Here is a 144,179-nt window from a genome sequence, read left to right as displayed (position 1 = left end):
AGGATGGGGCTCAGGGACCTTCCAAGAGTGGGGACTCGCCACGTCCAGCACACATACAGGACATAGGAAAAGGCGATGCCACATGGCTATGCTTTTCCAAGTCCAGCTCACAAAAGGGAACAGAAATCTCCTGGGACTCAGGGACAGTGAGGTCCCAGGACATACAGGAAAACCCCATCCTTTGGCTCATCTGCCGGAGGAAAATAGACCATGAAACTACCTGTGCTGTTATTCTTCCTACCTTGTTTGGCTACCTACCCTCATATTGTTTGTAACCTCTTATTATCCTTAGCTGCATCTCCATCCTTTATGTGAGTCCTCTGATCTTTTTTACTTCTCGCACATCCCATTTCCTCCTTGTCCCCGTCCCATATCCCCTTCCTCTTCCCCTTCCCTAATCCCTCCCTGTAAGCATTTGCACGTGTCTGTCACTTTCTCTTTGAAAATACTTCCGAGCATCTTCTGTTCTTCTTAGATCACATGTACCCAAGATAAAAATACCATAATGAAACCCCTTTTGACAGAGTCAGGCAGCAGCCACATTCGTTTTTCTTTTCCAGGCTCCTGCCAGCTCTCCGATCCGAGCTGACACTGTCTGGGTGTAGGTCAGATTTGGTGGCTACTGCGTGTCCCCCCAAGCTACCCAGTGGACGTGAAATCTGGCAGGCTAGACAGCCTTTCCGCTACTTGGCGCACTGTGCAATTTGTTTGGTCTGTGAGCATTCGGCTCTATCTTTATCTCTCCGCGGAGCTTAACTCTTCACTGGATGTTGTTGGAAATGGCGCTGTCTCCAGGTGTACCGTAGATGCCATTAACTGACGTAATTGTTGTTTGACCCCATTGCGTGGGAAATGCGAGAGTTCAAGGAAGACACCCCCCCCACAAGATGACTGGGTTGTCATGGTAACAGATGGAAAGGATGGTGTCCAACCATCTAATCATGCAGCACATGGGGTAAGTCATGAGTGGTGCCGTACTGCACAACACGGCACCGTCCCGTGCTGCTGTGACGAGGAGCATCTGCAGCGAGTGATGCCAGGGATACTAAATGAGAAGGAAAATACATGTAAATGGGGGGATAGGTACTTTTAAATCCAACGGAAAGATTATCCTGAAGAACACTAATATTCACCCGGTAGGGTGGAAATCTTAACATAAGTAGTAATTACCTCTTGAGAAGAATTTGGGTATCTTCACATCGAAACGTCTGGATAAGTATTGGCCCAAGGGGAGGTGAATGCCCTTCCCTGGCCCTCTCTTAAGTTTCTTGATTACTGCTATAAAGGTATCTTAATCTTAAACAGATATGGTCTTACCGTTTTAAATAATTCTAAATAAGGCAAAAATTATTTCTGTTGGCTACTGTCCAAAAGATAGTTAGTCTTTTTCTCATTTGCTAGTCTGAGACCCTTAGCTCATTTCTGCTTGGATTTTCTAGCATTTCCTGGGCATCCAAACTCCAATTAGCCTGTCTAATGCTGCGCTGGCACAGTCTGACTGCTGTGTTACTGTATGCTAAAGTGATATATGACAGCTGTATGATATCTAAACCAGCTGCATCTATACCTGGATCTATCTGTTCTTGCACGCTAAATATTACTTTTTGGCCTGCGATTAAAGGATGGCTCTATACCGCTGGGCAACCAGACCACTTTGGCCGTTGTCACCACCTGTTTTGAGGCTCGGGTTGGTACTAGCAGGACAGTGTGGTGGTCTGTCAACCTGTCGCTCCTTTCAGCTGTGCTCTAATGTCTCCAGATGGAGCTCAAACCCTTCCTTGTACAGCCCCCACGTAAACTAAATGAACACCTGAGCACTCTGAATACTGACTTGTGAACAGAATGGGTTGTCCCCCTTAACAAGTTAATGCATCTTGCCTCTCTCTTTTAACTGGTGTTTTGTAGTGTTTTACCAGTTAAGCTTAGTTGGTGACCTGTGTTAGGACTTGTGACCACCTGGAGATCCTTTCACTGTAGTGGCTGTCGTTCAAATAAAGGTACTGACTTCGGGATGGATTTACCACACCCATGGGAAGAGAGCAGCTCGTGATAAAGCTAAAATTGGTGGAGTGAAATGGGCAAGTAACACTGGCCCACCAAAGGGTATCTGGAGCCAACTGCAATGGCAATAGAGATCGTTCTTTAAATGGTGTGGTTGGGTGGGGACGTCTCTTGCACAAGGTGGAGCCTCAGGATAAACCGCTGTCTTTACAGGTCTGGAAAGAATATTTAGAGGCTGCACCCAGCCCTTTACCAATGTGTTAAATTATTTCAAATTAAGCCAATTTACTCAAGCGATAAAATCTGAGGCAGACGCACTCAGACAATATTCCTGACTGTTGATGAAAATGGAATGAAATAAAAAGCTTAATTATTTTAGCTCTTAGAGGTTAAAAAAAATAAATCCTACTTTATAGCTTTTTCAAACTTGATAATGGCAGATAATAAGAGCTATGGGACAGTGGACTTGATAATGAATGTCACCCATAAAACACAAAATAGTGGGCCAAAACCTCCTCCTCTGCATGTCAAAAGTAGCAAGTTTCTTTATCAAACCTATTAGTGTGCAAGGGCCGTGCATATCTGAGGTGCAAGATAGGGGCGACGAAGAATCATATTCCCGAGCAAACTTAAAATGCTCTAAAATTAATTCACTATTTATACGTACCAGTTTATGACCTCAGTTTCACGATCTTGATCTGAGTAATTATCAATAAAAAGAGTGGATGATTGAACGTAACTTTGAGACCAAAATCTGTGAGTGTGATACTGGTGACAGTGAGGTACTCTTTCTTCTACAGCTGGCTGGAGCATCCAGCTCTGGATTAAGCAGTGTCACCAGGACGCCACATCCTGAGGGAGAGAAGCATCTTTGGACCCCTCCAAACTCAGTGGGAGGAAATTTGGTACCTGTGGGCTGTTTCAGGGCAGAGAGCAACATTCAAGGCTGGATGTGCGTGAGCACAGGAAAGGGCTGGATGTCTGCTGCTCTTCATTATTTTATGTGTTTGCTATATAGACCAAAAAACACTGAAATTAAAGCCAGCACCCAATCAGCATGCACCAAGTGGAACTGCTTGGAAGTATTACTTTAGCAGGTGGTTTAAGGATAGCAATTTTGCTAGTTAAAATAAAGCTGTTCCCCATTGTTCCTCTTTCATTGCCTTCACTCTCCACTTGTGGCTCAAGTTTTTATTATTTTATCCTGTTCTTTTGCATCCATACCATTTTTCTTCTCTTTATCCCGCTCTCCCCTCTCATGCCTCATTTCTTGTTCTTCATTATTTTTTTTCTCTCTTCTCTTTTTTTTTTTTTTTTAAAGTTACGGTTTTTCTTTGGTTGTGCCACATATGATTTCACTACCTTTGTCCCCTGTAGCTTATTTCCAAATTGCCTACTCCTTTCTACTGTTGATCTGTTCCCTCACGATAATCTACCTTCTCCTCCACAGGACAGTAACGGACATCAGCCACCACCTCCCTCTCCTCCACTGCATGAGGGTCTCAGGGAAGCAGAATTAGAAGGAACAAAGGCGTAACAGGAGCACGGGATCCTCCTTTGCTTGCTGGTCAGTAGACCAGCTACTCTGGTGGGATGGAGATGGGCAGGCAGAATGACTAGGAGGAAGCCAGCTCATAAAGCTCTCCTCAGGGTGTCCCTGGAGACTGGGAAGCAGTCTGCTTCTCTCTGTTTCTGTATTCTCCTGTAGGCATCTGCTCTTGGCCACTGTCAGAGGTAATGAGCTGGATGTCCCTGTTGTCCCTGGTGAGGCCAGCCTCGGGGCTGTCTGCGAGTGGGCAGTAGAGCTGGGCTGTGGGGAGCGCTCAGGCAAAGGCACCCTCTCCACTGGAGGGGTCTCGAGCTTTCAGTGAATCATGTCACTTCTTCCTCGGTGGTGGAAAGGGTCAAATCCTGACCTCCTGGGGATTTGCACAAGCGTTTTCAGCCAAAAACATACAAGCAAAGTTTCACGTGGGTGGCTGAGTCTTGCAGCTCTTTTCAGGCTAGAGGGACAACTCTGCCTGCCCTCAAAGAAATAGCAGAAAAGGAAAAGCGAAATGAATAGCACAATCATCTAATCAGATTCCAAACATCTGAACTTGATCTCCCTCTGCTTGCGCTTGCTGATCGCCTGTAAGACAGACTTTCCCCACCAGCAACCCTAGTCCTGGTTTACGATGTGCTCAGCCCCTGTGCTCAGGGCTCATCATAGAATCACACAATCACAGAATGGTAGGGGTTGGAAGGGCCCTCTGGAGATCATCTAGTCCAACCCCCTGCCAGAGCAGGGTCACCTAGAGCAGGTGGCACAGGAACGCGTCCAGGCGGGTTTTGAATGTCTCCAGAGACGGAGACTCCACCACCTCTCTGGGCAGCCTGTGCCAGTGCTCTGCCACCCTCAAAGTAAAGAAGTTCCTCCTCATGTTTAGGTGGAACTTCCTATGCTCAAGTTTGTGCCCGGTACCTCTTGTCCTGTCACTGGGCACCACTGAAAAGAGCCTGGCCCCATCCTCCTGACACCCACCCTTTAAGTATTTATAAGCATTGATAAGATCCCCTCTCAGTCATCCTTTTTCCAGAGTGAAGAGACCCAAATCCTTCAGCCTTTCTTCATAAGAGAGGTGTTCTAATCCCCTAATCATCTTGGTAGCCCTTTGCTGCACCTCATCAGCAGGAACGGGCAGGTGGCGGCAATGCTGTGGTCAGATAGAGAGGAGGATGCACGTGGTGCTGTGCTTTTGGGCTAATTAGCTCTTTGTCAGAGAACTATGAATCACTCGCCTTCTTTATTCATGCCTTCTTCACCTCGACCTGGAAGTCACAGATGTGCCACTGGTTACGGCGCAGCATACGTGACTGTGTCTTGTTGCAGCAGTAGCCCATGGAGAGTAAACCTGCAGGTCATGGATGCAAAGATGGGAGACTGTCTGGCATCAGATGATGAGCCAGTTCATGCAACAAGAAAGCAGCAGCAGAAAAAATAGGAAATAAAATATGCTGGTGACTATTTTAAAGGAAACTCAAGGTATAACACAAGGAAAATATTAAATTTAATACATATTGGTTCTAACCTACTAACATCCATCCTGGCTCCATTTTAAATGCTGACCAAAGCAACCTTTATTGAGTGCTGAACCATCTGCAAAAGAGACAACCACCAGCTACGCAGCCAGCAGCAGGCACCTTGATTCCCCACAAGGATATCCCTACAGACCCAGAACTTTTTGGTAAAAAATTGGGCACCAGGATGAACTCGGTGATCAGACTGCAACAGCAACCTTTCTTCTGACCACCGTCTCCCGCCAACAGGTCTGCTTTGGCTGGCCACTGTCTGCTGCAGCCTCCTCCTGCCCCCCTCCGGTCTTTCTGGTTCGCAGTGAGAAATGAAGGCAAAAGCAATTTGTGACGCCCCCGTTGGCTTATTGATAGTCTTATTCTGGTCGGTCGGTGCACGTCTTCGTCTCAAGGAACGGCACCGCGTGCCCGCGTGCCACCCCTGAGCTCCCCCAGCTGCCCAGACTGCATTTTGAGGTGTCCCTGCTAGCAGGGGGTTTGCTTGCCTGGCCTCTAATGGTGCAGAGCTACGGTCATCTTCACATGCCCTCCGTCACCTTGCTGACTACCGGCATTTGAGTTCAGGCTTGGGAATGATGTGCTGAATATAGGAGGTAGGAACTGGACTTTCGTTGAAAATGGGATTTATGGGTTTTTTTGTAATGATTTTTTTTCAATCAGTAGGTTCTGGCCAAAAGTTTAGCCTAGAGACTAAAACTGCTTTCCTGCCAGAGGTAAGACAAACACTGGGTACTTAAAAATAAGCTTATAGGCACTGCAGTGATAATCTGATTTTAGAACTCAGCAGTCATCGTTTTCTCTACACCGAGAATGACAGACAGGTAAGAAAATACCTCGGCTGCAACTCTCTATTCCAGCTGGCAAAAAGGATTCACTTACCTTCAACAGGAATTTCCAATAAATCTATATTTAGTATCTTTCATAGTCTATCACTTGATGAAATTACTTTCCTTCATGAACGTGCAATAAAGTCTGACAGTGATATATGTAAGGACATTAAATTTTCAATGGCCGTTATGAACAAAGGTGATCTAACAAAAAATAATATACTTTAAAGAGCAGACAGCAGGGCCCGGTCTGTGATCTCATTGACAAGGCTTAGCAGTGGTAGACCTCTCTTTACATTAGTAAAATCATTCATTTATATGGATATATGGGAGAGGAGCTCTTTCTTCCACAGGTCTGCTTTTCCTCTCCCACGCATCTGTTCAAATGCATGATTTTACTGATGTAAATTATGTTCTTTTTTGTTAGATCACCATTGTTCATGAGGTCTAGTTCAGTGTAAAGCCAGAGACAGAAATTCATTAATGAAAGAAGAGAACCAATTACATGTGTGACATAGGCTGAAAAAACTGTTATTATCCCGCCCAGAAAAAATATTTGCCTCAGCAGACTATGATTTCCCCTATGCCATTTCCCATTTATGTTTGGAAAGCTAAAATTGTGCTGTTTCTCATACAGAGGAAAATCTTCATGCTGGTAGTCAAGTCTCTGTGGGTTCCTGATGGTTATTATCTACTCCTCTGACATGGTTACAGATCCAGTTCTATTTTTAGAGGTGAGGAAAAGACTAGTATTTCCTTGAGGATTATGGTTTAAAGTGATCTATGTGCTCATATGTGTTTTCTTATGACTGGGTACTTTGCATATTCTGTTATTGTCTCCACTTTGCCTAGGAAAACCGACTGTCCTTGCGTGGCCCTTTGCTTTTCTCTCTCTTTTAATTGCGTGTGTTTATTGGATTTCATTTCTGGAGGACCCCTTACAGAAAGGTTTTTCGTATCCTAGTTAAAAGGTGCTGTCCTTTTCTCACTCGACTAGGGCTGAAATCCAATTTGAGCCCTCCTGTGTGCCACTCTTTATTTATGGTATCATTACAGTTTGTTTCAGAAGAGCACACCCTCTGCAAAGCTTTCAGGATACTTATCTAGCAAACACTGTAACTTAGCTACGGCTGGAGTCCAATCCGATGCCTTAAATTCTAGCTTCACATGAAGATAATGCTTTTAATCAGAAAAGTGAGACAAGTTGTAAGAGCTTGTTCACAGTATCTGTCAGCGGGGAGCTGGAGTGAAATCAGGACAGAGTCTAAGTCTTTGTTTCCAAAGATGTTTGTTTCTCGAGCTACGCAGGCTTTTTAACAGCGGGACTAGATGAACGCAAGGAGAGGAAAGGTGAGCGTACGCCGCAATAGCTTGTGCTTGGTAACCGCTGCACCTGCGCTCCCACCCCATAGAAAACATGAGGTTGTGGGTCCTCAGCCCTAGAGAGGCAAGTGGCAAAAGCGTGGGCAGGGGTGGATGCTGCAGAATCCTCTCTTGGATCCTCTCTCTGGGTGTCTAAGAGAGGCTTGGACAGCTGTGTCACAGGTTTGCTATGGAAGAAGTGGAAGCTGATGGGCCAACAAAGCGACTACAAAGTGTTGGGGCGTCTAGGCTTAGAGGCTGTTGTGAGGAGCGTGGGTCAAATTGTTTTCCCTCTTCTTGGAGGCCACCACTAGATTTTTATGGAAAAAGTGTCAGTTAAGGGAATTTGGAAATAGCTGCTGAACCTGTCCTGCTGATTGCCTTCCAATTGCATCTGACATTTTTAATGTGGTATTCCTGTTTCACTTCCAACATTTCCTCTTATATAAAGGGTCAAATAGGAGCAAACAGAACTGCTCGTTACATTAATGCAGGAGCTGATTCGCATACATGAGTGTAAATTCCTGACTGGTACAGATCGGCCACTTCTGAGCTGAGGTAATTTCCACAAACTCAGAGTGGTATACTGCTGATGTACGAAAAAAGAATTATTTTCTTAAAAATAAAGAGCCCGATACCCAACCCAAATCTCTGAAGTAAATATAAAAGCATAGTAATGTTCATAAGCTTGATGAAGTTCTACTGGAGTTAAACATTTCCTCAGCATCTCTCTATAAATGAGTGTATAGGGAAGTGCCGTCCTTACAATTTAAAAGAAGCAACATTCTGGAACAAGATAAGCATAATTTTAGCAGTTATAGTTTTAAATATAAAAGATTTCATTGATCTGAAAGTCTAGTTTTAGCTTTCTATAAAAATATAAATATTAATTGGCTTTGAATAAAAGACAAATCAAAAGACATGCTATTCTTAAAATCCAGCTAGGTATTAGGTATGTATTCTGCAGCATGGATCTGAAATAACAATTTTTACATAAACTGCACATAACGATTAAAATACATTTCTGAACCTCGCTGCCTTAATCTTCAAAGTAGTTTTTTGTGACATGGAGAAAGAGCAGAAGTGCTTATGACCCATACCTCATTAAGGACACTCAATTTTTAAGACCTTATGCATTGAAAATTTATACACTTCTCAGATACAGGGAGCTGGAGTTTTTATGTCAGCTGGAACTCTGCTATATATACACCGGGTAAAAAGATCTCTGCAGAAGACAATATCAGATCCAAATGAGACCGGTAAGTGCTTCACACCTAATCACAAAAACAGTGTTTGGTGGAAAATGCCCCTCTCTCAGCAGGAGTGGCAAAAGATGTAATCAGCAAAGCAGGGCAGGATTTGCACATATAGCTTTTCAAAAACCCCTTTTCTGTCCAAGCGTTGAGACACCGTGCGTCCAGATCTCTTCCTGGGAGTTTGCACGAGGCTGAGCCTGAAAAGCAGTTATATGGCTTTTGGCCCACGTCTGCATGAGAGGTAGAAATTGAACTGAAGTTGTGAAGACACTGAGGAAAATTCATAGCATGCCTGGACGCTCTCACTCAGGAGCGTTAAGTGGCTTTAGATCTCTGTAGTTTATGCCTTGGAGAATTAAATTATAGTGAATTAAAGACTCTGCTGCACAAACTCAGGTGATTCATGTTGGGCAGATGTAACCGATTAGCAGTCTGTTCCCTCCTCTAGCTGGAGACTTCTTCCAGCAGGGTCATAACTTGGCCTGCCTTCAGCCTCTCTGCAGTGCTGCAGTTATCACTCTGTCTTATTAATTGCTTGCACAATCAATTGCAGTTTGGATTAACTCTGGAGTCGATGAACTGTGGCACTGGGAAATAGACCTTCCCTGTCTCCTGCACGCTTGCTTTGGTGATAGGAATAAGCGGGGAGGACAGGCAGGTGGAAAAGGCCGTGTCCTCTGTCACACCAGCTAAATCTTGCAGAGCCTATGTGCTAGGACCCTGAAGCCATCTTAGCATCTTCTTGCAGACTGAGTGTGCTTTGAATTACGTGCTGCGTCGCCGCCTGCCTGCAGCCAAGTTTGCCTTGACCTTCCTGAGTATGTCTGCGTGTCAACAGGCCCCTAAAAAGGGGCTTCTGCCCTACCAGGGAGGATGGCGGAGTGTTCCTGCCACCTAGGGAATAGTTACCCCAGGACCAGTCGCGTGAGAATTAAAAGGCACTTTTGCTGTTTGCCTCGTTGTGTTGCCTGGCTCTCTCACTGAAGACGTAAGCTCCACGCTGTTGCTGTAGCCAGGGATGCTGAGTGACAAAAGGTCTGTACGACCCACTTCAAGAAAAAATATGCCAGCGTGAGTAGGTGTAGAAGGAGCTGAACCCCACAGGGATGTAAGTTCAGAAGTGCCTGAACACTGTACTGAAGGAAACGAAATAGAAGGGAATGAGGGCATGAACAGACTCGTATTTGATGATGTGGAGCGGCTCCCCTGCCTGCAGTGGCTGGGGAAGGGGGTGCTGTGGCTGCGGTCCCTTTCTGTGCGGAGGGCAGGAACTGCAAAGCAACAGACTGAGAAGTTAAAAGCAACCATCAAGGTCACAAGACGGCCTCGAGTTAATTCTTCTTTGAATTATTAGTCAAACCAAACCAAACCCTCCCCTTTTAACGCAACCGTTTCCTGTGATGGAGAATCCAATTTACCCATGGTAAATTGGTCCAGTGATTAAGTGCAGGCATTGTTTAAAAACTACACTGGGTTTTGAATCTCGTTTTTTCTAGCTTCAGGTTCTAGCCATTTGATCTTTGATGCATTTGACTACTGGGTAACAGACTGAGATCTGCTCAAATTCTTTTTCCCCAGGTAGGAATTTTTAGGTCCTGTCTGAGTAACCCCTCAGACCTGATGGGATAAATAACTTGAGCCCTTGGAATTGGTTGTTCTTAAATGTGCTTTTAAATCCCCCAGTCATTCTCAGGAAATTTCTTTAAATCTTTTCTAAGTTTTCAGAATTTTTTTGAGTGATAGACGCAGCATTTCCATCACAGATGGGTGAGTCTCGTATGCAGAGAAAATCTAAGCTCCCTACTTCTATCAATACTCTTTAATTATGCACCTAATGACTACATTTGTCCAGGGCCACAGTGCTGTACTAAGAACTCACACTGAACTGATTATCTGCAAATCTGTCCTGCTGAAGATAATGTTTGTTTACTGTAGAGAGCCAGGGGAGGATTTATCCCGCTGCTGCCTTAAAATGCAAATACTTTTTCTAGATGGCTGTGCTAAAACATGCACGATGCCATTCCCCTCAGTCAGAGAGCCAGGATCTCTAGCTCAACTAATGTTTTGCAGTGTTTTACCATGTGAAGACCAGGAGGCTGTTTTTTGCACGCATGACGCATCCCACACTTGGTCTAGGGACATGAGAAAGAGTTTAAATAGACTCATAACTGCCAAGGGAATGGAGGGAGACACAACACAGCAACTGGCACCGCTCCACTCTCACTTGATTTCCCACTATGGCTTTGTTATCAGGACTAGATGCACTTGTCAAATTTCCTCTTCCTTGCAGAAAAAAATGAGAAAAGTTGACAACAATACATCCCTGAGGGCTGCGCGCCCAGAGCTAATCTCTACAGCTCATCCCAAGGCTGTGCAGAACCGCCCGAGGAACACCAGCTTGTGAAAGCAAACTAGCCAGCGTGCGGTTTATTTATAACAACAGTGAGACCCAGAGGAACGGTGCCTGGGGGAGGGTGGAGACCTCCACGTGGTTTTGCATATTAGAGAATGAATATTTAGTCTCCCAGGCCTCTGTTGTTGCTGCAAGTTTGCACGGTGATAAGGTGACTTGCCCATAAGCTGCAGATATTAGAGGAGTAGGAGGTCGTACCCTGGAAGGGGTAATGCCTAACGTCCTAGGGGAATGGTGTGATTAGTGGGGCTGGAGGCAACTCATATGTGCTGCAGCGATGAATTGCATGAACAGTAGACAGCAAAACCAGCGTGGTTAATAATTTCAGTGGCATAGATACATGCCACCGTGACATACGGACATACAGAAGAGCTTTCTGTCGTGAATGTGCTCGGGAGGAGGAGAGCACCTCTGGGCTTAAGCATCATAGGATGTAGACTGGAGACATGAAGATACAGGAGGAATTACATTTAACAAGGGTTTTCAGTGTGATTTTTCACACCATTAAGCGTGCCTTAAGTGAGAGAGGGAGTGTTTTATTCGTCTGTGTGTTGGCACTGCAGAGCTGTGGGTGACAGCACACCGGAGGGGGTGGCAAGGGAGTGCACGCAGCTGGAGGGCTGGAAGGCGTGTGAATTGCCTTGGGTCTAAGACGGACGCCCATCATTTGGGGAGTTACCTGCCTAAAGTGACCCCAAAGATTTTAAACCAGCGTTCAAATGAGAGCGAACTAAGGGACACTAACATTGTACATTAAGCTCAAGGTTACAGCAATGTAAAGAACTCAAGTACCAAGGCATTTAAAGAAAAGCAATTCTTTAACAGCCTTTCTATCAACACGAGAAGCTTGAGCAATAAACAAGAGGAATTACACATTCCCATTTGTGAAAAGAAATTGGATCCCATCAGGAAGAGTGAGAGCTAGTTGGAAGACCAAGATAGCTGGAGCGCCCAAATCACTGGCCATAGCCTCTGCAGCAATTTAAATTGGGCAGCAGGGGAGGTGTGTGTATTTTGGGTGCCTGTGGTAAGGCAGGAGGAGCTCTCTGCATCAAAGATGCCATTTGTACCCCAGAGTGATTTATTTCCAAAAGGCTAAGGGCTCTTCTGTGCTGATGGTCACAGGCTACACACAGAAGGGCTGGGAGGCGGTGGTTGAGTGGAGGAGAAAGAGTGAAGGAGAAAGACCTTTGTAGGCCACCAAGAGGTAAGTGAGGTAAGCAGACGGAATAAGCAAAGAAGGTCATGTTTTGGAGAACATGTGCATTCTTCCACTCACACCATAGCCTTAGAGTTTCTAAAAATGGTAGGTAGTTTTCCAAGAACAAAAGAAATACCCGTTTTACATATCATGAAGAAAACCCTGTATTAGATAACATTCTTTTGGATAAGGCGACTTGGTTACTGCAGAAGGAATTAAAAAGCATTGTTGAAATGTGAGTGATCAAACCCAATTGCATTTGCTGATCCTAACTGGAAGGCAGATATATCCAGCAATCTCACTCCCTCGCTTCCTCTCTGCTCTAAAAAGGGATAATTATCAAAAGACAAAATCATAATGAGAAAAATTGAAACACCGCAGTACAAATGATAATAGAAAACTCTTCAAGAAAGGTTTATTAAATTTCAATCCCCTGCAATTCAGCAATCGGGGAAAACCAAGCTACAGCCTGCTGCAGGTTAGAAACGAGAGCTGCGATTCCATGTGAAACCAAATACATGTATATATGTTCATGCACGTTCCCATATAGCAAATTGCAATATGAGGCTCTAAAATTTAACAGACAATTCAGAAAATTGATAAAAGAGACTAAAGACAGTGCTGAACAGCTTAAACCTCTTTGTTTTAAAAGGGTTCCTTAAATGTACGAGGAACAGATGAAACCTTAGCGTTGGTACATGGAAAGTCTGGTACAAGGATGACAAAATTATCAGTCTTGATATTAAAAAACTAGAATTTTTCTCATAATGGTGCCATTGGAGCCATGATAGTTTAAAGATTCAGGTAAAGCAAATTTTGTAGGGAGTGATAAAATCTTTTATTAGACTTGCTATCAGTATGATCAAAACTACTTGTTAGTTTAAAAAAGACGTTATCCCTTCCCAAAAGCTTTGCCTCAGGATTGTTCAATAATTGTTTGCCCAGTGGTCAGAAACAAGCAGAACAATGGTTTTGTGTCTCACAAACACTTTCTCTTCTGTTCTTAATTAGGGAGGATGTTAAACAGCAGCTATTGAAGTTAAACAATTTAAAATCTCAGGACTATAGTGCTTGTATCCAGAAGCATTGAAAGGATCGCCTGAGGAGATTTATGAACTGCTTGCACTGATTTCTAGCAAGTCTTGGAGCATGAGGGCTGAGGGATGCCAGAGCTAATATTATGCCACAATTTAAAAGGGTAAATTGAATGACCCAGCAAATTACAGAACAATTAATCTAGCACCTCTCTGGAGAAGCCATCATGTAAAAATAGAAGAGGAACCATAAGTGATGAATTAAAAATAATAGCAGAAGTGTTGCTGTAGGTTTATGAAACATCAGTTTGCTCAGCTTAATGATGTCAATGCAGTGTGTTTTGATTTCTGCAAAACAATTGAAATCTGCCATCTTGAGGAAAATATTGGCAGTCTGCAAATATCATGGCGGGCCCTTGCTAAGTGGGACATAGGCCAATTAACCCGCTAACTGCAAAATGCAACTGTGAATGGAAAACTGTTACCCAGAGGAGGGTATGTGTGTCGACTCTCCACAAGAACTCATTCCAGTATGGGTTTAACACTTTAGCAACTACCAACCCAGTACTATTCAGCAATTATTATTTATTATTTAGCAATTTTATGAATGATTTGGAATAATCTTCTGAAGAGCTTGCAGCGGTGGTGGAACTGGTGAGGTGGCCAGTAACGTTGGAAGGAAGACCAGCAGGCATGCAAGGTGACGTGCCTAGGGAGGAAACATGATGGGCATCTCATTAACAGCATTGTATCTTTCAACGCAATAATGCTGAGATCTGCTCAGGGCTGGTAGTGGAAGGTGCAATGAACGTGTGTGCCAGCCAGGCTGTTGAGGCAGAGGGGGTGGGCGCAGTGGTTGGGTGTACGGGTGGGAGGCTGTCAAGAGCAGATGGGGATGCGGCAGGAGCTCTCTGTGGAGCAGCACCGATGTGGTTAACGCTGCACTGCACCCCGCCTTGACGTCCTGACGGCAAAGCACTGAGAAACTGGAGAGGGTTCAGAAAAGAGCGACTAGATTATGGGCAAATCTGAAAACATGCCCTGAAGGTAGCACTGCAAGTGAGCTTCTAATCAGGAGAGCCCAATCATTCACTGCACAGACAGCTTCAACTGCCATTAGATATTTTTTTTAAAGAGAGATTGAAGTTTTTTTTACTGGGGTGTGTCTAGTTTATCCAAGATAAAGAGGCGAGCTGTTCGTTGTATATGTCTACCTAGAGGAGAAGAAGATGCTGGTAAAAGCCAGCTCTGTAATACAGCAGGAAAAAAAGAGCAAGAACAGAGATGGGAGAGATATTCAAGATGCACATAAATATAGAAATACATGATTTCCTTTTTTTTTTTTTTTTTTAAGCAGAGACATAATCACCCAAGTAGGCATCTTATGTTGGGATCACTATGCTGCTTAGATTTCTAACCACGCTCTTAGATTTCTAACCACCTTTCCTGGGGACTTGGCCCAAGTGCACCAAAGCTGCAGATGGTGCGGTGAGTTTGGCTCACGCCATGCAGACACCACTTTCAGAATTGCCTTCCTAGCCTTAAAATCTTAGAAGTAAGGAATGTTGCATGTGTTTCGATGAGCAGGATCTTCAGTCTGGACTGCCGAGTAAGCTCGGTTGGCAAAATAGTGGAAGGCCTGGTTTGAAGGGCAGTTGAGGGTGTCCATACAGTGAAGGATTTGGCTCTTTTGACAAAGCAGTTCATTTGTACCGCTGTTTACACTGCCAGCATCACATTAATTGTTTTTTTCTTCCTTCAGAATTTTAATGATCCTGTACAGATTTAACTTTGCCATTATGGAAAGTGGTTCTTTCTTATGAACACAAGTGCTCAGCTTGGAAATCTCAAACCACCTTTACAATCTCCACCCCCGCAATAAAAGTCTCTGGATGGAAAAAACTGCAGAACACCCGTCTAGCTTTTATGAAATCAAACCCTTAGGCAGAACTCATAAAAAAAAAAAGCTGCTGGAAAAGAATGATTTTATTTTGAAGTGCCTTGCGTTTTGCTATGTATTAAAATATATTTTGCTCTAATCTATTCCTATATTTGCAAGAAGAATCTAAAAGGAGATAATATCATGCAAAAACCACAGTGACCTGATACATGTACTATTACCATATACTTGTAGAAGCCAAATGAAACAAGTGTGTTTTCAATTCCATGTAAATAAATATGTATTTTAATAACAGTTAATGCCAGTTCATAAAGGGAAGCACACTAGGAGAGTTCTTTAAGAGAAGATTACACTCTCGGTGCAAAATCCTTTCCTAGAAAGTGATTGAAAAGAAATACGAACTTACAAAATATCATCTTCAACACAGGGAAGTCTCAGTTCCATTTTGTTCTTTCTCCCTTAGGAAAGTGGAAAGGCATTATTAAGGCATATCAATCAATTTTGGTAGCACCTTTATTGCCTAATATTATCTCTGTGTACATCCTGATAATTTTTCCGCATATTGTTTACATAGTACATCTTACCAGCCCCTGCTTCCTCTGTGTAAAAGTTATCACAAAAAAGTGCATGTCTTGAATAATGCATGTGCGCCAAGCGCCCAGTGATACTTTGACATTATCCACCAGTGGCAGAATCTGCGAGAAATGTAAAGAAGAGAAGGTCTCTCTTGCTTGGGTAGCACAACCCTGTAACGTTAGCCATGGACAGTACTCCTCATTGGCTTTGCCTTCAAATCGTACAAGTATCTTTCAGGAGAAGCATGTCATGCAGTAGTACACGAAGAATAAACTATAGGTGTAACTGGAAATTAAAAAGCTGTACTTTATCACAAATCTGCTGTCAGACTCTGGATTTGGCCAGAGTTCAGTACTGTTTGGATCTTGGGTGTTATCTCAACTCGCCACGTAGAGTCAAGGTCAAAACTATGAGGGGTTGTCTCAGCATCTCCTTCGGCTCACATTTATTGCTTACTTAGCCTGAAAAAGCACATTGTGAGTCAACGCTGCCATAGAGGAAGGTGGGACTGCAAGGAACCAGCTGTGTCTTCACGGCCATTCCTTCCCCATCACAGACAACCATGTTTTAGGCACTTTGTTATAAAGAAGCACTGAATACCTCTTGCAGGTACCATTCCTTTCCTCACCGGCTATAAAGCAAACTGAAGAAATGTGGTAAAAGACCAAAACCTCCACATACAGTGTGCCACAGGACAGCTGAGGAGGTTTCCAGTGTTCAAAGTCTTGCAAAAGTGAGGTTTTAGTTGGAGAAAACTCCCAGACTGTCATGAAGTAGGCCATGCCAAGCAACAGAAAAAGATGGAAAGGAAAGAAACTAAAAGCAGTCAGCTGGGAAACACTGATCATCACAAACTGATCTGGAGAAAAACATTTTTCAACTCCAAAACAGGTGAGGAGTTTAATCCTAAACAAATGACGAAAACCCACAGGCCAGCTGGACACCTGGGAGTGGGGGTGTGTGTTAATATCACTGAGCACATGCTATACTGTCATGGAATCGTAAAGTCATAGAATCGTTTTGGTTGGAAAAGACCTTTAAGACCATCAAATCCAACAGTTAACGTAGCACTGCCAAGTTACTGTCCCTAAGCGCCACATCTATAGTCTCCTGTGGACAAGCTCTTGTGCTTCAGAAGGAGATGGAAAAAGCCCAGCCCTTCGGAAGCCACATTATGTATGTATAAGGAGCAAGAAAAAAGCAAAAGAATCCCCCACATCCCCTGTCCTTGTACTCTCAGAGATTTGAGGTGTGTGTAAGTGCAGAATAAATAAATAAAATGTGAAGAAGCACTATTAAGAGGCAAGTTCTGATCAACTCCCTGCCCTGCAGTTATGGAGAAAGTGGAGGTCTCAGGACTGACACAGCAATCCTATGTTTCAATCCCTTCTTTATACAATCCCTTCCACAAATTTATCATCCTCATTTTAAAACAATGGGAGATCCAAGTTCCCACTATCTTGTGTGAGGACTGCTTCACAGTTTCTTTTTTTGGTTAATCAGAAACAGTTTTCGAATTTCCAGTCTGAATTTGTTCTTGATCCACTCATATGTATTTGATTTTGTTCCAGGATTACTCTTACCTTAATTGATCTTTCCTTGGTATGCACTTTCAAATCCGTTTATAAATAGTCATGATAATGGTGATGTCACCAAGGAAACTGTACGTTTGAAAACCGGAACTGGGACAGCCCACATCTTCTGGCAATGAGCAGTAACTCTTGACTGACTGCGACTACTTCTCAAACTTACATTTTTTGGCTAGTACTGTTGAAACACTCAAACCATCTCACAATAAACCTCTTGCAAGTTAGAAGTGAGAAGATGACATAAATGTGGCCAGAATTAGCATTTCAGAGAACCTGAGGTCTCATCGTACACGCTATGTAGTATCCGCATTAGCATTTTTGACCAGATTCAGAGTGCGTTTTGAAATTAATTTCCTGACCATCCCTCCTCACTCTACATTTGGTTCCCACTGTGAAGTAGTCTTGGACCACATGGCCTTTTCGGAGCAAACTAGGGACATGCACCTAAGGAATTCTGTCTGAGAACGTGGGCTCAGCGCTATGCGACCAGACTAGAAATAAATAAACAGCAAGGACTATCCACGTGGGTATTGTGAACCGCACACAAATATTGTGGACCTCTGGTCTTCGGATATTCCTCCCTGCAGCTCCACTCTTCCTGGGCTGTGCTACCTGATAAGCCTTAGATGTCCTGCACGTCCACGAGCACGACCACATGAGCACGTGATTTCAAGTATCTGTGCCCCATGTTTGCCACCTGGAAGACAGGGCTAACTTGTGGCTTTTCTTGAGTTTGTTAGAATTATCGGGGACTTGTGCTGCTTGCTCACAACAGGGATCACAGCAGTTTTTATAACTTCTTCCTTTATGTGGCACCAGAAATTTCCCATTGCTGTTAATTAGTAACCAACTGAGCAAAGGAAGAAAGAAAAAAAAAATAAAGCTGACAATGAATTTAGTGAAAAAAGCCCTGTTTTTGCAGAACTAAAATCAATTAAATGTTTGGTTTGAATCTATTAATTATTTTTGAAGCGAAAGGTTTTGTTTTGACATTTTACTTTACTTTTTAAGATTTCCACAAGACATGTTATGTTTCATTTAAAATGAATGTAATTTTTGCTTTAAAATGTAAGACCTGATTATATAACAGAAAACTATATCCAAACCATTTGATTTTTAGGTCATATATGATATTTTTCTTACTTCATCCATGTCCGTGTCTGTCTCCTTGGAGACAGAGGTGGGGGAGAGCATCTGTCATTTGTCTCAGTGGCCAGTCTGGCCCAAACCATAAAAATCTAGAATATATATTTTCTAGAATTTTTCTTTGTAACTTTTCAGGTAAAAGTGTAAATATTCTGATCTGACCCGGAGAAAACGTCTTATAAGTTTTCAGATCGATCATGAAATCGAGAAGAAAAAAAATAAAAATTCCATTATTTCCCAAGCTACCCAACAAAACACTGAAAACAAACAAAATAAACTGGGAGTGAGATTGCTTTTAAAAGAAAAAAAAAAAAAATCCTCCCGTAACCTCAATATTCAGCACAAGCCTCCGGAGGTTGCGCTACATCACCTGATTGCGGCTTTGAATCCTAGAACAAGGGTCTTTGGTGCACTGATACATCATGAATGTGTCTGCCTTTGCCGCGGAGCTGGCAGAGCGTCTCGGCAGAGCATCTCTGGTTGAGACTACGAGACGTGCAGGGTCTGGGAAGAAGGGTTTGCAGCTCGATGCAGCCCCGGCTTGGGCGAGTACCTGTCCTTCCACGGCTGTCACCGTAAACAACTGGGTCTCATAGGCAGATGTGCTGAATATATTCACACACTTAAAGCATCCCTCTTTGCACCGACTTAGGCTCAGTTAACAACGTTAATGAACCCTTTTAGCACAGTTTGACGATAGTTCCAAATTAAGCCGGGTTTCTTTCTTTTTTTTTCTTCCTCTCTCCCTGTGTTGTGAAGCTAAGACAAATATATCTGAAATGTTTTCTTCTTGTGACTGCAGCTTGAAATAATGAAATTCAGTAACTCCCTTCTACCCAGCAGTGAGAAAGACTTTCCACCAAACTCAAAAGTCCTGTGAAACTCAACTGGTTTCTTGGTTCCTGACTAGCTCTGGTAGGGACTTTCGTTGAGATCTATTAGAGACTGCAAATCTTCAGCAGAAATTGCAAATGGAATAATTTAGCTGCCTCCAGAGCAGCACAAATTTCTGGTGTCAGAATCCCATTGATTTGTTTCAAGATCATTAATAAAAGTCACATGGCAAGTATTCTGGGCTTGCATTTGTCTGAGCTCACACGCAGGAGTTGGTAGAAATAGTTTCGATGCCAGTCCCTGTTAGGTATTTTTTTTATGCACCAGAATCTTTGTTTTCTTGCGGTTTTTCAGACACCCCCCAGTGAGCTGGATGTAAAAGGCTGTAAACTGCCCAGGTCTGTAAACCACAATTCCCCAACCTGCCTACAGGAATGGTCACACTGATTAATTTTGTAGGGAGGCAATTAATTAACACGAGATTTGATGCCATAGAGCATCTGTTCCAATAAAGACAGGCCAGTCACTTCAGGCTCTAGAAGAAAAGTGATAACGTAATGCGTAGCAGTATTGTCAAAGACGACTAATTCCTCCTGTGACCCTCCAATCAAGGAGATGTTAAAGGAGTTTTTTTCAAAATTGGTCGGGCTCGGTTTAGCCATGGGGAACGGTGCTGGGTGGACCTGCATGACTCTCCCCGCAGTACCGCTGCATTGGTTATTTTTGTCCTCCTCCTTGAAGCAACGGAACAACTGAGGAGCCTCGAGCTAGCCCTGAGAAGAATATAGTCTTCTAGCAACCTGGGAAGAGCTATGTGCATGCCTAACAGCGAAGTGGATTGTTTTGTCCTGATTTACACCGTGATTTAGGCAACGAGTTGCATAGTTTTGTTCTTTTGTGGGGTTAACACCCTACTCTAGGGTGTTAGGTAGTCACACCTAGGGTGTGATTAACACCCTACTCTGATCGTGTTGCCAGAGTGATACTCTGTATGTTCATATGATAAATCAACTATATCATGAAAGCTTCAATGACGGAGGATGTAAGGTAGGATGGCCTCTATCTTGAAGACTTCATTACTCTTTCAAAATCAATGACAGGAAGGAAATTTTAAGGAATAAAACCGCATATGCTAAGAGCACATGAACAAAGCACTCTTGATGTTGCAGATATTCCTTTTCTCATTATTTAACAAAATTCAGGCACTCCCATTGGAATGAGTCGCCAGTCTACCATAGGAAAAGCAGCAAACTTCAGTAATTCAGTATTTTCTTACTACACAAAAAAAGAAAATAATTAATTCGTCAATAAACATGTTTGCTCAATAACACTGCTTTTAAGAAGAAACAAATACTTTGCAGGACAGAGCCTCTGCTCACAGTCCTGGAGCCAACAGCTACAGCTCTGATGGGAGCAACCAGCCCACAGAGAGCCCCTTCTTCTTCCGAGATTGACGCCTCCCTTCTGTGGTCATATTTTTCTGCCACTGGCAACCCGGCTGCACGTTTTTCTCGGAGTCTCGTGGTTCATTGTTGTGGATCTGGTGTGTTTGGTGGAAAAAAACCCAACCCGTTCCCCTGGCACCTTTCCCCTCTGGGTGTCAAAACACGCTGAAGGGTTGGGTAATTTGCTTTGCAGTGTATCTCCCTTTTGGAACATATTATTACGTTTAATCTGGCAGCGTGGTGGGTGTTTGGGGTTCATGCTGAGCAGAATGCTTGCACACATTCCCTCCCAGAGATTTCACACAAATATGACAACCTTTCCAAGAATAGCTCTGGGAACATGGTGGTGTTTTATGTTTCATTTTGTGGGGGTTTTGCCGCTGCTGGTTTAATCTTCAGACTTTTATCAAATTTTGCAAAGAAAGCATTATCATTCATAACTAATGTGTGACCATACTAGGCCAATATATGACACTTAAATTCTTGGTATTTCACTAGATAAGAGGGGTACAGCTGGCAATTCAGAAATGTTGTTCCTTTGATTATTAGTTTTCCAAAATATAAACTTGTTTTCTTATTAGAGAAGATTTAACACCAATTTCTCAGTGTAATCGCCGTACTGTATCTGATACCAATCCTCAGTGAGCATCACCACTGCAGCCCTTTGAAACTGTCCGTAGGCAAAACTCGGAACGCGGGCATCCACTTTTGTCCAAGGTGATATGGAAAATATTTATTTCCAAGGTAACTCTGAAGATCTTCCTCTTGAGGCATAAGTTAAGCCGTGGAGCATTTTGTAGGAGACACCGAGAACCTCAGAGAGCCAGCCCCCCTACACAGGACTTGGTGTCCCAGTATAGAAGACTTTTTACACCCAGAGCACATAATGGTCTTTTTATTGATATAATTAATCTTTTGTCCCATAAATGGAAATTTCTGGAAATGCATAAAAGCCCCCTTTGAAAGCGTACTCTAAATCTTTACCAACGCACAGAGAGAGAAGTGAATGTGCATCTGTTATAAGGCTGGAAATAAATAAACTAATCTATTTTTCTGAATTTCCTTCTAGGTGAAACGCTTATTTGAGAGGGAGGAGAAAGAGCAACAAAATGACATATTTGCAGCAGTAGGTGACAGAAGATATACCAAGACGAATGTCTGCCTCTTTGCTGTGAACAAATCTCTTCTGTCAGACTCCTGTAAGGGTTCACTCGTGTGCAGCACTGTCTCCAACTTCTCACCTGGTATTAAATGCATCCTAACTCCTGTCGCCTTCAACAGCATGGACAGGAGAAATGAAATCTGGGGATCTTTTACGTAGCACAGGAGAAACTACCACCCCAGTCACGGTCACTGATCTGACTCAGCCCAGTTCTAGTGTTTTTTTTTTTTCCTACGCACCTTTCAGATGCTGTTGACACGCAGAGAGCGGCAAATGCTGAGCATTGTGCTTGCAGACGGGATAAATTCGGTATTACCTGCTGGTGCTGAGGGCCCTCTGACGGGCTAGCAGGGCTGGCCGTGAGGCAGGGCCAGCCACGTGAGCATCCCCTGAGGTGCCCTTTCACCCTCCCATGTCAAACTTGGTGCTTCATGGTGCTTTGCTCTCCTCAGGACCACCCCCCGGAGATGCTGGGCACCTGTGTGCTTTTGCGCAGGTGGGTCACAACGTTGCCATTGCGCTGAATTCCTGCTAGCAATTCTGGAAACGTCCGTGGTACGAGGTGCGATTGCTGCACTGGCAGCGGAGGAGGCCGAGGCACCACAAAACTTCCCTCGCACGCCCCATCCTCTCTCTGACGAGTTATGTCCCACGGGCAGGGAGCGGAGGAACAACACGGACAAGGTCACAGGCACTGGGGTGGAAGGAGCCAGCCTCTCCCGCCCCTGCCTGCCAGCGCCCTTGCATTTTTTTTATCACGCTTTTTCAGACAAGCTTTCTGCTGTTGTCCTTAAGGAAGGATCATTTCTCAGTATAGGCATGATGTAATGCTCCTTTTTTTTCACTTGGGAGAGAAAACAGGCATTACAGTCTGTACTTCAATAATATCTATGCAGTTAAACAACTCACTCTGCAGCTGTGTGTGGGAGCAGGCTGCAATGTCAGGCGCGGAGTAACTCATTTTTCAGGCGCAGCAGCGCTGAGGAGGAGACTCCTTGGCACAGGGCTGACCTTGGACGGGGGAGACAGCGCCGTGCCGGAGGCTGCTTTGCCCGCTGTTTCCCATCTGGGAGCAACAGCCAATCCAGGCAAAAATCTGCCCACCCCCCCCCCCCGCCCCCCCAAAGTGTACTGTGAACTGAGGCAGAGATGAGCATCGTGGCCGTGGCTCCCTGCAATGGGCCTGTGTCACGCCGCTTGGTCCTCTCGCCTTTGGCTCCACAGCTGTCCTCTGAGCCAGCAGCTGCAGCAGGAGGGAGCTGCTGTCCCCTGCAGTTTGTGCCCATTGCGGGGGCATTGCGGATATTTCCCAAGGACGAAGGGGATTGCCTCACGGTGGAGGGTGCTCTTTTCCACCACCTCGCAAGGCTGATGTGCACGAGACACGAGCTGGAAACACCAGCATCTTTCTGGGCCATGGGCATCACTGATATAAGGCAAAATTTCCCTTGTGTTCACCAGCTTGAAACGCTCTTCTTATTGGCATCAGCAGCACATTTTCCATAGCCCAGAGCATGGGTGAGCTGCCCGTGCACGCTGATGTGTCCCAGCACGTTGGACATGCCCTTTGGGGTGCTGCTCACCCACCTCTCTGGGACTGCGCACCTCTGCCATTTACGCACAGATAGCCCCAAGAGCTTGATGTCGCCATGGGGCATACCCATCATTTGTACGCTAGCCTTCCTGTCCGCAAGCTCTGCTGTATTCCCACAGGCAAAATGTCTGATTTTTGAGACCGGTCAAAAGTTTTGCGTCGCTCAGAAACTTCTGTCAGCTCCTGCTGCTCAGCCCTGGTTTTCATGTCCTTCTCCGAGCCTGAGCCTCCAGCATAAAAGCCTATCGTATTGCCATAAAGCAAGAGCAAAATTTATTAGTATTTTTATTTTTTTTTTGCTAGCACAAAGTGACTGCTGTGAAAGCCCCTGACGATAAATTCCTCCGGGATGCGATGGCCTGAACCTGATCAAAGGCGTTAGGGAAGCAGAGCAGTGAGTGAGCGCTTCCAGCTGATGTACGTGTGCCGGGAGTGCCAGCATCCCTCAGGACTGGTGTGCAGGAGAACAAGAGGTCCCCAGCAGCGTCCTGACAGCAGCCAGCACGTGGGCGCTACTATGGGAAAGGGATTGTGTTTTGTTGTGTTGTGTGGGTGTGTTTTTTTTTAAATGTCATACCTAAAAGCTTTGCAAGGTCAGGAGTTCTCCAGCATAGTGAGCGCATTTTCCCGAGGTGTGAAAGTATGGGATTTGCTAACCCATAGTATTTTTTTCCAATTGAACTGGATAGTAAACAGAAACTTCCCTGCAGGTCAACGGTACCTTACTTTCCAAGAAGGAAAAATAAATCAGAGGTCAAAAAGGATCTCTGGCCTGAGCAACTGCATAACACAGTAAGTTTTACTTCACAACAATCTCTAGCGTGTCAGGACCTTAAGCCTCTGCAGAAAAATTTATACCGTTTGTTGTTGGCTCAGAGGTCAAGAGAAGCTTGACTGAACTTGCGGAGTGTATGCTGCAATGTGGAGACTACTGCTGTCTAAACTGAAAGCAACAAGTCAGTCCTGTTTTTCAGTACCATGTGCACATTTTCATCATGCTGCACTAAAATCGCACATCCTTCTACTAGACTAAATCAGAAAAAGCTATGGGTGGAATAATGTTGGTCTAATTCCCCTAAGGGAAGAGGTTTGAAGGAAGAGGGCAACAGTTTCTTCACCCTTCATCATGGCAAGAGAAAGGGTTAACTGAGTTGTCCAGAAAAAAATGGTGTGAGAAAGGAGAAAGCAATACACACTGCTCGGAGAAGGAAGCCTGAAGTCCATTTCTGGCAGACGCATGGGTTGAGTCTAGAAAGCAGAGCAATCAGGTTATAAATAATGCTGAAGGATAGGACAAACCCAGCTATTGAGCAGCAGTGGTAGCTAATGCCATCCCATTCATATGCTAAGCACTGGATGCTGTAGAAACCCAGGACAGCTGCTTTCTACTTTAAGAGGAAAGGGAAGCTTCCGAATTATTAATATGGATGGATTGAGACTGGATATTCTATGCAACTGCGGATAAATCCCATTGAAGGGAATGGCTAGGAAACCGTGATGAAGCACCACAAGCACTAAAATAGCAAGTGGCCACAAACCCCTGGTGCTGTCTGAGTGTGGGCGCCCTGCAGAAGCCCTCCCTGTCCTCTGACACCCCCTGCCCCAAGCCCAGCTGGCAAGAGCCAGCGAGCAGAGAGGACAGCCCGTCGCCAGGTCGCCATCTGCAGATGCTGCGGCCTTTCCTCTCTGCCTGCAGGGCTGACCAGGCAGAGAGAAAAATGTGCAAAGAGCTGGGGAATGTGGTGGAGGGGGGAAGCATGGTCACAGCAATTGCCCAGCAATTGGCACTTCTGCTTTCTGGAGCGGCTGCTTGGTGCTAGGAGCTTGGCCAGGCTACCTGATTTTTGTGGCCAGAGGCTGCCCAGCAGTGTTTTTTTGGGGGGTTGTTTTTTTGGTTTGGTTTTTTTTGGGGGGGGGGACGTTCTTTTCTGGTAGGGATTTTAAAATACAGTGGCTTTCTTTACGCTGCTATTGCTCTTTGGGGCTGGCAAATGCCAGCCGATGGCATGCAAATAATGCGATGATCAGTTTTCATAATTGCTAGCACCTCTACCTCTCCATCACAACGTATCCAAGCCTAGGGTCTTCTGAAGGGTTTAGTCTTTGGTTCCAAAAGTCCACCCCAAATCTGGACACAAATGCTTTCAGGGATCCTTTGGGCTTGGCCAAAACTTCTCCTTCCATTTTTTCTTCTAAATCTCTCAAATTGTCCCACCTGTCAGCCTCTTGTGCACCCTGCGGCACGCTGACCAAGCTCCAGATTCCTGCCTTGAGCTCCCCCCGCCTCAAGTCTCCCCTCTAAGTTTCTTGTGTGCTTGAGGAGCGCAGGTTATTCCCACCAGAAGTGAACCGTCTGCCCCAGAGCCGGGCGCCTGGTCTGCCCTTGTAGGCAGAGAATGGAAAACAGAAAGGGAAAGAAAAGGCAGACTGTGTTTGTGTATGCAGGGGAAGGGGGAAACGCACGTGCAGAGGGGAGGAAGAGAGTATTGAAACATCTCCTTTGATGAAAAGTCATCGCTGAAGCAAATGAAAACTATCACAGCGCCTTTTGTGTTTACTAAGGATGTTTCAAAGGGAAAAAGACACGCCAAAAAAAAAAAAACCCAAAGGAAAAATGTATTTTTCTGTTTCAGACATTACTTTGTAACTCTATAACTGGTGTCCCTTACAGGTGGGGCAAGCGCTGAGGCAGGAGGGAGATGCAAAAGCATTGGTTCAAGGAACGGTAACAAGGAGGGAAAGGGCAGATAAGGGAATATGTACGCCTTGAGAGGTGGCGGGGGAAAAGTGGGAAATGGATTACAGAAGACAAATGTGGTGCAGCTTGGTGAATAAGGAAGGAGGCACGACAAGAAGGAGCTGTCACGATGGCAGAGCCGTAGGCACTACAAATGCCACCTGATCCTCATAACTAGCTGGACTGGGTGCTTTCTCCTGCTCTGAACAAGTGGATGCTCTAGCTTTTAAAATGCTGCACGTAGAGAATACGTAGGCTTGGGGTGGAAGCAGAAGGGCTAGTCCCCCTCCCCACAAAAAAGCTGGGGCCAGCCCTCAAGTAGCTGTCAGGCTCGACTTGCTCCCGCAGAACCCCCAGACCACGCCGCTGAGTGGTTAATGGCGTTTGAGCACCATCTAATTTTTGTGTCCTGGCTCTTAACGAGTAGCAAGAGCAATGCAGAAGCAAAGCACAACATGTTTATTTCCCCAGCCCCCTTCTTGCTCCCTCGCTCATCGTACACCTTTGCATCAAAGAAAATACTGCAGTAGGACGAAGGAGGTGTGTGAGACGGAGAGGAGGAGGGCAGGGTCCCCGCAGCCCGCTGCCTGCTTTCCTCCACGCAGCCCCCCACGATCTGTTTTGCTTTAATGCCCGCAGAGCGGGCAGGGACGACATACGCTCAGTTGTTTCACATGCTTTTCCCTGCAAGTTACTCTCTTGCGGCGTGTGATGAAAAGCGATTCTGCAAAAGCACCAAGGGCTTGCTCTCGTTTTGCAGCACCTTGCATGTACACGTGTAGGTTTGTCAGGCTGTGCAGCTCCAGCGACCTCTGAGGAGCCAAGGAGGGGCTCGAGTCAGCCCGCAGACACCGCCGCGATTGTTGATGTCGGCGTTATCGTCCCGGGAGTAGCGAGGGACAGGGTCCTGGCATGCCTGTCGCCGTGCAGACGCCAGGCGGGAAGAGAGTTTACTTCATCACTAGTGGAGACATTAGTACCCTGCGCAGGCACGGGAACGCTGCGAGAGTGACAAATGGGATGCTCACTGCAGACGGGCTTTCTGGCGGGAGGAAGGACTCGGTTAGAAATGGATCAGTTTCATGAAAATGGAAGGAAAAGATGGAGATAAGGCCTGGAGGTGATGAGGCAGTGAGAGACTTGCATTCAGCGGTGGTAAAAGTGGTGCTTGGTGATGAAACAGGTTTTTTTTTGTGTATGTGTGTAAAATCATCTGTAATTCAGCAGAGGAGCTCATTTCGTTTGTTTCTAGGTGAGAATACATACAAATCCCTGCCAGAATCAGTGGCCAGCACAGGTGCTTGGCTGTTGAGAGGACAGAAGATTTTCGTGGGCTCTCCTGCCTTCTCACCACCTTCCAACGACCTTCTGCAGAGGGGAGAGTGCTTGCTTGGAGAGGCTGGGAGCCAGGACACCCAGCTCCAACACATCTTCCTTTCGCCCAGGCTTTCTCCTCTCTGTTTTTTTTTTTTTTTTTTCCATGCAGTTAGAGCAGACAGGAGCTCAGGTGATCCTGTAGCCTGTTTTGCATCCTTTCTGGGACTTTCAACTCAAAAAAGACCATCCTGATCCCAGAAGACAGGAGTTGCCCATGCAGAGGTGGTAGATGCCCCATCGTTGGAAACATTCAAGGTCAACTGGGCACCTTGATCTAGTTGAAGATGTCCCTGCTCATTGCAGGGGGGTTGGACTAGATGACCTTTAAAGGTCCCTTCCAGCCCAAACTATTCTATGATTTGCCATGCCTTTTTTTTTTTTTTTTTTTAAATAGTATGTTATTCTGGTGCTATTTCATGATGCAGAGCCTCGGAGCCAAAAGGGCACATAAACAAATACGTGTTAGGAGTGGCTGGGGGCGATGGGGCAGGCGTGGGCAATTTCTCACGGGCGAAAGGCAAGCAGTCCCTCCTCAACATGCAATTCGCTGCAGTGCAGAGGGCCAGCACAAAACTTACACATCATGTCAGGCCAGGCTTTAAAGGTCATTTATTGTGGAAATGGTCCCGGTGCTGGTTTCTCTGAACAGGGATTAATATTAGTCTCAGCGCAGAGCATTGCTCGCAGGAGGCCCACCTTAGAAAAATTAAACATTGTTTTTTTATGAGCCTCCTCAGCGCAATTCTTTTCACTCCCCTCATAAGAATTATTTATATAGACTTATTTCAAGTAAGAGAAATTTCATTCTCCCTGTCTTCCCTCTCCCTCCTTCCTCAACACTGTTTCTTCAGAGTTTGCCAACATTAAAAAAGGGATAAAGCCTTTGAAAGCCGGACCAGGACTCTCTCCTCAGACAGCCATATTGTCTTTGCTGGCTGAAGAGCACAGGACATAGAAAAATTTTCCCCAATACCATCTGGTTTCTGGGTGCAGCCTTAAGAAAATCATTCTACTTATGACATATGGCAAAAGCTCCTGTTAAGTGTTTTATCGCCTCTTGTTTTCCTGGATGTTATCTCCCCCTTCCTCCCTCTCTCATTTGTGATTCTCCTCACTCTGCTAGCATCAAGTGCTTCTCCAGGCTTACCCCTCAAAAGCCTTTTTATTCTTGTGGTCTTTTGGGAGGGGGAGAAAACCATGAGGGTAAGAAAGAAAGGCACCGCTGCGGACTAGCCTTTGCATAAGTAAGTGTTAATTAAAATAGGGCAGATGATCATCTTGTCTCATGCAAAACCATAACCCCCTCCCCCAAAACAGTTTTTTGAGACTAAAGGGACGCTAAAAACTCCAGTCTTCAAAGGAGGTCTCCTGTGAATGTCCATGAATGCTGGCTACCTAATTCCTTAGGTCCCTCTGAAGATCTCGGCCTACATTCTCCACCATTATGTACATGCCACCATTAACCTGAGCTTTGCAAGCGTGAGGGAAGTGTGGAGATTGCAGTAACTCGATGAGCGACGGAAGCGTGCATTATGCACACAGCCTCAGCTCGCTCACAGCCTTCGGCGTCGCCATCTGTGCCTGCCAGGCGAGGGGACGCCAGACAGAGCACCGGCGTTGTCTCTCACTTATTGAAAAAGCGACACAGGAGCTTTAATTATGAAAGAAGTAACGAGAAGCCACTTGGGCTTCTCATGCTCGTGGGCTTCGCGTGGGACCTTTCATAGAAAGAAAATAAATTTACTTGTTAATGAATTATTCCTGAAGAGGAAACAAACTAAAGGATTCCTGGATAGCTATTTTCCAGAAATTAGGTCAGACCTAATTAGTTGCATAATTAGTTGCCTAATTAGTTGCCTAGTTACCTAACTACTTAACTGTTAGTGACCTTTTTTAACTTGTGGTGACAAATGCGTGCATGCATGCATATTTCACACGAGAGGTCCCACAGTGCTTCACAGACTGCAGCTCCGACATGGCGAGTTCTGGGACACACCTCAGCAATGGTGACGCTGCCCCATGATGCTACGTTATACGCGGAGGTTTACCTGAAGGAACAAGGAGAGAGGCCAAACTGTAATTACATATATTGTGGTTTGGCTGCCTTTCAAGAGCCCTTCAAGGTCTTGAGCAACGATAAGGTTGTTCTGGATGCAGGTGGCCTGTTTCCTTCCCAGTTTCACATGATTTCGCAGATGGCTCTCCTCATGGACAAAAGCAGATGTCTTCTGCTGGCACTGATGAGCATCAAAAGAGAACTAGCACCTACAATCAGGGCAGTCAAAATAGGAGGTCACTTTTGAGGAGCTGAGAATGACGATGCTTGCCTAGTTAACGCAGGTGACCACGGGACAGCGAAACCGAGACCAGAGACGCTACTGAGCTGGTGCCATCATTAACGGCACGTTGCAGGACGGGTGCTGAAGCTGAACGCTGGTTAGGATGGTGTTAAATGCATGGAAAAATTCTGTAGGCAGAGTGTTAACATGAGGTAAACAACACCTTTATGTGAAAAAATAGAATACTGACGCCTTGAAAGCTTTTTTGGTGACTAATGAGTGCTTCAGTTGTGACACTGGCGGAATCACGCAAAAAAATGCCACCATCCATGAGAGGAAGGAAAACTAATATTAAAAGCAGTGGTGTGGGCAGCAGCAGTCATTGAAGGAAGAGAGAACAAGTAGTCCAGGAGAAAGGTACTGTTGGGTAGCAGAAGAAGCTGAAGTCACTGGAAAAAAAAACCTCAAAACCCAGTTAAATCAACATGGTGAAAACACAGTGACATGGGTATGCCACCTCTAGGAAAATAAGTCTAGTTTGACTCAATTTTTGCCTAGTCCAGGCAAGTTAGCTCCACTGAGAGGGTATATTAGCACAGGTACAGCTTTGCACAAAACCACTGTTTCTGGTGCCCTTGCTAACTCGGTATTTTGGCATGGCCTCCTACCGTTCGACATATGCAGAGACACCACAGTAGACTGAATCCTGTCTTAATGCAGCCCTTGGCGCAGGAATAAAAACAAAAAAAAAAGAAAAAGGCTTTGGGCTTTTCCTTGATGTGGGTTCAGGGAGTCCTTGGAGCATGTGGGGATTGTTTAAAAGCTGCCCGATTGGACTCTACTTTTCCAGTTTTTGATGGCCCCACTTTCTCCAGACTGTTTCCTCTCTCCTCCTTCCTCAGCCTTCCCCCAAGGCACTTGTGGTTGCCTCATGCCACCCAGACATCTGTGGGACAAGGCAAAGCTGCAGCTGGCAATGAGGGGAAGCAAAATTCTGAATTGCCCGTGTAAAAATACAATTATTTTTTTCCCAACAAAGTCCAGGGAATGTGCAGAAGGCAGGGAGAAGGATCTGTGCTTTTCACCCTTTTCTGTGATTTATTCAAGTCATCTGGCTCGAACAGTGACTGTTTCAAAGCAGAATCTTTTAAGCTTGGGAAAGGGCCAGTTATCCTCGCAACAGTCACTCAAACAAATAGCCAAAATCGGAGATATAGAAACTGGAAAGCAGCGTCAGAAGATGTGTCCACCCCAGTACACAGAGAGCAACGATCAGACTTCAGATATTCCAACTGCTGCTTCATGAAGAAATATTTCTAAGGGACAGGGAAGCTGTTCATACGTGGTTACAGGTCAAAGCTGAACATTTCTAAGCACAGGCAGCACGAACCATCATCATGGAAAGGACCAAGATGGGGTAAAGCCGAGGCAATGAAGAGGCAAGAGTACAGACGTCCCAGGGGCACATGCCTGTCCCTACAGCATAGGCAAGAGAAGAAGAAGAAGAAACTGGGAGCATTTAAAGCTAATTAGGCATTTGTAGCTCACAAACAATACAAAGAATTGCAATGGTGATGATGATGCAGTGTGGAGCTGGATGGCCCCTAAAGAGGATGCTATCCCTTTTTCCAGAGGCAGCATATACACACTATTTATATCCATGTTTTGCTTTTTTTCCTTTAATAATAAAATAAAAAAACCTTAACTTGAACTTCCTTTTAAGTTTATCTCTCGATAGGATTTTCCCATGCAAATTTCTATCGCTTGTTCCCTGGGAACTATACTTCAGCCAAAATGGCCCCTTTAATGCAGAATTTTAGCACTGGATATTTGGATGACTCAACAGAAAAGCCCGTATTGCTCCATCCTGCCCTGAAATCTTCCACCCGCTCATAAATACAGCACATGTATTTATCCTACCTGTGCACTGCTCTTATTGGGACCCTGCTAATTTTTTCTGTTCTTTTTTGGTGTGGGTACAACTTGCTGCAGGTGTCCAGGTTGGGGGTAACAAAGATCCTTGTAACACATGGCAAAATCTGCATGAGACAGAAAAAAGAAAAACCAATATTGTAGTTACAACAAGGTTAAGTGAAGCATTCATCTGATGTGTTGGACCAGGAAACAAATTTTTCCCTCACCCAGCATCATTTCTCTTGGAAAACCAATGTTTTATAAAAGATTTTCAATGGACTTGGGTGGGGGTGGGGAGCAAAAGGTCCTCTGCAGTTTCTTAATGCTTGAAATCCATTCCTGAGTACTTTCATGCCTAATTAAAGGTCACCTACTGGTTCGAGAACAACTGTTAATGAAGAGTTTAATTATCCAGATGACAGCTATAAAATCCTTCTCCTGTGCTTGAATATTTTAAAGCAATAAGGCCCAGATTTTCAAATATGTGCTTGCAACCAAGTACTTAGACCGAGAACTCACTCTGAAGAAAAGTGTGTATATGCACTTCACATTTGCATACACAATGGGAGATTACACATGCCCACATTAAAGATGCAAATCTGTGAGGGGGTTTGTATGTGCTTACTTGACCGTTTGAACCAGCCCCACCTTTCTTTTCTGTTCTTTTCATTCAGGGAGGGGGAGGGATGGTTAAATTATTCCTCGAGGATAAATCATTTCGCATTATTAACTCTTCTTAACAACAAAGCTGCATAAATTAAATGTAAGATTATCTGCTGTGTCCTCAGAGGAATGATTAGGAGGGAATCTACAGGAAAGAAACGTGGTCAAATGATTTGAAGACTTGCTAAATGGGATGCAAAGCCTCATCTTGCATTCTTAACGAGCTCAAATGTAGACCTGCCTTCTAATGAGCAAACCCTGCTTGGCATATCTGTGCAACCCCCAGAGCACCGCTGTAAAGAAAACAGCTCGTGGTTCATTTTCTCTACTGAGTCAGGTTTTTGCTTTTATCGATGCTTTTGACCAGCTGCTCCCATTACCTTTAGATGTGGTGGCAATTTTCGTGATGTGGCCGTTGGTCCGCCGAGCCGAAGCGGCCCCATTTCTCACTTCCCATCACAACACCAGATATGTGTTTCTCAGGGAGGTCAGGTATGGGGTCCCTACAAGGTACGTGCCTGGAGGAGTGATGCTTCTGTCAGGCAGATGAAGACGTTGTTTATTGTGTCTTCAAAGGCAACAAATTCACTGGCAGCACAATCTCTTTACGTCACTCTGATAATGGCACCATAAGGGCAAAGACAGCCGTAACTCTTTAACTGGGCATTTTCTGGCTCTTGGTGGAGGCTGAAACGCAATGACCGCATAAGGGCAGGGAGGAAAACCAGAAGGTATTACAATATTGTCAACAGTTAGATGGTCTTTGGAGTGAGCTAGGAATAGGCTCCACGTTAGGACACCTCTAAGGATTTTCCTGTGAGTTAGAGCTAGGCTTTGACTTGGTTTCCTCGTTACCTGTGGCCTGTCTCACCTACGCACACGTGCGCACAAGTGCACACACAAATACACACTTATTTGTCTGAACAGAAGACTCAACAAAACAGAGCTTCCAAGCCTTCGATATATAAAAGAGGGAAAGAAAATTAGAGTGTGTCATATGAGACGAGCCATTTATATGTATTAAAAAGGAGAAAAATTCCTATCAAAGTTCTGTCAATAGTTTATATCTTATTTCATAAGAAATTTGAATTAATAGAAGAGATTGGTTAAAATAAAGACAGGTCAGTGATGCTAAGTTATCTGTTTAAGAGGTTTCAAGCATACCTTTCTGTGTTTTGTTAACTCTTCGGGAGGCTCCAGGACGGTTTTCTTTGCAGAGTCTCTCATCAGCTGAATTTCATTCATAGGTCACAGTGACCCGACTGTGGAGGCTGTGCCGCATAAACGGAGCTCTCCAGATAAGCAGTAACATTTATTGCATACTTTGTCAGCGTATCTCTGGCCATACACTTGTTCTCAAGGCACTTTGTTTTGATATTGGTTTTATTAAAATGGACTTCAGAAAGAGAAATGTAAAATGGTTTAAAGATTACACACATAAACATGTTCAGTGCTGACAAAATCCACACCAGACACCAGCAGGCTTTTTTTATATTACAAGCATGAATAAAATCTCTTGCTTTTTTTTTTTTCTTATATTGCTTTCTTCAAAGAAAAACTGCTTTAAAAATTGCTATAAATGGACCAATGTCCCACAAAGGGAAATATACAGGTCCTACAATGCCCTCCACAATTTGGAAGATGCTTAAAATTAAAATCCAAAGAACAGTGAAAGCCAAGGAGATCTGAGGACTACAAGAAGGAGGTTATTGTCTTGGCAATGACATGGTCAGCCTCCTAGCTTTGGAGCTGCTGCCAGAGCCTGAGCTGCCACCGCAGCTCCTGCGCAGCAGGCGTGGGCAGGATGACATGTGCCTCCAGCATTTCTGTGCTGTCCTCCTGCTAGGGACGAGGCAAGGTGTTCGGTTATGCAGGTTCTATTTGCGCTTTGAGCATCATCCATCCCTTGCCTGTCCTGGAGGAAGAGCCATGGGCTAGACAGCCTCTTCCCTTGGTCCCTGGTCTAATTGGCTACAAGGCACAACCCTGCAAGGCTGTTCTGGGGGTTTATTTGTAAAGCGTATTTAAGCAGGACCTGATTCTGCAAACGTCTGGGCAGTAGTTTCACAGGAATTCGGTAAGTTGCACCAAGCTCATGTGCCTGACGTAGCTGTGAGAGGGTTTACAAGGCTGGCTTCTAGACGATGCCTGTGCTTTCCTGAACTGCCAGGTCCCCCCCTTTTGCCTTTGCAAATGGTCAGGGTGCAGGCAAAAAAGTGAGACGTGCCACAAGAATTTGCCCTATTTATCAACAAAAATGGGCTACTATTTGCCAAAGAATACCCCTCATTTTTGGCCCAAGAATAGATCCGGCATTCTCTCTTTAATGCAACTGAACATTTGTCGTTTTGGAACATCATTGTTAAGACATTTCCATTGGGACAGGTTTTAATGGCTCCACACCAGTACACTGTATATGACATAAAGCATTTGTGAAGAAATGATTCCTCTGAATAGCCAGAAGAGCTTCCCAGAGATGAGCTGTCTTTCTTATTTTGCTCTTTCATTCTTCCTTCTCCTGGATCTTGGAAGGAGTGTTACTTGTTTTGAGTAATGAAATTCCCGCCCCCCCGCAATGCACTATCTTTGATCTCCCCTGTTTTATGCACTAGGGAGCTGATACTTCCTTCCCTGGATAGGACTGAATGAATAATCGTCTCCTGTAGTTATTCACATCAGGTTCGGATGCTGAAATGTGATGCTGATGACAGGGGAAATTACAGATAGAAGCATCAAGAATTTCAACTGAAATTTTAGGAGTTGTAGGCAGGAAATATTCAAAGCTCATCATATTTAACCATGAAGACTCCAAAGATTTATAATCTCATGGGTCAAAACCATGAATTGTTTGTGAGATGGGAATGAAACCCAGACTCCTGTCCTGGTGTTTTCTTTATGCCCACATGCCCACACACAGACACACAATCAGCATGAGAAAACCCTCCCCAACCCTAAATATCTTTGGTGTGATTTGGAACAATTAACCCTCAAAAAAGTTTGATATTCAAATCATGTAAAAAGGCAGTATGTTCATTGAGATGTTATTCAAAACCCCCATAAAATTAGGAAATCTTGATTAAGAGGGGTTTTTTTCTTTTTTGTTATTTCAACATATGCAGTGCATGGTTTCTTTCAGGTTTTTCAATCTGGACCATTGTCTGATAATGTGCTCGTGAGGCTTTTTTTTTTTTCAGAGGGGAAAGGGAAAGAGAACTTTTAGGATTTCAGAAAAACTTTTGTACAGGTTTTCAAAAGCCGTATCTGGATCCGTTGTCCTTTACATAGCCCAGACAGTGTAATGCACTAATACTGCTGTATGGCAAACCTGCCTCAGGCATCATGTTAGAGCAGCCTGTTGGCCCAGCCCCACTAAGGTGATTTCAACCCGACTTTGTGAGACCAGCTTGAGAAACATCCCCCTTATCCCCGCTCTCGTTCTTGCTCTTTCTCACCTTGAAAACAAACCCCAAACCAAACTCCTTGATCCAAACTCCGATGAACTCTGGTTCTCTGAGACTGCTAATCTAGATCAACACAAGTCCTACCCAAAGTGACACTTTTGTGCAGGGTAAGGCAGGTCCGTGCAGTGTGGAACAGCAAACATCAGCAAAGCTGGAGATGCCTCCTGCCCCTCTGCTGTGGTCAACAGAAATAGAAACAACACAAGATATTGTCAATCCCAGTAAGTCTGTGCTGAAGGGGGGCGTTAAGTTGGCCTTCTGTCTCCTGTAACCCTAGGAGATACGATTAATGAAAACAGCTAATTACCTGTCATTGTTATAACATATTTCACAGGCAAAAAAAATTAATTCTACCTATTTTTTCTTTCTACCGTATATAAACAGTATTTAATTCTCAATAAGCAGTTAACATCTTCCTAGAAGGAAGGGAATCTCTGCCTGCATGGTGGGAGATACCAGTTTATAATCTCATTTATTTCTTGAGACAATTCTACAAGAACACTTTGGCACGTACTAAAGTTTTGCTCTTTGTCCTTCAAGAACTGATGAAGATGATGTGTCATCTCTGATGGCTGTTCATTGAACAAAAATAGCAAAGTGGAAACCATTTTTTTTCTCATAAAAAATAAGTTTACATGCTATGCTGAAGTCATTATTCAAATTCACAGTTGAAAGTGATTATCACACTGCCTCAGACACAAATTCATGCAAGCATTTCAGTTCAAGTGATTCAGAGGAACCGATGAATAAATAGTCCCATCACTGTTTTTTGATGCAGGAGGGCAATGGCCATTTCTCGTGTGGAAATTATGAGCAGATGAGGAGGTCTCTGTTCTGTAAATCTGGGCTTGCATTTCACAGCAACCAAACTTGCTCAACAGAATGAAGAAATCCCTGCGGAAAGTCTTGGTGAAAATGGCATAGAGGAAAGGGTTAGCACAGGAATTGATAGGGTAAAACAAAACCAGAAGGATCTTAGATTTGGACACTGTGATGAGAGGAACCCTGAGTGAGGCTGATATTGCAAAAAAAGATATTGGTGCCATGCAGAGGAAGTCTGTGAAGATCAGTATGGCCATGCGCTTAGCAATCTTGGTGTCACTATTTGAAGAGATGACATTAGGGTTTCTCACAGTAAAGTAGATGCAGACGTAGCAGGCACATATAATCACAAATGCAAGTACGTTCAACACTAAAAGAAATATAACGTAGGCCTGAGAAAATGGTGTTTCTATATCCATGGGCAAACAGATGCTGACCTTCATGTAGCTGCTGACTCCAAATATGGGAAGAAGTGCCACCGTGAAAGCAAACATCCAGCCAAAAACCATTATAATCACAGCATGACGAAATCGAACCTTGCGGTCCAGTTGCATGGCGTAGGTGATGGTGTGCCACCTTTCCAGAGTTATCACCGTCAGTGTGTAGACTGAGAGTTCGCTTGCAAACACCGTAAAAAATCCTGCAGCATTGCAGCCTGCCCCAGTTTGCCAGTCTATGGCGTAGTTGTAATACTGGCTTTTGGTCTGGATATCTACAGATGCAATAAACAACAGATAGATACCTATGCAGAGGTCTGCAAATGCAAGATTGCACATTAGAAAGCGAGGTACGGTGAGTTTGTATTGACTGCTTATTAAAATAATGAGGACAACAATGTTCCCAGTGATAGCTAAAATGTTGATAAACCATATCAAGACCCTCAGAATGGTGTATCCCATGATATCTTCACACGGATTGAAAGCATCAGGTTTAGGTGAGCAAGCTACATTAACTACTTCATTGCATAAACCATAGTCAAAATCATTCTCTGCTGGGTCAAATCCTATGCCGTAGTTGGAAATAGAATCTTCAGCTGCAGATCGTTTATGTATCTTATCGCCAGGCTGCTCATCAAGGTCTTGCTTGGCCAGAGATATGCTACATATCGGATGCAATTCGGTGCTGAAATTATAAAAAGAGTAGAGTTGGCAACTAAGAGACACAGCAGGAGCCATACAACATACATGAAGTCATCCAGTTTCCATTAACAGCTCAGTTTTTCTGGTTAGTTGATTATGTAGACCACCCTGGAGCCTGAAATTAATAGTCTGTCTGGTCCCTACTTATAAAATATTACATGAAAGTGTAAATGATTTGGAAACATCACAAAATGTAAGGGAAAGGAAAGCCTGATGTCTGCCTTGCTAACACTCATAATGTGTTATCCACCTGGATAACACATTCTGTAAGAATCCTCCCTTATTTCACCGAATTTCTCACATAACCTGTCATTGATAAGCTGATTCTTGCATGGGGACTGCAAGAATGATGGTGAATTCTGATGTAAGAATCAGAACTTTGAAGAATGAGTCAATTCAGCTGTGTAAGGGGTCTGTATAATCACAATAATGCTACTATGCCCTAGTATTACTTTTGAATTCCCTTTTTCCTAAAGTTTTTGACAGTTACCGTGCCATATTCAATCTTGTAATTCTTTCAGGCACAGAAGAACTCCAGTTTGTTCTGTTCATTTTAAGTATATCATATTGGTAACTGGCCAGTAAGGCAAATAAATAGCATAAGTAAGTTCATGCAGGCTCCCAGATAACCTCTAGAAGCCAGATGCCAACACAGATACAAACACAAGACATGGCAGAACACTTTGCTTAAAAGTTGCTTTTCAAAGAAAATGGATTAAAAACCAAGCAAAACGAAGCAAAGCCAAACCAAGCCAAGCCATGCTTGAACCAAACCAAACCACACCACACCATACCATACCAAACCAAATTAAACTAAACCAAACCACACCAAACCAAACCAACATTTCTATAGATACAGGAGTTGCTTTTGCTTCTGTTAAAAAGTCTTTTTTGTTTTAGATATTTTGAGAATTTTCAGTAGCAAAGGTAAATAAAGGAAAAGAGTTTCAAGAAAAAAATGCCTTTTAAGGTAAAACTAGTATTTTTTAATAGCTTTGCCTTTCGCTTTATTTCCTAGAGTATTAACTTTATATGCCCTTCTCCATGCCTAGACCAACGGAAGAAACAAATGTTTTGGCCGAGATGATAGAAAGATGACCAGATCCAACAAGCTAAGAAATATCAAGGCGTATCCACAGGAGAGAAAAGGTTAAACTTTAACAACTGATTCTCCTAGGCCACCTTTGAAGTTTGCTGTCCCAGAAACTTGCATCCATAGCTTTGCATAAAGTGGATCCAGACCTAATGTGAGTTAGGAAATAAAACAGCTGGCAATGTGTTGCAAACCCAACACAGTTCAGCTCTGCCCACTTTCGTCTACAGCCCAGACAGCAATTTAGGTGTATAAATTCTAGGACAGGACCCTATCCTGACCCAGGTGTTCCACCCTGACTTGCAGTACGGTTGAGAGAAGAGCTTTCTGGGCAAGTTAGGTTGAAATTTTTAAACAATTGGTAGCAGCTTAAAAGGGAGAATTCTTTTTTGTAACCTAATTTTACCCTTTGACTTTGTGCTCCCACCGCATCTTCAAAAAATTGAGTTTAAAAGGTCTGCAAGAAAGGAAAACTAATGAAGGCCCAGCACCAGAAGGTGAGGGACATTTCCTATGAGGTTCTGAACATCCTCTACTATTATCAATATTTTTTATCTTGCCTGTCAACTGAGGCAGAAAACTGATTTTCTGTGAGGTCAAATATGCACTACAAAGGTCACCACAGCAATAACAAGGCATTACATTTTGATCCCCTGTGTTCTGCTCGCATAAGGAGGAATGAAGGGTCCAGTGTATTGATCAATATATCAACAGTTCTCTAGCTGAAAGGGAATACATGCTTCCAAGGAGCAATAACGGGAGAGAAAGTCCCCAGTTTTGAGTACAACAGGCACTCAAGGGCACTGAAAGCCGCTGCAATTGGTGGTTCTTCATAAATGAACTGAGGGAAATGTTTTTATCCAATCATTTCTCAGCTATGAGTTAAAAATAAACCTTTTCCCAAATTATGGAGGCACTGCTTGTAGCTAAATCTATGCCCTGATAAAACTGCTATGTAAGGCCAATTAAATATTTTGGATTATTACAATTTATTAATTCTTGAATTCTTTTACACACAGAATCACAGAATGGTAGGCGTTGGAGGGGACCTCTGAAGATCATCTAGTCCAACCCCCTGCCAGAGCAGGGTCACCCAGAGCAGGTTACACAGGAACGCGTCCAGGCGGGTTTTGAATGTCTCCAGAGACGGAGACTCCACCATCTCTCTGGGCAGCCTGTGCCAGGGCTCTGCCACCCTCAGGGTAAAGTTCCTCCTCATGTTTAGGTGGAACTTCCTATGCTCAAGTTTGTGCCCGGTACCTCTTGTCCTGTCCCTGGGCACCACTGAAAAGAGCCTGGCTCCATCCTCCTGACACCCACCCTTTAAGTATTTCACAGAATCACAGGATCTTAGCGGTTGGAAGGGACCTCTGAGATCATCGAGTCCAACCACATAAAAAAAAAAAAATAAAAAACCAAAAAAACCCCCCCACACAAACAAACAAAAAAAAGCACCCACCTACTAAACTCCACACCCACAACCCCACACACAACACCCCACCACAAACCAATAATCTTGGGCACTAGAGCATGCCCTGAAGAGCCATGTCTACACATTTCTTAAAAACCTCCAGGGATGGTGACTCCACCACCTCCCTGGGCAGGCTGTTCCAGTGCCTGACCACTCTTTCAGTAAAGTAATTCCTCCTAATATCTAATCTAAATCTCCCTTGCCGCAGCTTCATACCATTTCCTCTGGTCCTGTCGTTATTCCCTTGGGAGAAGAGGCCAACCCCTGCCTCTCTACAGTTTCCTTTCAGGTAGTTGTAGAGGGCAATGAGGTCTCCCCTCAGCCTCCTCTTCTCCAAACTAAACATGCCCAGCTCCCTCAGCCTCTCCTCATAGGACTTGTTCTCCAGACCCCTCACCAGCTTGGTGGCTCTCCTCTGGACATGCTCCAGCACTTCAATGTCTTTCCTGTAGTGAGGGGCCCAAAACTGAACACAGTACTCAAGGTGAGGCCTCATTTATCAACATTTCAACATTTATCAACATATTTATCAATTTCAATATTTATCAACATATCAGCATTTATAACTGTTGATAAGATCACCCTTCAGTCGTCTCTTTTCCAGACTGAAGAGACCCAAATCCTTCAGCCTTTCTTCATAAGAGAGGTGTTCCAGTCCCCTCATCATCTTGGTAGCCCTTTGCTGTACCCTCTCCAGCAGTTCCCTGTCCTTCTTGGACTGGGGAGTCCAGAACTGGACACAGTACTCCAGATTTACAGCCAATAGTCCAAAATAAAACCAGGGTCCCATGGAGTTAGCTGCTCTGTTTGCTCTGAGGATGGGTGGTGAGGTGTCTCCTAGCTGGTTACCTGTACCGTGAGCAGATGAGATGGGCAGCTGCGAGTTCCAGAGGAAAAGAAGAGGCATCCTCTGGTACTGACTGCTTACCGGTTCTTTGCCCTGGGATGTTTGCCCTTTGGGCTGTGCGGTACAGTCAGAGCCACACATAAAAACATTTTTTTGGCAAGGGATGGGTCCTTGCTTCCTTTGGAGAATTAGTATTGTAGGCATTGTAACCATTTATTCAGTCTTTTTGTAACCTTCTGTTAGTGTTTAACATTGCTTTGCTCAAGTAAACCCTCTGAAAAATAAACTAGAGAAAAAACAACTTAAAGAATAACACTAACATTGGCAGAGTGCTCTGACAAAAATAAACAAAAATGACTACCTTTGTACAAGTGGTTATTTTATGTGCTTCGTCTGGATCCGGTGACAGCAGGATCTTGTGTGCTGAGAAACACGCTCGGCAGAATAAATAGTCCCGACCTGGGTTCTGTATTAAAGCCTATCTCAAACCAATCATCCCCACTGCAAAGTGACACCAAGGGAGTTGTGAGCAACCGGTATTATGTTCTCATGAGACGAGGCCCAAACACGACTCCTGATGCTGCCACATTTTTTAAAAAAAGTAGGATTTCAAGTGACAGCTCCTCCAAAGAATAATGATCAAGTGTAAGGACAGAGTCATATCAATGTCATTCTTTTAGGCAGAAGGTGATCTTTATGTCAAAGAAAGCCAAAAGCCTGCTGAAGTTCATAATGGTCTATGTCAGGTTGAGGGGTTTAACATCCAGCCTCTGCCCCATCCGCACTTCAAGGATATTATTTTCCAGTCACAGGAAAATGTGAGGGGAGTCCCATGCTGCACTGGGCTTGTCCTAAGAAAGTAGTTTACCTTCTGTTAGGCCAGCATCACAATATTCCAGTGTGATAAATCTACAGATCCATACTTAACATATAATCCTTACTGGAATGAAGGAAAAAAAAAAGCATCAAAACTGCCTATGTTCAGTCTGGTACAGCTCTGCTTGATTCAACATCCTCCAAAGTTTAGAAATCACTGCTGCTATAACTGTTTTAAGCTTTCCGTTAGCACAACAGCCCCTGTTCACTGGTGCAGATGGATTTGGGAGAGGTGATCAAGCATGATCCACTACAGCAACTTCTTTTATCTAAGGTTCTTGAGTGCTGCAAAAGTCTCAAAGAGGGGAAATTTAACATGAATGGGGCAGCCAGAAAGGAGCCACACATCCCTGTCTTAATTCCTTCCTAGATTTCCTGCATGAACACCAACTGCTGCTGTGATCCTTAGAAACGCACTTCTGGGGGTGACGAGACATCTTGCTTATCCTCCCTGGAATACCTGGAGATATTCTGAGACCCAAACGGACAAGGAAGAATGACCTTAGAATCATAGAATGATAGAATGTGTTGGGTTGGAAGGGACCTTTAAAGGCCATCTATTCCAACCCCCCTGCAGTGAGCAGGGACATCTTCAACTAGATCAGGCTGCTCAGAGCCTCATCCAGCCTGGCCTTGAATGTCTCCAGGGATGCGGCCTCCACCACCTCTCTGGGCAACCTGTTCCAGTGTCTCACCACCCTCATTGAAAAGAACTTCTTCCTAATGTCTAACCTAAACCTACCCTGCTCTAGTTTATAACCATTGCCCCTCGTCCTATCGCTCCACGCCCTTGCAAACAGCCCCTCCCTATCTCTCCTGTAGGCCCTTTTCAGGTACTGGAAGGCTGCTATAAGGTCTCCCCGGAGCCTTCTCTTCTCCAGAATGAACAACCCCAACTCTCTCAGCCTGTCTTCATAGCAGAGGTGCTCCAGCCCCAGCATGATCTTCGTGGCCCTCTGCTGGACCCGCTCCAACAGGTCCATGTCCTTGTGCTGAGGGCTCCAGAGATGAACACAGTACTCCAGGTGGCATCTCACGAGAGAGAGCAGACCTTCTCACCACCACCATAATGCCCGCTGCACTGAACCAAGCACAGCTCTCACCAAAGAAATCATACATGTGGTATGATCAAGCACCGCCAACTATTAATAACTCTTAACAAACTGAGCAGTCTTCAATGCACACGCAGCTTGTGCCAGCTGTCAAGAAAACTGCTTTGAAATGAAAACGGGTGCAGCTACTGTACGTGTGACTCATCTCTGCTGAAGTGTATGATAATACCTTCAGTATTCAAACTGAACTAAAACGCATCCATTTTCTCTCTTTAAGCTGGAGACACACACGATGTCACTCTCCCACCAATTTCAGTACAAGACACATGACTGTATGAAAGAAATTACCATTTTTAATTACGTCTTAAAGCAGTTAAGAGGAAGAGTTGATCTAAATAACTGGTTATAATAATTTTTGCATTTATGCTCAATATTTTTGTAATATCTAGTAACTATTAAAGACATATATAAATGCATTCAACTTCGTTCTGTTGAGCAGGGTGATACAGTTCACATGCACATTTATTCAAGTAATCATATATATCATATATCATAAAGAGCATCTCCAACTTGCATACTATTTCTTACCGTTGCATCACACCTGATAACATAGGGGAGCATGAAATTGCGACCAGACTTGCTCCAGAAGCAGCACCCACCTCCGTGGGGTGCTCCAGCCCGACTCACTGGCCATCCGCACTTGGCTTATGTGAGCTCTGCACAGTTCATGGGCATTTCTTTGCAAAATTCCCCTTGGCCGGGCTGTGGGAAGGGCTGTCAGTGTCCTCCTTGGGTTCTTACCTCCTGGGGCAGAGGCTCCTGAAAGTGGGGCTGCTCTAAGGGGGAAGTGAGTGCTGTGGGCTTCAGTTCCCTGGGCCAGGTGTGACATGGAAGTTATTTAAAGCTCAAGTGAGGGGCTGAGAGTTTACCAAAAGGTCTGGGACATTTCCTCTTGTAGCTTTCCTAGAATAGTAACTCTTACTCTGTTTTTGAAAAGTCCAGTTGCCTAATTTAAGGGGTGGATTCTGGGATTTGGGTCTTGATTTGTCCCAAGCAGCCCAGAAGCCAAGTACCCCCAAAAATATGAATCATAGTGATATTGAGGTCCCTTTGCAGGTTCAGGACTAAACATGCTTCCATTGGACTCTTTGGCAAATACCACTTTGCCACCAGTGCTGGAAGGACCAGACCCATTTCTATTTAGCGAGTTACTGAGCACTGTACCTGCATAAGCCTGCAGAAGTACGTGAAAATATCTCCGACTGACAAACTGCCCTAGTGAAAAGTTTAGTATTTTGGATCAAAAATGGGCAATGAGGGATGTATTCGGTCAGATACTTCCCTTATCACCGCAGTCTCCACCACCAGGCTTGCACCCTTACACAGATAGTTTTGCAAACACATGTAGGTGATGGTTATTAGTTATCAGCACAAGAAAGATCAGTTATATTTCATTGCCTGGTGACACTAGAATGCTAAAAGTAAAATAAATGGCTATTATAAGTATTAAAATAGAAGCTACTAATAGTTTATGCTTTCTCTGCATGGTTTTACTTTTCTTTGAAGTTTTAGGCAACTTCTGAATTATAACAATGATCCACAATTCTTTTTCTGCCATGGCAAATTCCAAGTCTTTGAGGACATCCAGTAATAAGGACAAACACTAATAAGTGTTTCCGTAAAATTAAAACAAGCATGGAAAATTACTTTGGGAGTCTAAAAAGACACTTCACCCTCCCACCCCACTCTGCTGATTTGGGTAAAAGGCGTCTGCTCTAGGTTAACCATTTCAGAAATCATGTACAAAGACATTGTGTATGAAGACTTGACAGACAACACATCTGTGGCGCTTGGTTGGACAGTTTTCCAACATCAGCGTGGCTTTCTGAGAGAAGATGGCTCAGTGGTCCTGCTATCCTCCCGAACTGAGGCCTATTGACCACCTTCTCTGCAAACACAGCTTTCCCTCCAGCTACTACTTTTCCCTCCTGAAAAATTAGCAAGCTTTTCCTGTTGAATGTCTTCAGCGTGGCTCCATGCTGATCCAGGACGGCAGGTCCCAATAAAAGATGGGCCTAAGACAGGTGGGGGCTACAGCCACAGCTGGGAAAAATGCTGATGGTAACACAGCTATCAAAATTTATTACTCCGCTGTAATGGAGAGGCAGTGCACTGTAGAGCATGCATAAACCTGTATGTATTGTATATTAATTTATTTCTATCCATTTACTTACTTGCACTGAAGAGACCATTTCTACCCAGATTTTGAGGAAGTTTATTTAATTCACTATCAACTGCTGAGAAGCATCAAAATGAAAAAAAAAAAATGAAATCACTTACTTTTGTCTTTTCCAGTTTGTAAATGCACAGCAATGGCTAGGATAGGTGAAGTTTGCTTCAATCAAAGATCTAAATTTGCTTAAATCAGGAAGCTTTTTTAAATTGTACGTAGACCTTGCTCTTAGCTTCTTAATGAGTTCTAATCCGTGACTTGGCAGGAAACTGATTCTTGTCCTTGAAATATCCCTGTAAGAAAACATATTAAAATCTTGGTAAAATGCAAACTTCCTTCTGCTTGATGGTGGATATGTGTTTTAGACTCTCCTGCTATTTTTCAGGGTAGTGATTGGAAAGAGATCAACTGGAAATCTACACTAAAAGAGGACTCAGGGATAAATTAGGTGTTCCGCCAGGAAACCTGAACTGATATCCATTGCAAACAACAATCAAGTGATGTTAGTCTGGTCTGAGAAAAAAGAAGAGAATCCGATAACCCTCTAGGTAAGAATTAACAGAGACATAAACCATTAGTGCCATATGATTCTGGGTTTAGTAAATACCCAGTAAATGCAACAATCATCCCAGAATACTGTCACCGGATAAAAAAGGCTGATGAAATCACAACAGAGGTTTGCTACCTGAACATCACATCATGGGAAGGCTGCTGTGGAAAAGGCAATAAACACAAAGAGAGCAGCTCACAGGGGGTACAGGTGTGAGGAGAGGTTGGGGATATGAAGTTTTGTACTCATTAGGAAGAAAAAGAGATTAATCAGAGACCGAGGTGACATGGTTCAAACTGTGAGGAACAAAAATAACAAAACATTTCCAGAGGTTTAAAAAATAAAAGGAGCACAGACTGAAGTGAAGAAAGGGGCAAGATTACAGGAGGTTAGGAGAGATGTATTTATGTGGAAGGCAATTACTGTGTGGGACAGGCTATCAAGGGCAGCAATGGAAGCAGCAGCTATGAATGCATTAAGGAGAGCATTAATGGGGCTTTTAAAAGGATACACATTGTGCAAACACTAAATCTTGACTTGTGCCATGCAGGTGGGGAAGGGGAAGAAGGACCAAGGGTGCTCCATCTCCAGGCTAAGAGATACTTGGGAGCCCATCCCCTTGGCTCCAGGGTTTAACAGCTGGGGCAAAATGTCCCCACATTTCCCTAGGACACAAACTGTGTCCCCTCAGCCTGTGACATCAGAAGAGCAAACTGCTTTCTTTTAAGAGCAACAGTAAAAGTGAACTGCACAAAATCACCCTGTCCGCCCTTAGCTCCTGTGCTTTTATTGCCTGAGACTGATCCAGGACGCAGCGCTTGCTGAGGCTGCCCTGCTCTTTATTCTCCAACAAAAGAAAGGAATTTTCCCTAATCACGGAATTGGACTGACAATATTTGTAATTTTCTCCATGCCCCCTCCAAGTTACAGCTTCCAATTCATCCGTAACAGTATGATATCAGGACAACGTGTTATTTGTTCTCTATTACGCAACATGCGCAAATTGTTTTTATTATTGTATTAATGCCGCGTGAGGGGGAGACCAGGCTTTAGCAGCATGTAATAAAATTTAGACAGTTGCTGTGTACCACACGCACATTTGCACCTCTGGTCTCCATTCTAAGAAACAACATTATTACCAGGAAATGTCTCTGTTTGAACTCACGGTCTTCAGCTTGGGGTGGCCAAGTCCAACAAACTCACAGGCAGCTAATAAAGCAGTTAGTAAAACTGGCGGTGGGTAAAGATAATCTTTGTGTCCACGCTGTGCCCGCAGCTTTGCATCCGGGCTCTGAAGGAACGTACCACCTTCAACAACTGGACCACGAGCTGTGGCAGCGGAGGAGCAAACACAGACCCCACTCTGCTACCCTGACCTGGGGCCACGGCTTCTACTGGAAGGGCGAGGCAGACCGGTGGAGCCAGAAATGCTTTGAGCTTCTGCAGGTCAGACTCAGAGAAGCCACGCTGTGGTCCTGAGGTTGTTCGGGGCCCGACCTGTTTCTCGCAGGAGCCAAAAGCAGCAGCCAACGAGAAATTTTAGGCTATCGATTTCTGACTTAGACACCTGAAGAGGTAATTAGGTTGCAATGAGTAACCTCGATGGTTTCATGCACTGACTATTGCCCTTAGTACGCAACCTAATGAAAACTGTCACCTAGAGTATATGCTCATGACTCAACAACTAAACAGCAGTTTTCTGCCTAAATCCACAGCCAGCATCACTCGTGGCATCGTTAAGAGCCTATGAAGCCTCACAAGGGCTCATAATTCTGAACAGGAGCATGGAAAATGTTTTCTTTGGCTTGCTAGCTAAAAATCTTTACCGAGTCTAAACTGTTATTACACTGGGTGGAAATAAAAAGGAAACATGAATAGGAATATCACCTGGACCAAAATGTTACTGGATCTCTGGGCATACTAAATGATTTCATAATTATTAAATATTTTTGCACGAAAACATTTTCTTCCTCTTTTAAAAAATTTTCTTTTTATGCTCATTATTGCACACGAACAGAAGCCAGTTAGGAAAAGTGCTCTGCATACTCCTGTGGGGCTTGTTGGTACGTCTGTTAGGGATAGGTACCGATACACCACTGACAAGTCCCTGAACAGCAAACACAGACATTGTGCAGGTGGTTTAGTAACTTACTCCACCGTGTCACCACGCGCAGACCTTAGTGCAGAGGTTCTCTGGGGCGCTGCTCTCTAGTTAGAGGCTTGATAAATTAAATAAGCATGATGAACAAGACGATAAAGTGGTAGAAAATCAAACCAGAAAGCATCAGTGACTGGAATACATATTCTTGTGATATTATTGCTTGGCTGCTAGTCATCAGCCTTGACAGCAGCCGGCGCAGGAACGGCAAAATAAACCTGACTTCTCTTCCAATCACTTCCCTTTCCCACTGGGAGTCTCTCTTGGATTAGCAAAAATACTGACCAACTGATGAGGTTTGAAAAGCACATACAGAAATAGCAAGAAATGGCTGGTGGAGCAGAAATGAGAGGGGGTAGACTGGTTGGCGAGAAAATTTTCTCTGTACTTGTGTCTGAACTGATTTCTGGCTCTGCTTCGGGGACTCAGCTGTCAAGTTAGGGATCTACTGGAGCTCTCCTGTGGCCCCCATATGTGGGTTTACTCTTGAAGACAAACTGCAAGAACGGGATGGACCACAGCCATATCTTGCCCTGCATCCAAGTCAGGACGCAGCCAGAGGGCTCTTAAGGACTTCAGTAAAAACTGGTGTAAGCCACTGCAGCTCTGCGAGCACCAGAAGATGATTAAATGAAACAATCTGTCTGAAAATGGAGGCTATGAAACTCCGAGTTGGAAACACAGTGTGTTTCTGTGTAGAAGGAATGTGTATAGGTGTGGGAGTAATTAGCCATTTGATTTACTTGCCTACTGTCAGTGCTGAAAGCCTTTAACTGAAAACTTGATGTCTTTCCAAAAGAGATATTCTAATTCAGCCAAGAGCTGTAAGCCTGAAGAGGGGAACTGATTCGTGAAACTGTGTAGCCTGTACAAGGGCTAAGATTGGTGCTTTCTGACATTACTATTTGTACTATTTGTGCTTCTTTCACATTATTTTAATATGCTGAAATGTAAAATAGAAGTTGGTGTTAATTGACCGTACAACACTGGTTCGGGAAGACCAAGAGTTAAAACATCCTGACGTTCATTTTAATAAAACGTTGCAGTCTGCAACACAGATTTGAGTGCCACAACACTGTTTTTCCCAGCAAAGATATGATTATGGGTCAATCATTTCCACAAGTGAACGTGCCTTCCTGGTGTACACTACAGTGACAGATGAGTAAGCAGGCTCTTCTTTCATGATCTCAGTCAGGATAAAAAGGTAATTTCCCATCCATAGAATAGTGTATGTATTGGTAATGAAACAGAAAACCTCTTACACAAATAACCCAGTGTTAGAAATTGAACTATCAAATGACTCTGAACTACAGCCAAATCAGATTTATAAACCTCCAGAATACGACTGTATCAGCTATAGCTTGCAAAGAAAACACATTTACTTTTTGCTACAGGACACACTGCTTTTCCAAAGAAACATCAATGATATTATGGCTGAAAAGATGCTCTAATGCAGTCTTTTCCAAAGAAGGAAGACACCACTTTGAGGGAGTGATGGAAGTAGAGCAGAATGCAGTAACCCATACCATAGGTTTTTATATCATAGGTGCACTGACCATCACAAGGTGGAAAAAAGGCCTTCAGAAGAGCTCTGATCTGAACTCAAGGTTAACCAGTCATTTTTTCTCCCTCTTATTTAGATTTCTAACCACTCTAACCTTTGTGTAAAATCTTCCAACGGCTCCAATGACCCCTTTTCACCCTTTCTCGGTGACTCCTAGCCCTCTGTTGGACATCCAAGGTAGATGGAAAGAGAGAAAAGCTCTGATGAATCAGTGAGACAAGAAAAGACTCCCCTGCCTCTGTTGCCACTTTTGCATGTTCTGACTTGTGCTCAGAAACACAAGCAGTTGTGCACACTCACAGGCATTTTCAGACCCCATGGCAAACCGTGGCTTGAGTTAATGGTGACCAAGATCCATGACCATCCTACTGCTGAATTCTCTACTGGTGAGATCTTGTTTTCCAGCTTATCACCCACCAAAGACATCCTGCTGTACCTGCGTGAGATAGATCTCATACCTATTTCTACAGGGGATGGGACGTCCCAATCCCTATACCTGTAGGGGATTCAGAATTAAGCTTCAGAGATGCCCAGGCAGATCTTCAGTGGTAAACAATCCAGATTTAAGCACCACTCACCTATTTTTGCTCAAGCAAAAAACTAACAGCATTTTTCTCTGGAAAAAAACAAAGCAGAACTACTCTCTTACAGACCTTAATCAACTCTGGAGAGGAATCTGGATCTAAATTCCTGGATCCAAATACTCCCAAAAACTTGAGGACAAAGTGAAAACATGGATCGAGACTGAAATTTCAGTTATGGCTTCCAGTTTTTTTCTGTATTCAGAACTACACCTCCAGTTTTGAACTCCAAGATTTGTGAGATGTTGAAATCCAGATTGACATTCATATGTTCTTCTCTGTTCTTTTCTAGGGAGTTAATAATGAGAAAAATAACATCTGAATATTACTTACAAAACAACGGGCCCATTGGCTCCTTGGAAGACCTCATTTGGTAATTTTTCTAGGTTGTGATTATCGCTTAGATTCCTGAAAAACACAACAATGTTGATGCTAAAACAATCTGAGATTAAAAAAATAGCTTGCAGCAGTTACTACCTTCTAATGATCACTTTTCAGAATAGTGAACAACAGAAATAGTTACAGCTCATCCAGGTAGGTTCCATTAAATGCGTGATTCTCAATTTCCCGAATCCCATTTTTATTCAACCATCTGCAATAGAGAAAAAAAAACCCAAAGGGTTGTGTTCTTATTCGTGCTTCATAACTAAAATGCACGTAATTCAAAACAGTGAAAGGGATCTCAAACAACATTATTTGTATATGCATATGCAAATGGTGAAGTTTCTATGAATACTAGCCGGTGAGATGCCAATAGTTTGAGGAAGGCTTTGAAGAGTACGGACACGAATAGGGCAGATGAGTGCTACCATCGGAGGTGGTAGCTGGAGTAAGTTTCTGAAGCAAGGGAAGAGCTGATGGAGATGCTCCCAGCTGCCCTGGGAAGGCTGCAGCGGAGGCAGTGAGGCTGTTCCAGGTTAATCCCAGGGGGGTGAGACCTGGATCTTTCCTGCTGGTGTCATCGGTGCCACTTAGTTTTACGTTTTTTCAAGATGCTTGTGAAGCACTGGGCCACAGCTTAACCTTTGCCAGCTATTAGAAAAAAATTCTACCGCCTGTGGTGGTCTTGCGTCCTCAACAGGGCAGATGGAGGAGGGAGGGTGACCGTCCCCGAGCCGGGCAGGAGGGTAGCAGGGGGGTGGTGGTGGTGCCAAACTGCCTGGGAAGTGGCTGATTCCTCCTACCCCTGCCCCTCCACAAACCAGGCTCCCTGCCTGCTCTGCTGCCCCTGTCCCACCTCCCCGGGCTCCTTCCCCCAAGGGGAGGCACGGGCAGCAAACCTGGGAGTCGAAGCTCCTGGGGCTCTCCGCCAAGTTTTTACTGTAGTGCATTAACGAATTAATGTTTAACGCCCTTCCCTCTCTTCCCTTCACGGTCCTAAAAATTTACATTTGGGTCAGTTATATTTATCATCTTTACGGTGCAATCTTTCATCTTGCTTTAGAGCGTCACTTTGCAGCTCACGCCCTCTCCAGCAGGCACTGACAGGTCTGACTGATGCCAAAAATGGCCCGATTTAATTAAACTGTCAGCAAACCTGGACATTTTGTTTCTAATTCACACTGAAAGCTGAGCATGCAAGTGGCCCACTTATCTCAGGTCCGAGGCGGTGAGCTAAGGTCAGCATGGAAATCAGTTATGGGCCTGGCCGAAAGGATTACCCTTTTGACCATGACAGGCAGATGTACGCAGCTCCGTGTCCGTAATGTCTGTCAGGTCAGATCAGCAGAACTGTCACCGTCCCCTTCGCTTGCAAGCACTATTCGACATGAGCGAGCAGGCACAGAGGAGAGACATGTCCCTGCTCGTAGCATTTAAAGCATTTATTATATTACATCGATCTTATCCGTTCGGAGCTGCCAGGCTGATAGATATGCTTTTAATCACAGTATTAGCACTTACTGCATTCTCTGACCGAACATGATGCTTAACGCAATAAGATACCGAGGTCATAAAATCAGAGTCCTTGTTGCCACACAGCGTGGATTAGACACTCCTGTCACCTGTCTCACTGCATTCGAGTAGCAAAAAGAGCAAAAATAAAAATTACCTAAATCCCAGGACCTCATTATACTACATATAGACAAGCTTCTCTTGAGACAAACTCTCCCCTGACTTCAGCCAGCCTTCTTACCGATTCCACTAGCTCTCATGTTAGCAACAAGTGACAGTGGAGACAGAGGTTCAAAGCTTGGACAAAGGGACTTTTACTCACCATAGTGAGTCACCATACCACTACAGTGGTATTTCTAAAACGCGCTTTAGAGTTCACCCGGTGCAGGAGGCCACTGCCCCTGAGGTACCACTTATAGCCTATTTTAGGGCAGGAAAGCTCTAAGTGGCATACAGACCTGGAAGCAAGGTGAAGTTCTTCCATAAATTTCTAGCACTTTTTTACTACATGTATCCACAGTTCCAGTCAGTGCTGATCCTATGCACAGCGTAAGATCAGCTGCAATCCAAATTTCTGGCTTAAGTACGCTTGGAGCCTGCCACAGCTACAGCTGCTAAAATTGTGCCTCTCCAGAACGTGGGGGCTCAGTGGGTCCTGGGTGTTTTTAACGCCATCTTGACATGTCTGGTTTCACAAACCGATGTTGCTGCAACCGTACCTTTCTATTGCGTTGCATAGCGACTTCGGTTTTGTACAGAAAACCAGCAAATTTAGGTCTAAAATGAGGCAAGCGCATCACAGCACGAGGAAAAAAAACTAATCAGGGACTCTCAAAGAGCACGTGGGGCCTCTGCCCCGGGGGAGAACTACTGCAGAGTCAGGACATCGTCTGACCAGGCGGGTGGTGGCCAGATCTGCTTGCACAGATCTTGCTGCTCCCGCAGACACTGGTGGGCGAGGGGAGCCCATGGCAACGGGGCTGTTACAGGAGGCAGGGCAAAGCAGCTGGAAAAAGACATGATTCCCCCCCCCCCGCCCCACCCCAAGGCCAATTTTCCTAGCAAACCAGCAGCCCTAAGTCCTCAGGGAGGACTATCCTTCAACACTCAGGCAGTAATAAACAATGGGATGTCCGGGTGAGAGAGGGGAAGCCAATTTCATGCTGCTCAAGTGGCACAGGGAGGCGAAATCACAGTAAAAATCTGGGATATTTACCTCACCCCTTAGCAACATTATGGAAACAAATACAGTACTTGTTGCATAGTGCTCTGAAAAATACAAAGTCCCACCTGAATAGTAAATATTATCACATGAGAAAAGATAAACCAGTGCATTTGGGGTGTCATGACTTGAATATATATTTGAGAAAACTGTGTGCGTGTTTAAAACTTCAGGGAACTTGATGTAGGCAGAGGTTGTGCATAACCGACGGAGAAAAAGGAGAGATAGCAGCTAAGTGACTTGTTACTGGCCTCTCTTCAAATATTGATGGTCTGACCTTGCTCCCACCAAAACCAACGTGAGCCCAATCAGTCAATCAGATCTTGCTTGTCTGCTTCGGTATGCGAGGTAAACTGCACACACCCAGTGGGAATTTTTTCCAGTCTGGCCACTGGCTAGGTGAAATGAAGGCAGCTTGTTAGCAAGCAAACAGTACATTTTTGATATACCAACAGAAAGGATCAAAGAAGCCAGATAGTTCATTAAAATACATGACTGTTCAAGTCAAATGTGGAGTTGTCTAACCACACAGCTTGAAACTGCATTGTGAACCGGCCCGTATCAATGCATTAACATTGTGTACAAATATACTGTATTCCCACAACATCTACATATATTTTGCCCAAGTAATAAATGTCTTTGAATGATGTGTCTGACTGTAAATATTTATGAGTCACGCCATCCTTCTGAACACAATTTGTATCACATGGAACTGTTGTTGTAGGTGGAATATGTTTAACCTTAGCATCAGTAATTACTAAATTTGCTCTACACTGTGCTTCCAAAATAAAGAGCAGAACTAGAGTACAACAGAAATCCACAAAAGCATTCGTTTTTCACAGCAGGGAAACAGAATACAGAGATTTCAGGGGTAGGGGAGAAGTCTAAAACCTTCACGTGAATTTGGAAGCGTATGAAATAGTGCCCATCCCCTGGTTTCCTTGACCTTGGTTCTGGAGAAGGAATGAGCTAACAAAGAAAAGAATGGATTTTGCTTACTCACAGAATCACACTTTCAGAACTCAGTCCCGTGAACGAATTTCTTTCGATTGTACGTATATGGATATTGTCTTGAATATCTCTGAAAAATAAAATACAATAGAAACTACACCTTTTTGTACCTCTGTGAACCTATCAAAATGATACTCTATTTCAAACACAGTATTTTTCCTTATATTCAATCTGAGGAACTTTTATAGACAGCGACGTAAGTTTTTAAGACATTTTGTCTGCAGAGCACAAACCTTCCTGGTAAAAAAGGCCGGAGCAAAACATTTCCAACGCCCCCACCCTTTCCTCCCAAATAGGCTAAAATGATTAAAATGCATAAAAGCCCAGCCAGGTCTTATAATCCTGAGACAGATGAAATAGTTCCTCCAGCAAATGTATTGCCCAGAAAATGCAAGCTGAGGGGCTGCGAGGCCACCCCTTCTCACAGCCTCCCAACCAGAAGAAGGAAAAGCCATTAGCCTTTTTGGCCCGAGCCAGCAGGGTACCTACCAGCCCACGAATAATTCCCCTGCTGATGTCAATGGCGTTGCTTATAAGCTTTGTATGTGCTTAAGAACTTAAGGCGCGGGACCCCTGTCAATGCAGTTTGTTGAACTGACAAGTAGGCATTGCAGTTCTTTCAGCATTTTTGACTGAGAGGAAAAAAGGAACGGCAGATATACGTTCTGTTGCTTGCTCAAAATAGACCTCAAAGAAGTTAAACAGTATTACTCATAATTTAGACTGGGGATGCAGTTGTTTTCATGCTGTTTCTGTTGGAAAGCATGGAACAAAATGAATTACCTAAAAAGCTTGAAATTAAGCACGATTCCACAATTATCTCATGCTGACAGTTGAATACGGCCACAACTCCGCATTAAGTGACACTTACACAGAGGCTTCACTCTGCAAACTGAGGTCAGCAGAGGTAGGAATAAGGAGGGAGCGTGGCACTCATTGTCCTGGTTTCAGCTGGGACAGACTTAATTTTCTTTCTAGTAGCTGCTTGTTTTGGATTTAGTATGAGAACAATGTCGATAAGACATATTGTTTTAGTTGTTGCTAAGTGATGGTTACATTAGTCAAGGAGTCTTCTACCTTCCCCTAGAAGCTGAGAGGGAGCATAGACAGGACAAGCTGGCCAAAAGAATATTGTATACCATAGATGTCATGCGCAGTATAAAAACGGGGGTTGGCCAGGGAGTGGGAATCCACGATCACTGCTTGGGATGGGCTGGGCAGTTGATCACTGGGTGGTGTATCACTTTATTTTGTATATTATTTTACCTTTTTTTTTTCCCCTCTTCCATTACTGTTCTATTTAAACTGTCTTTATAGGATCATAGAATGAATCACAGAATGGTTCGGGTTAGAAGGGACCTTAAAGACCAAATAGTTCCAACCCCCTGCCATGGGCAGGGACACCTCCCACTAGACCAGGCTGCTCAAAGCCCCATCCAGCCTGGCCTTGAACACTTCCAGGGATGGGGCAGCTACAGCTTCTCTGGGCAACCTGTGCCAGTGCCTCACCATCCTCATAGCGAAGAATTTCTTCCTAATACCTAATCTAAATCTCCCCTCTTTCAGTTTAAATCCATTACCCCTCGTCCTATCGCTTCACGCCCTGATAAAGAGTCCCTCCCCAACCCACAAGCTTTTTTGGGGGGTTCTGTTGGGGTTTTTTTTGGGTGGTGTCCTTCCCCCCTTTCTTTCTGTTCTCCCTACCCTACTGGGCTGTGTGGGGGTTAAACCACAACACCCACACAGGAGCAGTGTATCCCTCTGCTAAGGATATGCGTGAGCCCTTTATAAACATCAGTGACCCATCGAGACCTGTCTTTGGGATTTAAATATTGGCACAACTGAAGCCAATGGGAATTTTCTTATTGACCTTAGAGGGGCCAGGGTTTGAGCCAAAGTCTGGTTTGGGACTCAAACAGTATCAAAGCCTACTTATTCTAACAGGAAAGTGGGGAGTTTCACCCCCCAAAAAACCCAACTCTTGCTCACCAGGACACGATAATTCAAGTCTATTTCAGACTGATGATAAACATAAAGGTATACAGGAGGAAGGTTCTATAGTTCCGTATCTGTTGCATTTGCTTGATAGTTTCAGGGAGCCCTGAACTGCAGTTCATAGAATTATTTGTCAAGTGTATTACAGAAATTTATTTCTTATTTTATGTGTGTGTATACTATATTCAGTCATCCATGTCTATGTTTTCCATGCATTTTTATTTATATTAATGGTCATTACAAAGACAAATGCAGGATTAATGTTTCTGCATCTTGAAATCTTCGAATCAAAGATTTGAACATGCAGAACTTTGCCTGTGAATTAAAAATATATCATGTCCAAAAGAAGCGAAGAAATAGTTGCTTATTTCCTGAGTTTTCTGCTTTCAAGAACTGATAAGAAAAATCTAACTAAGAACTGATAGAAAAATCTATGTCAAGATCTTCTTCAGTGAAAAAAAATCAAGCTTTTTCTGATACGAATTTTTTACAGGAAAAAAGGGTGCTTTTACAGAAAAAAACCCCCGCCTGCTTCCACACAAAATTTCATACAAATGTATTTTTTTCCCTGTTGGCACTGGAATTTTCCATAGAAAAATATTTCATTTTCTGGACAGTTTTACTGCCAGTGAAAAAAATGAGCATGGTAGAGATTTTTTATTTTTTTTCCCTGTGATGTGATCACCTCTCTCCAGAAAACAACTCCGAGATCAGCAACTCTTCCCATGCAGGCCAGAGAACTGTCACCAGGTGGCAACAAATTTCCGCTGCCACCAGCCTGGTTTGGATTTCAACTGGCGAAAGAGGAATAAAAGGCTGTTATCCCTCCCCTGGGCCATCCAGGCACACACTCGTAGCACAGTTAAAGGAAGAGCAGTCTGTAAAGTGCGAATTATAATGCTTTGTAGAGGGGAGACCAAGGGAGAATTGAGACCTTTTGGGCCACGTTATCATCAATGCCTACAAAATTACAACCCAAAACTGTACCATGAGCGAACACAAGGGGAATCGCATCTTGAAAGGTTTTGTTGGAGCAGGAGAACATTCAAAGGGAGCTTTTAAAAAGTGAAAAGCAGACATTAAAACTTACAGTAAAACTTTCTGGAAAGAATGCACCTTATGGACAGCAGGTAAAAACCGAAGGCCAGTGTTTGATATTAACCTAAGAGGGAGAGAACAGATGAAGATTATTTGCTCTGCCCCAGGAGCGAAGCAATAGTTAACAAAGAAGAAAGAACATTGGACTTAAAATGGCAGCCACAAAAGGCGGAGTTTAGCCACAAATGGGGTGTTTGCCAGTAGGAAACTTGACATTGTAACGTAAAAAGATTTTTCTTCAAAGCACAAGCTGAATTCTGCCCCACTGAAGTCAAGGGAGAAATCCTACCTCGGATAATGACATAGTTCCTTCTGATAATCTCAGGAAACTGTGGGTGTTAATTTCCCAACCATATTCTAAGAAATCAACTGCACTGACAACAGGATAATTATTTTCATAGTAGCTCTTTTAAGACAAAAGTATCAACTCATTTAACACAATTTTCACCTTCTACTCCAGTAGAGGAGACATTACTTCCACTGGAATTCACATTATTTCCTGAAAGTAAGAGAGAATTAGGGCGCTTTATTCCTCAGCACCTCCAATAGTGAGGAACCAAACACATGGGAAAGTTTCAGCAGTTTGTGTGACTGGAAATGGGCCTGAGCCTCCGTATTTAAGTACCTGCACCCTCCCACCACATTGAGCATCACTGGCCTCTGCGCTGCAGTTCCTGTCCATGAAACACCATCCCAGAAACGCTGACCCTAAAGGACAACCCTGTGCCCACAGCCAGCGAGGAAACACGGTCACAGGTATCCACAGAGCTGTACCGCGTCTAATTTAAGCAAATTTTGTTATCCAGAGCAGTAGCAAGTGCAGGCCAAACATGATATTGCCATGCAGCAGGAGACGGCTGGCGGCTGCTGATGGCTGGAAGGAGGGCTGAGCGCAGGAGGGAGGAGGAGCTGAACTGGGCTGGGCTCCAACCAGCTGGGAGTTTTTCCCAGCCACCAAAATGTCTCATTTGGACTCTACCAAACGAAGAGAAAATTTGAGCTCTTGAAAGTTCAGTTTTATCTTTGTATTTTTAATATGCGAGATGGCAGAGAAGGCAACTTTTCATTGAGAATACTGGTTCCTTAAGGAATGTATTAGTAGTATATGGAAGGTATTTTTTATCCTGGCACTTAAACAGAACAATATTCTTTCATTACTGGATGCAAATTTTTTTTTGGCAGATTGATTCCTGAACAGTTGAGTGGTGATGAGAAGGACCGGTTGAGACTGGGAAAAAGTAACAGCATTCATTCGATGTTTGTTATGAACCCAGATTATTTCTGGAGAGTCGCAACCTTTCAGGTTTCATAATCTGAACTGAAACTGAATGTCTCCGCGTGACAACCAAATCCTGCATTTTGGGCACTCAGGGTGACACATGGGTCCATAAAACAGTCATTCACTCGCATAAGCACTGCTCTGAGCCCTCCGAGGTGGTAACTGGGTATCCTCAGATGTTGAAAAGCCAACTTGTTATCTGTCTCATCTTATAACAAAACGCAATGCATTATGTGCAGGAAAAAAAATTAAAGTAGTACAGTGAATATTCAAGAAGCCAATTTGTGAAAGTTGCTGAAATATCATGACTGTTTTGTCTCAGGAGTCAGAGTGGTCTGACATCGCATTAGCTTAAAAATAACAGCTGTCACACGTGACCAAGAAAGCTCTGCAAAAATACCTTTGAAAAACTATTACATATAGTTAAATAGAAAGCATGATTAATGAAGCAGGTGGATTTCACAAGGCCCTTATTATTTAAAGTACTTCTGCACTTACACTTTGTAAAAGGAGTTGGCTGAAAAAATTAGAAGCAATAGAAGAAGAACCTGTAACTCCCCCTTTACAGTATTTAAAGTACACTCTCTAAATTACTGGAGATGTACAGGGTTTCAGTTGAAAGCTGCCTTTAATTTTAAATGAGTCATATGCTAAAAATGGATGCAATTCTTTTTACGAGCCCCTTGTTAAATACAAATTATGGCGTGCATTTCCTTTAGTAGGTAAACGAAGAAGCAAACTGCTGCCAAGTAGTGTGTGGCTCTTGCAGGACAGAGGAGAGGAGATGAGGAGCCTTCCTTTCTACTGTACTTTCCCAAGGAAGTCTCGTGTTGCAGTAAGGAAAGGTGACGGCACTCTAGCTTACGCTATTCAAAGGCTGCTCCCAATGGCAACTTACTCCCAACATCTCAAAACGCCGCACTGGTTGGCAGGGCTTTCACCTTATACGTGTGAACAAACACATCCAAGGCCCTGGGTGATGCCATAGTCCTGGTCTTTCCAGTAATCCCAAAGCGTTCAGGGCTCTGTTTGTACTAGTGTCAACTGAGCAGCATGGGGTGAAGAGGAAAGCATCTTTGACAAATCACTACACACCAAAGTAAATCTACAGGTGGCACAAAGGGCTGATTGCACAGGGGCACAGAACAGTGATTAGGAGCAGGAGAGGGTGTTCTTTTAATTAATTGCAGAAAAAGAGCTAAAAAAATATTTAGCTAGACTGCAGCCTAGATCTTCCCTCTCTTTTTATTCAACCAGCAAATCTCCAGAGGCCTTTAAGTGGATGATCTTGTTAGAATGTAGATAATCCAATTTACTGAATATCTTTCCTGCAGGACAGTTTCGTCAATATATTTACCATATAACGTATACATCCTTAGTAGCCTCACTTTAAACAAGTGTCCTCTTTAATCCGTGTTACAACTGAGTCTCCCCCTTGCCATGCATAAACAGCTCGGTAAGAACCTGTTTTTCAGCTGGCTGGTGGCTGCTTTCCAAAGCGTTAATTGTCTTTCTAAAAAGGCTTACTGGAGTCAGCACTTAAGAAAACACAGCGCTATGATCAGCAGAGAACAAAAAAAATCTTTCAGAAACCAATTCCTGGAAGATTCTGGCTGCTTATCTCCAGGTATAGCAACACGCCTGCCCTTTTTTACGCCAAATTGGTAGGAGCTGGTCTGACAAAACCGGGAACGCAGTTTGGCACATCGCCTTATTGTGGGTATTTTGCTAAATTGCAAACCCAAGGTAGGCAGAGATAAACACAACATCACTCAGGAAGCGTTATTTTTGTGTCCCTTAACCATGCTGGTTACGTTATACTGCACGGGAGCCTGACTCCAGCAAGAAATTCCTCTGACTCCCGTGTCCCAGCCTTGCAGGCCACGCTGAGCCTACACGCCACAGCGCCCGCTCCGGGGGCAAAGCCTTTAACCGTGAGGCTGCCGTGCAAACGGAAGGAGGGGAGCACCACTTCTTTTTACTGAAGAGCCAACTCCACGCAAAGTCGCGGGCGATTCTGTGGGCTTCGCTGCATCTGCAGCAAACAGCAGGTTTGGGTTTAGGCAGCATGCCACAGGGACACCTGTGTCAGGTCCTCCACGAAAGAACACCAGGCAGGTACAAGCAGCTGCAAGACTTCGGAGTCGGGCTCTGCTCTCCACAATGCAAACAATTTTGCAGATAAAATGCGTGCTTTTGCGACCTAAATTTCCCCTCCCCTCCAACAATCCAGCCCTATGCCCTCAAAATTGATCTGAAAGGGGCGTTACATTCCAACCTTTCTATTTTAGGCTGAGGTTGCTTAATACAGGATGACGACACATCCACTGTAAAAAAGAACTAAAGGACACAGATTACACATTAGAACTAATTTTGGAAAGAAAATAGCTTTGAAAAGCCATCACTACATTATTAAACAGACAACGCCACAGCTCTCCCTAATGAGAGCCAGATAAATAATCTTGTACCCATGAAAAGGCCAATAAGTTACCAATTTGAAGCAGTCTGTCTCTTTGGCATATATCCAAGACGACCAATTAACAATTCTCTTCACTGCTTCTAAAAGACTGGTGAGAAGGTTAAGGTTGCATTTTTCTAGAAGGTTTAGACCATTTCAGCATTGCATTTTTTTTTTAGCTTTTTTTTTTTTCTCTCTTTAGTGTTTTGTTTTTGCCGTACTAGTAATGATGGTGCAGGAGACAAAGGGAGTGGGGTGAGCGGGAAATGTATTTGTACCCAAGCTGACAGCGATAAAAGCATATTAATGTTCAACAGCTAGTGGCTGTAATGAGCCCATGAAGCTAATGAGAGGACTGACAAGGCTAGCCAGAGCTTCTTGCCTGCCCATTAATAAGACCTAGTGCCTGTACAACTATTTTTGAAGGAGCACAGAGAAAGCCTTGCAACCAACATGTTGCAAAGGTCATGAAACTGATGGGCTATGGCGCCTAGGCTCAGTCTCAGGCATTAACAACTGATTAAGTTTTCTCTCTTTTTTTTTTTTTTTTTAAATGAAAATTGCCAGTAAACATATATTTTGCTGCGAGATTTCCTGAACTGTGTTTTAACAGTTTTGTCACAGCCACAGGGCTGTTGCGAGGAATCAGACCACACATCTCGTAGCCTGCCAGACTGCTACCACAGCTGGAAACTTCAGAAGAACCACAGCAAGCCCAGCAATGGGCAGGTACCCGAGTCCCCCTGCTTTGGCGTGATGGTTGCAGCTGGGTCTCGCTAGACCTCTAAGATATGGAGGTGCCTGTGCCAGCTGTTCTGATTGGTGGGTCAGGCCAGGAGGGGCTACAGCAGGGTCCGCAGAAGAAGTCTGGGCCAAGGACCTCTCTGAGTACAGGTCTCCATCTCCATCTCTGCTGTCTCAGCGTGGACTGTTTGGGAAGCTGGCATGGACCCCAGCTGGGCAGAAAATACACCACGTGAGCAACAGGAGTGCATCCCAGCGGGACCAGCATCAGGTTTGCTTTTCCACTCACACACAACCCCGTGTATGGTTGGACAGAGTCTTCTGATCTGTTTTGTGTCAAGATATTTATGAAGCCACTTGCTATTCCTTCCTAACTTCCAGCAGTTAATGGGAGAATTAGGCTGTGATGTACAAAGGTTTGTTAGTTTCCCTTCACGGCCTTAAAATTTTTATCATTTCTCAAATAGCCGTTGATAGGTTTCTATCCACACTGATGCTTAACCCTTTTCTGAATGATTTTAAACTCTAGTCCCACATGTTTACAACCTTTTACTTCTGGATTGTGTAAAAAAAACCCACGCAAAACCACAACCAAAGCCCCCCAAAACTGTACGCAAAAACCATCAATACATTAACTCCCCTCAGCATCTTATATTTTACTAATCGTCCCTTCCTTGTACGTCACAGGAAGGTGAATACCGGGACTGGGTTACCTTTGCCAACTGCCATCTTGCAGCCTTCCATCAAGGCTTCTGCTCTCTCACTAACAGTCCTGTTCCTTCCAACAGGAAAACTCTCTGCCTTTTTAAGGAGGGGGTTTCAAAAGGGCAAGCACCAGTGACTTAAATACAGGGATGGAGAAAATGCCAGTCTTTCCTATAGCAATGTGCCAAGAGAGAGCACGAAGGTGTGACTGTACGTTGAGAGAGTGACCTGAGCATGGCGTAACTCACCATCACACTCAGCAACCTGCTACATGGAAGGCTCCTGCATGGACTTCAGGTCCTGTTCCTGACCCCTGTGGTGTGAACTGATGTAGCTCCACTGAAGCCAAAGGTGTTGCGCTGACTTACACCCCCAGCACAGCTGCCTCAAACCTTGTCATTAGCACGAAAAGACACATTCATCTGTTCAGATGCTCGGAGCCATGAAGCCTGGACCTTTTGCACTATTTATAGTTATACTGGAGAGGGGTTTTTTTTTGCCTCCTAAAATGAAGGCACAAAGGGGATGCAGCATAAATCCATTAGTAGAAAAAAACACCAACTTAAATTAGAGAAAATCTTTGGCACAAGAATGAATGCAAATTAAGCGGCCATGAATAAAATCAGAGGAAATTTTCTAGTCACCAAATCATTGAATTCCTGGAAAAACCTCCCCTGGAAAAAAGAGAGAAAGCAGGGAACAGTGGAGAACATCAAGAATGTCAATAAAGCACTTAATTAACGGGATGCATGGAGTGGAGCCAGTAAGAAATAGGACACAGTAGTCTGGAGAGTCTCTTCCAGTCCTGTATGCCCACAAGAGAGAAAAACATAAAAAGTACCAAAAATATGTTTTCCTCTGATTTCAGTGGGTCAGTAGAACTTGCTAAAGAGGAGCAGGGAACAGCTAGACCAGCAATACTCTGTATTTTTAATCTGTTGCTTCTATAGGTCATAGTAGAGCTGCTGCAGCTGGATTTTTATACAGATAGCATCAACGTATACGGGAGTGTGCAATGACAAATGTTCAAAAGAGGAAAGACTGCTGCTACTTCAGATATTTAGAATGGGGTTTTACCTTCTCCTCATGACCTATAATTTGTGTGTCCCACATTTAAAAAATCACTGAAATGAGTGTGTTCATTAGCGTGTTCACATTTCTTCAACTTTATATGACATAAATGTGCTCTCATCCTTTCTATCCATCTATACACCTGACTACTGTACTACCCATAGCAGCTTGTTCTGGGGACTCTACATGGGATAAACAAATGCTGTGGTTTTGCTCATAGTTAGACAGAATTACTTAAAGACAGCAGTAACTGTTGAATGACTCAGGCTTGAAACCAAAGGAAAAAGGCATATGATTTCCCCTCACGACAATGCAAATTTAAAGATTTATTTGCCTGCTGCCAACAGAAAATCTGTGGTTCAGTTATGCACATACAAAAGTTAAAGTTTATCAAGGTGCCTGGTGAATTTGATAAAGCAGATGTCGATAAAAACACTGGGGAGAACGACAATCCTACCACAACTCTACCACATGTTCCTGTTCAATGAGGGTTTGAATTATAATGGCTTGCGTACCGCTAAATACACCTTATCTCTTAAAGTCCAAACCTTAAATCTCAAAACTCAAAGTTCACATTCAAACCAACGCCCCCTGGCATTTTTGAGCCCAGAACCTGCCAGGTGCTAGTGATTTTCAGAGACTTTAAACACCCATTAGCTTTTGGGGAGCTATACTTGTTAGACCACTGACCTGATTTCATCCCATCTTTAAGAAATTTCTAACCAGATAATTTAGCGCTTACTCTTTCGTATTCAAATGTAGAAATCCTGATCAGGCTTTTTGGATGAGTAAGGCTTCTTGTGTAAGGGAGGAAAACATGGTTAGGTCTACGTGCTCAGGCGGATGGACATATAAAAATTAAGCTAACGTCCTGCTGGATCTATATGCTGTTGTTCAGTAAAGAGCACAGTGGGAGCCTATTTAACCTGCAGCCATTATAAACAATTACTGTTAAACGAAGTTCATTGCATTTCATTGGGGTTTTAATGCAGAGGAGAGATTACTAGTCATGTTAAGATCACGTGCTACAAGCTGTGAAAATATTTTTAGGTAACAGTTTATTTTAAGGATGGATTCAATTATCACTGAATTATGATGGCAACCCCATGGGACCAGATGTGACAACCGCAGTTGTGCAAGTGACATTCTTGATGAGGCTGGCTAATGAAATAAAGCTATACCATACATCAATACATTTGTATTCTAAAGTTTTAACCATCTCACATTAAGTGTTAATGAAAACCATTGCTATAGCACTGCCATTGCTAAAGAAAAGAGAATGTGAACGCTTAAGACCACGTGTACAAAGCATACCAGAGACAGAGCCATAGCAAAGACAGATGAGAGAGATTTTGTCCCAAAGCTCTCCAGAGGACTTTCAATCCAAACCTGTTTGTATAGACATAAAAATGGCCCAGCTCCTTTTCTCGTCACTCAGTTTCAACCTGTTGCTTAGAAAGGCTCAAGGATCTTGTGTGTGGGATTTCTCCATGGACGACATTACGTTCAGCTTTTCTGAGGACTGCGTGCAGCCCTGGGGACGAAACTGTGGATTGACGATGTGCAACTATTGGGGGAAGAGGGGACATTATCCTGCCTTATCACTGAAAATGTTCAGCATAAGTTGGACAAAAAACAACTTTATCATTCAAAATGACTATAGTACTTGCAAAGAACAAAAGATCTTACAAGTATCTGAGGCTCGGAAGGTGTTGGAAGGCATCTTGATCAATGTACACAAGGTTGTTGGCCTTTTCGATTCTTCTGCAAAAAGAAAGTGAAACATCAGAGGAAATATATTGATATACTGATCTTAAAATATCTCTGCCCCAGGATGTAGTGGTACTATACACTGAGATTATTTTTTTTTGACAGCAGAAGAGCCGCACAATTTCAAAGAGCAGCCTACAACACACTGGCAGACCCCACCACCTTTTGATATTGGCAGAGGTTTGAGAATAATTTTCAGGCTGACCAGGGAAAGAAAGAGACAGTTAGATAAGAAGATGGAAAACACAAAGGGAGATTTCAAATGTTCCTGTATCACTATGAATTCTTCAGGGCTTACCTGAGCCAAACTGCAAAACCTTTGATACTTGCCTATAATGAATCTTTATAATTGTCTCCTTTGAATTTAGATTGCTCATTACTTACATTTCATGTAGTTTGGGAAGGTTGGAAAACACATTTGCTTCTATGACCTCCAAGGCATCATTCTGTGAGATCTCTCTGAAAAATAATTTAAAAGTCAAGATATTTCAAGCCATGCTATCAATAAAAAGGTGAAGCAGAGAATGGACAAGTGAAAAATTCACACGGAACTTCTTCCAAGGTTACTGATCAGTTTTAAAAACAAGGTGGTTATCAGATAAGAAAACAGACCCCAGGAACACCGCTGAGCTGCCACCAAGGCAAACAGCAACGGTCAGGAACAGACACCTTCTGAGGCTGAAGTTTGTGTCTGTAATGGCAGTCCTGCACCTCCTGCTGTCACCATTCCCTGTGTATTAGAAGGCAGCGCCCAACCATCATTGGCAACTGGGTCTCTGACATCACTAATTACTGATAATGAAAGCTTTTAACTCAGTGAAGAAAAGAAGGGGCGAAAGGCCACCGAAATAGGGAAGACAGCTAAAATGTTCCCAACAAATAGGACACAACTTCAGCAGCAGGACACACTGCTGTCTTGACCTGATGTAAACTACAGAGATTAAGATTAAGCCACCAGCAGACACACCCTTATTAACAGGAGCTGGAGACCGCAGACGCGAAGAAGTCTTCCATACCGTGGAGAACACCCTATTTGATCTCTACTGTACACAATTAATGCCCACTTACAGGCACAGAACTGCAGAATAAAAATGGCCGGTTTTCTGTTATCAACACAGCAGAATGCATCTCCTGCTCGTCCTGAGTACGTATTTCTTTGCTTCCTTAATCTGTGGGGTGGCAAAGAGATGGCTCAGGCTCTGGTGTAATTTAGCGCTCAGGAGTTCTCCTGATAAATCCAGGGGGAATTACTGCAGTGCAACCTGTCCCAGTTATGCCCCTTATGCTGCCGGTGACCAGGAAAGCCAAAGTAATGACAGCTATGCCGAAAGATTCCCCACTGCCATTTTTGGAAATGGTGCAAAAATGCTATTTTCCCAGGCTGAAGTCAGCTGTAGAAAGTAAAACTTGTAACACAGATATAATTCTGGGATAGTATGATGGTCTATTGGATTTTAATGGCAAGGTAACCGTGCACATCTTTGGAATGAAAGCTTCAATAAATCGTCGGATTGTAAACTGGCCAGCACTTATTCCTGGATATCATGTTCTTTTGAAGTTACGATGATTGCAAATAGATTCAAACAGGCCTGAGGTAAAACAACAGATTGGAACAATAAATGCACAGTCAAAAAAAGAATCACAAAAATTATTACAAGTAACATAAAAAGTATTCCCCTTCCTTCTGAGTAACGACTGACCCATACCTGACAAATTACCTGTCTATTTAAGACAAACAAAAGCTTTGCAAAAGAAGGTAAGTTGTTCATCTGACCTTTTCCGCTTTAAAAAACGCCTCAGTGGTTTGATATTTTTTAGTTTAATACGAAGCTCTCCCTCTTGTTTCCTCAAAGATCTTTACAGAAGAAATCCATCTCTCCTCTGCTCTGGGAGCTCTAAACTGACCGGAGAACAAGAAAATAAAAGTACTGACAATAGGTGCTTGGTAGGGTGCGATGAGAACTGGGTTTGTTCAGCAGTGATGACCCACCAGCTCACATGTGAACGTGCTCCTCTATTATTTGGGTTTCAGCAGCAACAAAATGCTTCGGCTCAGACTCGTATTCCTCCATGCCATGCAAGGTACACAGCCATTGCAAGGGATGTTTCAAAGAATTTCTATTATCTTCCTGTTTTCTTCAAAAATAATGCAGTATAAGATACATGGTAGAAACAATCACTCCTTATGCTGTATTTATATGACAGTACAACTCACTTGCTTAACCACAGTCTAGAAGATTTAACAACATGGGAGGTGTCTCAGACTTTTAAAATTCAGTTTGGATTTGCTTGTGCTCTTTTTGGGCGGTCAGCAGTATATTTGCCGTTCCCCACAATCTAAAAATCAGTTGTCTAGAAAAAAAAAATTCACAGAAAAAGCAGAACATTTAATACCAAAAAATCCATTTAGCCAGAAAAGATTTCATGCCACTAAAGAGCTCAGGGAAAAATGTTGCAGATTTGTTGGCCTTATACAGGCAAAAAAAGTTTATTAACAAACCACAATATAGTACTGACCTCACCCGACAGATAGGGCTGTCGAGGGTAATCATTTTTTATGATCCAATCTGCTATCTAACTTTGGAACAACTTGGATGGTATACCTCTTTTAATGGAATGCTTAAAACCGAATGTTTCTGCATCAGGAGAGTGTTTTGGCTTCCTAAGAGTGGGATGGGTTCTGGGCTTTGTTTCACTTTGAGAAATGGGAGATACAGATCTGATTAAAGTAGGGCACAAGCGGGTCACAACACTTTGGAAGGCTTGGAGAATGCATGGTTAAGGAAGGAATGAAAGAAAGGTAGGAAGATAGGAATCTCTGAACTGTTTTTTACAAGATTAAGTTTTTAAAGATTAAGTTTTTGAAAGATTAAGTTTTTAAAATAATTAAATAGCACTCGTATGAGGAGAGTGTTTCAGAGATTTGGGGAATGACTTGGCTTTAGTTCTACTATTACCATTCACATGTTCAAAGACAACAGTCATTTTTTCATAACAGGTAATGAAAATATGTCCATTTAAAATTATTTTTGCTGTCTTATAGCTCAAGCAAACAACTACTGCAGCCGTTGTAGTTATGAGCCTCTCAAAACAAGTGAAGGCAACAAAAGGGAAACTCGTCAATGGCAGAAGGCAGTAACTCTTCTGGTGTCGGGCCTTGTCCTCTGTGTTCAGGGGACCGTGGGGGCTGAGGGAAAAGGACAAGACCCTCTGTCCCTTGCAATGAATTGTGCATCCTCTGCTGCACGCTCTCTGGGAAACCCTGGTGGTGATGACCTCACTCATCATCATCGTTCTTCCCAGATGAATCACAGTTTACAGCACTAAAGTGCTGTTTTCTGACACAAGGCCGTTGCTATTCTTGGCCTTTGGGGTATCCACATACCTGTTACAGGCTGTCATTCAGGTAAGAAGCATAAATTAACAAAAAAACCCCATTCAGTTTAGGAGATCACACACTACGAAGAGCGGGCAGCACTAGTCTGGGTTTTGGTTGTGTAATTTGTGTGACCAAGTTATTCGTTCCTGGCAAAAAATGCACAGGCTGCTCATGGATAACCGCAAGAACACTATCTTGGATACAGGTATCTCTGGCACTAAAAGTACAAACCACCGCTGCTCAATCAAACAACCAACTCAGCAGACTCAGATCCTCTGTAGAGGAGAGAAAATAATACCTGCAGCAGGAGCTACAACCAGAAAAAGGGGATTGCTGGCTAGTATTTGTGCAAGCGATTTGTCTCACAGAATAAATACACACAAACAGATGATTGCTCATAATGCATATCTTATTATATGTCATCACCAGAGAAGATGGGACTGTTATTACGTTGTTTGTTTGTAATGAATGATACTATTAGCTCTACTGCTAGCTATCACAGCAAATCCAGACAGCAATTTGAGCATCATTTCTGATACACGCAAGCCTTTGAATAGACGGTATGCAAAACAATCAGGGGCAATTTCTTAAAAAAAACGCTAAACCTCCAAAACCCCAAACCACCCAGTGGTTGCAAAGTGCTTGGGCGTCCGCTAAGCTTAGTTTCCACTGAATGCACAGCTCTCTTGAAATCAACAGCAATCCTCAAAAGCATAAATTGTTTACTCAAACACAGCCTAAAAGAGGAAAAACTATTCAGTAAAAAAGTTTTACACAGGCACAAAGGATAATTGTTTTTAATTTTTCTTCAAAGAGAATGTAAGATTTTTAAGGTGTGACAACATCACACGACTAAGAAATTTCCTCTAATTTGCCACTAACGTAGCCAACTGTAATCATTATTCCCTATTGACAAGCAACTGGCTGCAGCGTAGCATTTCCATTTCCATGTGCCAGAGCCAGTGACAGTCGGGAGAGAGATGGAAAACGAAGAGGAGGAGGAAGGTGCTGCCTCGTGGCAGTGCAGTCTTGGCTGGGTTTATCCCGGCAAAGCTGCCCTGAGGCAGGGCTGGGGGTACGTCTTCGTGACATCTGCGACAGAGCCCAGCAGGAAGCATAGGAAGTGCTCCTCTTCAAACCAGCTGCGCTCAAAGCGCGACCCATGAACCTCAAGACACATTGAAATGGCCTTTTAAACAATTCTATTACAAGGGATTTATAGTTCATGGCGGTTTCTTTGTAGTCCTCTAAACAAAAAAATCTCTTAGACTAATCAAAGTCTTACAGCAAAAGCAAGACTGTATTAAACTCACAAACTAATGGCCTTGCAGCCAAGCGGTCTCACATTTCAAAATAATGAAAGAATAAAAGACTGGACATTTATGTCTTTTATGATAAGAATTCCTTTCAGGATCAGAGCGGGGCACACAGACAAGGATAGGATCATTTTTCCCCTGCTAGGAAATGTGCCTATTTAAAACAAATATGTGTGTATGTGTGTGTGCGCCTATATAGAGATAAAGAAGTTTAACACAGATGAGTAAGTGGAAACTTGTGTCAAAAGAAGAGCAAAGCATACGCGTGGCAGAAGACCAGCTTAGAGGCAGGACATCGCATCAGTCTCTCAAATGCTGCCCAGGGATGTACGCTGTCGAGCATGAAGACCTTGTAATACCAGCAGCAGGAATGACATAGAGTAACTGGTGCCCGCTTGGTGAGCTTGGCTGCATAACGGCCACAGTAAACGTGGGATTTATGGACTTCTGCATTCCGTCTCCTGGTGGCAGACGAGCAGAGGGGGCTGCCCTGTGTGTTGAGGTTTCTCAGGCACTTGTTTGGTGGCCTGCAGACATGGCACATGGTGCGAAGGGGGCATTCCTCCCCCTCCAGCCACACTGCTCTCCTCTGTAGTGCTGGGAGCGACCCACTCCCTGCAAACGCCTCCAGTTTTCCTTAAATTCCCTTCTAGAGCAGGTATGTACATGGGCTCTACACTTAATCTGTTCGCCTCATATTTCCTGCGGTACATCATAATTGGGCCTTTTGGCCTTTTATCCTCAGCCTTTGAGGCTGTAGATTCCTGTGAACAACTCTTTCACTCTACGGGTACCTGCAATTAGCAGCGATGCTGGAGGTATCAGGTACTGGTTCCCAGAGCAGGTGGCCTCACTGGGCTCTCTGCACTGCAATAAATCAATAGTTTCACGTTGATTTAAGAGAAAAGGGAAGGGAAGAAAAAAAAAAAGGCCAAAACTTGTTATCTTTTCCCCCTTTTCTTTAAATATAAATAGTCTTTAGAGAAATTTGCCAGGTTTGACTGATGCCACAATTTATGTCAAGCTGAAGAAGGAACTAGCAGTAGCGTGGGGTCACACAGGCAATCCTGCCCAGCATTCACTGGGCGAGCACCCCCGGAAAGAGCCAGCCATGTGTCTGAACTGAAAAATTAAACGCCTGGCTACCTCGGTCTCCATGTCGTAGATGAAGGTGCTCTTATTTCTTTCAGTCTCATCAGAAACAAGCCAGTCTGAAATCTCCTTTTGAAAACTTCCCTCTAAAGTGACAGCAAAATGCCACTACATTGATTTAAACAGGCTACAAAAGAAAAACTATTTTTCTTAAAAGTATTAGAGACTTTTGACCTTTTAAAAATAGATAGTTGACACTTTCTCCTGCCACTTTCCTTGTGAACATGAAAAACTTGTCTCCTTACCATGATTTATCGAACACGAGGGAGTTACAGGCTAATATATCTTAGCAGTTATTGACATTTCAAAAAAGGGATTCAGGCACTGACTCTTCTCATCATCTCTTTACTTTGCTCAAGATATACACACACGTTGTACTGACCTGACTATATAAGTGGAATACCCATTTAACCAACTGAGTACTAACAGTGATTTCACACTCAAAGCGAAACAGTGTATACGTAAGTCTCTGAAGGAGATTATCAGGAGGCACCAATGCTGCATCTTCCTGCCTTCTCCAAAGGGCACGACACCATATTCTCAAATAAATCAATGCAGGCACGGGAAAAATAAAATGCAAATTTCTGCACAGCAGACAGAAGCAAAGGGGATTTTATTTCTATCGGTGCTTTAGCACCATGCCAGCAATCCAGATGAAAGCCTGTCGAGAGTTTGGTTGCATCAAATTAATTGTCCATGTAACGGTTTTAAATTGGTCTCTCTAATCTGAAAAAGCACGCGATTAGCCTGCAGAATTGGAACTGATAACGACCGGATCCAAGAGCAGAAGCCACATCGTTATAAGAATTGATTTTATAATCAGTACAGTTTGGGAAGGTAGACACCTCCTCATACTCTAGCAGGAAAGGGATGTATTATACTAGTCTTAGTTTATTGCCAGCAAAGCTGAAAATAGGTGAAGCTTCGTAAAGTCAAACAAGGAAGGGCTGGGTCTTTGGAGGAAACGTCAGCTTTCTGCAGAAATGCTGGCTCCGCATAGGTGGGACAGAGACGGGTTTGTAGCTCGGTGCCCTCCAGCCGCTGAGGCAGATGAACCTGCTGCCCCCTGCATTCGGGCACCACTAAGTTTTACCTTGGACTGTGAAAGCTTGTAGGAAAGGCAGAAGAATGTCCCCAAAACAGAAACACCCACCCTAGCAATGGCACTTTTTTCTCAGACGTGATGGGCTCCAGAGGATCTTGAGGCCACGCTGGCAGACAAAGCTGGTTGTTCGGCTGAGGAAGGGACCTCCTCGTTTAGAGACGCTGACACAAGCTTCATGCCCACATCATAACTTCTTCCACGGAAATGGGCTAGCAGCACTTATTGCCACTTATCTTTTATTACTTCTCTCTTGGCTTTGATACCCAGCTAATGATAAAGAGTTTTATTCAGATGTCCTGGCCAGATGAGGAGATTACCTTTGGGATAATCACTCAGGAGAGCAGCTGAACAAGGAAAACGGGAAAATAATTTCTGGGGAAAATCAATAGGGAGAGTGTCTTGGATTGGGAGAACGAGTGGCTTCCAGGACCCAAAGTCTACAACAGCCTTTCCAAACAGACCATATTGAAGCAGATGTTCCCAGACACTTCAACAGACAGTTCTGAAATGCTTTAAGGAAGCACACATGCACAAGAGGTGCCTCTGGAGGACAGTTCATTACTAACCCCAATGCATTACAGAAACGGGAAGATCCAGAATAGCAAGTGCCTCACATATGCACAATTAAACTTTTTAGCTAAGAGGGAAAATTGTAAAAAAATCCATCTTACTCTTCAGTTCTGGCATTAAAAACCTTCCCAGGCTTATGAGAGGACTCTGAATATTCACCAGAGCAAATCATGCAGGATGTTACACCCACTTCAGTGAAAATAAATCTCCACGACTTGACCCATCAGGAGAAAAATACTAGTATTGCCTAATGTTAAATGCAATTACGAATACAGACATTATCTTCCTGCTGCTAACACCATTCCCTACATCTTTCAAATGTCCTCCTGAAGGGATTTAGGTTTCTCTTATTCAATGTTACAGTCTCCCCCCTGTGAAATACCTTTTTCCAGCACAGAGATTTCCTTCTGTCTTCTTTTCTATTTGCATTCTTCTTCCCTTCCATAAAAAATACTTGCTGTTCTCGTGGGTTGTGTCTAACTGAGGCCTTGACCCTACAAACTCTTATCCCTGAGCTTTGGCTCCAGGCTGAGCCAAGACCTTACTGCATAAATATTTGCATGATTGGGGCCCTCAGATATAACCTACCTGGGAAAGGGATCTTCTTTTATGCTTCCAAAGATAAAACCAAACCTCTGCCTTGTAGCAGACTGCCAGAGAAAACTCGAGCACCAGCAAGAAGCTACGAGTCAAAAGCTTTACAGAACAAATGTGCAATGAGGGTTATTTATCTGATTGTGATACTGTGCTATCATAAGCAGAAAAAAATACCATTAAGCCCAAATTTTCAGGTTCTGTATTGGAGGATGCCGAGATGACATTCTATACAAACATGGGAGTCACATCCAATCCCTAATCCTTTTGCCAAGTGGCTAATGACAGCAGAGAGGAGCCTGTTTCAATACATCTAGAGTCTTATTTGACAAATAACTGAACAGATCTCCATTATGAAACCCCGGAAAATCAGATGCTTCCACCTGAGGTTTCTCTGAGACAAATAACCCTTTTCACCTGCAAACACTGCAAGACTGTGCATAGACAAGAAAGTCTTAATAGGGCGAAGGGAACACATCATAAAACTTTGGCCAAAATCCAATCTATTAATGTGTTTCTATGTTTGTGACTGTATACACACAATATTCTAATAAAAGAAATGGAAATAATAGACCCATTTCTACGCAATGGTGCTTACTCAGTTATATCAGTGAGCAGGAGCCTTTCTGCACATCTAACCCCATTTCCAAGGAAGCTGCTCACGTATGCCGCAAAGGGCTTCTGCTGGAACTACGCTGTGCACTCAGGCTTGTGGAAACGCCAGGCAAAAAAAGGCTTCCTGCTATCATCTGCTGTCGTAGTGCTTAAATAAGAAAGCCCTGAGACTGGACTCAGCCCTTTGAAGGGGAGTCCTCAGTTCCAGCTCCCCCAGAGGAGTCTCCGTAGGAATGAGGTAAAACTGTTGAGAACCCAAAGGCAATTCCTGGCCACTTGGGAATGACCAGTTTCTCCTACGTAAGAGCACTTTGATCTCCCTGGGAGCCTTTCTCCTCCACACTATCCTGGGTCACGTCAAACTGGGGACGTAGAAAGAAGTTGGAGCTAGGGAGGTTGCAAAAAAACCTTATCTGAAATAGTACTTCCTTCTTCATCAAGGGAAAAGTAAGTGGAATCATCCTCCCCAGCCACAGCACTTGAACAAGGAGGCTGAACAAGAAACGTGGTTTGAATAAAAAATAAAAAAAAAGGATGTTTATCCTTAGAAGCTGCTGTGCCTATTCCTTTGCTGTACTGCATTGCATATACTTACAAGATTTTTCTGTCTGTCTTGCTATATTGATGTAAACAAACTGGAACTTACAGTGTTTTCACAGCACACAAGCCTGGCGAAGCCTCTTTTGTTTCCAGTAAAACATTTTGGAAAAAATACTACTGATGAGGGAGGGGGGAAAAAAAAAATCTTGAAGAGACCCCAAACCACAAAAATTACCATTTGGAAAAGTCATGTTGATGGAATACACTTAAAAAAAAAAAAAAGAAAATGAAATCCATCATTTCTGATTACCACCATTGCTTTAGTTGAGACTCAAGGAGATTTCAGACTCTGCAGCAGAAGGCATGGAAATCAATTGGTTTTAATATATTGGATCTGTATTTACATTAAAATTCTCCATTTTAGAGGAGTGCATATTTTCCCGTAATTTTAAATAAGTATTGTCTCTAGAAAGCACACAGCTCAACACACAAAAGGAGACACGCTCAAAGGCAATCCTGCGAGAGCAATTTAGTTCTCAGATTTAAAGGAATGTTTTGAGTATGTTAAATACCGAATTAAAAACAAAAAGGCAACTGCTATTTCGTTTCATCCATCAGACTGAAAACAAAATGTGTATTTTTGGATTATTTTAAGACAAAAATTAATAAACAAATATAACAGATAACAGATATCACGGAACACAATCAGAGCTCCCTCTGAAAGATGTTCTGTCTTGAAGATACCCAGATCCCTCAGGATTTGTACCGTATCCCAGGGCAGGAGTGCATTTTTCTTACATGCAGAAAGGTACAGCAAACAGAAAGCAACCAGCAGTACCAGCACACACCTCATTCTCCTACACAAAGGTAACAGACTTTCATTGTATTCTCTCTATTAGTTTGAAGATGGCTCTGCAGGACGGCTCTGGTTAAGAGACTCCGCAGGTGAATCCTTTGTGCCCTATGTCAGGCCAGGAGCTTTTGGTGAGGACAGATCAGGCAGCGGTTAAGTACAAGGGCTTTTAATTTATGTTTTCCCTGGGGGCTACATTACTAGTAACATGAAGTGGGTTATTCAAAATGGCAAGCTCAGGACTTTTCTCTACAGTGGCACCTATTCAACTTGAGGAGCGTGCAAAGCCTCCCCAAACCAGATGTTTTGGTTTCATTGTTGGAGTAATTTTACTCCGATTGAGTTGATCCTAATCAAATTTAAACATGCTTCTGTCTTCTGGGGGGTTTGTTTTGTTTTGTTTGTTTGGGGTTTTTTTTGTGTGGTGGGTTTTTTTGGGTTTTTTTTGCTTTTAAGTGGCACACACTTCTCAGTAATCAATTTTATATCTTATTTTCGGTTAAATGAATGCAACTCTGCGAGCATCCAAGTCTCAAGAAGCCATAGAGAGAATACTCCATTTATTTACGAGACCTGTTAAAAGAGATTCGTGCTACACAGTGGCTGCATTTCTGCTCACTTTTTTCTCTATGTGTTGCTAAAATCAGTTTGAGGACATTCGTCCACTGAAGACTGAGAGGGGCAGAGAAACTCCTGTTCACTTGGATACAACCTGAACTCAGTACACCCCTGTCTCCCATCCAGTCCTGTGACTCCGCTAGACACATTTTGCCTCATCATTCAAACTGTCCAGAAGGGTAGCAACAGGATGCACGCTCTTATATCCTCCTCCTCCTTAAAGACATGCAGATGGAGACTCGTTAGGAGAGCTAAGATTTGTGCGTGACATGACTAGTTAGTAAGGTGCCAAAAGAGGAGAAAGAAGACCCCCTTTAAACAGGGAAGAATGCCCTTGATTTTCCTTTGGGTCACGTTTAGTTAAAAATAAGGCGAAAAGACTCAATTAGATGTGACTGGCAAAACCTTCCATGTATCTGCAGATGAGGCACAGCGCAGCCAAAGCAATCCAACCTTCCCACAGTGCCCCACAACGGCGCGTGGTCACCCACTGAGACGCCGGCTCTGCTGCAGAGCCATTTCCAAGTCTGTCCAAAAGAGGCTGAAGCTGAAAGCCAGCTGCAGCAGCCCTAGCTTGCATTGAATCACCATCTCCTGAGGGCACAGGCTGAGATCACCATCTCATGGCATGTAAGCCATCAACCTACCCATGCGAAAATAAACCATTCATCACACACACGCGGGCTGGATATGAACAAGTGACCTAGAAATCTGGGGGGTTCCAAGTCCTATTAGCCTTTGCCTGAGTCATTCTCCTGTCACATGAGGCTTGTTGTCACATATTTTGTGTGGGCTGCAGGGTGTGGGGGGAAGAACAACCCAAAGTCTACTTTGTCATTTAGTCCTAAAATTACACGTAACTCACTCAACAACAAAGAAAAGAACAAAATGACTACGAAAGAGAAAAATGTGGTAGCAAGGGAAAAACTTCCTTGTTGCACATTGTGTCTTCATTTGAACTCCAGAATAAATCTGAATGAATTATATTTTTTAATTTGTTTAACTATGCTAATAGTCACCACGCACTAGTGGTTTTAGCGGCATTTTCTCTTTATATGTATGACTCAAGAATTACCATAGCAACTTGCTTCCTAATTAGCCTTCAGTTACTAACAATCAATACAATTAGACAAGGTCAGCACTGGAGTAAGCTCTATAGATTTTTAAAAAGGCTACTGAGAGTCAATAACGGCAAGAAGAGGAGGAGCAGGTTCCTAAACAATCTTCCCCAAAGGATGGTCACTGTTCTGCTATTACTCACTCTCCTATGAACAAAAGGAGTCGTGGCAAAGGAGAGCTTTACTACTTACCCATGCAGAAAGCTTTTAACCTGCCAACAAATTCACAAAATATGGAAAACAGGAGCATCCTTAGCTCTACAGATTAAAAAACACTTTACTCTCACATTGCTTGGACCGATGTTGACTGCATACCATCAAAATCAAGAATAAATGTCATAGGTTTTTATCAATGCAGCTGCACCTGAAATCAATCTCCCTGTGTTGGAAGGATGCCTGAAACCTGGAATAAGGTGATCCTGGCCAGTTCACAGGAAGATGCTCCCTGGGATTTAAACCTGTGCAGTGCTTAGCTGAGATCCCATTAGGAAGTCCTCCTTCTAGTGACCTGAGCAATTGCCCATCAGTGACACAACCTCCACCTCATTTTTACAGCCTGTTTCAGTCCTTAACATGTTCTCCCTTACCCTGAAAGCACAGTAGGGTGAAAATATCATGTGTTATTCAGAGGTACTCTGGGTCCTGGAAATAAAAAACAGGCTCCTCGGTGCTGACAGATGAAGGCTCATGAAAAGCCGCTTTACTTGTTAGCATGGTTAAGTCTGCTACCAAGAAACGCAGGCAAGAAGAAGCTTATTTTTAAATAGTGTGTTGTCAATTACGCCCGGGGACACGGGTGTCGCCGATGAATTATGATCTATTTACTTGCCTCTAAAAAAGTGCTGCCGCTTGGCTCTTTCCTCTGTGCCCTGCCGGAGGTTACCTCTCTGCTGTGGCTGTGCCTTCAGCCTCAGCAAATCCCGGTTCACAGCTCCGGGTCCCCAAACAGAGGGTCGGTCCTGGGGAATGGAGGAATCAAGGTGTGCCACACAGGGAAAGTGTAATGCCAAGACAGCCTGGATAGTGCCGTACGATGGCATTGCAAGCCACGAGCTTTGAGGCAGCATGTCTTTGACCTTCCTCTGTACAGAATGCCCCAAAGAACAACAAAATGATTTTTAAGCTCAAAAAAGGCGTTTTTTTTATTAGAATAGAAACTAGGATAATTACCTTAAAAGCAAAACAAGCACAAAGGGAATTGGCTAGATAGAAGAGAATAGAGAAGAGTTTATACTCCCTCTCCCCTGACGTCCAGTGCCTTTGGAGGTTTGGAGTTCCTCAGTGATGTATTCAGTAATCTTTACCCATCCCTCCTGCAAAACCCTGTTCATCACCCCTGGGGCTGCTCCTTGCTCCCCAACACAGTCTTGGAGTGACACACATCCATCTCTGGGATGTAAACCTCCCGCCACTTGTAGTACCTCAAAGCTGCTCCCCTCCCAACACGCCCATGGGCCTGCAAAGGGAACACCCAATCCCCCTTCCTCCAGGGAGCTCTGCCGCTGCCAGTTTTCATAAGGAGTGTTATCTAATTGGAAACAGAGGTAATAAATAAACAAATCCTTTTCCATGTGTTGTGCTCACCCCTTCTCACAGCACAGATGGGAAAAGCCAAAATCCTAAACATCCAGCACAAGAAGTCTTTAAAATACGGAAAATAAAGCTGAAAAACACATCATCATAAAATCTCATTTGAAATAAAAGGTAAGATTCACAAAAGGATTAGACGTGTCTAATAAGCACCTTCATTTCATAATTACAGTAGAAAGGATAAACATTTCCAGATAAAGATGTAAATCTTTGTGCTCTTGAGCAGACAAGCAAGACAGAAGTAAATGATGCTTCCAAACAACAAAGACTAGTTCCATTCAGTCCACAAGTGAAATTCTGCATTATTCCTTGTTTTAGTGGAGAAAATTCACAGCACGAAGGCAACATGGAGAGACTATTCCACGAGTTTGTGTTTAACAGCTCATTATTTGTGAGGCGCATTTCTCCTCCTCAGAAGGAAGCACCCTATGAGATGGACAAAACAAATTCTCCATATGGATGAGCTATTCCATAATTGTTCCAGAAACGTTTTCTTTAACGTCCTCCTTCAGCAATTGCCATCAGCAGCTCTCAGGGACGAGGTTCTGAACCAGGAAAGCCACCAGCCTCTCCCTGTTCCCAGTCCCTAAATCCTCTGCTGACTGCGTTGGAAAATGCACACACACCAACAGTTTTTCAGCATTCTTCATTTCTCTTGCAATCATCTGTAATTTCCATCTGCGGTGTTGGCTCCCCAAGCATTCAAAATATTTTATGGCTCAGTATCTGTCTTCTGTTCTAAATCCTAGCAATTTAAATCTTTCCCAGACTACTCTATGTGTATATATACACATACACATGCATGCAAGGATATATATACATATCTATTCTACCATGCAGTATGGAGTTTACTCACAAAAGGTACACCATTCTTACTTATTTTTAAAGCATCTGGAACTCTTCATCAAAAACATGTTCCTGCCTGAGAAATCAAACCAAATATTCACAGTATTTTGTGAGCAAATTGTTCTTGGCTTGGTCACAAAACAAACAACGGACACAAAGAATCTCTGGTTTTACACCTGGGATGAATAGGGGCCAGCAGTGTCTTTGATAGAAAAAATCAAAATGCAGCTCACTAATAATGATAAAATGCTCAGCTGCCTCTCCACTGAGCAAAGCAGCCATCAAACTAATGATTAAATCCACATCAATCATTTGGCATAATAGAAATAAAGGCCACGCAGTATAATGTTGTCAGAGAATCAACAGCTCCCGCTTAGAAAATAAATGTCTTGACTTCATCTCAACATTTGTTTTCCATAAACGCTGAGGTTTGTAGTAGCATTTGTATAGTAACGGGAAACAATCCTTCATTGCAACATGCCAATTCCACTAACATTATTTCTAAAACAAACAGAAAAGCTAGATAAAATTAATATGAGAAGGTGTTTCTGAAATCCTCCCGAAATTGAATTACCACTTCCAATCTGGTGCCAGCCTTCCTCCTTCTAACAAACAATATTTAGTAGCAGCAACAATAAATATTGAAGAAAATCCTATTTAGAGCAAATCGGGCATGATTTCGAGTAGGTCACACCTTTTGCACTCAGCTCACTGGTATGGTTAGGATACGTACACAAGTTTAATGGAAAAAAATCCTACAAAAACTTGTTTTTATAGGATTTTTGTAGGGGGGTTGCTGCGGGGCAGATACGACGTCACCTGAAGTCCCACAGACTCCCAGCCCCTTGTCTGTCAGGCGGAGGAAGTGGAGGTCCTACCTTTTTGAGCTGAACAACCAAGCAAGGTGCAGCTGCTGAAATTCTGAATACACGTGTTTCCTGTCAGAATTGCTTTGTTATTCAATTTCACACAAGAATGCAGATTATTTTTTTTTTTTGTGGTAGAAAGAAGCCCTTTTATAATAATCCTCTTACAACTCTTTAAAAAAAATATTTGTTGACTTTAATGCTTCTTACATGTATTAATTTTGATTTAATCTTGTGTTTACAATTCTCTTCTTTTTCAGGTCAATACCTTTTACTCTGAATTCTTTCCAGAAATTTCAGAGTTAATATGCAATTAATGCACAAAATACAATTGGTATTATTTTTTACAAATGATTTAGGGATATTAGAACTGAATCTACTTATTTTAACAAGAAAAAGGGAATTATTTACATCAGAGCAATATTCTGAAAGATCACATGAGAAGACCCATCTTTTGCCCTGTAGGAGCTATGAATTACATTTGAAAATACAAAATGTAATTAGAACCAGCAATTCTGAGTTCACATTTCATTTTCTGATATACATAAGTAAGTTTAATAAATGTATTGCTCAGCCAGCATAAGAATTATTTTATGTTTCTTAGCAAATATGTAATGTTATGTTTACAAAGCCACTTAGAAGGTCACTGATTCTACTCTGAAAGTACAAGAATCTCACAATAAACCACAACTTGAAACTTCCTTTACTTCAAATCAGAGTGAAGCTCTTGGAAGGAAGAGATGGAACCTGAAGGTGTGACACTTTTGGGGGAAAAATTTTCGACCATACCAGCAACCATCTTACATTTTACAACACCAGTTCTGGCCCCTCTTGAAACAAAAAATCCACCCAAAAGCCCCTGAGATGAATCTCAGAAAGCTGGCCAGTAAGTGAACATATCAGCCTCTTCAGTATGCATAAAGCATATCCCACAGGACAAGAGAAGAAAGATTATCGTATTAATTCTGCACCACAGGATGACTGTCAATTCTGAGGCTCCTTGCTACGTTTATCAGTTGCAATAATCACCTTCATGGCTCTGATGCAAGGACCTAGAGTGAGGCTGCCTTCCAAAACTGAATGATTCAGAGAAAGCAAATATCTCCACCCGAACAACCACAGCATGCCAAACCTGAAGTCCATCCAGCCCAGTGTCTTGCTCTAGCGGTGGTAAGGGAAGCCCAGAAAACAGTGCAAGAGCAGGGCAAGCCTCTTGAGAAAGTTCCTCTGAATACTCAATCAACTTTTTGGGGCGTAATTTGCAGCTCAAGTCTTTGTGTTTGGTATCTAAGGAGGTGAGATACATTTTCTCCCCCAAATTTTACCAGAGACTCTTTGTATCAGCAAAGTCCCAAAGCAGAGTTGCCCAGCTGGACCATGCATTGTGTGAAGAAGTACAGCCTTCAGGGTTTTTTTTTGATTTCTCACTGGTTTTATTTGAAATCCTGTCCTCCAATTATAGTATGAGAAAGGGCAGGAATAATCATTCCTGTCCCCCTGCCCCATACTAAACCTGCCGTACAGACCACTCCAATATCCCCCGTCAAAGGTCTTACTTCCAGACGGAGTAGTTTTGTCCTGTTCCATTACTCCTCAGGTGAAAAGCATCCATGAATGTCTCCATCTCACTGAATATTTCCCGGTTTGTTCCCTATCCTTTTCTTAATAATTCCTAACATCTCCGTTTGGAGCCTTTTTTTGACCACGGGGCTGAGACCTTCTTTTTAGAAATGTTCATTTGACCCTCAAATCTCATTTTGAATGAACGCGGCTTATTTGCAGCCCGCATTTGGATACGCAAAAGAGCGACCCTCATTTAGCCTGCACTTAATTTTATCTGATTTGGTTGTGTAGAGGAAGGCAGAAGAACATTGGATCAAAGTTTCCTCCTAAAGAAGAGTCGGAACTCACACAAACATTTGCCCACGTTTCATCTTTTATGAATTCAGGTAATCTGAACAGTATGTCACTGGGGAGAAGCATTAAAGTATTTAGCATACGTTCAGGCAAGCGGATTTCCCTTTTTTTTGCTTTACCTGTCTATGTGTCTAGACAGCTGTAAAGCAGGGACCAGAAATTATGTCCAAGACGATTCTTCCATTAAATGCTTCAGACTCTAATGCTGCCTTCATATCAATACAGTTAACAAATAAAGATTCTGCTAACATTTCATTACCACAAAACTCATTCTTGCTCAACAAAAGGAAGTTAATGACAAAATGCATCTTCTTTTTTCTTCTTCTAAATATATTTTATCAAAGAAAGCAAGCAACAAGATACCAAACCACACAGAAAGAATTATGGAATACTTCCTTTTTTGTACTCTAACATGTTTCAATTAAAATATGCAAATATTAGCATGATTTTCTGGGACTTTTTAAAGAGGAGAGTTAGAAAATATTGATATGGACACTATGAACTGATTTCCTAGCTTCTTCTAAGGGTTTTTACTTTATTTGTGACTTTGTTCCGCCCAAGCATTAGCAAAAGATTGAGATCAAGGTTATGCATTTACTGAAATATCACAAAGCTGTAATTAAAATCTCTGCTCTTCGGCATCAGCAGTGAGCTGCTGACATGGATAATAAATGTCTACTTCACATTTTTGTAATTGTGCAAGGGATGACAACCATAACTGCAAGTGTAAGATCTCTTCCACAGACAAGCTTTGGCAGGGAAAAGCAGAATGCCAGGTGATGATGCAGCAAAACATTTATAGGTTATAATAAAACTACCTGCGTCTTCTTTCGTTACTTGTTATGTTTAGAACACAAGGCGTAGCTTCTACTTTCAGGAAATGAACTGAATTAAGAACACACCAGGCTTCCTACGTATTCATACCAAACACTTAAGTTTGCTACCCAAGGAACGGTATTTGCAAAGGCTGCAGAAGGGTCATCTGAAGTAATTGCTCTCCTTCGAGAGGAAAATGTACCCAAGATGCTCATGGCCGCACTGAGAGACAGCGGCACCAGGCGCAGCTTTGCCCGGCTCATCCACCACCAGGACCTCTGGGAGAAGGTGGCATAGCTGTTCGCCTTTCAAATCCCATTTGTAGGAACCCGTTTCAAAGGGCAGAGTGTAGCAATGGGCAAATGAAGACTGACACCCTGGACGCTGTTGGGCCGGGGAAGGCGTTCAGCGCGTACAGCAGAGGATAAGCTTTCTTACATGATTTTGCTGCTGATCCGGAGGCCTGAAGTGCAAGCAACCCCTCCAGTACAGAAAAGAGCCAGTTCAAAACCACTGATCACCATCAGACGCGGACAATCAGCTGGGATGGGGGCATCTGAGACCTGCGAGTCCACCTGCAGGAACCAGGAAGCCTCCTGTGATTGCCCACTGCCCGACCACCAGCCTGCGGTGGCTGGGCAGCCTTCAGCGCCTGCTGACTCGCGCAGGATTAGACCAGGCAGGCAGAGAGGAAAGACCCGTCCGTATCACAACAGTGGCCCCATCAAAACATTTATTCTTTGGGATGTCAGCCTGAACTTTGAATTTCTTTGCTTATGCTGGTTACTCGCCTTAATGTTTTTGAACTGTAGGCCTCTATTCCCTGAGAGAAAATATATATTTAGACTAATTTAAATGCATTAAGTAGCATACTTATTTTCATGCCCTGCCCTTAAGATGCAGAATGTTACACATAACTTCCTATAATGTAAATTAGAATTTAATATCCATGGAGCTGCACCTTGAGAATATACCCTGGAGTATTTATTACCAAAGTGTGATTGCTACCTGATTCAGTACATATTTTGGTACACCTAATGCACCATGTCCCCCTTTCACCTTAGGGATGTAAATAAATATTTTTGTAAACAGGCGCTATTTAACTTATCTATCACAGCAGACCCTGCAAATCTATATTTTGCTTCTCGCAAAAAAAAAAAAAAATAGCAGATTTATTCAAATGATGCAACAAAAGATAGAAAGGAACTCCTGCTTAGATTCAATTTCCAAACGTCTTGGCTACAACTGAATCCTAACCATTTTCTCAAAATAGCTTTAATGATCTTATTTAATCACAGCCTTTCGCATACCAAATGAGGCAGCACACGATACACTGTCCAAGAAAAATTGAAGAACCTGCAAAATACTGACCACCTTTCTTGGTAGCAGAAAGCACAGACTGCGCGTCCTTAGGTGATCGTGTGATTTCCGCCTCCCTCCCTCCCTTCCTTCCTATTTTTTTTGGCCTGTTACAGAATCTTTTGGCCTTTTTGACCAAGTGTTGTAGAATCACATGCCGGGGCTGAATTCTGATTTCAGAACCGATTTCGGGAGCACATGGGATGATGGACATCCCTTAGCCACTTGCTAGACCAGGCAGCTTTGACGGCTACTGCTGAAGAAGGTCTGGATGGTGAATCCACCAATTTGCCAGGTTGTTAAAAGTTGCTAAATAAAGTGAAGACTTCCCACTGTGGCAAATTCTCCTGTTGAGACTTTTACAGTCAAGCCAAGAACTTTGCTCCTTGTCCACTCACAGGAAGAGAGATATGCCTTGATTCAGCAATGTACTTTAGACGTGCCTCAAAATACTCTATTGAGTGGTCTCCACTGTCCTCAAGCACTTCACCTCAGTTTAGATAAAACATAAAAGGTAACTCAGGCTGATTAATTAAGTCAAAGGGAAGTGTGACTGCCTTCTAGCCTACAGGGGCAAACAGGCGAGATTGCAGCATCATACATCAGGTTGGCTGTTGTATATGAAATAAGCTGGCGCTCATGTATCTAGGTCACAGGCCAGCAGTATTTGTTCTTATGAACCATCACTGGATCAACAGTCCCAGCAAAAAGAAACATAAAAGCTTGAATGCACTGAGTGATTAAATAAATACATGATTCAGAGCTATTTTCTCTACAAATCCATGAGGAAGATGTAGGTAGCTGGTGCCTATATTCCTGCTGTCTTCCATAGACAGAAGACATCAGTTTCCAGGAGCATCAACTCTGGTGGATTCCATCAGCTCTAAAAGTTTTAACACTTTGCAGGGTTTTCAGAGCTCATCGAGGACTTAGCTGTCCAAACGCTGTTAACCGTAGCACAGTTCATGTTCTTAAAATGTCCCTTTGCCAAAATCTGCTAAGGAAATCCCCTTGTCCCCTTACTCCAAACTACAAAGCAGGGCCAATAAAGAAGTTTTTTCTCTGTGACATCTTCTAGTTCAAGAAGCACTTTATCCACACAGCTGAATGTCATTGGAGCACACACAGGATAGATTTGAGAGTGAATGATGAAAAAACCATTATTTTTTAGCCTAAACCCTTCAAAAGAATAAATAACTGTTGATTAATTTTCAAGGGGATTGTACCTCAGGATACAAATGTGAAACCTCTTTGGCTTGCATAGGGTAAGGCAATCAGAGCAAACTTCCTATAAATACGATGCCGGAAGCAGTGCCTGTTAGACCAACATTCACAAGTCTACTTTGCTACGTTGTCGTAACAGGAGGAAACTCAACAAGAGAAAAAGGGAGAGTTAATATTGCTTCAGACTGTCTCTCCGCCAAATTAAGCACTTTCAGTGCAGGCTGAAGATGACGTAGCAGCTGCAGAGCATGTTGAATTGATTTTGCCAGGCATGTGCCTGCATGGTGCTGATTTTTAATTTAGTAACTGGAGGGTTAATTAGTTCTGGGAGTGTAAACAGGTTGGTTAAGCAGGAGTCCAGACGAGCTGCCACGTTCCAGTTGGCTAAGACTTAGGAGTAGGCTAAACATGTAGCGAGAGTAACTGATCTGCTTCCCTGAACACCTATTTGCTAAATTAACACGAAGCCAGAGCTGTGCGGAAGTTGGAGAGCTGATAGCAACAAGCTGGTGAAGTTGTTCCTCAGAGATCTGGGTTTCTGAAGTAGTTTTCTATAAGAAAATTCAAGTTGCACCTAAGATAATTGGAGCCTGTCAGTTTATTTCATAACCTCAAACATTTTATCCAAGAAGAAAAGAAGATCTTTCTCCTAGAATATTCTTGTGGAATTTGTTTCTCTATATGACAATCTACAGAATGGACATTTCATGGTTTTTCAGTAACTGAAGGAATTTAGAAGGGTGCAAAGAAAATGGCAAGCTAGAGGTGGTTCAAATGGGCTCTCATTCTTTCAAAGAACTTCAAAATGGCTAAAGTCTTCCACTGACAATTTTGCCAAATAAAGCTCCAGTCTGTATTTTGCCAAATAAAAACAAATAACAATAAAAAAAATCAGATAAAAACCAAAAGATTTTGTCTTTTGGACTGGAGCTTCACAAAGGACGATGGATCAGATGCTCCATGCCAATGTTTCCAATTCATGCTACTTTTTTCCATTATGAGTCACGGTTCGCTAGTGTCCATTCTGCAGAGTCCTTGGACACTCCAAATGGAAAACAAACAAGACCTTTCCTGGCTACTATGACTGGAGCCTGACTGGAGGTATCTGGAAGTATTTGAGATTTTGTGGCAAAATACATGTGTTCAATCAAAGCTCTAAGCTGTTCAGGAGGTTAGGAAGATACTAAACTGCATAGAGAAAGCAGGAACACTGAAAAATGTTACTGAATGATTTTTTTTTTTTTTGAAAACCAGAAATTTTTGATCACTGCATTTGAAAGTCTTCATTCACTTTGACCATTAATACAACAGAGTTAAGATTCTCATGGAGGACTCATCTCTGATTTAACTTGTACTCAATCAGCTCATCCCCAATGGATGATTCCAAAGCCCACCACCTGCCTGCAACTTCTGGGCTTTAAAACCTACCCTGTTCTCAGAAATACATTTGGAAATGATCTAGCAAAGAGAAAAATCATGTGTATGGATATGCTGGACTGTATAAGATACTGTTTTGCTTCAGCAACACGCTCAAGAAATTTTGTCACTCAGTTTTTAGTCTACTTACTTCTAGGTGAGCACATACATATACTGCATTGAAGTACCTCATTTGTATACATCAGGCTATCCATATTTTACCATATGGAGGCATCACATTATTAATAGCTGTTTTCCTTAAATAGACTACAGTTTGCTTTAATCTTGCTTTCTGTGCATGAACTTGCAAGAGTAAAAAGGCTTTTGTACAAAGGCTGTGTTTTTATATGCAAATCTATCATTTGATTACACACTTTCCTGTCCCTACATTATCATGAATATTTCTGATGAATGCTTTATGGCTTAGGTTTAGGATTTGTGGGCTATTTCAAATTTTGTCTGTTTGCCATATCATCTGCAAATACCGTATCTTTGTTGATGTTGATTGGTCTCATTTACATATTTATCAGACTTTTATTTTCAAGGATGTTTTGCTATAAACTGTCTGTCCCCATTTCTCCTCCATGTACTAACAGTACATGGATATATTTTCAAATTGAGCTCATTTCCATATATAATTTTTTTGGCTAACAATAAATCACCACTTAGAGACATCCTATTCAATGCAATCGCTACCTTCATACATATCTGACATATGGTTTCTGAGTAATTAAAGATAACGGGAGCAGTTTACAATGCGCTTTGCAACCCACTTGACAGTCCAGAGAGCCCAATGATTTTCCACAAGGACTAGGCTAAAAGGAACCCTGCAGGACCAGGGAGAAACACGTGCCAACAAAACTAGTGACGCAGAGCTGATCTTATTCCTAACTGGTATCTCTTGGCCACAAAAACCAAGACTTTCTTTTTCTTTTCTCAAGAAAATACTCTTAACATCAGCGCTTGATGGGGTTATGAGGGTCCGAATCCACGTGTGGGCTGCAGGAGATGGAGGCTTTTTAGTGTGTACCATGTGCCATTAGAAGACTCCTGTACCTACAGTGGTGCCCTGAAATGGATCTCACGGTTCAGAAAAGGCCAGGTGCCGTGTGAGCTTTACCACTGCCTGCTGACCAGCAGCTCTTCAATCCTTCTTGCATGTTCCCTGCTTGTTCTCCATCCATCCGTCCGTCTGTCCGACCATCCATCCATCCATCTCTAAGTTCAAAATCCTTTCCCCTTCCTTGCCATACCTTCTGGTGTGTTCACCTTCTTGCTAAATCCCTTACTTATGGAAGAATACAATGGAAAAAGGGTAGAAATGATGCAGAGAAATTATGGTAGTCATTTCCTTTTTGGTTTTGCCGTTAAACACACAGTACTGAAAATGGCAATGCCTTTAAGTGCATTTCCCCACTCAGACTCCTCTTGGCTAAACAGCCTGTTTGTGACCCTCTCCTGCCAGGGTGCAAGCATTGGATGCATTTCTGAACAAACTGCTGTGATTTGCCCACATGTGAAATAATTCAGAAAAATCACACATGGCCCATAATAGCTCGGGTTGGACAGTGATGGCATCAGTTAACCCACAGATTTTCTGTTGCTAAAGAGTAGTCGGAAACACATTACTAACTTCTAGCGGTGGAGGGCTGCAATACATCCACAGTAGTATACTAACGAATGCATGATACATCTGCTCATCAAAGGTGCTCATAATTGTACTTCCAGGCTTATCACTAAAATTCACAGAAACTAGGTGCTTACACCCTTAATGTGCTAAGATTTTCAGATCTATCACTCATAAGAAACTTCTCTCACCCATCCTGCCAGCTGACTCTGAACATGCACAAACCAATCCTAGTTATTCATCAGCGAAAAAACAACTGGCTGTCCTGTTATGAACAGGAGCGCTTTCCTCCCTAATCTTTCCGCTGTTTCACTCCAAAATTCTCAAAATAACCAGTTTCCCATGATCTTCTGCTATGGCACTGTATTTATTAATTGCAATGACGCCCCATGCTGAACCAATCCTTTGACCAAGGACTGCCCGCTTGCTGACATAAAAATGTATTTATGACAACAATGTTTTGGAACGTGGTGTTAAAAAAAAGTTTCTTTTTTTTTCTTAAACAGAAAGATGAAACTAGATGAAGCTCAGAGAAACGGATTTGCTCTCAGGACATAAAAGAAATAGCAATCAGAAGCTGCTGTTTGGAGTAAAATAGTTGTTTCCCACCCAGTAAATATTGACATAATACCTACATTTTCTCTAGGTCACCCAGTCCTGCGAAAGCTCCTTTTGGAACGACTCTCATCTTGGTGAGGACAAATCTCCTGAAAATAGAGAAAATGGGGTGATTATTCACTATTCACAACACAGGACTGCGTGGTAGCCTTGTCAGCACAGGAGAGTCCTTTATCACAGGTATCAAGGACAGTCTCCAGGCTGAAGGCTTCGGCTAAACGCAGCTGTAATGTTCAAAGGCTTCGTGGGACTCCAACTGCCTGCCCAGACCAAAATTACAGCGTTGGGCTACCTCTGGAGCTCCTCGGGGAAAAAAGCATCAGTATGTGCCATTCCCCTGTTTGCTCCAGTAAGAAATCCAGACCCAGTCACGGCAGCTTTGCTGCGCACTGGGAGGGGACAGTGTCTTTCTCATCCCGGCCTCTCTTCTGAGAGATGCTCAAGCACAGGGTGAAGCAGCCCTGCGGATCCAGGCTGCGGTGAGTTGCTTACGCAAGGTTGTAAGGTGGCACATTCACACTCACGCAAGACAAGCCTTAACCGGCCACACAGATAATTTAAGGAGTCAGCTACTATCTCCCACCAGTGCAGCTTTAATACCCTTTGTGGCTTCTCACAGTCTCTCTTCTAATTAGTTCATAATGTGACACAAAATTGGGACTTTGGAATACGCAACATGGTCACACATGCACCAAGACAACGCTTTAAAAATTTTTTAAAGGTTACAGAATATGCTTTAGGAAGAAAAAAACCCATTTAAAATATCATATAAAGGATTTTCTTAACCTGGACTCATCTCCTTTTATCACAACAAAGAGGACTACACAACTTGTGATGGCACTCAGCAAATGAAAGGTAGGGTTTCTATTACTCCTCGGAGAAATTAGATGTTATCTGGGTAATTGTTTTCTTTCACGCATTTAATCATTCATAGGTAGTGAGCACAAACAATTGCATATATTAACACAACCTGCTCATCAAGGTACGTGCTTCCCATGGTACGCTGATGACTAGATGCCGGGTCAAGAAAGCACAGCTGAGGCGTGATAAAGCCCACAGGGATTTTGTAGGGAGAAATATTGTATTTTTGTATTTTCTGTTGAGAATAAAAGTCATATTCAAACTCCCAGGTACTAAAAACCAAGCAGATAAATAAGCAGGACATCAGATAATATTGGTTGCATTGAGCAATCATTGTTAGAAAATAGAATTTTCTTTTTAAAAAAAAACCAAAACATCAGCTGTGTTACATACATGAATATCACCCTGTGATTCGGTTTCCTTGTCTCTTTTCCCAGGGAAATGGAAATGAATTGTTTTCTGAATCGCTATGGAAGTTTTTTTTTGCAGTGAGCATGCCTGCCAGACTGTCCCTCATTTTTATCATCTCGGAACTGGTTTTGCATGGCTGCTTGGGATTGCCGTTCGGCTCCTGTCTGTGCTGCCTTATTGTATCGCCTGCAGGAGGGCAGAAATGGGAACTCAGCCTGCTATTACCTGCTGGGTAGTCCTGCAAGTTTTAACACAATACCTCAAAATTAGAGACTTACTTTCGTACCGTTCGCATAAAGTATTCATGCAATCCTCATCTATTTTTTATTTCAGCTGATTAGTTTAGAATTTTCATGGGAGACTATCATGTTTTAATCAAAGTCTTAGGAGGAAAAAAAGTATTATTCTGATAGAATACCACTGTGAAAGGTTCCTATTTTTTAATTGTAAGTCTTCAGTAGAATCTACCCCCTCATTTAACTTCCCAAATATGAGTTAATATTTACTTAAACGGGACAAAGTCAATGCACGCCTCACCTAGCTCTAGAGATGTCACTGTGATTACACCAGGAGTGAACTTGCCCCCCCACTTTTTTTTAAACATTTAAATTTATGGTGTTCTCAGTCCTGAAAGATGATGAAGTCAATTTGGTATTCCATTACTCTTGTACTATCATTAATGTAAGTCAGAAAGAGCTTCAACACGCTGTCACACAAGAATTACAGTACCGAGATCATTGTGCAAATGTTAGAAGGATTAAAGAGCTTCCAGAAAAGTGCTACCCTGGATTAGGCAATTTGTAAAGCCCCACTGAAAACACGGCCGGTGTAATGCATGCAAAGCTACGGCTGTGCTTTCAGAGTGCAGATAGGGACAATGGATCCTTGCAGAACACCCAGCGGGCTTAGTGCTACAAAGCTGATCCGTCAGGAAACTCTTTAACTTTGATCTGCTTTGAAACCTCTCCTAAACTCTCCTCTGTAGAAAAGCACGCCTAATTTTGGAGCCCTAGAAAGCGGGCTCTGTCTGAAAAGCCACCTACAGTTATTTTACGGCAATATTCTAAAATGAATCCTCTCTCTGCAGGAGCGGATCATCGGGAGGTTTGCCATTCTTTAATTAAACACTGGCCTAGGCCATGCTTCACCACAACAAGAATTTACATCCTGATCCTGAACCTAATTAAAAGAAGGGAATCGCATTCATAGAGGAGGTTATCTACATGAGTAAAGCCACAAGCGCACACAAGTGAAAATCAAACCTCGTGTTTCTTTGTTGAATACCTTGCTGTCCTGCACAAATAAGGTGCCAGAATCCCGGAGCCACATGTCTAATGCTCCAGAGCAGTTAAGGCAGAATTGAAGTTTAATAGCTGAAGTCTCACATTCCACTTTAAAAAATTAAGGTTAATTGTTTTTAAACATCCCTGAGTAGGCTAATAAAGTCAGCTTTAATGGTATTACGAACACTGAAAATTAGAATCTGTTACTTGTTGAATTATCAACTGTATAACAAATAGGAATCTATTATAACTAGCCAAATGCTGTATTGTCAATAAATCTCACCAATTAGGCTCCAAGAATCAATCCTTACTTAACTTGAGATACTGGCTGTTCAGTACCAATTCTTTATGAGGTACGTGGAGAAAATAATTGAAAAGCATTTCCTTGGTTTTGTTGCTGGCATTGTTTTAAGGTCAAATAAATGAATATGGTTGACCTTTGTTCAAGCACGTTTCATGTCAAGACAAACAAGTAAACAAAAACATGTGCTTAAGAGACATATGCAGTATTTGGTCCTAAAAAATTATGTTAGCACTTAAGCACCATCAAGAAAAGCACTGAAAAGCCTAAACTCTAAGTGCACGGCACGGAATTGAAAACCCAGAGCCAGATGCCCAACTAGGGCAAAACTATCTCCTACTGATATACGTATTTCTACAGCGACATCTAAACCTGGTTATTTAAAACAGTGGGGTCTCAGTTAATATGAAGCCACTGACACAGGTGACTTACACCAGTTTATATCACCATGAAGAGCAAACAACCCAAATACATCTTTGTTTCTGTACGGCTGTGTCTAGTTTGAGAGAAACATCATACAGTCGACTTAATCTCAAAGCCTACATAGGACACGATGCAAACAACAGAAATTAGCAGGTACTGGTAAAACGTTCCTGAATAACCCTCTAACATTCCCAGTTATGAAGAGACTTGTGGAACTTTTCCTAAAATAGTCTTCTGCAGCTGACGTAGTTCAGACTGATAGAATATATAAGATATGAAGGGGAAAAAAAAAAAAAAAAAACCTCCAGAAAAATTAATATTCTTCCATCCAGCCCCACACGAATCCAGTGACAGAGATCAGACTGACCTCATCATGAAGGGATGGAGGACTGGATGTCATTATTCGAGTATCTGGTGCCAAAGGTATGGGCGATTAAAAAGACTGGGCGAATTACAAGATAAGAAAAGTGGACGCATATGGGTCATTTCTGCTAGATGTCTCTAAAAATAAGTGCATAAGAGACATGTGAAGTGTGCACATTAAGCAAATCAATGTAAATACGCTGTGTTTGTGAGGTTAGCCGTTTATGTGCAAAATGATGTATTTTGCATATTCATCAAATGAGTTCTCAGACCCTGGTCCCACAGATTTTTTCTTGAACAATTATGAAGATGGTCTTTTGTGTAAATTCTCCACCAGAACTTACTCCCGCACTGCGCTGGTGCCCTCTCCTCCCAGCCCCCTTCCTTGGCAAACGCCCACCACCACCGGCAATAACCTTGCACAACAAAGGACTGCACTGATTATCAGAAATTAGACTAGTTAAAAAAAAAAATTAATTTCTGCTTCATAAAGCATGGCTGTATTTAGGTCTTTCAAAACACTCTTTAAAACTCATTTCTCAGATCTACTTAAGTCACACACAGTTAATCAGAAAGTGCGTGCATTGTAGAATTATCTTCCCTGGCTCATGTAAATTGCAAATTCGTGATGTTAAAATGAACTGTATCAAGCAGATACGATAAACTTTATAACTTAAGGACCAAAGGAAAATAAAAAAAAAAGCCAAAAAGATTTGGTGACCATAATGCTAAATCACTAAATTCGGTTCCAAAGAAATAAATGTGATAGGATTTTGAAGAACATTTTACTTTTATCTCTGAGATAATGTTATCACTAATGTTATCACTTTCTAATCCTCTGCAGCAATGTGTATTTTGTCAAACAAAGATTTACAGTGAAATCTAATTTACTCTCTGTACTTTTTTTTGGTTGTTTCTTTGGTTTTGTTTCTTGGTTTGGAGATGTGCTGGAGATTCCAGCTCAAGCAACAGATGAGTCTTTGCTTCATATCAGGAGAAAATAAAACGATGCCATGACCTATTTAGTGTAGTCTTGATTAAATACAAAACCCAACAAAATCCTGCCCCCTGTTTTTTTCTAGTGTTGCTTGATTAGCCAATGCAACAGTGAAGGACTATTTTGCTTTTCATGCTGTAACAGGAGACAAATAGATACTGAAGACTGTGTCCCAGCTGGTGTAAATCAATCCAGCTGTGTCATTTTGGCCCTAAACTTTTGTCCTAATTCTCACTGGAATGCATCATGAGATTCCTTTGAGCTAAATGCGATTTAACTTAAATTTATGAAGAACATTTGTAAGCCCCTAGCCCATTGAAATGCGTTCACATTGCCATACGACTTGACTATGACTAGGGTCTGGCTCGAGTAAACGCCTCACTAGGAAGGGGCATATGCAGATATACATGAACATGGAAGTATTTTTCCTAGTCGGCTGTCTAGGTGGAAGATCTCTGTAATCTATTAAGCAGTTTGTTGCTGCTTTCAGACACAGCTATGGTTTGCCCTTCCTGTCAGCAGGCGGAGAGGAGTCCAAAACTCACAAATCAGATGCTAAAACATCAGACTTCAAAAACCATCAAGCTAAACGCAAAAAGATTGGTTTTATTTGCTTTCTGGTTTTAAAGCCTTTAAAGTGCATTCATATCACGCTGGAAAGCTGTTTTCAACACTCATGAGGCTTTAATTTAAAAACAGAGGAAGATTTATATTAGTTGCCTCAATTCCAGGAGGTGCAGAGGTTGGGACTTCATAAGGCTGACAGGATCACACCCACCATCCTACTGGCTTGTCTTTTCAGAAAGCTACTTCATCATCTTAAGGGAAAACCAAAGCCAAGCAGAATATTTTTCCAATAATGATTATTCATGTAACTACAGATTCATTTCAAAAAGGGGACCCTGACGGCACAGGCATGCTTGAATAATGGAGGAAGAGCTTTGCAATTCGTTTTTTCAACCGAGACAATGATCCACGCATTTGAGAGTCTGAGAGCCCCTACTTTACACACCTGTAAATGGATTTACAAGAGAGAGATGGTAATCCCGCGCCAATATGCACAGTCTGGTTTGAAGCATCTAATCACTGCATCCACCTAATGTGCTTAAATCGGCTGCTCATCTCCTTCGAATGCTTGTGAAAGGCCAAGTTATCTAGACTGTACAGCTGGTTTATTCCTTTTGAGGGATAGTAAAAGCAGGTAATGGTGAGTATTCCAAGGAAAAATTAGGCAATATACGTTTTATGGAGAAGAGAGAAACCAAAGATCCCCTCCTGAGTTTCAGGCTGTACAGGGCCTGGCTAGGAGAGAGTTAATTTTCTTCATGGCAGCTCATACGGTGCTGTGGTTTAGAACTTTGACCAAAACCGTACTGATAACGCACTAATCTTCCAGCTTTTGCTGAACAGCACTTGCACAGCATCAAGGCTGCCTCTGTTTCTCTCTTTGCCCCCGCAGTGAATAGACTGGGGGGTGGGCAGTAGGCTTGTGGCGGGGGGGCCGACACACAACCGGGCAGGTGACCTCAACTAACCAGGGAGATATTCCATACCGTATAACATCATGCTCAGCAATGCAAGGGAAAACCATTCTTTTATCTGACTGAAAAAATGCAGGATAGCCCTGTGAGGGCACACGTCCTCCTTTCAGGTATGCCACTCGGGAATCTCTTCAGGTCAGGGAGCGATGTAAGGGGCATCTCTGAGAAAGAAACTACTGTGGTTTGTGTGCTGTTAAACAAAGAAATGTACAGCCAAAGTAAACACAATTAGAACTGAAATGATAAAGTTATTAGCCATGCCTGTCTGCTTTGCAGGTCTGAATCTAAAAGGCAGTATGTGCAGTAGCTTGTGAAAAATGACTCCTTAATCTTTACCAGTGGCCTCCCTTAAAAATCAATTTCCTTTTCTTTTTTGAATTAGATTAAAAGGATAATGAATAGTACTGATGGCATTCCTGTTCTAAATTTAGTGAGGACTTGCCCGGCGTAGTAATGCCAGCCAGCCACAAAAAAGCTGAAGGGAAGCATTTTAAGTTGCCACAGCTGATGTCCTGTTGGCATCTCACTTGCAGAGTGCCCACGATACCGTAACAGGGATAAGAGAATGCCGGTTTCCCCAGGAGAGCAGTGATGCTGCTCACACAGGCACACAGCAAAGTTGCTGTGGGATTTGTTTTTTCCCCCAAGACCTTGCTTAGGTCAGCTAATAAGTTGCACAGAGTGGCCCCTCAGCAGCTAACAGCTGATAAGGAGAGATAAGGAAGGATAGAAAATTGTTGTGAGAAAAAAAAACCACCAACATCTAAAAGACTGCAAAAGTGGTTAAGCAACATACTTGTAAAGCTTACTGCCCCCTACCCAAGCCACCCCCCCTCCGCCCCCCCGTCTTAGTTTTCCAAAACCATGGAATGTTTAGTCTTAGCACTGATACCCTTTTCATTTCTGGACAAAGACTACACTGTCCTCAGTAACACTGTACATCCCCCCACGACGCTGCAGATAGCTTCTTTCCGAGGTCACACATGCAGGCAGTTAAAAATAAAGCTCCACGATGCTTTTAAATACCTCTGCTTGAATAGGGTGGGATGAAGCTGGAGACGGGGGGTTAAAAATCACCCAGAAGGTGGAGGGAAAAAAAGAAAAAAGGTAAGACTGCAAAATTCACAATCAGAAAAACAGATGCTACATCAGGACTTTTACTTGATCTGAGATGTTTGATGGTCTACACTTAATGCAATTACTTCACTGCACTTAGGCTGGGTTGCTTTACGCCGTGGAACAGAGCTGTGACTATTCAAGACCTTACGTCAACTGATTTGGAAAAGTGTCAGTCCAACAATTTTGTTGAATCTTTAGGCGCAAGTAGCAGTAACGCACAAGACAGGTAACAAACACAAGCGACATCTGCCCGGAGCAGACCCACAGCCGGGCACCCTCTGACACGCGGACGTTGGTCCCTTCAGTGGATCCGGGGGGCTGCAAGTCAAAGGGCAAACTTTACGTCCTGCCCCCCAGCAGCAGATAAAGCAGACCGCAAAGCAATGCCGCCTCCGCAGGAAGGATCTCCTCCTTTCTTTAAGCTTGCCCAGAGCTCAAGCAAAGCAAAGCTGGAGCTCTGGACTCCTCTACAGGACGTACACATGGCAAAAAAAAAAAAAAAGGTTCGCCACTGAGCACAAATTGCAACAACAAACAGGTCCTCTTTAGGCCTACGAGCAGAATCACAGTTATCATGTTCGCATCCGGGAAGAGTTTAACTGCCTGGAATGAGTTACCCACAAAAAAGGCCAGCAGTAAGCTTGAAAGCCCAGTTGAAATTGCTTCTATTAATGTCAAAGGCATGCTGTGAAAAGTGTTTTGTGTAAGATAAATAACACGAGTGAATGAAGTTATCCCTTCCTGGTTACAGAGAGCCAGAAAATAGTGATTGCTTTATTTTTACAAATAGCTATACTTTATTAGTATCGATTATCCTGTAAGACACTACACTACTTCTAGAAGAGCACATCCTCGTTCTCCACAGCTTACTCACACGGGCCTTTGAGAAATGTACAGTCTGTGATAAATGTGCAACTTCCTTAAAATCTGACCTTGATGTCTGCAACCATCTTTATGGTGAGGAGCCATTAAAAATTTATTCACACTGAGCACACCTTCCGTGTTGCATCTATTTATATTAATATGTCTGCGTACTTTCCTAACAAAAGGAGTATTGTACAAGAACTGGGTATTTTGTTCTTGCACAGAGCGTTTTACTTTGTGTTCTTTCTTGTCTGTAACTTCTCAAGGCAAATAAGGTTATGGAAAGCGTCCACAGTCCAGCCGGATGGGGGGCTTTTCAGGTATTGTCCTCAAAACTTTCTTCCCCTCTTTTGATTCAGAGCAAGAATAGCCATCCTGCTCACACACAGCTGGCCACTTCAACTCTTTTCCTGTCCCAAGAATGTGTCAAAAAAGATCTTATTCCGCAGCAGGGAGAGAAGAGTGGTTTGTTCACCGGTTGAGGTCGCAGCAGAAAGGTGACAAGCGTTCTTTGTGTGTAGTGTTTCTGCCTCTAAGACCTCAAGACTTTCTATGTTGGCAGGCCCTCCACACATGATGCTATTTTTATTGACTGCGACAAATTGTCCAGAGACCGAATTCCTTAAGTTCTGGGTTGGATGCCTTAGTGAAGGTAAAAGAGAAAGAGAAAGCTTTTCTGCAAAACGTCTTGCTGAACCATCGTTGTTCAGCAAAACACCAAATAACTTACCTCTGTCACTGCATCTTTCTTGACAAATTCATAAGAAAGAGTTAGTGAGCTTTTTACCTCCTTTCTCATCCATACCCTCATAGGCACTATACCTACCTTGCTTAATGGGACACAGCTGAAATATCACAGAATATTAAAATGAAAAGAAAGACAGACACTCGCTGTTACATTCCCTAACTAGCAGACAAAGCCTAATAAGTAACAGGGTCCCCACCAAACATTTGGATTAATTTGGATGCATCCAAAGGCTTGTTTGAAGGATGTAATGAGATATCTGATACTCCTTGAAGACACAGCAGACAGAAACAATTTAAGGAATAGCAGCTGGAGACTTGATTGTACTCTTTTTTTTCCTCTGGATCTGAGTATGAGCTTTGTAAAAGTAAATACTGTCTCTGCTATCTAATACGTGCTGTATTTTCCAAAGAGCAGCGCGTGTGCCAAACACAGCTAACTCCACTGGCAGCCTTGGGAAAACAGCATCTCCCGAAGGAGGGGTCCTGGATGTGAACGGCACGTACTCCGCTGTTCTCAGGGCACCAGCTAGGCTTGTGCTGACATAACTATACTGACACCCAGAAATATGCTGGGCCTATACCATATGCTCCCACTTCTCTCCCACTGTGGTGAGTGGAGCATTTCCTTCTTTTCACTCACTGAAGCATGCATTTACATTTCAGATAATTACGGTTTGAAATAAGACTAAAAGTGACAAAGGTGAAAAATCCCCGCCTTTTGCTACTCTAGCACCATGCAAAGAAGCAAAACCTCCTACTAATCCATCCCCTCTCATCGTACCTTCCTCTAGTCTGGATGTCTCAGCTGACTACTGCCAGGGAGGCAGAAGGTGGCTCCTGGAAGTGCTGCTGCCTGTGCACGAGGATGAACCACCCAGCACACTGAGAAGGGGAGCACCCATGAGGTTAACACGAGCAACGGGCTCCGGCGAGCACTGGAGAGTCCTCGCGCTGTAATGACAACTGCCAAGAGCAGGTTTATCCAGTACAACCTGCAACACTTTGCACTTTTTATTCAAGTCCTGCAAACGTTTCCGCTTACCGCCATTGCTCACCACGCATTCCCCATGTCACTGGTGCTCCTCCTAGCTGCGCGGTTTCCACGTCAAGAACTTTTCTCAGCTCATCTATTAGAGATGGCTGAGGGAAACATTCACAGGGATATGAATTGCAGCTGGATAGACTCTTTCAATTTCATCCTGCACTCTCCTGAGAGCATCTCTTCTCCCTCACAGTCTTTCTCGGTTATTGAGATCTCTTCCCCATAGACTTCACTGATTTGATATAAAGGGAATGACAAGGCCAGGAATCCTTATTACTTCTCCTTGTACTAAAAAAATCCCCCCAAACATTACGTTTTCCATTATTTTAGCAAGGATTAGCTTGCCACTGCAAATGCTGATTTTTTTCTATCTACCTTCCACTAGCCATAGATTTACTTTCAGATGTTACAATGGTGATCCTGAATAAATACAGCATAGCAGCTAGTGTACCAGTAGCCTTAAAAATACTAACTGAGCTATTTCCTTTAAGATTGACAGGTCTCTTCCCAGTAACACACAGTGCAAAGATTGCGCTGGTGTCAAGCATGGATCTTTAATGCATTTGAAAGTGAGTATTATTGTTTCAGAAAGATGCCAGCTTGACCACACTGGCAACTGAAAGACTGGCTTACAGTCAGAATAAAGACGTGCTTAGCGCTTTCACCTTCAGAGTGCTTCTCGAACGTGAACCCTCTACGGACCACTTAAAAATAATGAACATACATGGTCCTGCTGAAAAGGGTGAGAGAAAAGTGAAATAGAGACAGGAGAAACTTGACCTGCTTATGGCACAGCTGCAGATTATGAAAGACCTCTAAGAAAGAGCTTGCCTGGGAAAATATATTCCTTCCAACATCTATCCTCAGTGGATGAAACCTAGACTTTCTGCTCCCTTCGTACACATCCTTCCATTAGGCCTCTAAATGACTGTGATAGGCAACGTCTTGTGTAAAATTGGATAACACCTGACTGGAAGAAACAAGGATAGATATAACAGATGTACCTGAGTGAGGGAAGGTCATGAATGGCATCCCACGGAGAACCGCACGGGGCCTGCATACCATAGCCATAAGCGATCTGGAAGGGGAGTGAGGAGCAAGGTCCCAAACACGTATGATAACGAGGGTAGTAAAACAAGAGCTGGGTGAGAAGATCTACAAAGCAGGAGGTGCTCTGTCTTCACACAGCATGTAGTTAAGCTACGCAACTCTTTGTTACGGGACATTGAGGATGGCAGACAACCAAGAAAAAAATTAATAAATACATGAAAGCAAGATATCACTCTACTCAAGATGTCCCTGAGCCAGGCAGAGCTGCAGAGACACACACCTCTCTGATGAGATATGCATCAGAGCAGCAAAGAACCTGAACTACAGCCAGCCTAGGACAGCTCTGCCAAAATGGGGATCGCCACCTGACATACCCAGTTCAGCACAAGCAAACATCACCTATCCTGGCACCCTCAGAAGCAGGCCACCTCTGTCTAGAGCGACGCATTGAAGTATTCTTCAATATTTACAGCCAATACAAGTTTTTGTACATCACAGAAGAAGGGGTTGCTCCTTAGGTTAAAACAATTAAAGGATTAGAGCCCTCCTTTTGCCAGAAGATCAAAGGGCAGAACTGAATCAGGTGTCATGTTTTCAGTGCCGCATTCAGACTCCTGTTTCATTGCACAGAATTGGCTCTACAAGACATTTCCAAAATAAATGCGACAAGAACACTATATCATTCTTTAATAATAAAAATTTTACAAGAATGCTTCAGGTCTCCACAAATTCTTTTGCTAGGTCATTTTGATAATCTTTGTAAAAAAAGGGGAAATGCACCGCCACTGTGAAATCTCAAGTTTTGCCTTACTGTCCTCCCCCACTTTGGGAGGTGGGCTATATGCCAGACTCAGGCTCATAGTACTCAAAATGCTTAAGGGCTTTGTGTGACCTGTTAGCTGCACTCTTTTTCTAAAACCTTCCTCCCCCTTCTCTACAGTAAAAAAAACAGTGGTTCACTTAGCCTTTGAATAGAGGGTGCAGTTCTGATCCCTTTAATCTCAAAAAGAGTACGCTGGTGTTAGGAAAGGTAAAGAGAAGGGCAATAAGACTGATCAAAGACATGAACTGGCTTCCATAAGAGGAATAACCAATTTGTCTGGGACTTTCCAGCCTGGAACGCTTAAAGGGATGCTAAAGGTCTACAAAATGTCTTGGAGAGGGTGGGCAAGGACTGATACTTTATCAGCTCTTCCATTAATAAAGCTCAGAGGTAAGGCCACAGGCAGCTAGAGTCAAAGCAAAAAAGAACACCTTGCTCTTCAGGCAGTGTACGCGGGCTGCCAGAACTCCTTCATGCAGCTTGCCTAGATGCAAGAAGCTGATGTGGGCTCATGGGTAGAACGTACAAATAATTTGAGAAGAGATAATTTAGGGTTACTAAGCAAACACCAAGAATTTCAGGAAATCCCCTGGGCTGGAATTACTTGGAGGCTAGTGGAGTATTGTAGTAATACATCTTAAACACTTGCCCTAGTCTTACTCTACCCTTGGCAGCTCTTCAGAATCCCTGTTGTACGCAGGATACTTGATCTGCTTTACCATAGCCATGGCTCATATTGCAGGGAGAGAGGAGGCAAAGGAGGGGCTCCCTTCCTACAGTGGAAAAAGTGATCGCTCATCTGCCTCTGCTGGGCTATCTATAGTCCTGCCCGGGGGACAGGGAGCAAGGCAGGGGAGCGTGGAAAGAGGATCTAGCATGCACTCGGTTGGTGCTGACGGGCCAAATTTGAGCTGCTGACCACTCGGCAGGAGATCCCTGCCGGGCTATAGAACATCTCTGTGAAGTGTTGGGGCAAGATTGCGTCGTAAACAAGCAGAGAGGCTTCGCTTTCTTACCGTATTGGAACAGCTGGGGTTTTGCTTAAATGTTGGTTGCAGCGAGTATTCAATCAATACCCTACCTGTGGCTCTCAAGTCAAAAGAAAGGTATCTTCCTACAGCACTACAGAAGGCATTTCTAACCTACAAAGAAATATTCAGCAATACTGACTCCATCTCTCTGTGTCCATATTGATTCTGAAGTACAGCGTAGCGTTTTTAAAAGCAGACGAAGGCTTCGGAGGCTATTACCCTATGCCTGTTTTCTTTATGACGATATCTAGGCTTATGTTTTGTCTGATTGATTCCAGCTGATAGTTATGACATATTGCGCAAGAAACCACAGGCTGTAGAGTGAGAGGATGACCAAGCAGGCCTCGGGACAAATTAGGAACAGACTGTGAGTGTTTTTACTGGGGAAAGAACATGGTACGGCAGCAAACACTGAGAGACGCAGCAGGCACAGCACGCGGTCCCTGCTCAAGCAGGACTCCTAGAGAGCTTTTAACCACCTGAAGAATTTGGAGGTTGAAGATTGAAACAATTGCGTTAAACCAAGCGAAAGAAGGTTTCAAAAACATCACGAGCAAAATGCACTGACAGTAAATAAATGCTACTAAATGCTGATCCTTGGCCAGAGACTCAAATCCAGCTTGGTGCTAAAACGTGCCTAGCTGCTTAAGGCTTTATTTTTTATCTGTTTTTAATAGTAAGGGCTTTATTTGATTTCTCTAAGTCTGAATAAAGGTATTTATTTTTAGAGAACTATCCCCCAAGCTCTTTGACAAACCCGTGCTTCCCTGGAAGAAGAAGGGAAAGGATTTCCTCTGCTGGACCTTCGTTCAGGAACATGGTAAATCCCGTTAACTCCAATATGGCAAGACGACCGCATTTAAACAAGTGCACAGGTTTCTTTTCTAGCATAAAGGCAGAGCTTTGATTAAAGACAATAGAGAACAATACACAGCGGGCCACCATCCGAACAAAAACTGCCTGAATATGAGCCAGGTAAACTTTCCTGAGCTCACTTCATATATCAGAAAAAGGAATCTAGACCCCCCCTGCTGTAACTGGAGGTGTGAAATTAAATGTCTTTCTTCTCAGAGAGAAACAGAGGACGAAAAAATGAAACACCGAACAGAACTCTGCTTGAAAACAGAGGGAAAATAAATCAGCAGTGAATGGATTAGCTTCAGATCAGACTGCCCAGAGCAGCCAGATCTGGAACAGCAGAGCACTCAGGGCTTGTGTTTTTTAAATTAGTTTTAATAAATAGAATCAATAGCTCAAATTATGAAGAAGGACAAAAGCACAGATCAAATCGATCAAGGCTGTAGCTTATCGTTATAAGCCAAGGGGTGTCTTCTCTTGTCTAAACGAGATAAGGTGGCACAAGAATCCACTTGCAGCTTTTCAGTATCTCTCCCAGAACAGCTGTACGCGGAGTTGGATACCGAGCCTGAAAATGCTCCTGGTTATCCAAACATAAACACAACCTCCCTTTCTTTTTCCTTTCCCCAACAGGAAAAAAAAAAAATAAATTAAGAAATAAATCAGGAAATGAATCCTTTGTCCCGAGGATAAATGCATGAATTTACAGGGAGGATAGAACCAAATAGGCAAACGAGCACAAAGTATCCTTCATTATATATGAGATTCAACGCTCAGATGAAGAGATTCTTGTTCAAATCACTGGAAAAGTATCTCTCCAGAAATTAAGTTAGGAAAGGGTGTTGGAGAGTGTTCAGGAGTTCTCTCCCCCCCGGTCAGTCAGCCAAGAATTATCCACTGGAGGGGAGTGAGGGGCACGTCATTAACTGCAATCAGGTTTTTTGGCAATGGGAGGGGGCATTTGCACGCAGGCACCCTGTTTTCCTCTTGGTGTTGGGTTGGTTGATTTGTTTTGTTTTTCCCAGAGTGACTTTGCTCCTGGGAAGCTGCAGTGTCTCGCTCCAGGGCCAGGTCCGCTGACGCGGGGCCGGGTCACCAAGGAGCCAAGCAGCAGTGTGCCAGCAGCGTGGTTCCCCGCTCCGCATGGGGCCTCCTTCCCCCATAATGAAACCCAGGAAAAGCATATTGCGGCTCCAAACAGGTGTTCAAGTCTCAGATGGACTCCAGGTCACCAGCCTGGGCCTGCACGTGGAGGGCTTCTACTGTTCATCACCAGGAGATCACCATGAGCTCCCCTTTCATCGCAGGGCTTTCATCCTCAACACTCCGAACATCAGCTCTGCAGCACGAGTACTGCACAGGAAAGTAAAGCACTTAAAAAAACCCTTCCCCCCCCCCGCATATCACTTTCTTATTAAAATTTAGCCAAGTACAAACTACCAGCCCTGAATTTATTTTGTCATATACCATATAACTGAAGAGGTTTTTGGCACACCACATGACACCCTAGAGGTGTGAGAACAATGCACGGTGCTGATAACCTCTGCTAACTCCCGTTCATCCTCAGGTTGAAAAGCTGGCATCAGTTACGTGGGCTTTGTGCCCACATAGAGCACGTAAGAGTCTTTTGCATTGTTGTGGTTGAATCATAGATAAACAGCAAAAGGGGAATAATAATCTTACAATAATAGAAGATATGACAGATGTACTACTGAAAGTCATTCACATGCCCCAGTGATGAGCATGGTTCAAAGCCTATCTGGAATAGCCTTCCATCTTGCTAATAAATATTCAGAGACTTTTTAATCTTCAAGGACATAATATCGAACATCTGACAGAAAATTCAGTGTAGATCCATAAGCGGCTTTTATTACGTTTCAACTGGAAGTAGATTTCGTTACGTTTTATAGCAAGCGGTGCCTTTGCCAGAACACGCAGACCTTTCTTGGCCAAAGTAGTCAGCAGTTAGCTGCGAGGCCGACAAAATAAACAAAATATCAATTATGATTCAAGTGTAGTGTAAGTTATTTTCTATTCAGTGAGGAAGAATTGATTTTCCCAGCAGTGTCACTTACACCGTAATGATTATTGCACATACGACAACTTAAGAAAATGATGGAAAAACAAATTAGATGGGCTGCAGATCATTGCCTTATCTTGACTGTTCACCTTGAGGACAGAGTTAGGGAAACGTAATATACAGTACCGGATGTCAGGGTGCTTGAAACCTCTCCTCTCCCTTCCACCTCCCTGATATTGCATATTAAAATTTCAAAACAGAAATAAACATTTCCAGCAGGGATAAAGCATGAAGCAGCACATCTTGCCCGTCTTAAGGACGTTTGCTTAATTAAAAACAATGATAACTCGCTGTGACAGAAGATAATTAAGGGGGTGTAAATTGTATAAGAACTTGGCTTTGTCTAGTGCTCTCCTTTTATATACACAGCTATCCACGCGTCACGTGAGAAAAACGTCCACAGCTCCGCGGCTTTTGTTAGCTGACACTTCAGTACTGATGACCATGTGCTAAAGCGATGCAGTGAAAGACTGGGCCCAATATTATGGCACAATCTAATGGAAATCAACAGGAACTCTTCCACTGATATTTCATCATGTATTGGATGGACCTTTTATCGCATGCATAAGCCTGAAAAATGGGAACAGAGGTTAACCAATCAGCGACGTAATGATAATCTCTTTATGCGGAGATGGAATCGTCCCGATCAGAGTTTGTAACAAAAAAAATGAGTTGGCCTCACATTCTTCTCCGGCGACATCCACAATCAGCCAATGTACTGTACATTAAGTGCTGAACGTCTTATCTGGCTGATGGAATTCGCGGCAAGAGGCTTGGTTAACCATGTTTGCTTTTGCTTTAAGGCCAGCAAAAATGACAGTCAGCAACACCACCGAACCCGAAATGTCATTGCAAAGTTTCACACATACCCTTCCAGAATTGTTACGTTTTCCCTCAGGTTAATTTCAAAGGTCTGCATCACTACTTTACTATATACTAATTGCAGCTTCCTTGCAGGATCTCCTTTTTTTTTTTTTCTCTGTTTTTACATGGTAAAAAGTCTCAAGTTTTAAAGACGAGTTGGTCTTGCAAAAAAAAGGAGAGAATGTATGAATTTTGTAGTTGATTACTTTGTCGAGAAAATGTGCCACTAATTTATACCCCTTGACCTGTTGGGTTAGATGTAGTGCTTGTTATTTCAGCCCTTTTGATTATTTCATCTCGCTATTCCACCACTTTTTTTTTTTTACTTTTTTTTTTTTAATGTAACATCCATATCTATTCTCGCAAATAGATTGTTCAAAGAGTAGGCATGATAGTGGTCATTCTCTCTCACTTTCTCAGATTGAAGCATGCTTTCGGCAATGAGAAAATGAAAGTTTGCTCTGAGTTTGACAGTTGTAAAGGATGTTTATTTCGTAGGGCTTTGTTTATAAGACTGCAGTGTTTAAAAGAGCGTTTTATGCCGCTTTTGGCAAAAGTTGCCGTTTGCCTAAGTGCTACTGTTGTTATAATTCAACAAACCAATATTTAGGGCCCATATATTGAGTTACAAAAGAGCAAATAACATGCGGTGAAAGTATAGAAAGCCACAACAAACATATTGTCTGCCTTTGTGTGTGCTTTTTGATTTTCCTTCCTCCTTCACTCAAGGGTAATCCTCTGAAACACGCAGATGTTTCAGCTGATTATCCCTTTATCTGGCAGAAGTAGCCTCTGACATAATGAGTACTGCTATTTCAGAATTGAGATAGCATGGAATAGTTAGTGATCCGTTTGACACCTTTTTTTTTCCAGAAAGGATTTGCCATCATCACCTCTTCAATAAGATCAACAAGAGTGAAGAACATACAGATGACCATGCAAGCCTAAGTATAACTTGGAAGGATGCTGTTAGGCAGGCTAACAGAGGAAGCACGGTCATGGGTTTCTGTCACAGCAGCTGCTGAAATACAAACACTGACACTGGAAAAGGACTTTCCAACTGGGGGAACTCAACACCATGGAAACTCCTACACTGTTGCTATAACTGATGGTCAAGGTGAAATGTAGACCTCCATATAGTCTAGGTGCTCTTTTTTCCTTCTTTGGAGTGTTTTAAGGAAAGCAGTTGACATCTTATTGAAGATTAAGGCCTCTGGGACTGTGGGCTTCTAGGATCAAGAGCCAACCTGAATCAGTTGACTTCAGGCTAACAAAACCCTGAGTGTTCTTTCTACGCAACATAGGCTGAAGCCCAAAGCTGTTGTTCATATAAGTAGGATACTAGCATAGGGCACTTTACAGAAATGTATAAACTCCTTTATATGACGAACATTGTAAAGATGTACTCTAGCTGGCAAGTAAGGCACTGCTAATAAAAATAGCAGCCTGCCACCCCTCTAAAGCAGAGGTTAACAAGCTTTCTGTGGAATGCAGAAAATCTTCAAGGAGGCGCCAGCAGGAACTTCTGAAGCACCCCCTGCCTCATTCCCTATTTTCGCTGATAACCAGCACTACGTGCGTTCAAGCCTGGAGGACGCTAAACAGATGAATCTATACCTAGAACCAAGGCCGCCTCTTGGCAGCCTGACGTGGAGGGGGAAAAAAAAAAAATAAAAATAAAGTCTTTCAAAGCCTTGAACAAAGAGCCAGTCTCCCTGTTTTCTAGCGCCGCTGGAACGTTTCTTCTAGACAGCGTTCATACCTCTGACAGACAAAATGGCAAAGCCCTAGCTGCTGCTGGTCCACAGCCCCGAAGCTACGAGGCTGTCCCCACCAGATCAGGGCATCAATAGGTCCAAGGGCAAGCGCTCCTCGATGGGCGCTTCGTGGGGACTTGGGCCTGAGTGTCCAGCCCCTGCAGTGCTCCTGTAAAGCCCGGGATGGACGTGCTCTGACTTCTAGACTAAAGTGATCAAAACCCAACCCGATCTCATGGGACCCGGTGGGCCCATGCAATATGCTCAGCCGCACCAATATAAGGCAGCAATAACATGTACGGAAATAGAAGGAATCCAAAGTAATATTGTTTGCTACATGAATAATATATATAAAAAAAATAATTCCTGTAGATATGTCATTCATGCATTTGTGAAGGGTTCTAGCTAAGGAGACATACACAGATAGTAGCTAAACTCACAAACGGGTGAAAACCTTCCAATTAGTGCTCCACAGGCAGCCCTACTGACCATAACAGAGCCAACAGTTATCCATAATTGAAATGCCCACAAAAATCTCCACCTCAGCTGTCTTTAAATTACTGACCGTAACACTACTGTGAAATGCCGCTCTTCTAATACAGTGACAGAAAATGATACAAGAAAAATAGAGACATAAAGAAAGTGGAAAAGGTGATGACGCAGAGGTACCACATCAGTAAAAATATATTTGAGAAAAAAACCCCTGAAACTGTATACGCATCACTTAAACATTAAAAAGTAGTAGAGCTATGACTTTGTACTGCCTTATTTCGGAGATTCACAGCAGCAGAACTGTGTTTCGTGCTGCTGAGCATAAAGCCTTCCCATGATGAAAAATAGTTATTAGAAAGGAATATGAAGGTGCAAGAGGTAATTTTTTTTTTCTTTTGTATAGGGAAATATATTGCCACAGGAGCACGGTCTGGTGAATAAGGTCTTGAAGGGGCTATAGTCCCAGCTAAACCACTGATTTGTTACCCTGTACTCTTGGGAGATTACTCGTCCTTTACATCCTATAGCTTTGCTGCTTCTGTAATGGATAAAATTATGTTTACGTACTCACCAGAAATGTTGTGAAATCTCTTAATATTTATAGAAAACTTTGTGAGCCCTAAGAAAATCTTATCATCTCCATATGGCTCATTAAAACAATTAAAATCTCCCCTAATAATTTAAAATAAATTTAAACAGTTGGCTACCTATTTCATTTGTTCTTTCCACATCCGTTTTATTTTCCCCTAGAGTGGTTTCCTGTCTACAGCAATAGCACAAAGTCCTGAATCTGCAAATAGGTACAGATGGGTAGTTTCACACCTGCGCTTCGTCCCACTGGAAGGCAGCGGAGCTGCTTGGGCAAGCAATTAGGATGTGTACAAACGCTGGTGGAATCAAACCCTAGATTTTCTTGTAGGGTATTCCCTCACAGGGGCCACTAACACCGATTTCAAAGCACTGAGGAATGAGGTCTGGGCTTCATCTGCCATGGCAACAATATACTGCAGACAGAAAATTACAGCTCCTGGGATTCAGATACAGCGAGAATTTCCCCAAACCGGTAATTCCACCTAGAGAGAGTTGTTGTTCTGCCGGGGCATTTCTTGTTTTGCTGTCATTTTCTGACACAGTCTGTACTTCTTTTATGACTCTCCACTTGACAAAAAAAGAAAAGCAAAAATTTCCATAGCAGCTCTGTTGGCCAAAGAAAACTTCAGGGACAAGGCAGGTTTTTTTAGCATCAACCCACTGTCTTCCCATAGCAGGGGCGTTTATAGCCCCTCTCCTTACACCTTGCTTGTTCAGAATATTCTGTATGTCTATAAATATTCCTGCTGGGAGACTGGACTCCGAGGAAAGACTCTGCAGAATTGATTGCTTTCTAGTAGTTAACAGGAAGGAAAAACGGGATTTGGCTGACCTGTGGTCCTTTTTTTCAGCAGTGGAGAGACTGGAGATGCCAGAGAAAGCAGCATGGGCAGTGCTTTCCACTGCTGGAGCCAGATTTGCTTTCTTGCCTCGGTGAGGGTCTGTGGCTCTCACGGCCATGAGCGCTTCTCGTTGAATAGGGTGCCCTTTGACAAAGGCTCTTTCCTCAAAAATTCTTATTAGGCTAGTAAAGGCAGGAACCGAATATATTTGTGTCATGTGACAGTACGAGTGAAAAAAGAAATCAAAGCTTACCCTGAAGTTAGCCCTCCCAAAGCCAAGAGTAGGGAAGAGTGTTACACCGAGGATCATTTCTAAGCACAAGGCACAGCACAGGATATAAAACCATCAAAAGGCTTTCAGAAGGTGTGTAAAGAAAACCATTACAATGCTTAGCCTGCCCACGTGACAACCCTTTTCAGTGAAGAAAACCAACCCCAAATAACTACGTATCACTTCTTCCCATCCCGTGCTCCTGGTTTTGGGACAAAGGGACAGGCAGACGGTCCCTGCTTCCTTTGCTACGCTCTCCCACCTGAACCTTGGTGGTTTTATCAGTTCCAGCTACATATACATGCTGCTGTTTTCCATTCTCATCTTCTTTGCCCGAAGCCAAACCGGTGGAGGAAGAGGTTCAACGCACAGGCACGCTGTGCACACGCGCAGGGGTGTGCATGCACACCATTCCCTTCACTCCTTTGGGTAGGATCTGGCTTTGGGGTAAGGGTGAGGGGAGGCTTTATGAGTATCCCACTGCATTCCACAGTTTTATGTTCAGATCATAAATGCAGGACACCAGAAACTCTCCTGACAAAACAAGCACCACTTCCTTTTCCAGTTTTTACGCAGTCAATCCAGTTCTTCATTGCACACTACTGTTTCAAATAAAATAAATATGCTGACCATAACTTGAAAGTATATTCCCTCCTTGCTCCACTCTCATACAAAAGAGGAATCAAACAATGAAAACTTGGAAGTTTTCCACACTACAATGTTTACGCTCATGGTGGTTTTGGAAAACCACTGAACATTCACAGATTTCTTACAAATAAATATTTACAAATTAATTCCAATTAACTGACTGTATTTAGACAAGGATTCGTATCAGAAAGTACATCTTCACATGTGCTATGGGGAAACTTTATGTCAGTAGGACCGTTACCAGAGCAATGTTCCATAGGTGTTCACAAAACGGGATTTCCAGGCAAATATGCTAAAATGCTGACTAGTGACTGCATTCTTGGGTAGATAAGAGAGCAGACAGAGGTGAAAGCTTCAGCCCGCAGCTCACCCAGCGGGCATATGTCAAAAATTGAGGCTGCCCTGTCTATAGCAAGGTCTGAATATGTTACAGTCAAGGATATAGCATTATTTAGATAGTCCAGGCGGAGAGAGGGGCTCAGAAAGCTCAAAAGTTATGGAAATATAGTTGTGGGGAAAAAAAAGACTTGCTCATACTGAGTTGGGTTGAAGGCATTTCACTAAGAAACATATCTCCCTCTGCTTATAATAACAGGCTGTAAATTCTCCTTTAGCTAACCAGGAGCAAATACATTTGTGTGGCTTGATAAGGTAATGGGAGATAAGAAGCATCCATACTTTCCAGGCTAAGCTCCTGAAACACCTAAGGATGTTTGGAGGAAAACATTAAGAAAAAGCAAACGAATCACAAGCTTTCCTGACTCTAGACACCCAAAATCAAGGAAGCTGCACCCGAGTAAAAGCAGAAAATGGGCTCCTTATTACAGTGTATGCAAGACAATTAGAAGAAATAACTTTCTATACTCTTGTATGAAATCCAGGCTTGACTCTGACCTATAATTTGAAATAAGCTTCATTTTAATGAGTTAAATTTCACTGCTAATAAGAGCAGTCCAATCAAACTATAGGCAAAGTGTGTGAAATAATTTACAGGTTTTGTCTGAAAAGGTCAAGCTCTTAAACAAAGAAAAGTGACTTTTCCTACCAAAGTGCTTGCCCCTCACTGTGTAAAACTAATAGACTGAGATGAAAAATAATACCTGTCTTTTGTGCCCAAAGTTTCTTGTTTACCAAACACACACACATATTAATTACCAATCGGCTGCTGCCAAAATGAACAACACGTGCCTGACAGAGGTCCTCATCGCCAGACAGTGAAAATGAACTTGGTTCTTTCCACTGAAGTTAACGAAGCTATGATAATTTAAATTAGCTGTGAACCTACCTCAATTATCTTCTAGCTTGCCGGCACAAGGACACTCAGGAAAGTTAAGCAGAACTAACTAAAAAGCCATCAGGTTAGAAGAGATTGAGGCATGTTGAACTTTGCATGGATTTCTTGCGGTCCTCAGCTGGGCCTTTAACAGGTTTGTTTATTTTTCTTTGCTATGCCAGATAATTTGGTTTGGCTTTGCGGGATGCCCTCCTGCACACCAACCGCTGGCACTCGGAGCAGCTATGCCCTGCGGGATGTGTACTCACTTGGCATCTCTCTTCTGGGCAACTGTTCTCTCCGTTCTCGTGGCGTTCCCTCATCCACTCTCTTCTCTCACCCTTGTTAAGCTCTCCACATACCCACTATTTTCAGCGACATGCCAGCCCCATGAGACCCCCTTGGCATCTACAAAGGAAGCCCTTGAGCTGCACAGCAGACTTTCCTGGTGGCTTATCAGACAACACATTTTGTGTGTGATGCTCTTCTAGAGGAATTCCATTTGGAGCTTTTAAAGACATCTTCCATTGGAGATCTCTGTTACACCTCAGAAATGCTGCTGAGAAGATCGAGGAGTTGAGAAGTTTTTTTTTAATTTTTTTTTTTTTAATTTAAGAGGCATGGCCTGGGCTTTGAGGGAGATAATAAGCTTTATGCTTCAGGACTGCAATCCTGATATGACTTTGCTAAGAGCCAGATCCAGAAAACGATTAACTCAAATTCCCAAGCTGTCACTTATAAGCCTGAGTGAGGAGCTGAAAGCATATTGCATGGACAAATGCAGATACAGGGATAACGAATGAGTTGTCCTGGCTTTGAGGCTCTTAGAGCACAGCAGCTTGTACCCCGCTGGGTCAGAGCACGAGGGGCACACACACTGCCCTTCCTGCATCTGCCTCTGCAGAAATACCCCAAACTCCCTATGCAAGGGATGGGAGGGCAACCCGTCGAAGCTGAACAACCACAACAGAAACACATAAGCCCTTTAATGTCTTTCAAACTCCTAGAAACACTCTTCAGAACTTTCCCCTATAGCTCTAACTCTGCTCTGCTCTCCCAGCTAGCGACAGTCACATTTGAGTATCGACAGGATTCCCCGAGCCAAAGTGTCTTGGTCTCCCTGGATGGGATGAGATATGAAGTCAATACATTTTAATATCAGAAAAGCGAAGGCAACAAAGTCTAAAATACAACGTTTTAATTCTGTGCAGTGAAAACTGATGAGTTGTGAGAAGCTGTAGTAAGGGGAGTAAATGAAGCTAGGAAATCATCCATACAGTTGAAGAGTTTTGCGTGGCATATCATTCAGAGCAAAGGGAAATTAACTGCTGTATAACACCGGTGAATTCATGATTCCTCAAGTCTGTTTTGTGATTCATGTTCTTGTCCGAGATGTAAAAGGCCTCCATCCTACTTTGAAATGTCCCCTAGCTTACCAACTTCCCCATTTTAACCACATTTTAGTTTAAAAGCTACTTATTTCTGATCTTACCAGGACTTTTCTCTCTTGCTGTGCCTCTAGACTAAATCTTGGTATTTACCAGCTTGCATCTTGTGAATAACATTACTGTCAAACTCTCCAAGGTTATAATTACATGAAACAAGATTTGAATGGGGAGGCACCCAAGATGAAGACACCCTAATTCAAGGCAAGAAAATGTAACACCTACAAACGACTAGTCTAATCTTCCAAACACTTTAGAAAAACATTAATGACAATCTCATTCAATAGGCAAGTTTTCATTCTTTGCACAAAGTGAAGCAGAATACATCTAAAATGTCTCACGGAGAGGCTATATCGTGGGACATGGAGGTGACCAGCCCCAGGAACCCATTTTGCCTGGTAGGAGACATGTGAGGATGTGACACGGGTCCTCTGGTTTCTGTGTGCGTGCACGAGACAGAGGCGGCCAGAAAAGCCAGAAGTTGTACATCGGGAGAGTCTCTCTGTAGCTGACCCCAAAGAAAGGCATCAGCTGGCAAAGACCCTGGTACCCCCTCAATGCTGCACGCACACGAAATCAATTCTTGGCTTTCACCATGCGTCCCTGCAAAAAGCTTAGTGATTTAACAAGTCATGTACTTGCCATTAAATTTTAAGTGACTGCGCTTTGATTTCAAAGATATATCAGATATATATGCACGCATCTATACATCTTCAGACTCGATCGTACATCTCTCATAGACGCATCAAGCTGCAGCCATTATAAGTCAGGTGAAAGTCATGCCTATGTATTTATTGCCATGGCATCACGAGGAAGCCAGCAGAAAGTACTGCACTGCAGAGCAACTCCTATCGCGTGCAGCACAGCTCCTTGCGTTGAAAACCTCCTGAAGCTTTGGAAACTGGACGTTTCTATAGAGATATGCACTTTGTAATTTATACTAGCTGAGGATCTGCCCTGCAGAGTTTTTTATCCTTCTTTAGTGTCACTTTCTTCCTTTTCTTTTTTCTCTCTTATGCTCTGCCTATTTCTTTTTATCCTTGCAATGAAAATGTCAAATACAGAATCCAGCATAAGCGTTGGACCACTCCACCAATATACAGCCAGTGATTGTACAGCAACCTCTATAGCTTTCTGCGTCAAAGTGTGAACTGATCATAAATTCAGGAAGAGAAGAATGTAGCACTATCTGCAGATTTTTTTCTACTCTAGCAGAAAAAAAGCTGGTTTAAATTAAAAAAAAAAAGAGAAATATCTTTAGAGAGCATGTAATATGTTCTGAATATGCTCTGATGTGCAAATATTCTCATCCCCTTCTGGTGTGGGTTTGTTGATTAAATATGTGATTGATTAGCCAGCATAACACAAGGACTTGAAAGCTTCATGGGTCTTCATTTTGTTAGCTTACTTTAGCCTCCCCACAACCTGCCTGCCTTAGATTAAGGTCACTCCACCGGTATAAACACCTGAGCAAGAAACTGCAATTGTTTGCACGTTTCAATGTAGTTTCAACTTGAAGTGTGAAAGCATAAAAAAATTTCCTAATTTCAGCTCTCAATAAGTGTTGCAGCTACTGTTCACATCATATACAACTTCTGCCGCAAGGAAGCACATCTGACTCAGTACCTAACGCAGAACTTGCTATTTCAAGGCAGCCACTGTTTTAGTGGTCAGACATCTACTCAGCCTTGACTTGATAGTCTAAAATAAATATCCTTGAGCAATTGTAGAAAAACACCTATGCAGAGGGCAAGTAAGAAACCCCACTGCTTATAGTTTCCAGATGCTTGGGAGAAACCACTCTTTATAACATACCTCTAAACCACTCTGATGATGGCTAAACTGGCTAGTGAAGCCAGAGAATGGGTTTTAAAATACAAAACACCACGTGATCAAGCCTAGGTCTTATTTATTTTACCTGCGGTTTCCTCTTAGCACTTTGACAGATGGGTGCCAAATGATGGACCGTATCTGTTGTCAATTATCTCAGTCGTCTCAGCTGCTCCTTTCTAAAACCGGCACCACTCTCCTGCTGAAGCCTCTGGCAAGCTAACACGTTAAACAATTCCTTTTAATTAGCTGAGTCACATTTCCAAGTTTGCAAGCTTTCTTTGAGGAGCTCCCATTCTCAAGAGATGTTTCGTATATCGTCTCCACGGTGTGGAAACAGGCAGAGGGAACCAACTGGTCAACATCTACACGCAGCTGTCGGCTGCTGCGCTTGTAGGCCAGCAAAAGAGGGGTAAACATCAAGGGAGTAAAGTTTAGGAGGAGGAGGAAATTAGGAAAGTAACTGACTTGGAGACAGTTTCTCTTTGTAACAAATACAACACCATCAAATTTTATTTCCTGATACCTTGTTATCCCAGCACTAGTCGCAGGATGCAGTTAAATGCTGATATTAACATTTCTCTCGCATAACTCCAGGATTGCAAGCAGAATTGGACCAAGCAGCCTTTTCCACCTCTTTTCTTAAGCTGTCTTGTACTGTGGCTTTGCTTTGCCAAATCAGAGATATAGTCTATTGCCCAAATGGTTGCACCTGGCTGCTGGGGTAGAGCTTTCTGGTTCCCTGGGTACCACAGAAGCGATTTCAAGCACTGCTGAGACGAGCAACCCAGAAGCAAGGAAGGCTGCTGTAAGAGAATGACTAAGCTTTTCCTGGCATTTTGAGTTGTGTTCCCAGCTGATATTCATATGCTTCTGTTTAAAGTAGTTTGCTAAATCTTAAGAAGAATCCCTTCTATTCTGAGAACAAGTTATTTTTGTTTGCGTTACTTTCTCAAAGCAAGACCTCTAATGACTAAATGAAATCTTAGTGAATACTAAGGATGGGTTACAAAGCTTGACACCGGATTTTAAAACTGCTTAAAACGGTTAAACCCTGTTATTTATAAAAGCCAAAAATTCTTCCATCCAACTCCTCTTCCAGTCAAAGATTATGAAGCAAAACAGCTAATAACCACAGTCTCCCCTGCAAACATTCGCAGCACGCCAGCTGCAGAGTGCTCGCAAGTCTGCAAGAAGCAAGGTACAAACCAAGCTGTGACTATCGTCTCATGAGATTTTGGCCTGTAAGTGAAAAAGTAGACGTGGCAGCAAGAAGAGTAATGAAAACCCATGGTTTCTGATCTTTGCTCTGTTTCCACATGGTAAGTACAAACTGAAATCCCTCCCTGTAAGAGGCTGCCGGCCCTCCCCTCTGCAAGACCCTCAGCTAAAGCAGACGCTCATCCAACCAGGAGCAACACCCCGGCTCCTCTATCATGCCACAGAGCTCATGTTCACTGTGGAGCACAAGCTCGCGCTGTTGGCAAACCAGACACAAAGAAACCCATCACGGCAGCATGCGTCAGTGGCCAACCCTCAAAAAATAAAGTTAAAAAAAAAAAAATCAGCCATGGCAAACAGCAGAGATAATGGTTGTTGAGGGCAATATTTTTACATTTATCCTGAGTTTTCTTACCAAGTGACAGAGCTGGCTGCCACATGCCAGCGTCCCAACTTAAGAAACAGCTGTAGTGGAACAGAAACACACAGCAACAGGAGAAGTGCTTGAGGCTTATCAGGCTCCTATTCTCTCTCCAAAGCTTTCACCGGCATGTTATTCAACATCAAGAAGGCACTAGGAAAGCTATCAAGACCACATAAGAGAAGGTGAAGAGCTCTAAGTGTACTGAAGAAAACCCCCTCCTTTGCTTCCAATGAACATCAGCTGCATCCGGCACTCCCAGAATGAGCTCTTACGTGAAAAATGTACCTTGCAGGAGCTGTACTTAGCAAGAAGTCTGTGCTTGTGTCCTATACAGGGTCCTTAGACATGGTGGCCATCTACGCTCAAGTTGCTACATGGATTTTAAAACACTTCTGATTCATTGAGGCTTTTTGAAAAAACATAAAGCAAACTTTTCCTGTTACCAAGAGTGCATTTGCAACAGCGCCTGGACCAGTAAAGTCTATTTTAGTCACCCAAATCACCCCTCTGGGCACTCAGCGGAGACATGCGTAGGAAGACACCTTTCTAGATCCCTTTGACCTTGAAGGAAAAACCTACGTTTATCTGCCGCGTAATAGCTCTTCAGCTAATGGATCTGGATTTAGCAACACTAACATTCAGTATGTTCAAAGCAACTCTACGTAGTTTTCATGGACAAATTCTTAAGCCATGCTGAAAGCAGTCCCAGGGCTACCCTGGTTGAACGGGACCAGAATTACCTCCTGAGGAACCAAAAGTTGGTGTTAAGTGAGAAGAGAGTCAAGTTTAGAGATTCCAACTCCGATATTTGCACAGCGCTGCCAGAAGAAAGGATTCGATCGCTGTTCTCAGTGGCACTGAGGTTGTAGTCTGCCTGTTTCACAGAAGGCACGCTCGTGCTGAGGAGCCCCCAGATCAGCAGCCTCAACAAACCCTCGAGAAGTTAACAAGGTTCTGCTGCAAACAAATCCCATTTTACTAACAGGTGCTTTTGGGCAGTATAAAACTCTACTTCTTTGCAGAAATAATTATAAACTGCTTTTTCTTAATCCCTAGAAGGCAGACCTTAACTGTGTAATCTAAAGCAACAATCAAAGCAAAATGAAACAAAATTAGCAGTGTATGCCTGGAACACAGTTCACTCAGGATTTAGATGACCTAAATCACAGATGGATTATTTTTCCCTCTAGTTGCGAGAATGATTTAAACTTTTACTGACCTTTTGTGGTTAATTCAAACATTTTTATAAAGTTCTTACCTCAGTCTACTTATTCAGTGAGCATAACTCCTCTTTCTGAACGAAACAAAACGTCTACCCTAAGAAAACTGGGAGGTAGTAACCACGGATATATTGTGGTGTGTAAAATCGGGACAGGGGTATATTTTTCCAATTGGCGACATACCACTCTTCCTTGTATCCTCCCTCCAAACTTGCCACTCCACTTATTAATCAAAGGGTTTATCTGGGACTACTCCTTTCTTTTTTTGCTTTAGGTTGTAACGATGTCAGACGGCTGTGGGTGTAGGCAAAGGGTGATATAACTTGCTTTAAAAAAAGTTAAAATGAAAACAATCGCTTTGCACAGTTACGTACTCGCCATTGCGTAAGCTCTTTTGCTCGCCTGTGCTACTGAACAGAAAACAGCTGTCATACAGGATTGCTCACGTTACTTTATGGAAAACAAAGAGAAGCTTTAAGACAGATAAAACCCTTCCTTGAGTAACGCAGTATGGTATCTTTCTGTTATTCACTCTCCCCAACTGCAGTCGTGCTGCTTCTCAGATAGAGGAGGATCGCTCTCTGAATGTTTATCAGCGTCCTTTCTGTAATGCCTTCGTGATTTCAAAAAGAAAACGTAAAGTTGCTTCTTGGCAAACAAGCACAAACCTTTGGAAAGCACCCGCAGTACAAACAAACACTCATCATCAACTTGTTTGGGGCAGACAAGTTGTACGACACGTTTCGACAATGCTAAAGCAAGCTGTAAAGAAAGCTTAGGCTTTATGCTTCAATTTACTGTCACAGCACCAAGGAAGCTTGTTTAAAATTTAGTCTGCGTTTTGCATTATAACGTACCACATCTTTTCTAACAGAGATCTTAAAATGAGCACGATCAGAGTAATGGAGAGGAGCTTTGAGATGTAATTAAGCAAGTGTCAGAGGAAGGGCTGTGCTCTCCAAACAGCTGGCGTAAGTCTCCCGAGCGACTCCCTGCGAGCCCGACCCTTGGCTTGCCAAGCAGCAGTTTGTTTTGAGAGCTAGCAGCAAGGCTGCAGCTTGCAACTGTTCCCATCTCCCTACTTACAGTTCGGTGGTGTTGGCGGGGATGTCCCGGGGAACCTGGACCACCTTGCTCTCCTGACAAATGAAGACCCTGCCGGCGCAGCGGCAGGCGTGGTGCTGGCATCCCCAGCAGCCTGCCAGGAAAACCAGCAAACAGGCGAGGACCCGAGACATCTCTGTCTTCACATCTGTGCCTGTCTCCTTCATCTCAAAGGGAGGAACGCAGAGACCTCCCAGCCCAACTCCCTGAATGGAAGATCCGCCCCAAAAGCTGGGATGAACCACGTGGCTCTTGGGGGATGACTTCTCGTCAAGTTTCGGTTCATGGCCCCAGATCCTTTATGACCTTAGAGCAGGGATGGAGATGAGCAATCCTGATTTTCCATGACAAAAATATTTCATATTTAAAGTGGTGTTGAAATCACGGGCCCCAGCCAAACTAACCAGGGTGCTTTTGACACACTGGGTTTCTGCGCTGGGAAAAGTTCCTTCCTTCTCAGCTACGCTATTTTGCATGCTTTGCTTGGTAAGACCAAGGGACAGCAAAGCATTTTTACTTTCTACAGCCCAGGCGCTTTTGTCCCTAAAGGAGAGACACTATTTGTGCTCCCTTTCATGGATCCAAGAGCCCCTGCTTTTGTATTGCTCCCAGGCAAAAGAAACGTGTTATTTTTTTTATTGGGTATATAAACTATCTGATAGGTTAAAAGCTATACAGTCCTAAAGCCAGAGCTAAATAACACGCCTTTATTTTCAACTGTAATTATTCTTCATGCACTTACTGATTCTACTCCTCTTTTCCCTGGCACCTCTATAGGAACCTAAACAGGAGAAAATGCCACAATCCCAATGGTCCCTGGGGGTTGGTAAACTGATTTCATCATCTGGAAAAACACCCAGAAATACACAGAATGGCTATTTGTGACACAACAGGAGGAAAACCGCTTCAATTATATCATCATAAGGCCTGGACGTTGAATCCCCGTCTTGGAGTCCTTATTTGTTTTGTTTACTTTTTGACTGAGCTAAAATATCTTTCTTCTTACAAATACTAATCCTTGGGGAAGGGACCTTGCCAACTCTTTGCTGTCACTCAGTCACACTGTACCAGGCTAGCATCTGGAACCAGGATTTGTCTACAAGACACCTGAAATGAGAATTTTGAGATACAAAGGTGGGGTTTTTTGTTAGTGTTGGGGGGTTTTTTTGTGTATTTTATTGTTTGGGTTGTTTCTTTGTTCATTTCTTCTTTTAAACCGTAAATAGGTGTTTCAGTTCCACAGAGCTTTTAAGTCACGTGCGTTTTAAATGAGCGCTGGAGCTGGATTGCCAGGGGTAATTCTACTGAACTTGACCCACATTCAGTCCTTCACATTGCTCAGAAGGATTTAAATCTTGTTAAAAGCAGATGTTGTTTTTTTTGGGCGGGGTAAATTGTTTTTTTTTATTTATTCTGCCATAATAGAAAAGCAAACGCAAATGTTAGGAGGCACAAGACGGCGTCTTTTCTCTGAAGTGTGCTGACCGAAAGACTCCACCATTCTCACCTTTAAAATTAGCACCAAAATGCAGGTGTTTCTGAAAGGAGCTAATTATGATTTTCAAAACCAATTCAACTGATTCTTTAGGTTACCCTAATTTTACCAAATCTCACCAAATATTTGTTACTTTCCCCCCACTCGTTTAAACCCACTGAAGATGAAAAAAGTGATTACTTAGATAAAAAAGGTTGAAAAAAATCACGACCATCTCTTCTTTCTAACAATAGTAGGCTTGGAATAAATTGTAGGAGTACTCATGTGTAAAACAGAGTCTATTTTGCTGAGGTGTTAAATAAGTTTCATGAGAATGATACTGACTGCCAGAAAAAAGATTTTCTAAAATATTAGTGACTTTTTCCTCCTATGTGTATATATTCCTTGCTTTGAAAGGTATTAGACCTACAAGACCTTCTGAAATGAGTGTCACCTTTACTTTCCTTCGTACTCAATGGGATGAAAACTGCAGAACTATGTCCTATGGTCGAAGAAATTCCCGTATAGTAAGAAGTTGCTGAAGTCCACTGCAAGTTGGACTAACTATACACTTCAGGATTAAACAAATGCCAGGAAGACAACTAACTTGAGGTTTTTCTGTTTTGTTTTTTTTTCTTTTCAATAGCAAGTCTCTACTTTCTACATCTGTAGACTGAAAAAAACGCCAAACCAAAAGGTGAAGCCTGAGGAATATGCAGGGCACAAGAACATTTGGGTACAAATGAATGTAAAAGCCATATCTCTTCATCCTGAAATACATCAATATAAACGGTCGTGTTATACTGATGAAATGGATAGTAATATTTACGACAATTTAAAAAGTGATAACATTTTCTGAATGTCAAAATAATTTGCATTGATATGAAGACACTGCAATTTGATTAACTCTGAGTTTCATATATCAAACTACAAAATTTGTTTCAGATGATAATAACAATTCTTCTGTATGCAAAAGTCAGGAGATCAAAAAATATCACTAGGGCTACAAGAGATCTTTCCAATTATTAGTGACTTTCGAAACTATACCAAATGTGCTTTATTTTAACACAACTGATAAAACATGGATATTTTAAAAATATCAGATGAGGACCAGCAGCAAACCATTAGGACAATGAAGAAAAATTGGAGGGAAGCTAACTCCTCCTTGTTTTTGTTTGGTGAGGCCATTTTATCCGTACAGTATACACTGCTTTGCTTTCACTTAAAACAGTTAAGAGTGAGATGCGAATTACTAAATAATAAAAAACAGTAAGTCATAAAAAAACCCCAAGATTCTCTTGAAATACTACGGAGATAAGACTTTTAGGGACATACCCAGTTAAATCCATTAAATTCAATAAGATCAGACTAGTATGCCAAATTGAATTGACATTTCATTCATATTAGAGGAAGAACTAATTCAAGACCATGCTAAAACTATCTATCTGAGATTCAAAAGGGTTTCCAAGTAGTTTTATATATGCGATCTACAGTCTTGAAGAATAGACTCTAGTGCCTATTGATTTTGTGAACTGGGAATCTCTCCCAATTTCTGTTCACGACTGCCAAAAGACACACAGCCACATCACTACAGTCCCCTGGATGGATTAATCAGCTGATGATCCTCTCTTAACAGCTGCGTTACCAGTTCAGGAACACAACTGTCTTGTCTCAGGAAGAAATTCTATGTAAAGGAGAGGAAAAAAAATTACCAAGATACCTCCCTGGTGGCTTTCTGGGAGGTTGCACTCACAAGCCTTTCTTGAGCACCAGGTTGGAGCTACCACCGTGCCTGAAAACCCAGAGGATCTGTCGCAGGGGATCCGTGAGAGCTACTTAAAGCTCATCATAAATATGCCCCACATCTTTGTGCCGTAACGGGGTTTAATACTCTTTCCTCAGTAGCTTGTTCCAGGCAACACAGGGGGTAAACCCGTGGCTCCATAGACCTGCCCCAGCTACGCACTCTGCCGCCTTCAGAGCACCATGTGCTACGAGCAAGGGCCTGTCTTGAGGAGATGGCTGACTGTGATGTCATTGGCATACATACAGTTGAAAGTATAAATGCAGAGATGACGGTGCTTTCACATGCTTATGAGCCTTATCTTTGCACCCCTTTGCAAAAGAACTACGCTCCAGCTGGCAAATTAGTCTTGAGAGCGCAAACTGTTTTTCCTGAGTAAGGAAACAGAAATTTCCCCAAATTGAAGCACTGCAGCAACAGACATACAATTAAGCGAATTATGACAGCAACTCAAAGATGATATTACAGATTATGTAATTAGATGGCTTCTGGCATAGGCAGTTAATTCAAGGTTAAATGGTCACCGAGGGATTTTTTTTAAGACAGTAGTAAAGGGGTCTGGTTGGCCTCTAAAGTTAGCATCGGCCCCTAAATTTAGCATTGGTCTAATTCTGCAAGCACTGAGCTAGAAGCACTGAGATGTTTTGCAGACCTCATTCTTTGACCAAGCGGCGCTGCCTGTCCCAGGCCACACCGCCGCTTGGATTGCTGGGGACACAGCGGGAAGTAAAACGAACCACCCCCAGCTCTCTCCCTCTTGCCCTCACTAAACTCGCTCCGAATACTGAAACGACTCTAGGTCCTTCCACTGCAACGCAGACGGGGTTGGCTCAGCATCGAAACCCAGCTGTCGGAGCTGTGGGAACAGCTTTTTTTCGTAAGGCAGGAAGCTTACCACGTGTTGGAGTGTATCAACCTGCAGGCAAGCAAGTTTGCAGGTGTTTCTCTCTTTTGAAGCAAAACATGACAGCTAATTAAGTAAATACTCTTTCCGCTAATGTTTCTCAGCCTCAGAATAGTGTTTAATTACTGAATGCCACTGTAACACTGCTTAACCATAAGGATTCTATAAAAATGCATAGGCAAAGAAATTGACTGTATGCACAGATGACATACAGACCACATCCAAAAGAAGTTTATCCTTCAAAGAGTGGAGATTTCTCACTCCGTTGGTGATTTCCAGGACACAGGTTTCTTCCTATGGCTTTACAGGCAGCAATAGCATCTATTGTCCTGACTAGCATGCTATGATCAGAAAAAGGTTTTTTCTGTCCAGAAAAGCTTGCAATGTGAGACATAACAGATAGACACTTAAGAGGAAATTAGTAAGAGGGACTCTGACACATCATTGATTTACCTTTTGTGAATGACCAACTTGGGTTTTAAAAAAGCATAGCACTGAGGCCAACAGAACGTTTACCCGATAGAAATATAGCGGTTTAGGCTTCTTTCCAGAAATAGTCTTTCTGAACAGATTTTTTTTTTTAGCTTCATCTTTTCCCATGAATGGGGATTATTTTTAAATACATCTGAATGGCCAGACTTTATCTGTACCCTCAGTGTTGAGAACATAAAACATTAAACTAGCCTAAAGAAAGCAGTAGCTTATTGCTCTCGCAGTTCTTTTAGCCAACGGCTCGCATGCAACCTTAACTCGAAAAAAGAGAGTGAAATGGAGATAGCAAATTAGCCACCAGAGGGAGCGCATTCACTCGAGAAGAGAAAACGCGCTAGTATAAGGAAAGAATTAGAAATTGTATGGAATTATGCTCACGCAGATTTCCTGTGACTGACTGCCTTTTGACTTCATAACTTGGCCGTGTTTCGTTCCCTTATTAAACAGCACCTCTGCAGACCGCAGAGCAGCACGCCGCTCATCATCGTGTCTAATGCAGCAATAACCGACCGCGCTGTCTCTTGCTTCCCTCCTGTTATCCAGCCCCCACCCCGCTCCTTAAAACCCAATTAGCATCTGATGTAAATGGCCCTGTCTCTCTGTTTGACGGGGGAAGGACACTGCCCAGCGTGGAAGGGCCTCGGACACTTCTGACGCCTGAGGTGACGCTTCTCAGCAGCGAGCGTGTGCTTGCGTTACGACGGAGGGGAGCAGGGGAATTGCGGCTCTTTTTTTTTCACTCCGCCCCGATACTTCTGTGTCTTTGATGGCTGACAAGCTCCCACCCAGCCCTTTATCTATATGTTTTTTCAGAGGCAATCTGAGGATATAAGCACCTCGTGTATTTTCAGACCATGGGAGACATATGCAAGAGACAACACTGAAGTCAGAGAACGGTCTTTGCTACCCCATCTAGTACTGCTCCCCAGGTTCGGGTCTGTTCATCCCCAGTCGCTAATAAAAGACACAGCCCATCTGCTAGGTTTCTATCACATGTCTGTAGAAGCACAATTATAGAAGTACTTTTTCTTTGCACTGTCCATGAGTGGGTTTGACTAGACCAAAATAATGCACAAGAGACACCGAAGCCTGCCTAGAATCGCACTTTGCATCATATATTCTCCCCCGATGCCTTTCCCAGCCAGCAAAGCCTATCTGAAGGCCAGAGATGCGAGGCAAGAGAAAACTTACCTAACTGCAGTGTCAAGTAGACCTACTAGGGACAACGATAACCATACACTCACTGTTCACGTTAGCACCAGTAGAACCTCATGAAATCCAACAGGGACAAATGCGAAGACTCAAACCGGGGGAGGACGAACGCCCTGAGGCGACATAGGCTGGGCACTGCCTGGCTGGGGAGCAGCTCTGCCAGTAGATTAAGAGAAGAGATTATTCCCCTTTACTCAGCACTTTTTAGGTCACATGGACAGTACTGCATCCAGTCTGGGATGCCCAGTAGAAGAAAGACATCATCTAGCGGGGGGGAAGTTCAGGGAGGGCCAGCAAGATGGTCAGGGCAGGAGCTCTTGCCCCACAAGCTGAAGCTGCAAGCCAGGGCTTGTTGAGCCTGGGGAGGGGATGGCCTGTGGGGACCTAAAAGCAGTCCCCAGGGCCTGCGAGGACGTGATCAAGAGGTGGACCCAGGCTCATTGCAGAGGTGCAGGGTGGGAGAACAAGACACAATGGGCATGAGTTGAAATAAAAGATGTTCAGCCTGGCTACAAGGAGATAATTTTTCACTTTGAGGACAGTCAAGCAGTGGCACAGGTTGCTAGAGAGGTTGTGCTGTTTCCTTCTATGGAGGTGTAAAAGACCAGACTGAATAAGGCCCTGAGCAACCCAGTCTGACCTCACAGCTGACCCCACCTGGAGCAGGAGGTGGGACCAGAGCCTCCTGAGGTCCCTTTTTCACCTGAATTCTTTTGTGATTCTACTTATGGCTCAGAAAAAAAATCTCCCTGGGATGTTTAAAATAGAGACTGACTATTCACGCCTTTCCTCAGACCTACACTGTCACTTGCTCTTGAGCACAGTTACAATGTACTACTCAGCTATTAGTCTTTAATCCATAAATAAAGGAGAAATGTTCGTCAGCATGAAAAAATAGGCTGGCAATGCTTCCTCTCCACCATTTGCAAGTTCATGAGCCTGCCATCCAGGAAGCTATGCAGTTTAGCAGCAAACCTAAACTTCTTACTCATTGAAATTCAAGAGGCCATTAATACTTTCAAGTACAATTTATTATGAAATAAAATGAATTAAAGAAACTTTACCCTAATGATGCCTCCGCAACCTGTCATATAATTAGCATCTCCTGTTAAAGAAAGGGAGAAGCCTAGCAGAGCATACATGAGGAATTTCAAGGATTGAAGTATGGAGATATCTGTAAGGAGAAAACTTGCTTAACTGTTCTAGTACTTACAACCTGCCCATAGACAGTGCAAACAAGCTGTTGTTTGGCCAGAGCAACGAAGTTTGCTGAAATTCATTCAGATTAGATGAGCATTTCAGGCATTGAAATACATTAAAGAGGTCTGAAATGGAAGTATCTTTACAGCATACCTTAGGTCACTTAACTTTCTACTTCTTATGTCTTTATTTTCAAGGTACTCTGCAATGCGTAAAACTATATCTTCTCTTTTCTTGACCTCATACAGCTTAGGAAAAACCACCTCTGCATGAGAAAAGGAAGAGCTCAGCCCTGATTGATACATGAAAGACACTAAATATCCTTCCGGGAAATTCATTTCATTCTGACACTTTAAAAAAAAAAAAAAAAAGGAGAGGTAAGAATGACAAATTAACATTTGTTAAGGCCTCTAAAGAAGATGCAAATGACTAACTAATCCCTGTAGCAGATTGAAGAAAAAGGAGAAAAAAAAAATGAAAGCATTGTGCAATTAGTGTAGGTTATTAATATTGATAGAGAAAGGCTAAAAAAGTGGCTCAATTACTTTGCAAGAGTTACAGTGTGTTGTATTCTTTTTACCTTCATGACAGGTAGGCTAAACAAGGTGCCTGAGGTGATAATTAGGAGCCAAAGAGCCACCAAGTCTTTTTTTAACACTATAGAGTGAGAACGAGTATTGCACCTTTGTGTTAAAGCATCCCTAGAAGGGCATCCAAGGTTTTTCCTACTCTTGCTGAAGCTTTTACAGAAAATTAAAAAAATAATTTTACTGCATTCGGTGACTGACGCGGAGCTACATTAAAACCTAAATATTGATCTGATCTCTGGCAGCCATTTTCTTCTTCCGCTCCTCCCTGCTCTTCCCGCTGGGACTCCTCAGCTGCTGCCGAACAGTACTATTTTCCACAAACAGATCCAGTGAAGTTAATAAGATTATTTATGGAACAAGGTTCTGCCAAACATGACTAAAAAATTCAGAATCTGCCCCTTAGCGTATAAAATAATGAAAAATGACACATGCACTTAAATGTAAGCAAATGAGCATTGAAAGGAAAGCTGGGCATGTCTAAGTCTTTATGCAACTGCAGCCCTGGCGAAATAAAAACGGAGCAGCTCCCAGTTGTTTCAGCAAGCTTGAATTAGTGCTATAAGGCTGTCCAGTGATATATTCCTCTTCGGAATAGTTTTCACTTGACACTTTTTCTGCCAGGAAGCAGGTTGTTGCATGGAAGGTGACAGAGAGGAGCCTCCGATTGTTGATCTGCCTGCAAGTGCTGGCAGTGCAGAGGGAGCAGGTCAGTCACAGCCCTCTGCAAAAGCAGGAGAAGAATAAGGTCCTGCCATTGCTCCTAAGGCAAAGAAAGAAATGGCAGGTAGACTAATGAGATTCTGCAGATGATGAAAAGGAAACTTCTCCATCTCTCTTAGGTACCTTATAGTCCTCATTACCGTGTTATCAAAGCACCTCGCAATTCTAATGCCCGTTTTTGTCCCCACTTCTATGGCATAGAAAGACCTCTAGCATCATTTTACAGATGATGCTGGTTAAGTGTCAGGGAGACTAAGGGCACATCCACAGCCTGGTGGATCCACCAGGGTGCAGAGCAGAGATCTCCAGAGGCAGATCCCAGGGAGGCTTGGGTCTGTGCACAGGTGTATCCCCACAGTGATGTGCCCAAGCCTGGAAGCTGGGCGTCAGGGACCCACAATGCGAACACACACATAGGACTCCTGACCTCCCCCTGGGCTACCTGCAGCCACTTTTGGCATCTGCATTGTGCTTCTCTGCACATCCAGCTCTGACCTGGCACTGGAGAAGCAGCGCTGCTGCCTGCATCCTGGGGAACTCACTGGCATCCATCGGGAGAAGCCTGGGGAAGGACAGAGTCGCACTGAGGTTCCCCCTCACATCCCAGTCAACACCTCAACTTCCCCTTGTCTCTAAAACTCCATCACACCTGACATTTACATAGGACTTACTTGCTATTCGAAGGATTCAAACAAACTTTACAAGCCACAGTTGAAGTCCCAACAGATGTATAGCTACCCACATTGAAACCCAGCCGGTGTACCAGAAGATCCTGACCTGTGTAGGAAAAAAAAGCGCTAACAGATTTGTGTTAGCCTGCCCACCTGCACAGCCTGACAGATTACATATCTTCCAGTCAGAAGGGCTCTTCTGGCTGGCGCCACCCTTGTCATGATGCTGGGATATGGTTCACTGATGGGTTAGAGGAGAAAAGTGTCAGATATCCAAAAAAGATTTACATCTATTGAATGCTGTAAACTGAAAGCAGAAAGAAAAGCCACACTCCACCAACATATTTCAGTTTTCTTACCTCTACTACAATTTTCCTTATCTTTTGACTCACGTGACATGGTTTAGCACGATATAATTTATCACCAAATGACACATCCTATTGTGTTACATCTGTCCGAGATGAAAAAAAACAAGTACGTTTTGGACTAAGCTGACAACTGTTTGGGCACAACGACCCAAACCCGAACTGCCGGTGGAAGGCTGCGAGATTATTTTACCTTTCACGATCACCTTTCTTTGCTGTTTTTAAGATGGACTGCAAAGGCAAAGCACAATCTGCTAAACGCTGCCAAACCAAATGCTGAAGACCACACCTTGGCTAATTATTGCGAGCCCAGGTCAAGTTCAAAATGCCTGGAGACCAAAGAGCTCACAGGTGAGGTTTTGTACTGTGTCTCTTAAAAAGTATCTTCATGGTATTTTACAAGCCTGTTCTGCATGTGCTCCAAGCTGAGCAGAAATCTCATTAGGACTCATTAGTTCACGCTCACTGCTAACCAATCTTACTCACATAGCTCCTGATTGGCCTGGCACATGGGTAAAGTGACCTTGGCTCTGCTTGCAAAATAATGCGTGGTGTGCCCTTGGAGAGAGAGCATCGCATTGCCAGCCTCAGGGAGATTACTGTTGCTTGTCTAAATCCAAAGCGAAAGAACATTGCTTTGCACCCCTGCAAACCACAGCAGCTTTGGGAAGTGGAAAGAAGGCTCCTGGCCACATAGGGATGCCCTCTTACAGAATGCAGGAAGGCTGAAAGTTTCCTTATAGATTCCCCAGCCCAGCATAACCTGGTAAACCTTTCAGGGAGTTGTAGAGAACGATAAGGTCTCCCCTCAGCCTCCTTTTCTCCAGGCTGAACAACCCCAGCTCCCTCAGCTGCTCCTCATAAGACACGTTCTCCAGACCCCTCACCAGCTTCATTGCCCTTCTCCGGACTCACTCCAGCACCTCGATGTCTTTCTTGTTGTGAGGGACCCAAAACTGAACACAGTACTCGAGGTGGGGCCTCAAAGATGAACGTGAAAATAAAAGAAATGGAAAAGTACCAAGAGGATACAACTAACATTACGGAATACGAAGGGATGTAAGTGAGAAGGAGCCAGGCCATATTTCCCTTGACTTCAGTGCAGCTACGCCAGAGCACCACTGCTGAAGATTTGGCCTGCAGCAGTCTGGATAAACAGCTTGCCTCGGGATCAGAGAGGCAATAATGAGATATCAAGAAGGCAGCAAATCTCACAGAACGGTGCTACAAATGTGCTGCTGGGCTCTAATATAATCAGCTTTTATGGACAGCTTTCCATTGCTTGCTCTGAAGGCCTAATTGCAAGGCATTATCTGGCCAAACAGTGTATGGAAGTAGCACGTAATAATGACTGCCCGCAGGAACCTCGGCACACAAGATGAGGAGCTATTCTTACTTCGCTTATTACCCAGGAGCTGATTCAAGGAGTAGTTACCGTTGAGCCATTAAGCCACTGGTCACCCTAATATATCTCAATTCAAATTCATTATAGGAGTGATTTTACCAAATGCTAGCAGTGACACTGAGCTGTGGGAAGAGGACTGAATTTTGAATGAGGAAGAAAATGACTAAAAAAGACTCTCTGGGGAGAAAGAACACTTTAAGAAATTAAAATCTTTAGCCTCTGCACGGTTGTTATGCAACGCTGCCATACTGGCATAACAGGAGGCACACCTATGCCTAAAGAAAAAAGATGAATAACAATCAAAGTACATGAACTGCTATAAAGGTGTATAAAGTTTTGGGGGAAACAGAAACCCAGACCAAATATACCCTTCAGATAGGACACTTGGCCAAATCTGAAGCTAGCATCAGCTGACAGAGCACCAGAAAGTCATCCAGCTTCTGGGCAGAAAGCACGCCAGCTCCAGCAGGAAAAAGTTCCCAAGGCTGATCGTGGCCAATATTCACACTTTCACATCCTACTACAAACTCTGGGTTTCATCGCTGACAGACCACAGCTGTTGTAGGGAGCATTCTCCAATGTGTGTAGGAGAAGGTGACATTTCTGCCATGTATGAAGGTGACAGCAGCAAAGTTAAGCCTCGCATCTGTAAATAGCTTCTCCTTCATCCCTTTTCTTCTCCTTTGTCTCCAACTGATCTGTTAGAGGGCAATGTGGCACATTTCTGGCAGTCAGACAAGGCAGAAGAGTCAACACTGTTTGCTCCTGCTTAGTCTTCAGATCCCATGATGAGATCAGAGTGCCAGATTCATTAAAAAAAAAAATATAAAAATCAAGCATTTCTAAGATACAAAACTCTGAATCCACCCCATTCTGCAAAAAGCTTGAAACAATAGATCCCACAGTCCCAACTGTGTTTGGCTTCTCAGCTCAACCTAATTCTGAAGCCAGATGTTACCTTCAAAGGTAACATCTTTGTTACCTATAACAAAGGACAATAACAATATGGGGCAGGGTCAGGCCAGATGCAGAGAAAGGTCCATCATCCAGCTTTTCTTCCATTTATTTTTAAATGCTTTTTCCCAGGAAGAGAATGGGGAGAGGCTTTTAGAGGACTATTAGCTCCAGAAACATAATTGGAAAAGGCAGAGGGTGAAATGATCACACTGGGCTACATCCATGGACCCTGCAGCGATAAGGCCATCCCTTAGGAAGCATCTCTGTTACCGACTGTCCTACGAGCCTGGTAACAGCGACTGCCCTGTGCTGAGAGGAATCAGAGAGGCAGTGAGGGTAGAAAATACAATTGCACTGGTTAACCTCGGCTCCAGGTGAGAGGTAACTTATTACAAAAGCCAAATGGCTGTCACCCAGGAGGCCTGAGAGAACTCAAGGTTCAAGTAGCTGAGTTACTAATGGCAATATGTAAGCATATTAACCATTTAAAACATCCCCCAATCTAAAGAATGTGGGTCAAGTCAGTCCTTAAGAAAAGATCCCAGGGAGACCTGGGGAATCACAGCCTGTAATCATGGTGGCAACACCGGGTAAATTAACAGAAACTGTAATAAAGGATGCAGCTGCAGAGCATGAGAAAATGCAAGACTTGTGAGGAACTACAAAGGGAAATCCTGCCTTACAGATTCTTGCAGAAAGATCTAGTTGACATAGTCTATTGGTATTTCCAAAAGGATCTTGATAAAGTCCTTCATCAAAGGCATCTAAGGAAGCCAAATAGCTGTGGGAAAAATGGGACAATTCTGACCTGATAAAAAAACTAGCTAGGACACAGGAATCAAAGTGAAGAGGCTTGGGGGAAAAAAGCTGATTTGGAAGAATTTGGGACAAATCTACAAAATAAGGAGCGTCATGCAGTTGATAGATGGTAATCAACTTTATTACCATCTCGTTCATTCCAAGAACTAAGGGACATCAAATGAAGCCAGAAGGAGCTAAACCAGAAGAGCTGGTTTTTAGCACAACAGATAGCAGACCTGTGTAATTCCTTCTTAAAGTATATTGTGGGTGCAAGAGCGAACATTGATTCACGGAAAGATTGGGTGACTACTTGGAAGAGAGATGATATCCACCGCCTTGTGTAGAATCTGTAGCACTGAAATATGCCGATACTGATAATTCTAGAAATGGGAGAAACTTTCTAGTAGTTAGCTCTTGAGTCATATATCCCTACTGCCTCCGGATTCATGTAAGGACAGCGGTTCATTACTAAGAGTTGAAGTCATCACTTGCCAAGTACATGTCAAATTTTATGCATTTGAATTGTTTCGTGCATATCAAAATGACAACTCATGCTTAAACTTGTATACTTGCTTGAGAATGTTCCTCAGTTAGGGGCTTGCACTGGCAAGGGACGGCTTCCCTCATTTTGAAGAAATGCATCAAAGTATTTTCTTTCTCCTTATCCTTTGTTAAGCTAACCTACTTCTGAGAACCTATAACCAAAAGACCACCTCTGGTGTCTTGCTGCATGAAGAAAACAAGGGAAGAAAGATGTTTCTCTGATCATTCACTCCAAGCGTGCTTGCAAAAGAAGGAAGCAAGGCCACCTGAACTAAGATGTGGAACAACCACAGCCCTGCCTTAAGAAATATTACTAGCAAATTATTGCAAGCATAAAAATCATCAGAGCAAACTTCAGCTATAAAACACATCCTTCTATGTATCCCCTACCCTAGGTTCTCTTCCAGAAACACAATGACGCAAGACATGGCATGCTTTTTTGATGGTTTATGTTTTCAAGCTAGTAGAGAAATTAATTTGCCAATTGTCCTTGCTTTTGGAGGCTTTAACAAAATTTCTCTGTTCAGTGAAATAGTGAGATAAAATGCAAAAATAATGCTTTTGTTTGTTTGTTTTTTTCAAAACTACTTTTTCCTAAAAACTGTATGCGGTCATGAAAAGGAGAGAGATATTTTTAGAAACTGCAGAGTTCCCTGAAAGAAAAAGGCTTAGCAAGTAAAACGTTCAGAGGCAAATACCTCAATCCAATACTTCTGATGTATTTTAACGTTATGCTTTTTATCCTTTGATAATGATTCATGGAATTTTAGTGGTTCTACAAAATAACGCACTGATAGCAGTCTGTATAGAAACAGTATATGAACTACTACATTTCCCTATAGAGCTCTGCAGTTGCCTCTGAGTCCTGATGTGTACCTAATGTTCATGCCATTTGCCAAGTCTAAACAGGGACCAACTACTGTGCTAGACTATGGATTTTTGGTCGTTAATGTTTACCCTGATTTTTTTTAATTTTGTTTTAGCCTAATTGATACTTAGTCCATTGAGTCTATGGGGCATTTTGTCAATAAACGATGACAGTATTTTGCATATGTGGCACTCCTTGCCCTTGTGTGTCTAGCAACTGAATTATCTGGCCACAGTCTCTGGGAAATTCATAGAATCGGAGTTGGAAGGGACCTCTGGAGATCACCTAGTCCAACCCCCCTGCCAGAGCAGGGTCACCCAGAGCAGGTGGCACAGGAACGCGTCCAGGCGGGTTTGGAATGTCTCCAGAGACGGAGACTCCACCACCTCTCTGGGCAGCCTGTGCCAGTGCTCTGCCACCCTCAGGGTAAAGAAGTTCCTCCTCATGTTTAGGTGGAACTTCCTATGCTCAAGTTTGTGCCCGGTACCCCTTGTCCTGTCCCTGGGCACCACTGAAAAGAGCCTGGCCCCGTCCTCCTGACACCCACCCTTTAAGTATTTATAAGTGTTGACGAGATCCCCCCTCAGTTGTCTCTTTTCCAGACTGAAGAGACCCAAATCCCTCAGCCTTTCTTCATAAGAGAGGTGTCCCAGTCCCCTCATCATCTTGGTAGCCCTTTGCTGCGCCCTCTCCAGCAGTTCCCTGTCCCTCTTGAACCGGGGAGCCCAGAACTGGACACAGCACTCCAGGTGCGCCCTCACCAGGGCAGAGTAGAGGGGGAGGATGACCTCCTCCGACCTGCTGGCCACACTCCTCTTGATGCAGCCCAGGATGCCATTGGCCTTCTTGGCCACAAGGGCACATTGCTGGCTCATGGTCATCCTGTTGTCCACCAGCACTCCCAGGTCTCTTTCCAGTGAGCTGCTCTCCAGCAGGTCAGCCCCCAACCTGTACTGGTCCATGGGGTTATTCCTCCCCAGGTGCAGCACCCTGCACTTGCCCTTGTTGAATTTCATAAGGTTCCTCTTTGCCCAGATCTCCAACCTGTCCAGGTCTCTCTGTATGGTGGCACAGCCTTCCGGTGTGTCAGCCACCCCCCCAGCTTTGTGTCATCGTCAAACTTGCTGAGGGTGCCCTCTATCCCCTCATCCAGGTCATTGATGAATACACTGAAGAGGACTGGACCCAGTACTGGCCCCTGGGGAACACCACTCGTCACTGACCTCCAACTAGACTCTGTGCCCCTAATCACGACCCTCTGAGCTCCGTCTTTCAACCAGTTACCTGTCCACCTTACTGTTCATTCATCAAGCCCACTTTTCCTAAGCTTCCCTATGAGGATGCTGTGGGAGACTGTGTCGAACGCCTTGCTTAAGTCAAGGTAGACCACACCTACAGCCCTCCCCTCATCTATCCATCCAGTCATGCCATCGTAGAAGGCTATCAGATTAGTCAGACATGATTTCCCCTTGGTGGATCCATGTTGAGTACTTCCAATAGCTTTCTTTTCCTCCACATGCCTTGAGATGCCGCCCAGAACAAGCTGTTCTATCATCTTTCCAGGGATGGAGGTGAGGCTGACTGGCCTGTGGTTCCCCGGCTCCTCCTTCTTGCCTTTTTTGAAGACTGGAGTGACATTGGCTTTCCTCCAGTCCTCAGGCACCTTGCCTGTTCTCCAGAACCTTTCAAAGATGATGGAGAGCAGCCCAGCAATGACTTCCGCTAGCTCCCTCAGCACTCTTGGGTGCATCCCATCGGGGCCCATGGACTTGTGAATATCTAATTGATCTAATTGATCCCTCACTTGATTTTCCTCAACCCAAGCGAAGTCTTCGTCTTTCCCCGTTAACTCCCCCAATGCCTGGGACTCCTGAGGGCTGGGCTGAGCAGTAAAGACCGAAGCAAAGAAGGCATTCAGTAACTCCGCTTTCTCCGCATCCTCCATCACCATGGCTCCTGTCTCATTCAACAGTGGGCGCACAACTTCTCTGGTCTTCCTTTTGCTTCCAATATACTTGTAGAAGCCCTTCCTGTTGAGCTTGACATCCCTAGCCAGGTTTAATTCAAAGGCAGCCTTGGCTTTCCTTGTTTCATCCCTGCACGCTCTGGCAGCATTCTTGTAATCCTCCCAAGGGGTCAGTCCGTTCTTCCACTTACTGTAAACTTCCTTCTTCCACTTGAGCTTCTTCAGAAGCTCCCTGCTCAACCATGCAGGTCTCCTGTGTCCCTTGGCCGATTTCTTTCTCTTAGGGATGCACCGATCCTGAGCTTGGAGGAAGTGGTCTTTGAATATCAACCAGCTTTCTTGAGCCCCTTTGCCTTCCAGAGCCCTAGCCCATGGGATCTCTCCAAGCAGCTTCTTGAAGAGGTCGAAGTTAGCCCTCCTGAGATCCAGGGTTGTAATTTGATGTTTTGTGCATGGTACCCATGATCCTGAACTCTATCATTTCATGATCACTACAACCTAGGGTGCCCCCAACCTTAATGTCCTCCACCAGTCCCTCTGTGTTTGTCAGTACCAGGTCCAGGAGTGCTCCTCACCTTGTTGGCTCCTGTACCACCTGTGTCAAGAAGTTATCATCAATGCACTGGAGGAGCCTCCTGGACTGTGCACGTCTGGCTGTGTGGTCTTCCCAGCAGATATCGGGGTGATTGAAGTCCCCCATGAGAACCAAGGCCTGCGAGTGTGAGGCTACCTTCGGCTGTCTGTAGAAAGCCTCATCAGCTTCCCCATCCTGATCAGGTGGCCTGTAATAAACACCCACAACACTGTCCCTCATATTTGCATGTCCCTTAATCCTTACCCATAAGCTCTCAACCCTCTCTTCATCCGCCCCTAGTGAGAGTTCAATGCATTCCAAATGCTCTCTCACATAGAGTGCAATTCCACCACCACGCCTCACTGGTCTGTCTTTCCTGAAAAGGACATAGCCATCCATGACAGCATTCCAGTCATGCGAGCTGTCCCACCACAGCTCAGTAATTGCAATTACTATTTTCTAGAACAATTACAAATTCTATAGAAAACAAATCCTGCAGTTTCTAAGGGTGCTTCAGCTTCTAGAAGAAGCCATCTCTGACTTGGATGCACCAAACTCTTACTAATGAGGTGCTTTTGCTCCCTAAAACCAAGGTGCCCAAAACTTGCCATTGGGAATAAGATGTTCCAGTTGAGTATAGCTGTACATCCTCCTCAGGGTACCACATTAAATTATTTTGCATAGGATTACACTTTTTTTTCCTAGGACTGTAAATGCCCACTGACACAAGCTGGATCGCTTAAATTAAAGCATGCCAGATACTGCAAGCAACGCCACTGCTGGTGGGAGATATGAGCAAAAAGCTGGTGCGGGCCACAAGGTACATTGGTTGGTGAACATCTGTGGTGTTGTTTTCAATTATGTTTTATGATCTTTTAAGGAGACAGGACTTGAAGAGACCTCTGAAGGGAGGAGAGATGATGTCTTGCCTGGGGAAGATCTGGGCATGCTCCAGGAGAGAAGGCTGGTGACCACGCAAGGTATGGCAGGAGCAGCAGAGAAGCAGCACAGCCCAGGGCTGGACACCTGCAGCACACGCAGGGGCTGCAGCAGGAGATGGGAAGCCACCAGTCCAGCTCCAGAGGGGACAGAAAGACCCTCAGGAAACAGAAGAGGCTGGAGAGAGTTTGCTGCTGTTTATAAAGTAGCAGAAACCAAGCCTAGAAATACATATCAATTCGTAAGGGCATAGGGCATTGAAGAACTACACGTAAAAAACTTTTAAAACTTCTTTTCTGTCTATCCTATTTACTTTGATGTTTCTCTATTAAAAACAAAACAAGTCATAGCTTAATTTCTAATGAAATTTGCCTCTTACATCTTTAATTTTTTTCGTTTCCATCTCCTTTGAGACCTTCTCACTACCACAGATGCTCAAAGCCCTGGCCGGCTGGGGTTCCCTTCTTCCAGAGGCTGCGGGTTCTCTGTGCACTGGTGCGTGCACAGCCTCTGGCTTTGTCACCTCTCTGTCATCTGCTTATGTAAAATCTGGAGCTAAGCAGCACAAACAGGATCAAAGCTCTATTTTGCCAGCTCCGTTTTGGGGCATTTTGCTCCCGAGCTTCGCACACTCGACTTTTCTGCTCCTTATGTGCTGCCCCTCCAGAGCTGCCTTAGACACCTGCCAGCATACGGAGATGGTCTGAACGTGAATTCAAACACAGTTTCTGCAAGCTGGAGGCAGGGCTTGATGGACAATCATGCAATGAGGGAACATGATCAGAAAATGAACACATTTGATAGAGAGGCAGAAAGGAAAGGAAGGATGGTGGCAAAGAGTTAATGTTCAGACTCCTCAAAATAAAATACATCATCAGGGTTAGCAGTTTCTAATGAATTCGGTGGTTCTATTTAGCAGTGGAAATGCTGTTTGCTGCTTGGCATTTCAGTGCTTACATAATTTATAGTCTATTATTCGATAATGTATTGAAGCAGGTTGTTGTCTTTGGCACCATCAAAGCTGGCTGCTAATTCGCTGCTTGACCTTCTCTGCATGCATGTGAAATGGAAAAGAAGTGGTGCAGGGCACACTGTGGCGGTTCCAAAATTGGCTTAGTGTTCAGACAGTTTGATTTGGATGAACTTCAGCACCAAACTTAGTTTTATTTATATACGTTTGGAAAAAAAGTAACAAACAGGTGGTAAAGCGGTATTTTAAAAGACTGACACATTTCTGTTCCGTTTAGCTTCTCTGCCAAGTATCGTTTTATAACCTAGGTAGTAAAAATGTCCTGGTATTAGGGTGTAACTGGACACATCATGCTTCTACTCCATGTCTACGAGTCACCTATGCAGCCAAAGGTGTCCTGTCCCGGGTTTTCAAAGGTGTTCATCCCTGAGAACAAGTGGAGATATGCTAGCAGCCATCTCACGTATGGGAAGAAGGACTCTGCTTGTGTACAGGAGCATTTACAGAAGTATTTCAGCTTCTGGATGTGGAACATAAACAGTTTGCTTCCAGTTTTCAGAGAAGTTAAAAGTGTTAGATGAAAGGGATCTTCAGATGATCCAGAAGTCACCATGAAAAAGAGAGAGAGAAATATCAGTTCTGGAGAATGCTTTCCTTCATGCATTCCCTGTAATGCGTAGAACAGAAAGTACAGGTAGAACGTGACAAGTGGAAGAAAGCTGTAAGGCTGTCGACTGACTGGGGGCTCCCCAATAGCGACAAGCTGCTCACCATACCCTACAGTAAGCAGCCGGAGGAAGATTTGCATTAGGCACAAAGTCACACTTCTTCAAACAAGAAGAACTGATTTTTAAGCACCAGCAGATTCCCATTGACTTCAGTCTGGACTGCCAGACTAGGGACTCTACCTGCAGATATAGCAAAAAAAAAAAAAAATCAATCGATACCTACTTTACTTTGCTGGTGTAGGCTCACAGAAGAGAGCGTACAAAAGTTTGCATGAGGTGACAGAGCTGTCACCCGTCCCTCCCAGGCTTCACCCTGCAGTCCACACTACACCCACTGCTGTTCAACTGACCCAAATCGAAAGCTCGTTCCAATATTTCTTTTCCTTTTTCATTTCAATTTTATGTCTAATCTGGTAGAAAAATAAGTAGAGCAAGGTACTGAGAGAGGCAAAGAAAATTTAAATAACTTGTTAGTGCCAAAGTCATTGAAAGGGTTATTTAATCAGAGATGCCTGGTAGGGGCATAAGATGGAGAAGGCTACATTTTGGCAGGGTTTTCTTGATGCTCTTTTCCCCGAGCGTGACTTTTCCCCCGTGAGTCACTTTTATGTTTTAGAGAAACAGTTGTGAGCCACAAATACATGTTAACTGGAATTGATCAAGGACAAAATGAATAATTTACTTTCTGAAGAAGAGATCATCCATATTGCTACAGACTTTTTTAGCAAAGATTTTTTTTTTTTCCCCCTGATGTTACAGCCATCCTGTTTCAGCTGCATTTACATGTAGCAAAAGCGCAGCTTTGTTTCTAAACTGGCACGTCCCAGCAGAATTCCCCACCTTTTTTTTGTTTCAACGCTTCTGATCTTAAAGAGCATGAATTATTCACAAAGAATTCCATACATCTTCAAAATATTTCTGTTAAATAAAACTGCATATTTAATTTTTTCCCCCCGTTGATTATCCACAATGAGGAATAATGATTTGAATTGTTGAAGATGATGAATCCCAAGCAGTTCTCTACGTATGGCTACACCCACCCCCCCCTGCTGTTTTTTGCCAGACCCATTCTCAGGTCTGACAGTTTGCGCTACTTTGGCACAACAACTTACATTTTAATAGATTGCTATATTACTTCTATTTCTGTGATAGCAGTATCAATTTTTTTTTATTAGTCAAACCTGAAAAGAACAGAGTAAAATGTTGAATAAGCCATGAGAATTCTCCAATCAAAGAAAAGTTGCAAATAACTAAAACACAGGCAACCTAACTGAACACCAAATATGTATAAATATAGTCAAAAAGTCAACATGAGCTCCACCATTTCTGTTGACCCTCTTTTAAAGTTCTCATTTTAAGATATACATAGTCTCTACAATGACAACTAAAAAAAAATTGAACATGGAGTATAACCAAATTCACCATTGCTTAAAAAAAAGCCTTTGAAATTCTTAAATATTTGGTTTCTATTAACAGTGCTCGAGCCATCATACCGTGTTTTTGTTTCTCCCTTTCCCTCCTGTTTGGCTTAGGTTTCTGAGTAAGACACAGAATAATAAATCTGTTGCAGACCTTCTGCATATCCTCCATACCCATGTGCATCTTAATATCCATACCTTAAAATGAGGAGAAAAGTACTTCTCATTTACAGGACTAGCGCAAAAAACATTTTTTGTTTGTGTGGCCCTGAGACCAGTGAACGGTTGCATTGCGTACGTAACATAAAAATTATAGTTGTGTAGTAACCGCTTCCTTGAAACTTGTGGTTTAAAAGTTCAATACGTCAAAGTTCTTCAAACATTTTTTGGCTTGTGGATCTCACAAGCTTTGTTATGTTCTCTGGTATAGCAAAAGTGCATTTTACAAGTACTGTTTTAGACTTTCAGCGTTCACCTTTGAAGCTGAGGAGAGTACTGATGTGCACAACAGAAACAAAGTCAAACGAGCAGCCATCATTTTTTGCACAACCTATGTGTACAGAAAAATTTCTCCATGGGGCAAGCTCACTCCCCTGAGTTCTATTAAGCTCCAACCTCTTCTGAAAAACTTCTGAAGAACAAAAACCCCTCAGTCTGGGTCAACTTTTTTTCAGTCTGGGCACATTTGATACAAAGCTGGACAGGCCAGTATTGAGACTTCACTGCTCTCCTGGCTGGAGAATACCACCACCCAATCCAAACCACTTACAACAGACTTGGCAGACAATGACATCTAGGAATCACCTTACAGAGGAGATCTAGCAAGCGGTGAGTGTACATGACTTGGACGAGGTCGCTCAAGTTCTGCAACAGCTCTAGGGACCAAACCCAGGCTTCCTATGTCCCAGTCCAGCATCTGGACTCCCTCTCTCCCCAGACAGATTTTAAAAGTCTATTCCTGTTAAAAAGGGTAGGTTTTTTTCTTCAGTGGGTGAGAAAAGAGAGGTAACATTTTCCCAGACCAGAAAAATGATACACGGCAGTCATACAACTCTAGGAACACACTTACGCTGATGTGATATTCATCAGGATGACTCCCTGTCTGGCACAGACCCAGACTGTTGTCCGGGTGCATAGTGAACAGCCTTTACTAGAAAAACTAAGCGTGCTGTTTGCAAAAGTACTAAATAATCACGGCAAATAGAGCTTAAACTACTGTCTCTGCCCTAGAGATATTCTCCCTGTTAAGACTTGAAGTGCATAAATTGAAAAAAGGAGGAAGAATCTGAGGGAAGAACCATGACATCAACCCATATGCCGTAGGTGGAGTCTATGCTGCATTTGCAGCACCTCTGAAGTAAGCTGCTAAATAAAGAGCAACTTAGATTTACCAGCATGAAACCCTCTTGTTTTATGAGCCAACATGTGGTATGTGAAACGTGGTGGAGGCAGTCTAGTGAGATACACAGCAAGGCAGGGAAGGTGATTAGCATAGAGTGACTCAGACCATTGGCCATACTGAATTTCTAACAAAGAATCTGTCACAAACATAAATTCGGTGAAAACAAAGTCTGCATACAGAACTAGCGATGCTGCTAAAAGATAAAGAACTGAAAGGGGCGGGGGGGTGGGGGGGCGCGCATAGCCATCACATTGGGAAGAAGAAAAGGAAAAGTAAGATAAACACCATTGCCAAGAACAATAACTGAAACACCAGATGTCCAATAGAAGCGTTGAATAAGCATGTGATCCCAAAAAAATTAAGCCAGAAGAGACCTACCGCGTACTTACATGAAAATAAGTAGCAAGAATTTTAAACTTCAGACGTGACAACTTTCTGATTTATCTGTCATTTTGGAGATGACTCCCTACACGAAGCTAGGATCCCAGCTACAGGAGAGTTTGCTGAGAGACCAATGCTTTCCCTCCAGAGAGGCAACTCCAAATACTGCCGCCCAACTTGGGCGACCCAAGTGATTAGAGAATACAGCAAAAGCAGAGTTTAGGGGGGAAAAAAACCCACAAAAAAAAATAGATTTAAGCCCTCTACAACTACCTGAAAGGAAACTGTAGAGAGGCAGGGGTTGGCCTCTTCTCCCAAGGGAATAACGAGAGGACCAGAGGAAATGGTATGAAGCTGCGGCAAGGGAGATTTAGATTAGATATTAGGAAGAATTACTTTACTGAAAGAGTGGTCAGGCACTGGAACAGCCTGCCCAGGGAGGTGGTGGAGTCACCATCCCTGGAGGTATTTAAGAAACGTGTAGACATGGCTCTTCAGGGCATGCTCTAGTGCCCAAGATTATTGGTTTGTGGTGAGGTGTTGTGTGTGGCGTTTTGGGTGTGGAGTTTAGTAGGTGGGTGCTCTTTTTTTTTTTTTTTTTTTTTGTGGTTGGACTCGATGATCTCAGAGGTCCCTTCCAACCACTAAGATTCTGTGATTCTGTGATTAAAGGCAGCCATGAAGAATGAGAGAGGGAGAGATGCAAGGAGGATGTGAAATAGATGCGAAATAGAGACGTGCAACCCCCAGTGCCGCAGCTATTTCAGGAAGAAAGGAGTGAGCAGTGCACACACAGACCAAGGACGCAGAAGGCTTTAGTTCAGAGGATGGTGTCGGCAGTGCAATTTCAGTAAAAGCAAGGACTCTCAAAGCCTGTGCACAGCCAAAGTCAGTCACCTATCATTCAGCTGCCATATTTGCAGCTATACTATTAAATGAACGACTGTTTTTCTTCCAGCTGGATTGTGGCACCAGATGCAATATCATTAGAACAACAGTGATAAGCAGCAATCTTAGACTGGGCAAGTGTGACCAACTGCAGGTGACGGAAAACAAGTCTTCTGAGGCCAGCTGGCAGGAGCAGGCTGCGGCCGAAAGCTGCACAAAATAAAATACGATCTTGTTTAGAGTTTACATTAGCTTACAGAAGTACCGTGTAAAGCGAGCAGTTTGCTACAGAGGTGTCAATGACCGGCAGATGCTGCGCACAGGGGTCGGGTCTGGTGCAAATAGCTGCTGGAAACAATGGCAAACCCCAATGGGACTGGTCTATATGAGGCACCTATAGACTCTGGGCAGCAGCGGAGGCTTTAGGACTCTAGTCTCCCTTAGCTAAATATTTAAGCGAATGTTACCGGTGGCAAGAAAACATGGAAGAACTTTAGCTTGGATATAGGAATTACTACAAAAGGATGTGAACAACTTAGAGGTCCAACAAGATGCTGCCAAAGGACTAGACAGCGTCCCTACCCACTTACTGCATGGAAGTGCCTACTGCCATACAGGCTTAAGAGATAATAGGTTGCAGTGGTGTGCCAAAAAAGGCTGTGTTTATACTGCAGGCTAGGAACTAGTTATCTCCATGCCAGCAATTAGAAAAGGCAGGGAACAACTCCCCCAAAATTTACAAAGCTTTCTATGGAGAAAAAAAAGACGTAGCACAGTAAGGAGAGTGTTACAACTGTTCGCTGCAGAAGAGTTTCCTGGAGGCACCAGGAAAGGCATCAGAGCCGTTCCTAGGCTGACTTACCACAGTTGTGGCACCTTTACAAACAGATTTCTTCACAAACAACCCGTTTAGTTTTACAAGCCTACAGACCATTTGACACCTAAACAGTGTGGGAGTGCGCGCTGCTGATACTGCACATCCATCTTGCATGAAGGCGGCATCATTTCGCAGTGTATCTTTCACTGGTGCTAAATCCCTTTCATAACGGAAGGGGATGTAAACTTGGTAGGATTACAGAGATTTAGAAGTTTTATTGTTACATTTATTGACAATTAGTAATAAAGTGTCTTTTAGCATTCATTGGCTTTTTCACTGCCTCACTTTTACATTATAAATGCAGAAAATTGTTCTCTTTTTCATTTCATTTATTTATTTATTTTTGGATTTATTTCTTAGTTGATTAATAACCACAGGGACTGCATACATTAGAAACAAATAAACTCAGGCCTTTCACAGAATGATTAATTAAGGGAACAATTAATTAAATCACAAATGCAGGTGGGAACAAGTATGGAGTCATAGAAGGAGGATGGTGAAATACTTCACCGATTTATACTACGTTAAAGGAGCTGCAAAACTGAAAAATAATGATAAAGACAGTATGTGTAACCATAATCTAGTAAGTACAAACATAAATGATGATACCAGTTTGCTATAGCAGCTTTGCAATTTC

The 144,179-nt window shown here is 43.2% G+C and overlaps 1 protein-coding gene across 4 annotated transcripts; it reads right to left on the bottom strand.

The window, feature by feature from the left end:
- Nucleotides 1-29,551: 29,551 nt before the first annotated feature.
- On the bottom strand, nucleotides 29,552-119,569 carry FSHR (follicle stimulating hormone receptor). 4 transcript variants are annotated; one of them, XM_054197208.1, is made up of 11 exons: nucleotides 119,376-119,560; nucleotides 89,635-89,706; nucleotides 65,863-65,937; nucleotides 65,398-65,472; nucleotides 57,444-57,515; nucleotides 54,351-54,428; nucleotides 50,756-50,824; nucleotides 50,566-50,640; nucleotides 45,487-45,672; nucleotides 31,729-31,847; nucleotides 29,552-29,577 (listed from the first exon to the last, which is right to left on the bottom strand). In XM_054197208.1, exons 1-10 carry the CDS (start codon nucleotides 119,558-119,560, stop codon nucleotides 31,742-31,744), a joined length of 993 nt encoding a protein of 330 aa, XP_054053183.1. In that variant the 3' UTR covers nucleotides 29,552-29,577; nucleotides 31,729-31,741. The 4 variants fall into 4 exon arrangements, with proteins under 4 accessions (XP_054053183.1, XP_054053181.1, XP_054053182.1 ...); XM_054197206.1 differs by lacking the exons at nucleotides 29,552-29,577; nucleotides 31,729-31,847 and adding exons at nucleotides 33,870-36,751; nucleotides 37,106-37,790; XM_054197207.1 differs by lacking the exons at nucleotides 29,552-29,577; nucleotides 31,729-31,847 and adding an exon at nucleotides 33,870-37,790 and having other exon boundaries at nucleotides 119,376-119,569.
- Between the last annotated feature and the right edge of the window lie 24,610 nt (nucleotides 119,570-144,179).

Source organism: Rissa tridactyla, chromosome 3 (genome assembly GCF_028500815.1).
Source record: "Rissa tridactyla isolate bRisTri1 chromosome 3, bRisTri1.patW.cur.20221130, whole genome shotgun sequence".
Taxonomy (NCBI): domain Eukaryota; kingdom Metazoa; phylum Chordata; class Aves; order Charadriiformes; family Laridae; genus Rissa; species Rissa tridactyla.
The sequence above is the reverse complement of the archived record's forward strand: the minus strand, read 5'-3'. Positions and strand labels throughout refer to the sequence as shown.

Bases quoted from the DNA above. Each gene is read 5' to 3' on its own strand.
- FSHR (XM_054197207.1), bottom strand. From the start codon at position 119,560: ATGAAGGAGACAGGCACAGATGTGAAGACAGAGATGTCTCGGGTCCTC. The intron at 65,938-89,634 runs GTAGGTATTATG...ATTATTTTTCAG, and splicing joins CTGGGTGACCTAGAGAAAAT to AGAGATCTCACAGAATGATG. The intron at 54,429-57,443 runs GTAAGTTTTAAT...TTTATTTTTCAG, and splicing joins TCTTTCCAGAAAGTTTTACT to AGATATTCAAGACAATATCC.